The sequence below is a fragment of the Lygodium microphyllum genome, chromosome 5 (genome assembly GCF_053477565.2).
Source record: "Lygodium microphyllum isolate KBCC chromosome 5, Lygodium_microphyllum_v1.1.10, whole genome shotgun sequence".
Lineage (NCBI taxonomy): Eukaryota > Viridiplantae > Streptophyta > Polypodiopsida > Schizaeales > Lygodiaceae > Lygodium > Lygodium microphyllum.
The window spans coordinates 71,208,633-71,352,811 of NC_141139.1; positions in this window are offsets into that span (position 1 = coordinate 71,208,633).

A 144,179-nucleotide genomic window follows, 5' to 3' on the forward strand; every position below is an offset into this window, starting at 1 on the left:
CACGAGTGCGCACTCTAAACTCATAAACGTTTATTAATTTAAATATGTATTTTGCGGAATCACCCGCTATGGAATCACCCATGTACACACTAAATTAACAAAACGCCCGAAAAGGATAGGCGTCCCCATCGACTTCTCGCACAAAGAATCCACTTTGTGTATGAGCCCCGATAATGAAAGTTTTCAAGATAAAACCTCACATAATCCACCGTGGTACGGAATCCACCGTGGAATATGCCTCCTGGCATCAGATTCACCCTAGGGTCTCCTCATTTTCAAGATAATGGATACTTATATTTACTCTTTTTGCAAGACAGCATAACCCAAATCTACTTACCATCTCGAGATAGCTAGAGCATCAAATGTAGCTTGGCAAGTAGTCATTCTCCTTGTGGGTACTACATTCGAGCTTCCTTGTGTTAGTTTCGGGATGTTTCATATTCCAGAAATGATATACCTAAGCATGTTTTGGGCTCATCGCGGTTGGCTATTGGGGTAGAGACCAACGAGCGTGTTGGCTTCAAGTCAAAATATGGTCGTAAGGACAAGCCGATTTATCTTGCGACTAGGGTCCTAGGTGGGTCAAGCTAATCCTTGGCTTCCCTTATCGGCCAAGATCTTATTTACCAAACTATTCCTTTCAAACAAGCTCAACAATTCACATGTGCATCCTAATCTACCTTTTTAGATGCATACCCTATTATGTGGAGTAATTGAAGCTATTCATGATGCCATGCAAGTCCCAATGCAAGTCTCCCCTAAGTTGTCAATGCGATGTGAGGTCCATATTCGTAGAAATCCCTTCAAGTGCATTTATGCAACTCAAAAGGCATGACTTAATTACTCAGATGCGAGTGTACATGCATCCATTGAAAATGCAAGTTAATTCTCTACGATGGTCTATGGAGCACAATTGACCTAGACGGAATATTTATGCACCCTGACCATCTATGATGCATCTGCGGAAGTTAGATCTTATTTCTTGACTTGTTTTTGCTACACATGTAGATACCCAATTTATTTTAGACATTCCATGATTATTTAAATCCCTTTTTAGCTACCTTTCAAAATATGCAAAAGCATATGCTTAAATCTTTGATTTCAGTTTCTGGCATGGTAGTGGTACTTGGTTTTGGAGAGTCAAGTTAGCGTTTTTGCTTGATAATTTGTTCGTGTTGATAGTAGCATCTTTTCCCGACCCTTCCTCTATAGTCGTTGCTTTTCTAGTCTCCTGGGAGAGCTTATGATTTGGCCCATTGTGGAGTTGGAGGCGGCCTTCACTCCCTTCGAAGGACTCCTTGGTGCCGTAGTTACCTACACCTTGTCTTGCCTTTCGCAGTCTCCTTGTCAATTTGAAGCAATTGATGGAGAGGTTGCGAGGCTCGCGATGGGGAAAAGACAGTACTCGAGCCTTTTCCCAAGGAAGGGGGTTTGTTTTTTAGCCTCTTATCCCTCTCTCTCTTACTCTCTCTCTCTCTCTCTCTCTCTCTCTCTCTCTCTCTCTCTCTCTCTCTCTCTCTCTCTCTTACTCTCCTTCATTACCTCTCCCTCTTTTCTCTTTCTCATAAGATGGCCACAAGGGAAGGGAAAGAGTAGTGTATCCGTGGTAGGGAAGGGGGAGATTTACAAGTAAGGAAGGGCAATAGGTAGGGAGGAAAGGAAGAGAGGAAATTATATGCTCTCTCGGGGAGGGGGGTTTATAAGGGTGAGGTGGGTAAAGATGGGGGTTTCTTATTAATATCATTGGCCTCCTCTGCTACCACATCACTTATTGTGACCTCCTCCTCTACCCGCGTCAAATGCAAGTCACCTCTACTTTCACCTTTGTTATTTCCGATTTCGTCCCCTCCCTTCCGTTATCATCAATACGGCCTCCTCAACCTCAGATCCACTCCCCTTTTCCTTTTGTAGTTTAACTCCCCCTCCCACCACACCCACTGACGGTGATGACAAGGGGGAGGACGGAAAGGTTAGTAAAAAAATTATTTGTTTTTATTTAGTAAATAAATGGGGAGGGGGGGTGTTGAGATATCGAGCTCTACTCGTGATATGCCAGGGTGACCGTTGTGCATTTATGTCACCGACTTGTCAGTTGTTGCAGATGCGGTTAGTACACCGCCCATGAATAATAGCTAGATGATAGCTATCCTTATCTACTCTAGTTCGTGGCTCAGTTAGTATGCCGCCTTAGTTAGTTGAGTTTGGTTTGAGACCCATATATAGGGTTCTTCTATTTCTTTGTATGTGAGTTCTTTTTGGCTTACACAACTAAGAAGAGGAAAACTGTTTTCAGCCTCCATCTTTATGTGTATTCCCCCATTGTGCAAGCAAGAAAGCTACAAGTGAGACTCCTTCCCTCTCTCCCACAATCTTGACATGGTATCAGAGCCTTGTTCGTGGTAAGGAGCTCAAGAAAGCAAGCCAAGTTCGAGGTGTTCTGGTAAGAGGACCAGTGTTGCTTTCATTCTTCTGTTTTGGGAGCAAATCTCTGCAGGTAGCACAGTCGGAAAGTGCAAGAGTGAAATGTCTCAGGTTGAGACGCCCTTTGCGGTGAAGCAAGAGGGCAGTATATGCTGCGGGGAAGGGCTTTAGGCTTAGGTGACCTTGATTTTTTGATTTGAGGCCATTTCGGGGCCTGTTTTGGAGGCGGAAGTTTTTTGCACGCACTCAGGAAAAGGCCCTGTTTTATGCTGTGCGACCACTGTTCTACAGGTCGGTGAAAAGTTACTGTAGAAATTGCATCGTATGCCTGTGCGCAAAGACATTGGGAGTTACAGAATCATCCTTATTGCCTGTTTATGCAAAATCGTCACTAGGTAGTGACTGTGTGGTCAAATACCACTTTCGCCAGTTTTTCAGATTTGCCCTTGTGAGGGTGAAGCTGTGTTTTTTTGCAGTGACAGATTTTTTTGCAGTGTTCTGTAATGGCGTCTGATTCTCTTTCACAGATTGTAACTGAAAAGCTTGACAAGAACAACTTCCAAGCATGGAAGTTTAGAATGACGAATTCCCTTATGGGAAATTGATATTGGGAATTTGTTGCAGGAAATGAAGAAGAACCAGTTCTTCCTAATGTTCCCAATCAACAGCAAATGCAGGCATTTAAAGCATGGCATGAGAGAGCTAGGAAAGTTATGTACTGGCTGTCTATCAGCATTTCAGACTCTATGATTGTGCATATTCAAGATGCACGTACGCCAAAGGAGGCATGGGATACTTTGTCAAAAATGTATAGCACAAATACACAAGCCAAGAAAATGCAGCTCAAGCAAGAGTTGCACAATGTGCAAAGAGAAAATATGAGCATCAATAACTACCACATGAAGGTAAAGAAGATTGCAGATGCACTTGCTTCCATTGGGTCGCCAGTGGAAGATGATGATTTAGTTTCTGTGACCTTGAATGGTCTAGGAAAGGATTATGCACAATTTTGGACATCCATTTCAGTTCGTGAAAGATTTCCTAATTTTGAGGAGTTGATTGCTCTTCTAATTTCTGAGGAGCAGAGAAATGGTGGTGCATCTTCTTCAGGAGGAACTTCAAAAGAAGCTGTCTTCTACTCAAATGCTGGAAGAGGTAGAGGCAGAGGTAGAGGAAGCCGATCTGGAGGCCGTGTAGAAATCAGAATATGCAGCAGACTCAAGAAAACCAGTCCTATGGAGGAGGACGTGGTAACTCTAGAGGCAGGGGGAGCCAAAGAGGTCGTGGTGGATGGCAAAGAGGGCAAAATGCAAACAACAATGTTGAATGCTACTACTGTGGTAAAATGGGTCATATGGCTAAAGACTGCTATAAAAAGCAGAATGACATCATGAATGGAAAATTGCAACAAGGGAATTATGCATCTTCTAGTAGACAGGGTGATGACAGAAATGAGCATTTGTTTATGGTGCAGCACATGAATAATTCTGTGATAAGTGCAGAAGAAAGCAACGATGTATGGTATGTTGACTCAGGTGCATCAAACCACATGACAGGTCATGCAGAATGGATGGAGGATGCAAGAAAAATGGAAAAACCAGGATTTGTGGAGACTGGTGATGATACTACACATCCTATTGTGTAGATTGGAAAAATTCCTTTGTCTATGCAGGATGGGAAAAAGAAATACCTGTTAGATGCATTTCATGTCCCGAATATCACAAAGAATCTGGTTTCTGTTGGTCAAATGGTTGAGCAGGGCTTGCAGGTCAGATTTAATCCTCAGGAGAGTTCCTCTCAAATGAGTTTGCAAGGTTCTTGTAGGAGCATGGCATAAAGCAGCAATATTCATGCAGTCATACACCACAACAAAATGGAATTGCAGAAAGAAAAAACAAGCATATTGGAGAGGTATCTCTTGCCATGCTCAATGAAAAAGACCTGCCAGATTTTTATTGGGCTAAGGCAATTGCTACAACAGTCTACATAATGAACAGGACTCGCACTACAGCAATAAATGGGATGACTCCAGAGGAGAGGTATACTGGTAGGAAACCAAATATTTCTCATTTGAAAATTTTTGATTGCATTGCCTATGTTCATGTGCCAGATGAGTTGAGATCCAAGTTGGATCCAAAAGCTGAGAACTGCATCTTTATTGGTTACTCTCTGCCAGCAGAAAGGGTATAGATGCTATAACTCTTCTACTCATAAGTTTACAGTGAGCAGAGATGTTGTTTTTGATGAGATGAGTAGCTGGTATAAACCAATAAATGTGATTGATGATGTAGATGCACAAAATGGTAATGTTGCACAGAATTCATAGCAGCAGTCACAAAATATTAGTGGACATGGAGCGTCCTCTAGCAGTGGTTCACATTCTTCGCCATGGACAGGCAGACTGAGATAAGGAGAATCTTCTCAAAGCAATGCAGATAGTGGTATTCAGGTATCACGAAAAGGAAAAGAGAAGGTAGATCAGCCCATGTTTGATGTGAATGCAGGTCACTCTTATGTGGATGGTGAATCCAGTGGCTCAGAACAGAGCATTGATGATGAGTTGGGTTTTCCTTCTATTGTTACACCTAGAGTAAGGAAGACCAGGGATGTTTTGAGAGCACCTGGGAGTGAACCTACTTTGCACAGGTCTACCAGAGCTAGGTATCTTGTGGATAGGCTGAAATATGATGGATTTATAGCCATTCACTATGCCTATATGGTCAAAGTGATACAAGAACTAGAACCCACTTCTTTTGAGCAAGCCATGGGAAAAGAAAAATGGGAGAAAGCCATGGATGAAGAAATGGATGCCTTGGAAGAAAATGCTACATGGGAGTTGGTATCTTTGCCTAAAGGTAAGAATGCAATTGGCTGTAAGTGGGTTTATAAGGTGAAGCACAATGCAGATGGTTCTGTGAACAAATACAAGGCAATATTAGTAGTCAAGGAGTATGCACAAACATATGGCATTGATTATGAAGAAACATTCAGTCCGGTTGCAAGGATGGAAACTGTAAGAGCAGTCATTGCTATGGCTGCATCAAAGGAATGGTCTTTACATCAGATGGATGTAAAGAATTCCTTCTTGCATGGTGATTTGCAAGAAGAGGTCTATATGGAGCAGCCATCAGGTTATGTGCATGTTGTTCATCCTGAGTTTGTTTGCAGGTTGAAGAAAGCCTTGTATGGCTTGAAGCAAGCACCTAGAGCATGGTCTGACAAGATAGGACAATATCTTGTCACTATTGGCTTTCAGATTTCCAAGGCAGATTTTTCACTTTATGTGAGAAAAACAGAGAAAGGTATTATGCTACTTGTCATTTATGTTGATGATTTGATTATGACAGGTGACAGTGATGAAGATATCCTTCATGTGAAAATGCTATTGAAGCAAAAGTTTGAGATGAAGGATTTGGGAGAGCTGCGTTATTTCTTGGGCATTGAGGTGATTAGATCACCAAGTGGGATATGGCTCTTGCAGAGGCAGTATAGATTAGACATGCTGTCCAAATATGGGATGACAGGCTGTAAGCCTATTTCAGTTCCTTTGGAGCAGAATGTGAAGTTGAGCGTAGATGCAAGTGAGCTTCTCGAAGACCCTACTATGTACAAACGCATAGTAGGAAGTTTGATTTATATGACTATTACCAGGCCATATTTGAGCTATGATGTTGGATTGGTAAGTCAGTTTATGCAGGCTCCAAGGAAACCACATTTGGATGCGGCTAGACGCATACTCAGATATGTAAAGTCCACATTGCAATATGGACTATTTTATGAGACTGGGATTCAGATACAGTTGCATGGATACACTGATGCTGATTGGGCTGGTAGTATTTCTGATAGATGATCTACCAATGGATATGTGTTCTCTTTTGGGAGTGCTGCAGTCACTTGGAGCAGCAAGAAACAGCCTACAGTTGCCTTGTCGAGCACAGAGGCTGACTATAGGGGTGCAGCAATGGCTGCATGTGAGGTAGCTTGGTTGCATAAGCTACTTTATGATATGCATCAGCCTACAGATGGGCCAGTTGCCATTTATTGTGATAACATGAGTAGTATACACTTGGAAAATAACCCAGTCTATCATGCTAGAACAAAGCACATTGAGGTGCATTATCACTATGTGCGAGAGAGAGTTTTACTAGCTCTTATTGATCTAGTTTATGTCAGCACAGAGGATCAAGTAGCTGACATATTCACGAAGGCATTGGGCGCAGAGAAGCTACGCAAGTTCAGAGACCTGCTTGGTATGCAGGAATTGGGATTGAGCTTGAGGGGGAGTATTGAGATATCGAGCTCCACTCATGATATGCCAGGGTGACCGTTGTGCATTTATGTCACCGACTTGTTAGTTTGCAGATGCGGTTGGTACACCGCCCATGAATAATAGCTAGATGACAGCTATCCTTATCTACTCTAGTTCGTGGCTCAGTTAGTATGCCACCTTAGTTAGTTGAGTTTGGTTTGAGACCCATATATAGGGTTCTTCTATTTCTTTGTATGTGAGTTCTTTTTGCCTTACACAACTAAGAAGAGGAAAACTGTTTTCAACCTCCACCTTTGTGTGTATTCCCCCATTGTGCAAGCAAGAAAGCTACAAGTGAGACTCCTTCCTTCTCTCCCACAATCTTGACAGGGGGATGATGATGATGACAACGGAATCCAAAAGGGGAGGTGACATCATTAAGGCGGTGGGATAGAGGCATGCTACAGATGGAATACAACTGTACTTTGTCCTTTCAGTCATAGTCAGTGTCATACTCAAGATTGTGTTTATGAGTCCAATATTTCATCTTGGAATCTAATTCACTTGAGTAACAGTTGGTCTCTTCAATCTATGTCATCATAAACATTCTCTTTGTGTTCCATCCGCCAGAGCCATGCTTTAGATCTATGCATTTCAACATGGTATCAGAGCCATGGTGATCATGGCTTAGCTCCTTTCCATCTCAGCTTAGCTCAATTTGAGTGTTGGACCCCATCTCCAACTTCATTTGCATCTCTACTTCAATGAAGCTTCCATGGCAGCCATAGCTAGTAGCATCCTGTCAGCTTGAAGCTTTCATATCTCTCTCCACAGGTCAAATCTCTTTAAACTTCCTTCTGGAGAAGTGTTTCTCTACTTTCAGAGCTCCTCCCTCACAACTCAATCATTGAGATTAGTCAACTATAGTTTCATCATTGCCTTTGTTCAAAGTTGCTACCATAACTGTGTCTACGGACAGTAGCACCTTTCTGACTTGGAGGAGTTGTATCCCCACATAGAGGCCATATCTCTCAAAGGTCTCTTCTGGGGAAAAATTCTTGAACTCCCTGCACTCTTTCCTAGTACATTACAGTGGGACATTGGCCTCCCAGTTACTCAGCATTGTGCAAATTTGAAGATATTATCAAGATTATGTCCTCCATAAGTCGTTCTCTCTCCATGCAATGTGATTTCCATCGAGACCATAGGGCTTTGGAAGGTCTACACCTAAGCTCTCTCCCACTCAGAGGATTTTCAAAATGGCTACCTCTGTGAGCTGCAATGAGTGAAAAATCAGGCCCTTGTTCTGAAACCCTAAAGGGCAGCCATAACCAAGTTTCTTCAAGCTCATAAGACACTTCAATTTCACCTATTGGAGTTCCTACCACTCTAACCTTAGTTTCTAGAAAAAAATTAGGCATCAAACCAGCAAGGAAGGGACTCAAGTTACAAGACAAGAATCAAAGAATCATCATCAAGCTTGACATCTAGTTCTTCACAGCTAGTATCTCTTGATACTAACCTAGTGCTTTTTGGAACTGTGTTTTTTAGCACATTCAAGATCATTTGGGTTGCTGGTTATTCTCAATCAATTGAAGCTAATTTCCTATTACAGAATGCTAATCATGAAGAATTTTAAACGGATGCTTCTCATGAAGAGTAACATGACTAATGCTGCTCATCTATACTACATGGAAGCATTGTTTGTTCCACTTGTAGGAATGGATAGACTTACTTGTTCTAAAGTGCAAACAATGATCTCATTTGAAGATTTTATAGACATTCCAGCTACCTTGGTCATTATGCAAAAACTAAAGATTGTGACCTCTTTGCTTGAGGGGGACATGGACATGAAGACTAATACAAGCAAAGTCAACAAAAAGAAGACTAGGAAGACCATAATGAAGAAGAAGACCAAACATACCAGAAAGAGAAAAACCAAGAAAAAGAAGACCATGAAGACAAAAAAATCATCAAAGAAATAAAATTGGACTACATCAAAGAAGAAGACAAAGAAAAGAATATCTATAATGCCTACCATGACATATCTAATGAAGAAAACCACAAGGGCCCGTTGGTCCTTGTCTCCATTTTTCACTAGAACTTTTTATTGTATGTCCTTGCCATTAATGATGTTGACATATGCCTTGTAAAACTCCTCATGTAGCCTATGCATAAACAACCTCTACACACTTAGTGAGGCCTTGTAACAGCCCCTGGATGTTAGCCATATTTTTTGGTACCCACACTTAGCCTTCTGTAGTAGTAGCCTCTAGTGTTTACCATGTTTGTGGCATACCCACACTTAGCAAGGTTCTACTCATGACAGCCTTTGTACACTTAGTGCTTTCTTTACGGTTGTGATTGAGGAGGGGTATTGAGAAATATGCAATCACACCCATGTGACAACCTCTTTGTATGGAGCAATAGGGCAAGGCTCAAACAGCTTACTAGAAAGGATGTTTGAAACACAGGATGCATGAATCCCATAAGCACATTGGAGAAAAAGGAAACCATTATGAGCCTATAAGTAATGTACCTTCTTATCATTCAATGATGGAATACAACTGTACTTTGTCCTTTAAGTCATAGTCAATGTCATACTCAAGATTGTGTTTGAGTCCAAGCTTCCATCTTGGAACCTAATTCACTTGAGTAACAGTTGGTCTCTTCAATCTATGACATCATGAACATTCTCTTTGTGTTCCATCTGCCATAGCCATGCTCTAGATCCATGCATTTCAACAACTGAGAGAGGCTTACATGAAATCATACCATACTTGGACAACATATCCAAGCCATACTGCCTTTGGGATAGCCATGTACCATCATCACATTTGATCACCTCAATACCAAGAAAGTACCTCAGATCACCCAGATCCTTCATCTCAAACTTGTCACTTGTAATAATCAAGTCATCCACATAGGTGACTATGATGACCAAACTTGTATCTCCCTTTCTCACATAAAGTAAGTGATCAATATCGGAAAGATAATGGCAAATTTTGATAAGATACTCTCCAATCTTGTCAGACCATGCTCTAGGTGCTTACTTCAACCCATAGAGCGCATTCTTTAACCTGCACACATATGTGGGATGCTCTAAATCCTCATAACCTGCTGGCTACTCCATATACACCTCTTATTGTAATTCACCATGTAATAATGTATTTTTTACATCCATTTATTGCTACAAATTCCAACCTTTGGTTATTGCTGCCAAAGTAATCACACATCTTATAGTTGCTATCCTAGCAACTAGACCGAATGTCTCTTCATAATCTATGCCATATGTTTGAACATAGTCTTTTGCAACCAACCTAGCCTTATACCTACTAACATAACCATTTGCATTATGCTTAATTTTATAGACCCACTTATAGCCAATAACTTTCTTCTCCTTCTTAGACAATGGTACTAGATTCCAAGTGTTATTGTGGCATCTAATGCATCCATCTCCTTATCCATTACTACATCCCAATGAGCATGACAATAGCATCCTCAAAACAAGTGGGCTTAATATCCTCTATCACCTTTATACTTTGGTAAGTTGTGTAACCTTTAAAACCAAATCTTTTAATAGGATATATGACCTTACTAAACATGTGTACTACCAGATCACTTAGTCGAGCCTTTACATTACCATATACTCTCTGTACACCTGGTGTTCTGATTGAAGGAATACCAAGCTCATCATCCAAACTCTTTCAACTATTGGAAGCTCCATCAACCCCAAAGGACTAATACATAAATTAGTACCATATAATACTTTCTTAATCCCTTTTTTTAAAACTTGCAACAACAATAGTACATGCACCTTAAGATGTGGGGTTGCTCCTTAGTCTCCTAGACCAAGGGTTAACTGTAGATCTAGTACCAGATGGTGTTTTTGGTCTACTAAGGCTCTATGTTTATTGCTTTTCTTTCTACACCACATGACTATCATGATCATCATCATCATTAAATGCATCACCACTAGGTGCATACCAATTGCTCATCTAATTAAAAATAATATCCTTCACTCTAAACTCACATGTGATTGGGTTATAACAGTGATATCATTTCTAGTATCCAATGAGAATGCATTTTTTGGCCTTTGGGTCAAGATTCTTTCGTAGCTCATTTGGCACATGAACACATGTAATACAACTAAACACTTTCAAGTGTGACACATCAAGCTTCTCACCTATAAAGTATTATTCAGGGTTCATTCCATGAACTACAATTGTGGAAGTTTTGTTCATAATATAGACAACAATATGAATAGCTCTAGACCAAAAATGTTGTGGTAAATTATTTTTAATCATTAATGCTCGTAGAACTTCTACAATATGCCTATTTTCCCTTTATGCAACCCCATTTTGTTGTGGTGTATACCTACAAGTAAATTGTCCCTTTATCCTATGATACCTCAAAAAGTCACTAAACTCATTAGAGAGATTCTCTTCCCCTTCATAAGACCTTAAGCACTTAACCTTTAAGTCCATTTTTCTTTTAACAATAGGCTTGAAAGTTTTGAAGTGCTCAAACATATCACTCTTTTTCTTTATGAAATATTGCTTGAAACTCTATTTTTCCATTCACCCCTTTCTCTAGAGCCCCCTGTCTTTAAAGTTACCACCACGGCCTCTTGAAACCAGTATATCACCAAATTGTTGATTTAACCTATTTTTCTAGTTATCACTAGCACATCCCATACTACAACCTCTTGAAGAGGACCTACCACATTCCCTTTCTAAATTGGAGTAGAATACCTGGACCTATTTACCACTTTTTTTTTATGATTCACCTTGCATGTTGATCTCTTCAATGATCATGAGAGAGACCAACTCATCAAAATCTAGAAATGACTTCTGTACACACACAAAGAAACAAATGATTTCCAGGCCTTCTCATTATTAAGGCCATCTAAAGTAGCTAAAACTAAATCATCATCATGATGCATTACATTAATAGCTACTAAGGCATCTGCAATGCTTCTCACCTTCAAAACATACTCATTTATAGACATCTTTCCTTTCTTTAAGATATTCAACTCTTGCTTGAGTTGAGTCTTCCATGCCTTTGTATTTAATGAAAACATATTCTCGAAGATTGCCCAAGTTGCATATGAAATTTTTTCATTTTTTATATATCCAAGCATAGTATTATCAATGATTGTAGATAGCCAATACATCATCCTTTTGTATTTTGTATTCCATTCTTTCCACACCTATAATTCTATTGCAGTCATAGAATTACTGAGTTGTGGTTCCTTTTATTCACTAAAAAAAAACTTGTAGAGGCCTTTTCCAATAAGGAAGTTTGCCACACAAAACTTCCATGATGGGTATTTATTCTTGTCAAGCTTCTCAATAATAGAATTTTCACTAGTCTTAGCCATTATGACAAAAATGAGTATTAAATAGCAAGCAATTCTTCTGCAATCTTTCATAGAATATGCATAGCAACACACAATGCAATCTTTTTCACTAATTGCTCAATAATATATACAATTTGTAACCTATTTGCAGATAAAACTTGTGTTTTCTTCTTGACAAATACCTCAAAAATTACATATCCAAAATTTGTAACATGTGCACTTGAAAATAACTGACACTGCCAAAATTATTGTATGCTTTAAAATTGTTATTTGTAACCTTGCGGATCTAAAATAGTATCTAAAACTACCTTAGATGGCCAAAAAAGTAATGAGATAGTCCTAAAGGGTTAATTTGCAGAATATATAGTGCTTTGCTCACACATCAAATCTCACAGTAATATGAGATTCAGCTTTGCCTTGCTTTCAATGCCTCCACAAGCACTATCAAAGAGAAAGCATGGGAGAATAGGAGAGCTTCTTACTTGTTACTTTCTTGCTCAAATCCTTCTTCTTCTTCATTTCAACCTCCAAAACTAGTCTCTATTAGTGGTGCAGCTTTGATACCATGTCATGAAATGCATGGTGGGGAGATTTGCTTGAGTTGCTATGCCAAAAACACACTATACACATAAGAGGAAGCTCACTCAAGAACACAAGAAGAGATATGGAAGCAAAAATATTTTCTTGATGTTTTATTTTTTTTTCTTTTATATACTTTTCAATGTACACAAAGTATAGATAAGATACAACATAAAGAAAAGTGACCTACTAAGTCAAATAGTTCATAAAAGACTATATTAATTGACTTGCATTATAACTATGCAAGTTCTAGATAGGTGTAACAAACCAAATATAATAAGTGATAATTCAATGGTGGCTATGTGAGGATTATAATGACCACCAACGTGCTAACTGTAGATGTGTAGATCCACCTAACCAAGCTCTCCATCATCAATATCTGCACATGTTGAGGTTTCCATCTCAATAGTACATGGGTCCCTCTTCTGAAGTTGTCATCTAAGAGACATTACCAACTTTTCCTTAGATTTAACAACTACATCAAGTGGTTGTACTTCAATTAAGTTAGGCCAATTCTCTCTTTTTTTTTTAAATAGGTGAAGTTTGGCTTCTTGGTTTTTATCCTAGGTTGCTCAATTTCTTGAGTGGCTTTTACCCTAGAACTTGATCTGTGTTTAGGTCATTTCCTTCATTTGCTTGCTTTGGGTGAATGGTGCATTATTACTAATAGAGGTAGTGATGTAGATGGTTTTGGTAACAAAATCCATCTGTTTCCCATTTAATATCCTTGAGCATGCATCAACGCTTTGGATATCCATCACAACATTGTGCTAACTCTCTGTCAATGCTTATGGTGGTATCCCCAAGATATTTGTCTCTTTTTGTACATTGGTTTTTTTTTTTTTGGAGTATTAGGAATTGTATTGGAGTTGTGAGATACTTGGATTTTCTTGCTAGGACTAGCAAACTTCATGCATGTAATCAAAATTGTGAAAGCATAAGCTTGAGGGGTGCCTTCTTCCGGTCTTGTATCTTCAATAGTTCTCTAATAACTTCATGACTCTCTTTGTTTGAGTTTCTATCTAGCTCAGAGATTGATTGCTTACCCTTGTCTTGAGTGATACCGAGGTTGCTTTTGCTAAAGACCATGATGATCTTGATGCCAAGTAGTGTCAAATGTATTAGTTGTGCCTCATAGTCCACATCACACTTAGCTGCATATTTGAAAGGTTTGCCAAGTAGGATTTCCTTTCTAATATCCTCTATATTAGGATGCACATAAAACATAGCTAGCAATCTTTCAGTTTCTAAGGCCACTAACCTCCTAAGGAAGGAAATAAAGAGCAGGCGGAAGCAGTAAATAAGACTAATTATGATCTTTGGGCTGCATTAGAACAAGTATCTTTGACCATTAATCTTCGGCAATTGCTAGAAATAGCACCTACATGTCGGAAGCAGCTTTATCATAAATTAATTTAGTGTCGAAGGAAGAAGATTAAAATTAACATTCCTAAAGTAACCGTAATTTTTTCCAAAAGAAAAGCAATTAAGGACGTGAAAATAGTAGATTTATTTGTGGATCCAGGAGCTCCAGTGGGTACCTAAACAGACAACACCACCTAGGAATAAAAACCCATGGCCTCGCAAGGCTAATGATCTACACTTGAAACCTAGGAAGCAAAGATGAAACTATAAACATCGACGTACGGTCAAGCCACGATGGATCCCCAAGACCTTATTGCAAGCGCAAGCCTACTATGCGGATAACACTTGGATTTGGCTACCTAAAGCCAAAACAACCAAAGGCCCTACTCAAATGCCACCTTCAAGCTTGACCACACAAAACATGATGCTAGAGACACTCAAACCACAAGAGAATCAGGCCGCTAAGTCCATACAACCTTCAAATCCTAGCTCAATAGGGTGGCATGAACCAATCTATCACCCAAAATCGTAGCCTGATCCTAACAAATCGCCCAAATCTAGTCCCGGGTGGTGCCCCTCAGACCCTCAGACGCATCTACTAGAACCACATCCGCAAGTACAACCCAACCCATCAAACATGAGGCCAAGCTATAACCTAAGGAGAAAACCATGATGTGACCATTGGCTGCTGAACTCTCTAGTTTTGTCAAGCCTCAACCACCTGCTAGGCTTAGACCCTCTTATGAATGGCGAACGATTCTAACATTGGTTGCGAACTTAGTTGAAAATACTAGGGACAACTTGGTTGATTGCCTAAGATGCTTGGATGCTACTTTCAGGGCATTGGATAAAAGCTATGATCGACTAGACTTAGGTCTCTTGGAAGAACCTATAGCAATGGAAGTACGAACACTCCCTTGCCCTTGGGAGGAGTCAGAATTTACATTTGTTAAGGCTTCCAAATCCACTATGGAGTTAATTGCAACTGGGATATCCAAGGAACAAGCAATCAAATAGCATATTGTTACGTCATATAGCAAGAACATGATCATGGCCACAAACCAGGAAATTGAGAAGTTGAGACAGCTTGCCGACAACGACTCCTCCTTGCAGAAATGGTATGCTCTACAACTGCAATGGGAGCTAGAGGGATGCCAAATAATGACCAACACTGAGCAGGGATGCGCAATCAATGCATCCAAATACGACCCAACCTATGTAGCTCCAACTTCATATAGGGTGTTGACTATCCTCTGTAATCGACCTCTTGAAGAGCACATTAAGGGACACCCTTATTTAGATCACATCCTCACTGAGGAGGAGTTGCATATTGCTAGCCCAATGGCCTGCATTGAGTTCTTGCTTGATGTCCTTACTTACATTACGCATGTAGGCATCTACCCTTTTGACATGGATAGCTACACTAATTTAGAATATAATCCGAACTTCTATGCCTGGCTCATGTGAAAGTAAAACACTAACATTATGTGCTGAAGGCCCTCCATCCTCTAACCCTTTAATCCTCGAAAGGATTCTTCTCATTTCAGATGGGGGAGGATGTAAAGTGAATCAAACCAAACACATAAGGAAAACAAGAAAGGAAATGCACACATTGCAAGGGTAGGATGAAACAACTTGTGATTGAGGAAAATGTCAATAAAATTTGAAATCAATAGACTACTTGGAGGAAAAAGTCTACTTCTGCGCTCAAGCATTTTAATTTAGCAAGTATGTAGTCATTCCTATTACTTGTAATTATTCTGAGAAACGCTAATGGTGAATATGGCTTCATGATAGGCACCCATCATGGCAGGCCAAGAAAAGGCTGGAAAATTTCCTTTTTTAGAAGAAGAACAAGCAAAGTATAGCCTTTCAGTGGAGACACGCACCTTCAACTAGTTTAAGTTCCGACATATCTTCAACAGAAGATGTGGTCATTGAAGAACAAGCTGAAGGTAGATCATCAAGCAATGCAATATGTAGAAATACGTGGAAGTAGTAGGCCAGGGGTGGACTACTTCCATTGTGCAGAGTTTTTGAGGACTTTCCACAGGAACCATGGCACAATAACTATGCATGAGGGAGAGGAAATTCGTTGGGTGCAGATTGAACCGACCCCAGAGCTAGTGGAAAAGGCCTTGGGCTTGGTGAAGAAACTAGAGAGGAAGCCAAAGAGAGATGTATATGCATTGCTAGGAATGGACAAGGTGAGGGTCCATACCAATGACGGCATCAGCTTGGTGGATATTCCTGACCCCGAAATCCAACTCCAAGCCAAGATGGTGCACACCTTGTTTTCTAGTCAAAGATACAACACCATCATAAGCCGCATCAACATCCCCCTACTAGAGAGCATTGCAACAAGATTGCTGGATGAGGTGAACCTCAATGGTTTTGTGAGGAAGACCATTGAGACCTTGGAAAAAGCTCTGGCAATGGGAGGACAGTCCACCATGGGGGAATCTCTTGCCACCAAGGCTAAAAGGAAAGCTTTGTCTTCAAAAGCTGCAACCATTGGATTTGGTGGGGTCCTCACCGCAATCATCAGGGAAGCCTTGGGGCAAGGGCAAGAGGAAACAAAGGAGGGAGTGGATAAAACACCAAGCCGATTGCCACCTCACCAAGAACAATGGACATAGTCTAGCGAAAGCATGCTTAGTGAGGAAGAAGAAAGCAGGGAGAAGAAGTGTGAACTAGCCGAGGAAAGGCCAAGAAGATGAATAAGAAAATTGTACAAGAGTAGTAGGTAGAGAAGAGGAGGAAAAAGAAGAAAGCAAACCTGCAAAAGGCTCAAAGGGAGTCCAAAAAGGCTGAGGAGGAAAGAAAGAGGAAGCATGAAGAGGAGGAGGAGGAGTCAAGAAGAAAAGAGGAGGAAGACATGGCCCTCGCCATGCACAAGTCCATTGAGCAGTAATTCAGGCAGGACAAGCTTGAACCCGTGAGCCCAATCGGAGATGAAGGGCTGAGCTTGAGCACCCATGTGCTAGAGCTTATGCTTCCTGCAGTACAAGAAGGCAAGGGCAAGGCCCCAATCACCCCAGTCCTGACTCCCATCACCACCACCGCCGTGTCCACACCTATCTCTATGACCCAGGTGATGTCAACAACTTAATGGCGTGGGTCCAGTATTTCGTGAATAAAGAAATGGGCCAAGGAGAAGGAGAAGGAACAAGAATTGATAATATCATCCCTAACATGCAGGCAGGGGGAGAGCTCTGAGAAGATGATGAAGAGAGCAAAAGAGTGGGCAACCCACAATGAAAAAAGAGTCAAAATCTTGGCACGATGTCTCGCTCAAGTCGAAAAAGAAAGAATACGTGCTAAAAGCAAAGCGGAGGCCACCCAAGTGAGCTTCCAAACCCAGCAACCCTCCTTCCTGAATACCCTATTGGACATCACCCAGGTGGAGGAGGGAGAGTCCATAGAGGCAATGAAAAGGAAATTGGGAATGGCTCATAAAGCACTGAAATTAGGACTGCAGATGCCGCCACAACCTAGCGGAGTTAGCCCAAGCCTGGAAGAGCAACGCTATTATCTCCTATTGGCAAGGCTAACCTTGAAGGAAGTGGATGCACTTAGGCTCCTGAAAGAAGAACAACCACAGGAGGCAGGAGCAGGGTCAAGCCATGAAAGAGCACAACGAGACGAGGAGTGGATCCCACCACCTTCCTCACCACAACTAGAACCCCCTCAAAAACAAGATGCCACTGCATAAAGGAGGGCGGAAGGGAAAAAAAGAGGGCCAGAATGTTGGATCAAGCATGCAAAAGGGCGCAAGCACAACCTCCTGCAGTTCAACAACCTCCCATCCCACTAAAAAGGGATTGCTCACCCCTGAATTGGAATACAGAGCTATCAGTTTGGGACGAGTGGAAAAATTGCCACCAACCCTTCGACTTCACCTTCCGATACCCAATGGCCTTGAGCAAAGTACTATCCATCAAAGCAATAACGGAAGTAATCTCCATGGGAAGAAGGCTTGGCGGCTAATGGCTCGTGGAAAGAGACAGAAATCCAATGGCTTGGGGGACAGAATCCCTAGATCACTTGGGAAATAAGGTTGAGGATGTGCCTCACATGGTGAAAGACTATGAATCCCAATCTAAGTGGAGGAGGAGTCTGAAACGGAAACGTAGATGCGTGGATGTCATTTTGTGGTTCCTTGCCCTTCAAACGAAATGACCCAACCTATCTACCATATCCTCGGAGGGTGGGAGTAGATTTTGACCCCGATATCCATGGCCGATACAACTTTCTGAAGATCTACAACATCAACACCATAAAACCAAAGGAAGCACTCATCTTCTCAGAACAAGATCTATGGGACTCCATGGTCCTTTTCCTGATGGAATTATCCTCTTGCCCAGACCTCGCCTTTGTAACAACATGTAATCATATTAAATTACTTAAGACTCTCCTCAGGAAACCCCCCACACCAGCAGGGTACCATCTTCCACTGCTCTTTTTTGACATCAATGCAGGAATAGATGGATGCGCCATGACTTGGCTAATGCTGTGTGCTACTTTACTCCCATCATTTTGTATGGCCCTCCTTGAGGACATGGATGACAGCCAATTCACCAACTGTAGCCATCCATTTTTGTCCACCACCCCTCTCCATGTTAAAATAGGAAAAAAAGGGTACATGCTAAATAGGCACTTCCTTAGTAAATCATTAAAGCCCCCTCCCTCCCCATCCCACATTCGAGAACCCGAAGCATAAATCCTCTATCTTGTACTATCCCACCAAAGTCAAGAAACTGGCCCAAAAAAAAAACGCATGTTGCACAAAAATCACCATCACTGCACCTAGGGGTTCTCAAGTTAGGTGTGTCCGAGCTGGTGGCCTCAGTCTTCTGGGTTCGTGTCTAATCCCCTAGCCCTTTTGATCCCCCACGGCACTTGCTTAGGGCACATCAAGGGTAGGACATCCATAGAAATGTAATTCGTGCCTAGGGTTAGACCTGTCACCCTAAGCCTCCTACACTACACCTCCTTTAAGCACACAATGGGTCCTCAAGTGTGGGATACCATCGAGGGCTTGCCCAAGGTTAAGACCCATCTCCTAGTTCCACAAGCAAGGTTAGACCCATCTCCCAATTCCACAAGCACAGGCATCACACACTCCACGGTAAGGCAGAAACACCCCCCGGTAGTGCACCTTCTTTTCTTTCCTAGTACAAACAAAGGCCCTGCCACCAACTCCAAAGTCCCCATCATTTATGCAATGCAATCCCCATCTTATACGAAATGTCACCATATAGGCACAATAAAGCACAAGGCGGATGTAGAAGCCCCAGCCAATACGTGAATGAAGAAGCTCATTTGGAATAATGCAAGAGAAGGCAGCCAAGGAGGGCCAAATGACAGATCCGTCCAACTTTATCTTCAATTCCAAAGGCATAAATTCCTCCAATACACCTTCCACCAAGGCTCATCCAAGGGCTTTTCAGTTCCATAAATCCCTCAAACACCAAGGCTCATTCCAAACGCAAGGGCATTTCAGTTCCCTAAATCCCTCCAACACCAGGGCTTCTTCCAAACTCAAGGGCCTTTCAGTTCCATAAATCCCTAAATGCTAGGGCTCATTCAAAATGCAAGGGCCTTTCAGTTTCATAAATCCCTCCAACACATGATCCACCAGGGCTTGTATACACACTCAAAAAGCCACCCTGCTACTCTAGCAACACTGTCTGACTCACCACCTAGTAGTGCCATGGGGATGGCACTCATCTAGAATGGGGGTAATGTTAACCCTCAGATGAACAAGGTGAAAAATCTAGAAAATCTAAAGCAAAAGACAAGACCAATGCAAAAGTGAAACGGAAGATGAAGGCATGCCAAGAAAAATATGGAAACATAAGAAGTGTAGAAAAGTCCTAAATCAAGGAGAAAGATGCACAAGAAAAAGTGCAAGTCAATACTTTTGTAAAAGAGCGCAAGGGGCACCGTGATTTATTTTAAGAGCTCCAAGTACAAATTGTAAAGGTAGATAGGCGGTAGAAAGGAAGCTAGGAAGATAAGAGGACAATGGAAAAAAGGGCCTAAGCCATGTTTGGCCATGTAAAAAAGGGGATTAGGGGATGACTAACCAAAAGGGATTTAGGGTTTTGTATATAAAGTTCAAAAAGTGAATGAGAGCTCATTCTTTAGTGTGTGGCAAAGTGGACTCTTCTTCTTCTCTTCTTCTCTTCTCTTCTCTTGCTTTCTTGCTTGTGAGTGCTTGAGGGAGGGAGTAAGAGTGAGTGAGGGAGAGAGTGTGTGAGGGTGAGAGATCTTGGAGGTGAAGCCCTCCACCATATCTTCTTCTTCTCTTCTTCTCTTCTCTTCTCTCATCTCACACGTGGCTATGGAGGATGGAGCTTGAAGGAAGAGGCTTGAGGATGTGTGAGCATGTATCACGAATTGTGGAGCTATCAGAGTACTTGAGAGAGGAAGCAACTCAATCGGGCATTAAGATAAGCTCACTACAATCATAGAGAGGGATAGCATGTTGACTATGTGAGAGGTAGCCATTAGTGCTCGCTTGAAATGCTTGACCAATAAGTGGTCCGTGGGTCTTGGCAATTGAGCTCGAGCTCTTGCCTCTACAAGCCCACATGATTTCGATCCCACGGGAGTGTAATGATCTTACCTTGATGCCCGAATAAGTAGCCTCCTTCCTTAAGCAAGGCGGTAGCTCCATGATTCGAGATGCAAGCTCAAGCAATCTCAAGCCTCCCCCTTTGAGCTCCATATCCTCCATAGCCATGCGCGAGACAAGAGAAGAGAAAGAGATGAGGTGATGGAGAGCTTCTCCACCACAATCCCTCACCTTCACACATTCACTCCCTCACTCTCACACTCCCTCTCTCAAGCACACACAAGCAAGCAAGAAGGAGAAAAGAAGATAAGAAGAGAAGAAGAAGATACCACTTTAGCCACATGCCAAAGAATGAGCTTCTCATTCAATTTTTGATTTTATATACAAGCCCTCAATCCCTTGGGCACCCATCCCCCTTTTACATGAGCGGGCATCTTGCCAAGGTCCTCTTTACCTATTCCCTTCTAGTTACCTTATCCCTTCACCTATGCATGTATATGTTTTACAATTTGCACAGGAGGGAGCCTGATGCTCTTTTACAAAATTTTAGTGGTGCCTTTGCATTATAAAATATGTTGTTGCCTTTGACTTGACCTTTGTGATCGCCCTTGTGCTTTTGGCATTTCCTCTTTTATTCCTTGCATGGCTACCTTTTTTTGCATTATTCCATATTTTTGAATTTTCTTTTTTCCATCTTGCATTGGGGTTAACACATCATCACTATGACTAAGTCTTTTGTGAAAGTTAAAGAGAGTAACCTAAAACATGTCAATACAAAACCTATGCTTTGACTGCCATTGCTAATTTCTCAGTTTATGGGTCTCTAGGAGTACCCTTAGGCATCCTTGAAATGTCCATGATGGATGTTGTATTCCAAGTTTTGATAGCCATGTCTTTACCCATATATCACAAACATGATGTGTATCTTAAACATTCCTTAGTAACATCTTCTGAATAAGGAGATAGCTAGTCTGAAAAACTGGAGCGTTTGTCTTGTACAAGAGTGTAGTGAGAGCCATGGAGCAACCGGATTGTGTTGCAATGTAATGTTCCCTATGAGTTGAGGTGGTGTGTTTTTCCAAGAGGCTAAGTTATCCTAAAAGTCAAATGCTAGGAGAGGAGTCAAATTATAGGCCAATTGCCTAGAGTTATTGTATTGTGTTTTGAGTTATTTTCCAAGAGCTGGCAGAGCATATACACCAGCGTTTCTCTCAATTTTTGTCTAATGTCAAAGCTAAATCTTCACTTTGGCTCACATTGAGTTCACCAAAGATGTTGAAGCACTACACGCGTGATGGCCAAAAACACACATGGACTTATGAAGCAGGCACAACTAGTCAGAAATTGGTACCTATGTACAGTAAATTGGAAAGCCAGAGAAACACCGAAGTATACACTCTATCAGCTCTTACAAAATAACTCAAAACATGACACAATAACTCTAGGCAATTGGCCTATAATTTGACTCCTCTCCTAGCACTTGACTTTTAGGAGAAATCAGCCTCTTGGAAAAAACACACCAACTCATCTCGTAGAGAACATGACATTGCAATACAATCTGGTTGCTCCATGGCTCTCATCACACTCTTGTACAAGATAAAGGCTCCAATTTTTCAGACTAGCTATCTCCTTATTCAGAAGATGTTACTAAGAAATGTTTAACATACACATCATGTTTGTGACATATGGGTAAAGACATGGAATCAAGGCTATTAGAACTTGGAATAAAACATCCATCATGTACATTTCAAGGATGCATAAGGGTACTTCTAGAGACTCATAAACTAGGAAAGTGGTGATGGCAGTCAAAGCATAGACCTTGTATTGACATGTTTTGGGTTACACTCTTCGACTTTCACAAAAGACTCATTCATAGTGATGATGTTATCATCATTGTTTTGGCACTTTTATTTAGTAGTAGCACTACTTTTATATCTAACTCTTCCCCATTAGCATTTTTCCAAAGCAAAAAAAGTTGAAAGATGCATAATAGAACACCATATCCTCAAGTTCTTGGTGATAAACAAAGTCTATCCACATTTACTCAGTAATAACCACTCATATCACTCTTGTTCTCTAACTTTTGATGGCATTAATAGTAATTTCAGCAAGCTAGGTAGTCAAAGCATAGATCTTGTATTGACATGTTTTAGGTTACACTCTTCGACTTTCATAAAAGACTTTATGGCATAGTGATGATGTTATCATCATTGTTGGCACTTCTCTTCAGTAGTAGCACTGCTTTTATATCTGGCTCTTCCCCTTAGCATTTGTCCAAAGTGAAACAAAGTTGAAATACATGCATAGTAGAACATCGTATCCTCAAGTTCTTGGCGATGAACAAAGTCTATCCATGTTTACTCAGTAAGTGCTCATCTCACGCTTGTTCTTTGACTTTTGATGGCATCAATAGCACTTTCAACAAGCTAGATCTTCTCGAGGTGGACACATAAGTGAGGAGTTATATGAAGAAATCTTGCCATGAGAATCAATGTGATTATCGACCAACTGGCCTGCATAAGTCTACATTGACTACATCACATGTGGCCATGAAAGGAGTGTTAGGTCTGTTATGAGCTCAATGTTATTATTGCAGACACCTAGACAAAGCCCTTGAAAGCCCATTTCTTGAAGAAGTTTTGTAGTACTTGAGGAGAGTTGTTGCCATCCCTATGGACATACCACCGTAGACCATCACATCTTCCTTACGACTAGTAGTTTTTTCCTCTCAGCATATGATAATGATGAGGAGTTGATACAATAGCATGGCACTTCTCTTGCTTTCGATATGACTGCAAAAATGGAATTGGTCACTTCTGAGAGAGATCATAGAACAAGGCACATTCCCCCCCTAAGATGACAATCTTATGCTCAACTAGAGAGCCCTCATCCAAATTGACATCTCCATAGACTGCCCATATAGATGGTGCTCTCTCATGCATGTGCTTTTTCTCCTCAATCAATGCTTCTTTGTTGTTTTAATCCAATAATAGTCTCCTCTCTTTTTTAGAAGCTTGGTGGCATGCACTAAAAGCATGGATTTGGTGTTAAAAATGTCTCTACTCCACATGTTTCCCAATGCACACAAGTCTAAGGGTGAATACCCCTTCCTAAGGGACCCTTACCGAAGGGTTAATTTTATTGTTACACGAAGTAGCCCTCCTAAGCCATGATGCCACTAAACTTTGAATTTGATTAGCTCATATCAAACTCAAGTAGGAATGGACTTGCAACATGCTTTTTGTGAGCATCTAGTGGCCTTATCCTCTTTGATTTATGACAATAGATACTTTGCTCCATCCTAGCCATTCTAAAACTCTTGAGGAGATGGCTAACAACATAGTGCAACAAACCAATGAGCCAACAATGAAATGTTTACTCCAACTAGACATAAATGTGACATCGTTCATGCATGCATATATTTGCACTGACATTGAAAACCCGACAAATGAGCATAAACAACTCTTAGAAAAGCCATTGATGTGGGATGAGTAGCAACACACTTTCTCTCGCTACATGACCATTACCAAATAAATCATGAAAGGTATGCCAAAAGCCACAACTAGACAGTTGCATTTAATTTCCTCTTTCTACACTGACCTTCGTGAGACAAACAAGGAAAAAAATGGAAGCATTAGAACAAAAAGGAAAAGGACAAGTCAACTTTGAGCACAAATGGCATCCTAACCACAATCTAACAACTAAAATTGGCCACCAACTAATGATCATAGTTGAGCAAAGTGAAGCTCTTTGGACCTCCCTACATGACCCTACATATGTCGCTCTTACATCCCTACAAGTCATATCAATTGTCCATAATGTTGAGCATTCAAGCACCATCCAAAAGCATCCCATGTACGATAAACTCCTTGTAGAAGAAGATCTACATGTGGCTAGTAGGCTGGGAGTAGGAAGCATGGTACTTGATATCACTATATATACGTTTTTTCTCACCCAAGACCCAACAATTCTAGATGGCTATGTTTCACTTTAGTATAATCCCGACTTCTTCAAGCAGTTTAATCCATGGATCTGTGACACAAAACCTAATCTATCTCTTGATTTTACCCTAGAAAAACCCACTCCTTCATCTAGGATGAAAAGCAAAGTGAGTTACCCACCATGACTTTCCCTCACATGACTAGAACAAAAAAGAGCAATCATCCTACAAATCTAGGCCAAGAATCCATACCTTCTTAAGGAATCCTTAACAAAGGCTCTAAAGGGGATGAATCACAATCCATAAAGACGCATCCACGAGGGACCAAACCTAAACATGAACCCCTTAAGCCTAGGAATCCTTTCCAACGAGCCTAGGATCTCAAATGACAATTATCATCAAGTGCTACCAATACCACACCCATTAACTCAATAAGTATACTACTTCCCATCGAGAAGTGGAAAAATAATAGTCGCACTTCCTAGCGACTAAACCCACCAACTTTGCCAAGGAAAATATTGATGGTACCTCAAAGAAGCATGATACTAGTACAAAACCAATGAGTTTGATTAAGTTAGCAACTTTGAAGTCAAGCTCAATCCAACCAAAACCTCTAGCTTAGTTGAAACCTAAGTTATGGTTGAGAAAATTAAAGAGCATTGTAGTAGAAATTGCGTTGGAATCCTAGCTAAGGAATTTGAGGAATTCTTAGAATGGTCACTATATTGGGAAGAGTAAGAACACCTTAGCGAGCAATAGGTGACCACCTATATGACCTTTTAAGACTCATCCCAAATGAGGAAGCTAAGGAATGTCATTTGGTCCCCACATTCTGTAATACATTGTGCCCCCAACCATTGAGGAATTATTAGCACTAGAATAGAAAGTAGAGAATGGTAGCTCATTCTAGTGACTATGGTATACTATGAGAGTCTCAAATGGTTGAACTCAAAAGTCATCTCATGACCATTTCAAAGCAAAGAGAAGCCATCTAGAAATCCAAAATTGACCCAACATATATAGCTCCAACTTCCCCCCAAGTGCTTGCCATTGTACAAGGAGTCATGCTAGTTGGACTTCTCTTAAATCTTCCCTTGGTAAAATCCTCACAGAAGAAGAGCTCAATGTTGCGAGTCAATTAAATCAAGGAGGTATGGTACTTGATGTTGCCGCATATCTAACCCTAATTGCAAAATCACCACAAATTCTTTGAAACACACATGGTACTCCAATACAATCTTGATTTTTATCAATGGCTCATATATTGGTAGAATAACCCTATACCATAATCCACCACACTTGTAATGTATACAATCTTGATTTTTATCAATGGTTCACATCTTGGAAAAATAAACCTATACAATAATCCACCACACTTGTACATTATCATTTTATATACAATAGGATTTATAAAAAACAAAAAACAAAAGACCAAAAATGTAAAAATCCCATGCACACCACACTATTAGTATCCTTGCAATGCTAAAAAAATATTGCAATATTTTTTCATGTAGGGAAGGAGCAAGTGAAAGCAATTGACTGTTAACAACATGAATTGGTATAAGTGATGTTAAAATAAAAAGGTTCAAAAAAATTTAAGTCCTCATTAAACTCGACTACATATTCTCCCAAATTTTACCAAGTGAATGCAAACAAATAGGTGACAAATGCTATACTTAAAGTAGCAACAAAGGATCAGCAAATCAGCAAGCTATGAAAGACTCATTGACACAAGAAAGGCTGAAGACATTGGACTTTCAATAATACAAAAGAAATCCAATCTCAAGGAACCCATTTTTTCAAGCATATCTCACTTTCTATCTTAAGATCTCTACCATTCCAGCATGAAGCACAACAGCTACTTAAGAATTTCAATTGTCCCTCAAGCTTCAAATTCTTCATTGACAATAGGTTCTTCACAGTTTCAAATTAAGAAATTAAGGAATATTTTTTTAATTTGAATGAAAATAGAGAGAATTAGTTAGAAAAAATTAAATGTAGCCACAAGCAAATCAATTTTCCTTGCTGTAGTAAAAAACATGTGCTTGAGAGAGTAGCCTAGGATGAGGCTTATAGCTTCTTCATTGTTTTTCAATGTATAACCAAGTCCTCACCCAACCCAATGATAGAAATAAGATAGCCTTAACCACTAAGTGGGGTGTATTTGCCTAAATAAACATGTACTTTTATAAACCCAAAAATGCCAAGGGTGAAATCAAGGAAAAAGAAGTTGATTAAACACAAGTGGACTTGAAGTAAAAAAGTCATGTCAATGAAAGCAATGAATGATAAGAAATTTTTCCTTGTAATAATCAAAAGTTTCAATCTATCCTTCTTTATCTACACCCCACAATAGGTAACTGCTCCATGAAGGCATCGGTTTACTTTTAGAGTTTTTAGGACAAAATAACTAGAAGTAGACTAGAGAGTATCAATGGCACCTTGTGCACAACATAAAGGTTTTACAATGGCATCATGCATTGCTCTAGTTCCCAAACACTAATATTGTACCCTTTATGGGATGTAGCACTATTTGACTGCAATTTTGATTATCAAATGATAGAATATATGCAATCTAAACAAGTCCCACTCATGAATTCAAGATAAAAATCCAACAACATAAACTCGGGCAAAGAATCATCAATGGGATAGATTGGCTCAATGACATGAAGCTCATATGCTACACACTCAACTACACAAGTGGATTTACCTCTCCTCTATTGGAGGTAGACCAAGCTTAAGCCCAAACTTTAGACTGAGAGACTCAAAGATGAGGAACCCTTTTGGAATGTCCCGAGCACGTCACTTGCTTTAAAATTTAAAAATTGTGGTATCATTGCCTAAAGTAGTCATGGATCCTAAGTCAAATATAGATTTGCTATTCAATGGTCCTACCAAGCTCAAGGAAATGAACATTGCAGAACCTAGAGAAGACCCAAATCTCATGTACATAGGTGTAATCTTAAATAGGAAGAAAAGATATCATTGATAGCGCTACTAAAGGAGTTTACAGATGTCTTTGTTTGGACATGCATTCATATGAAGGAAACCTCACCAGCCTTATTACTTACACAAGTCCAATGGACCCCCAAGCCCAAAATGTTAAGTAAAGGCCTTATCCCTTCAATTCTCATTATGTTTTCCAAATCTAGAAAGATATAAAAATTTGAAAAATGTGGCATTCATCTATTAAATTGAACATACAAATCGTTGTCACCCACTCAAGAGGAATGGCAAAATAAAAGTATGTCCATTATTTACAAAAACTAAATGCAAAAAAAGGGTGTTCATTTTTCATTGTGCAAACAAAATGCACTTGTGTCAATTATTTTAAAAAACTAAATGTAGACAAAAATGATGATCATTTTTCATTGTGCTACACAAAACATGTGCTTGGGAGAATAGCAAGATCTGATACCTCTTCTTGGATGGTTTTTTTGGTTATAGCCAAGTCCAAGTGTGCCTTGATTTTAAACATAAGACAACCTTCATTGTAGACTTGCCTTACCTTACCTCTCTGGCATTGTATTACAATAAAGTCCAAGTCCAAGTTTGGTTATAGTCAAAAGTTTGCCTTGATTTGAAACATAAGACAACCTTCATTGTAGACTTGCCTTACCTTACCTCTCTGGCATTGTATTACTATCAATCGAGAGGAACTCTAGGTCTCATGATTCAACTATTTACCATTATGAAAATGAAAAACGATGATGATTTGAGCCCAAACTATGGATAGTCCCAACTTCTATTTACAACTTTACATAATGCATATCCATCAAGTACATTCAACTCAAATATCCAAATAAAAAACTCAATTGGTTTATAACACAAAGTAGGAGAGATAGAATCCAAACAATCCATTAGGGCCAAAAAATGTTAAAAATGGCACTTTTGTTAATCCGTGGATTAAGGAAAAGGCCAAAGAGATTTTGGCATGTGGACAAAAATATGGTATTCTTGTCTCCTCTGCTTTTGAGACAGTAGAGTTAACTTTGTGGTTCTCCCCTCCTATTTAGCCTAAAACTTCAAACCCTGACAAGTTTTGGTAGTTCCAACGGCCCCTATTACCTAATAAAAGCTATCAAAACCTCTTAGGAAGACATGCCAAAGTTAAGTTAATTAAGACCATTTTGAAAATCGAGAGAATTTTCAAAGTTCTTGGTGCTCGTAGTATTTTTAATTTGTCTCCTTGACCTCTCTCTTTAGGTTTCTTTCTCTACACATTGTTTGCATACTCGTTGTCTTTTACATGGCGTCCACAAGGCATCCTTCTCATTCCATAAACTCTTGCACCATGTATAGCAAGAGTGCAAATGGAGAATGGGAGCCCAAAAAATTTACTATAAATGATTGGGTTACAATGCTACCTTCTTGTAGGGGCTCTCATAGAGTGAAAATAACAAAAAAAGGGGATATCAAATATCATTGGAAGGGACATATCTTTGCCTTCAAAACCACGCCTCAAGGATGGCTTGCTTTGGTGCAACATGTTTACATGGCTAGAGATATGCACTTGGCCCCATGGGAATGTTTTTCCCAGCAAGGACACTATAAGTTTGAGTTGTAAGGTTTACGTAAGTATATGGTTTTGTTTGAAGCATATGCTAAATAATGGATTGTTGGTTGTGGATATCTTTCCATCAATAAGTTTTGAGTGGCAACATGTGGAGAGCCTCAGTGGAACATTCCATGCCATTCATAAAGAATTTGCAGACATTAATTTATGTTGATCAAACCATGATTTTTTTTCATGAAAGTGGATTTTTTGTGTATTATGCACAATATGTGGTTCCTTCAAGAGCAAGTGTGTATGGATACCTTGAAGATCTGTAGTTACCAAGCCTCTCATCTTTGGATTGGGAGATACTTGATGAAGCAACAATGGAGAGTTTTAAACTCAAGATTGGTCAAGATTTTCAAAAGGCTATGACTCTTGGAAGGATCTCGAGAAGAGTATGCTTATCATGGTTTTTACCCTTGCATGTTTTTGTAGCTTGCTTTAAAACAACATGTTTACAAAGGACAAAGGTTTCATGGCTAAACATAAATTTTTCAGAGGAAGATTTGGACAAAATTTTAGGTCTATGTTGGAAAGTCAAGGAATCTGACCACAAAGGTGACTTTATAAGGTGCAACGTGTGCCCTCAATCATTGGGTTTATTCTATAATATATCTCAACAATCTCTTATCATAGGTTTTGATTACAGAAGATACAAACTTAGATTGGGTGCTTGGGTTCCTTTAGTTTCAGATATTGATTGTAAGACATTGAAACGTACAATGCAAGTTACCGTACAAGAAGTAAAGGAGGTGAACATTACTTCAAAGTGGAGTCTTAAGGATGCAAGAGACAACTTGGAGTTTCTAGAGAATGTTACTCCTGGATATAAGTTGAAGGTAAATGGTGCTGTAATTGGAAAAAGAGCTGAGAGCTCTGTATCATGTATGACTTGTTTGTATCCTAGTGTTGTGAGTTTCGGACCATAAATATACATGTATAAATAATTTTGAATCTTTCTTTTGCTCACAAATATTACTACTAGAAACATGGAATTATACACATTGATAAGTACTATTAAAAAAAAACTTGGTATAAGCTTTGCAGTGATTCTGTGAATAACAAATCGTCGTTTGTGGACCAAAATGATTTCATTATATCATGAGTTACAAAATTGCAATGCAATTTAATAGGAAAGACTTGGTACAAGCTTTATAATTCTCTATGATTCTATCAGCACTGGCTATGGCACTAGCCGGACCTCATGCACTAACAAATAACCCCACCACACAGCCTTGTGGGCCAGGAGCATCTAAGACTCACTCTACACTAAATGCTAATATCGATTCTGCATTTATATTAGGTCATAGTCCAACGTTTACCATCCCTTCTCCTCAGAGGGAGATCCCATAACATATAGGCATAGTGCCTCATAACACAAATATAGGGAACCAAAAAATCGTCTTTCATGGGTAAGATCAAAATGACATATCATAACATTTTGGGTTAGAATATTGCACTACACACAAGGGGAATGTTACTTTAGTACAAATAGACAAACTAATAATTATAAGGCTATTCTTTAGCTTCTCTTTGATCTTTGGCTTCTCCATCCTCGGGCTGTTCTTTAGCTTCTCCTTGATCTATAACTTCTCCATCCTTAAGACTTCTCTCTTTCTTTGGAAAATTTACTTCATCTTCCATACTTTCATCTGTCATCACTAGTTTCCTCTTAGTAGGTGTTTTCTTTGGTTACTCAAAGAACTTAATTACCTCAGGCACTCTTTATTCCTTGGGCTTTAGAGGGGATGGACTAAATTTCAATGGAGAAAGCTTAGGCATGCCCCTCATTTTGGGCCTCTTTTGTTTGGACCTTGGATACTTCTTTTTCTTGGTGGTGGTTGCCATTTTCTTGCCTTTGCCCTTCGTTGTTGCCTGTCCTATGGAATTTTTAGCTAGGAGAGGGGAATCTGGGTCCATTGGTGTAATTGCCCTATCTAAAACTAGCTCAGTACACCTCTCCCGTATCCACCACATGTATGACTCAGGGTAGTCTCTGCACTATAACAAACCACACAAGTTATTTGAAATAGCAAGAGACTTTCACTATAAAAGGATAAAGCATAGGAAACATACATTCACCCCCTACATTCAGTAACTTTGAATCTATTATCCTCAAAGCATTTCAAACCACTCTCCATCCATGACTATGTATGTCATTTTGCAATGGGACATCTTGAAGCAGAAACTTGAAAGGTCTTTGAGGATCAACAATGCTTTGAAAGCTGGTGTCCAAGTGGGTAGTAACAAGTCTAGTAGCACTTCACATATTCACTTATTAGAGAATATTATAAAGTTTATCCAATAAAAGATAAAATAAAGAGTGTTTATTGACAATACATCTTTGATTGGCCATGCATTCCTAAAAGAGAATTCATAAAAATGACCTCTCTTGCAAGAATGTCGATATAGATTAGGCTCTAGTGTCCTTTGCAAACCAAAGCAAAAGTGAGAAATAACCCCAAAGACAAATCATCAAGAGATAGAATGTTGAAGAAAATACCTTTCAATATATGGAAAAAAAATATGATGGTTTGTGACACTATCAAAGTCCTTAAAAAACCTTGCAATATTTGAATCAAGTTTTGAAAACAAATCCACAAAGAGAAGTGGATCAATAACAAATATACCCTTAGCAATATCAATGCTAAGAGAAGCAACATATGCCCTGTATACAAAGTTAAGAATGAATAAGAGAATCAGTGTAATACAAGGACCCTTGGAAAAATTCATTATAAACAAAGAGAAGCAAAAGACCTTACCTCAAACAACAATAAACTACTAAATATGTTAGTTGAGTATCCTTTTTCTCAAATAGGATCTTATCCACTGGAGAAATGTTGAGGTAGTCTTCTTTCTTATGTCAAGAATTGTGTGGTGGGGGGACTTGCTCAAGATGCTGCACCGAACACACACAGAATGCACAAGGAGAAGCTCACTCAAGAGACAAGAAGAGAGATGGAGGCCAAAACGTTTTCTTACTGTTTTCTTCTTCTTCCACACTCTTTACAATGTACACAAAGTATAGATAAGATACAACATAAAGAAAAGTGGCCTACTAAGTCAAACAATGCATAACCGACTACACTAGTCAACTGGCGCTATAACTATGCCAGTTATAAATAGGTGTAACAACCTGAATATAATAAGTAATGAGTCAGTGGCCATGTGGGAGTCATAATGACCACCAACGTGCTAAGTGTAGATGTGTGGACCCATCTAACCAGGCGGTCCATCATCAATGTCTGCATGTGTTGAGCTTGTCATCTCAACACTCCCCCTCAAGCTCAACTGCATCTCTGCAACTCCAAGTAAGCTTCGAAACTTTTGAAGCTTCTCTATACCCAATGCCTTCGTGAAGATGTCAGCTATCTGATCCTGTGTGCTGACATACACCAAGTCAATCTCACCTACTAGTACCTTCTCTCTCACAAAGTGGTAGTGTACCTCAATATGTTTTGTCCTCGCATGGAACACAGGGTTCCTAGCCAACTGTATACTGCTCATGTTGTCACAATAAATGACAACTGCACCTTGAGCCAATAACTTTTGCAGCCATACTACCTCACATGCTGCAACAGCAACACCTCTATACTCAACCTCTGTACTCGACAAAGCAACTGTAGATTGCTTTTTTCTGCTCCAAGCAACTGTTGCACTACCAAGAGAGAACATGTATCCGCTGGTAGATCTTCTATCAGACATACTACCAGCCCAATCTGCATATGTGTATCCAAACACCTGTACATTTGTACCTGCCTCATAGAAAATTCCATAATGTAATGTGGACTTCACATATCTCAATATGCGTCTGACTGCATCCAAATGTGGCTTTCTAGGTACTTGCATAAACTGACTCACAAGACCAATAGCATAGCTCAAGTCTGGCCTTGTAATGGTCATGTAGATCAAACTCCCCACTATCCTCCTGAACATAGTAGGGTCTTCTATCTCATCCCCAATATCAGCACTCAACTTTACATTCTGCTCCAACGGGACTGAAAATGGTTTGCATGCTGTCATACCATACTTGGACAACATATCCAAGCCATACTGTCTTTGGAAGAGCCATATACCATCATCACATCTGATCACCTCAATGCCAAGGAAGTATCTTAGCTCACCTAAATCCTTCATCTCAAACTTCTTCTTCAAAAAATCCTTGACTTCAGCAATCCCACTATCACTATCACATGTAATAATCAAGTCATCCACATAGATGACTATGATGACCAAACCTGCATCTCCCTTTCTCACATAAAGTGAGTGATCAGCATCAGAAACATAGAAGCCAATATTGACAAGATACTCTCTGATCTTGCCAGACCATGCTCTAGGTGCTTGCTTGAGCCCATAGAGCGCCTTCTTCAACCTGCACACATACGTGGGATGCTTTAAATCTTCATAACCTGCTGGCTGATCCATATACACTTCTTCCTACAAATCACCATGCAAGAAGACATTCTTCACATCCATTTGCTGCAACCTCCAATCTTTGGCTGCTGCCAAAGCAATCACACATCTGACAGTTGCCATCCTAGCAACTGGACTGAAGGTTTCATCATAATCTATGCCATATGTCTGGGCATAGCCTTTTGCAACCAGCCTAGCTTTGTACCTACTAATAGAACCATCTACATTGTGCTTAATCTTATAAACCCAATTACATCCAATAGCTTTCTTGCCTTTTGGCAATGATACTAGATCCCAAGTCTTATTGGCCTCTAATGCAGCCATCTCCTCATCCATTGTTGCATCCCAATGAGTATGATCAACAGCATCCTCAAAACAAGTGGGCTCAACATCCTCAACTAGTTTCACCATATAAGCATAATGGTGAGCTGTATAACCTTCAAAACCAAATCTTTTAACAGGGTATCTCACCCTGCTAGACCTGCGTACCACTGGATCACTCAATGGAGTCTTTGCATTAACGCATGCTCTCTGCACACTTGGAGGCCTCTCACTGAAGGAATTCCAAGCTCATCATCCAAGCTCTCTGAGCCACTGGAGTCTCCATCAAGAACTGCATCAATGCCATCTGACACTTTATTCTTTCCTTTGTCTTTACCTGTAGTGCTACTAGATGCACCTGAAGATGTAGAGCTACTCCTTAGTCTTCCAGACCAAGGACTAGTAGATGATGTCTCTGGTCCACTAAGAGTCTGTGATTCTTGCTTTTCAGCCTGCACATGAGTGTCATGATCATCATCATCATCATCCAATGCATCACCACTAGATGCATACCAACTGCTCATTTCATTAAAGATGACATCCCTGCTCACTCTGAACTTACATGTGACAGGGTTATAACAGCGATACCCTTTCTGCTCTAAAGAGTATCCAATAAAGACACACTTTTCAGCCTTCGGATCCAGTTTCTTTCGCAACTCATCTGGCACATGAATATATGCAATGCAACCAAACACTTTCAAGTGAGATACATCAGGCTTCTTGCCAGTAAAGCATTCTTCAGGAGTCATACCATGAACTGCAGCTGTGGGAGTTCTATTCATAATATAAATAGCAGTATGAACAGCCTCAGACCAAAAATGCTTAGGCATATCAAGGCACGTGCAACTTTTGCAATATGCCTGTTTTTCCTTTCTGCAACCCCATTTTGCTGTGGGGTATACCTGCATGTGAACTGTCTCTTTATCCCATGAGATCTCAGAAAATCACTGAACTCATTCAAGAGGTACTCTCCCCCTCCGTCTGACCTCAAGCACTTTACTTTCAAGCCTGTTTCTCTTTCAACTACAGCCTTGAAAGTTTTAAAGTGCTCAAATGCTTCACTCTTTTCATTCATAAAATATACCCACAGCTTCCTAGAACAATCATCAATGAATGTGACAAAGTATGAACTACCTCCAAGAGATACATTTTGTGTAGGTCCCCAAATGTCTGTATGCACAACATCAAGGATATTTCTGCTTACATCTCTATCATGTGAAAAGGGTTGTCTTTCCTGCTTACTAAACTGACATGCTTCGCATACCTTATGAAATTCTGCAACTCTAAATGTAGGCAAACCTATAACCAACCCTTTGGACTGCATTAATTTCAGCCTTTGTACATTTGCATGTCCAATGCATTTGTTCCAAAGTTCAATGTCTGCAACAACACCTTTTCCTTTAGCATACATAGCAGCATTCATAGTAGGAATTCCAGCATCCAGAGTAAACATACGTCCAACTCTACTTCCCTTTACAACTAACCTGCACTTGTCATTGAAGTCTTCTATAAAGCAACCCTTTGCATTAAATCTGACTTGCAGCCCTTGCTCTACCATCTGACCGACACCAAGTTCTTTGTAATAGATGGCACATGTAATACATCTGAAAGACTCTTTGTCTTACCATCATGCAAGGACAAGGGAAATTTTCCAACATGTGAAATTGGGTGGCATGAATCATCACCCGTCTGCACATAACCTACATTTTGCAAATCCTGCATCTCTCCAAACCATTCTGCATGGCTGGTCATATGATTGAATGCACCTGAATCAACATACCAAACATCATCATGTGTTCCCTTTCCTGTAACAGCATTTAGCATATGCTGCATAACAAATAGACGTTCAGTTTTGTCTTCATTTTGTCGTGAAGACGATGCATAGTTTCCTTGCTGCAACTTACCACTATGGATATCATCTTTCTTAGCATAACATTGGACTGCAACATGATCTGTTTTGCCACAATAGTGACACACAATACCAGAGTTGTTAGAACCTCTATTCTTCCATCCACCTCTTCCTCTAAAGCTCCCCCTGCCTCTAAGGTTACCACGACCTCCTGAAACTTTCATATCTCCAAATTGCTAATTCAATCTGTTTTGCTGGTTGTCACTTCCACGTCCTGTACCACGACCTCTTGAGGAGAACCTGCCACATCCCCTTCCTGAACTAGAGTAGAAAGCCCGGACCTGTTCACCACTTCTTTCAAATGTCTCACTCTGCATGTTGATCTCTTCGGTGATCATAAGGGAGACCAACTCATCGAAATCTGGAAATGGCTTTCTGACATATATGGAAGTTACAAAAGACTTCCAAGCCTTTTCATTGTTAAGTCCACCCAAGGTAGATGACACCAAATCATCATCATCGGGCATTGCATCAATCGCTGCCAATGCATCTGCAATGCTGCTTACCTTCAGTGCATACTCATTGATAGACATCTTCCCTTTCTTCAACGTATTCAACTCTTGCTTGAGTTGAATCTTTCGTGCCTTTGTATTTATAGAAAACATACTTTCAAGTATGGTCCAAGCTACATATAAATTCTCTGCATTTCTAATATGTCCCAACATATTATTGTCAATTGCTGTAGACAACCAATACATGACCTTTTTATCTTTTGCATTCCATTCCTTTTGTGCCTTTGTCTCTTCTCTGCAGTTGGAGAATCACTCACCTCTGGCTCCTTTTCTTCACCTGAAACAAACTCGTAGAGGCCTTTTCCAATAAGGAAATTCGTGACACGGAACTTCCATGAAGGGTAGTTGTTCTTGTCGAGCTTCTCAATGATGGGGCTTCCACTGTTCTCTGCCATTATTACAAAATTAATACCAAGAGCAAGCAATTTTTTTGCAACCCTCGATCTGTAGTGCACAGCAATACACCAGACAGCCTTTTTCACTGTTTGCTCAATAATACATGCAATTTGCAACCAGTTTGCAGATAAAACTTTTGTTTACTCGCTGGTAAACACATTTGAACTTATAGATCTGAAAGCTGTAACCTGTGCACCCACTTTTGGTCAATATAGTCAAAGTCAAAGTGTACCCTGAAACTGTTGTCCGCAACCTTGCGGCTCTAAAATGGGGCCTGAAACGGCCTCAGATGCCCAAAATAACTACGGAAAACCCCAAAGGGCTAATCTGCAAAATACATAGCACTCTTTGCACACACCAAATCTCACTGCAATCTGAGATTTTTGCTCGACCCTGCTTCCGGTGCCTCCACAGGCACTATCCAAGAGAGAGAGTGGAAGAATGGGAGAGCTTCTTACCCGTGGCTTGCTTGCTCAAACCTTGCTTCTTCTCCTTTGCTTCAACCTTTGAAATCAGCCTCTCTTAGTGGCGCGGCTCTGATACCATGTCAAGAATCGCGTGGTGGGGGGACTTGCTCAAGATGCTGCGCCGAACACACACAGAAAGCACAAGGAGAAGCTCACTCAAGAGACAAGAAGAGAGATGGAGGCCAAAACGTTTTCTTGCTGGTTTCTTCTTCTTCTTCCACACTCTTTACAATGTACACAAAGTATAGATAAGATACAACATAAAGGAAAGTGACCTACTAAGTCAAACAATGCATAACCGACTACACTAGTCGACTGGCGCTATAACTATGCCAGCTATAAATAGGTGTAACAACCTGAATATAATAAGTAATGAGTCATGGCCATGTGAGAGTCATAATGACTACTAACGTGCTAAGTGTAGACGTGTGGATCCATCTAACCAGGAGGTCCATTATCAATGTCCGCATGTGTTGAGCTTGTCGTCTCAACATCTTAGGACTAACAGAAACATTCACAACCATTTGGCCTTACACTTTGCCCATCCTCTCGTAGTTCACTTGGCAAAGAGACAAAATCTTTCTCTACCAGATCAGATCCTCATTTTCTATTACCTCTTTCCTTTTCTCCTCCAAGATAGCCTCTTGCTCACGTGCAACCCTTGTAGGATACAAATGGGTAACCTCTTCAATCTTGGATGTTGGTGGCTCTTTCTACTTTCTCCTGGGTGGAACATTGAGGATTTCAAATGCCTTTTGATCAGTTGATGAAAGAGGCTTCAAAACTTTGTCAAACCTATATCTAAGTCTGCTAACCATACTAAAGTCTTGATTCATTAATGTAATTCAATATGCATGGGTAGCTGCAATATAATCATCATTCATAAAATCTATTAAAAAATCCTATGCTACCTCTTGCAAGCATAGTAGGGCAGACAACTGCCATCTCTTGTTGAGGTCATCCATAGAAGCAATAGAGGACAACCTATCAGATATCTCCTTGACCAGTCTAAAAAATGCAGCCTTAGGAATGAGGTGGCTAGTTGACTTTTGAGCTTTCCTGATCTCTGCAAAGAATCTCTACATATAAAATCATCTCGACTTTCTCTTTTTCCTCATAGGGGCTTCCTTGGGAAGTTGAGAGTGAGGGGAAGCTGAGGGCTCAAACTCACTAGATAACTTGTTCTCTGAGGATTCACCTGAACAAACTTTACTAGCTGGTGTAACAGGGACAACAATTTCTTCAATTGTCTCCTCAACAGTTAGCTCATGACCTTCTTCAGAAGATTTCTTCACCAAGAACTTCCTTGCAGTTTGTTTTGTCCTGGCCATTGAAACCCACACGACACGATAAGAAATCTAAATACAAAGACAATTGACTCCCATCACATCGAAACAGAGACTAGATGGAAGCCTTGAACTCCTACTCCTTGCTTCACAATAAAGGTTGGCCCAATACAAGGCGATAGAGCAAATTTGAGTTTCTCCTTTTCCCTAATCACTTCGTATTGGCTGATTCCAAAACAACATGAATGCACAAGTTTCTTGTGTTTCTGTTTGCATGCCCTCACTTTGTATTTTCCCCAGTGTCGGAGTGCAGTCCAGAAGATAAGAAGAAGCACTATAGCTCCAATACGATGCGATGAAGGTTGTTGCTCCAATACGACGCGATGAAGGTTGTTGCAAAATTTTGTGATGCATGCTATCATGCTATTTTGGAAAACTGAGCAGCTCTATAGTTCCAATACAATGCCATTAAGGTTGTTACTAAAGTTGATGAAGTATGCCATCGTGCTATTTCGGACAACTCAGCAACTTTCGATGTCATTAACGTCGGACGTACGGCACCTCTATCAATCGGATACATCAGAATTATTGGACGAATGGAAATCGTAACGTAAGGTGTGAATTCGCATTCACGCCAACTGAGAAGTTCTTATATACTTGTAGGTGTTGATGTCCACGTGTCATGTTCTCATTGGCCGTTTGATTAGGGTTTCTAGAATGTTCCTTGTTCCCCCTCGTGCCTATTTAAGGTCACCCAAATCTTTTCATGCACTTTTCTTCCCCATTTCCTCGCGCGTCAAACGTCTCCGAATCCGTCTTCGTCTCCGTCTCCTTCGGGCAGTGCTCCAAACTATCTGTCTCCTTCTCCCCTCGGCTCTGAACCTGTCTCCTTGTTCATCACCGATACCCCCTCTGTCACCCCCTATGTCACCCCTTGCGTCCATACTTTGTCGCTGTAATATCTCCGCACAATAAAAGTTAGTTGGTTGGTTCGTAAGTTAGTTAGTCAATTAATAAGTTAGTAAGATTACTAACTAAAGACTAACTAAGGTAAAAACTAACTAACATTAATTATTGATAATTTTTATTTAATTTAAAATATTTTATTTAGAAAAATCAAGAGTCGTAAATTCGATGTTTTTCTCGAATTGGCAAAGACCGTAGCTACCCTTAACGTAAATTACAAGGTGAACGAGACTTATGAGTTATATTAATCACTAAGTTCATGTGTATAGTTTAGAAGGTCCAAAAACATTAGAATTTGGACAAAACTAGTATATTTTAGATATTTTAGATATTATCCTAAAAGAAAAATATATGGAGATTTTTGAACTGGATGTCATTTAAAAGAAAAGACAAGTGATATTTTAGTTAGTTTGAAGATTTTATAAAAAGAAAAATAAAGAGAAGTGACTGGCGAAATCGCGCGCGGCCGTGATCGCAGTTTACAGGCAGTAGACATCACTTCGAACAGAGAAAAGAAGAAGGAGTGAACTGAGAGCTTTCTAACCAAGTGTCTTCGGGTTTTACCCCCCTTTCGGAGCCAATGGAACCATCAGATTTATGATCTGAGCATCAGATCACTGATCTTTCCAAGATCCCCCTCCACAAAGAGCTCCACTTCTCAACCACAAGCCCTCTTCTCTAATTCACTATAAATACGGGGCATGGGAGAGGCATAGAAAAGCATAAGGAGACACCGAGAGGCTGCGAGAGAGAGGTAGAGAGAAGGATACCCCTCCAAGAGATTGTGAGGAAGAGCTTGAAAGAGAGCTTGAGAGAGAGAGAGAGAGAAGAGAGTCACCCCGAGAGGCTGCAAGGAAGAGAATTAGCTCAATTCCCTCTATCTCGGTCCTCGACTTAACCATCTTCTCTTATGATCTTCCATCTTGAATCTATTCTACCTTCTTAATCTCTTGAGTCTATTTGCGGACGATGGCCTCCAAGCAAAGAATGTCGCGTGTGGATGACAATCTTGCAACTAGCAACAAGGCTTCCGGCAAAGGCATCATCGTCAATCCAACTGCGGTTCCGGTCGTAAGTAATGTATTTTCAAATTGATAGATTCTTGCTTTGGTTCTCGTATGAGATACGTTAGACCCCATACTATTGCACGAGAATAGGTCATGGGAAAGGATAAATTTCATCTCGCCTACTCGGAAGATGGAGTTTGTGAAGTGCATATATCAAGGGGAGATAATTGCATCCAGTTACATATGACGTATTTGCTAGTAGAGCAATTACAAGGAAGAATCAGTCAAGCGTTATGAATGGCATAGTCGTCAAAAGAACGATATTAAAAGATTGGGCATAGAAATGCTAGATTAGAGTATAGTCAAGGGTTATAGATAGCATAATTGCTAAAAGAATATGGCATTAAGAATCATGAATGGAGAAGTACTAGTTTAAAGTTTAGATACTTCAAAGGTACTTAGCCTAAGAGCCTAGGAGTCTAATTACTTGAGATCATCTCACACTTATCTTATCAAGTATTTACATGTTATGCCTATGACATGTTTGATATATGAGGATAAATTTCTATTTGCCTCATGACTTGACTAAGAGCTAGTACAAGAAATTGATCATAAGGGTTAAAGCTAGGATGTCTTGAGATCCGTCGGATAACGATGACTTTTGCCAATCCAAATTCAGGGTTGGGTTATCGATCAAGGTAAGTGACCTATAGAACTTACATCATGAATAGTGTTTGAACCCTTAACATATGCCCTAGCCAAAGGAAGGAAGTGTTAAGATCATGTTTGCATGGTATTGCTCTTAAATCCCAAGGGAAAGAGCAATTATGCAATGGGAAATATTATTTCATCTACTCTTGCATTGTTTTGGAAAGAATGCAATTGATTTTGTTGGTTGATCAAACAATATTCCTAAATGCTTTTACATTCAACTGGTTGTTAGTTGTTGTTTGGATGATTATTCCAAGTGCTTGTGATTTATGGTAAATGCATGGCAAGGGTCTGTGATGACAAGTCGCCATGGGATTAAAGGAATGTTTTCTTGGAAAATGATATTAGGCTGATTGCCTTGGTTGTGCTTGATTCTTAAAGGATTTAATTAAGGAAGGATATATTGTACGGGTGGATCACCTCCATGGTCGCACCGCGTAGTAACCCGAGAGGGCACTGCTCGATTCATGGGCCGAAGGTCAAGTGGTGAAAAGGACAACCACGGGAATGATGTTTCGCTCCTAGACAGCTTGTGGGTCAGTTGGAGCTCTGGACACCCCTTGCTAGGTCAAGAATGGAGTTGAAGACCTCCGTGGCCCCCAACATCCGGGTATGTTGGGAGATCCTATTCTAGATAAAGGATTGAGTTTTTGGTGCCATGTGAATTGGACCAGTTACTTCTGCATGGCAGAAGGGATACTTCTGTTGGACAGAAGCGAAACATAATTTCTCCTGTATGGGCGGGAGACAAAGATTAACTTGAAGATAAGTTAAGGAACTTGTTTGATCTTGTTTGTCAATAGATTGCTTTGCCCTGTTTTCGTGTCTGTGCTATAATTTACGCGAACGAACCTTGTTCCCTAAAAGGCTTAATTAATGAAGCTGATTTTAAGTGTCACACATAAATGTGGTAGGACCTAATTAGAAAACTAAAGCTATTAAGGGAAGCGGGTGGGCGGAATCCCCGACGGGTCCGTCCTACGGCAGGGTGGTCCCAGAGAACTGGGAGGCTTCTCACAAGTTTTTATCGTCATTCGACCTTTAGGTATTGATAGGTTAGAACCAAATTCATGCCGTTTTAGGGGACCGGAATGGGACTATGCCCTATGGGCAGAGAGGTTGAGCAACGCATCCCTCTCGTTTCCCATTCTCTTTGAACCAAGTGCGGCATGGGTCTGCTTCGGATTGGGTATCTCTGCGTAAAGTAGGATGTCCAAAATCCGATGCTAGAATGCTAATAGGAGACCTTGGCAACTAGGAACCCAAATTTCAGGTCGATCCTAGTGGGTTCGGCCGTGAACGTTCCGTTGCGAGGCGGATTCGGGAAACCCTAGGCGACAAAACTCGGAACATTCCTTGGGAGTGCCGGGCAGCGACGCTTAGATTTGTTTCTCGATAGACCGCTAAAAGAGTGCATGGAATGCCGATGGGCGGGCACCTCACAGTCGCCCCCTCTGTTGATACTCCATCTTCAATCTCCACGTCACCCCCTCCATCCATACTCCATCACCCCCTTCGGTCACCGCCTCCGTCAAAGTCGTCCTCACTGTAGGCACATTCCTATCGCTTCGTATTCCTAACATCTTATTCCTAACTCATCCAACACAACGCGAGAAGATAAATTGAAAGCTTTTGATTTTCTTCCTATCTCATTGTATTCCTAACTCATCCAACACTCATTTTCCTATCGTCGCAGAAATGGCGCAATGCTAGGGTTTGGAGATTCTGAAATGCTTCTATTCACGTCGTATTCCTAGCTCGTCCAACACGAAGCGAGTGCACCACTTCAAAAGGCTTATACCTTGATATTCGCATTGTGTATAGGCAAGCAGTCTAAAGCCTCTAGAGCTATTGAATCTCAAGAAGATGTCTGGTATAGAGATGTCACACATGTTTGCCTCCACATCTATGAAGAGGAAAAGATTCCTTGAGCCCACAATGACAAAGGAGTCAATTGCCTCAGATGTTTCAATAGCATCTCATATGTTTGTGACAACTGAAGGCTCAAGCAAGGATTCAAAGAAGGGAAAGGCTTCAAAGTCTCTTGTGAGGATCCCAGGGTTGTCTCAAATTATAGATGTCACAGCCTCTAAGAAACTTTTGGATTTTCTCATGGAAAACAATATTGACATTGCTTTCTATCTAACAGCTAGGGAGATTTTCAATCATTAGTGGGACGTTGATCAAGTTCTTAATTTCTCAAATGACTTTGTTAAGGAATATTTTTCAGAGTTTGAAGAGTTGGCATATCGTGTTGTTCAGTTTGATTCCAAGGAGTATGTTCACACCCCTGTTGGAAGGTCAGGGGATTCCAAGGAGTGTGTTCACACCCCTGTTGGAAGGTCAAGCACTAAGAAGTCCTTGTTTACCAAGAAATGTGGTTATCATTCTCTTGATAGATTTTATGCATCTGAGTTATGTTGTTTACACCCAAAAAAATGCAAGCTTATGCTTAAGTCTACTACATTCATTGTATTTGCCCTTGTGAAATACCCTCTAAGATCTGATGAAAAACATAAAGAAACTTCAAAATTATCTAGATGTTGCCTTCTTAAAGAGATTGTAGATGATGTCGATGTTGAGGAGAAACTAGACACCCAGATGGAAGCATTAGTTGCAAAGGACCTGGATGTTGTTGAATTCAAAGCAGAGATAGTAATTGAAGAGACCACTATAGAGGTTGATGAGCCATCTGACACTCCTTCAAGCCTTATCGTTCCATCTTTGCCTACTTTCCCAATTAAAGACAAGGAGTACATATTATTGTCTGATCTCCAAATTCTTTTCAATTTAAGAGAAGATTATTGCTTGGTAGTTATTGTAAAGGCATCTATAGATGCAAAAGGCATAGTGGATGTTGAAAATGAGTCCAAGAAGGACTTACTTAAATTAGATACTCAAATGTCTGATGATAAGTTTATAGATGCATCAAATGCTTTTTCCCTATGTCTAAGCAAGGTTAAAGATGCTGAGAGAGAGTTACAGGCTGCTGACAAAGAGTTTGACCAATTTCAAGAGAAGCTTGGAATCTCCAATTTCAGAAGGGAGGAGTCAGAATATGTAAAGGAGCTCAAGGATGTCAAGGAGACATCAATTAGCTTATGGAATCCAAATCCAAACAAATTTGAGAGTGATGAAAATCAAATGGTAATGCATTCTTTTGTTTTTGTGGAACCACATACATTTTTTCATTTTTTTCATTCTAACTCTTGCTTTTACAGTTGGAGATTGCAAATGAGGATAATTCCTTGGGAAAATCCAAAGGATCGAGGCTTGGTGGTAGTTCCCTAAAGGATATTGCACTTGGGTATTACATATCGAAGATTGATCCCAATATTCTGTTGGTTTTGCATAGCACTTTCTCAGAGGAGGCCTCATGGCCAATTTTCTATGTTAAAACACTTACAAGGATTCTTGGTTACTCAAGTTTGCAGTACAATACACAAAAATTTATGTTTTTGGAAAAGATAGCATCCATCCAAATATTTGGTTATGGACCCAGCTTCTCTACCTCCAGGGTCGTTAGCATACTCATATTATGTTTTAGTAGCAAACAAAATAGATATCAAATCCATAGCTAGATACAAGAGAAGAAATTTTTTATGTTATAGAGAATAAATGCCTGAGGAGGACGAGGATGTAAATGCTCTGAAAAGCTAGCCATGTATATAATATTTTGAAAATAGTATCCGTATTTTAGATTCCATCACATTTATTGTGTTCTCAATCTTTGAAGTTGTCTTTGAAAAAACCAATTGAATAAATCTTGAAGGGCATTGGTTTTTGTTGCTCCTCCTCCATGTCTAGTGCTCTGAAAGAAACACATACGTGCTTGGTAGTGAGATTTCTCCATACCTTGGCTATTGTAAGTTGCTAGGGGCCCTTGCTCTTCCACAAAATAAGACCCATGAATAAGAAGAATATGTTGTGACAACCCAAGAAGCAATAATCAATTTAAATCATTAAACCAGATAGGTTCAAATTTATGTCTATCTTACCAAGTAGAAAGTAATATCCTTTTCTCCCCAAGCTTCCTTAATTTCTTGAACAAGATTCACAATTGAACGTTTGTACTCTTCCGAATAGTTAGATGTTATCTTTTGTTCCCTGAGCATTTTTAAAAATATGTCAAGGTGTCTCCAAACCTACATTCATAGGAATGCAATTCGTGGTGTGCTAGCCACATTTGTTGTGATTGCACACAACTCTCTCTAGCACTCATTTTTGATAGTAAAGCGTCACATTTATCAATGCAGTCATCTGATAAAGATACTAGTTTTATTGAATACGTATAGTCAAGATGCAATCTAAGAAACTTATCAATTATTCTAATCTTTGCATGTAATGTACAAATATGAACATTCCTTAGAGATATTGAGAGAATAGGAACCCACAAGCCATCCATGTGAAAGTACATGGATCTAGAGCATGGCAGTTAGTTATGGTGGATGAAAGGAGAAGAGTAAACTCATGATGGAGGAGACAAAGACACTGTTTGTTACACAAGTGAATTAGGTTCCAAGATTGAGACTTGGACTCATAAACACAATCTTGTGTATGTGGACAATGACATGACACTTTACTGATAAGAAAAGAGTACTATCATTGCATTAAGAAAAGGAAGCAAGTACAATGCTTTATAGGAAAGTAGGAAACTGCAGTAGGCACCACTGTGCATATGGGATAGGTAAGCCTGCATGTCCTTGTCCCTAAAGCTCCATACAAAGAGACTATCAGTGAAGTGTGATTGCTGAATCTCAACACTCCTCCTCAATCACAACTAAAAAGGCACAAAGTGTGTAGAGTCTGTAATGAGAACCACCTGCAAAGTGTGGGCACACCACAAACATGGTAGACACCAGAGGTTGTCGCAGAAAAGGCTAAGTGTGGGCACCAAAACATGATGGACATCCAGAGGCTGTAACAAGAGCCTCACAAAGTGTACAAGGACTGTAATGCCAAGTTACATAAGGAGTTTACAAAGCTTATGGCAAGAAGCATTAGGGCAAGGAAATACAAGGCTTTTTAAAACAGTCTATCAGAGTAATGAGAGTAGAAGGACTGATGAGGCTTGTCCTTCTGATCCTAGTGGTCTTCATCTTCATCTTCATCTTCATCTTTTGGTCCATGGTCTTCTTCCTCTTTCACAGCTGCAAGATAGGCCTTTTGGGACCTCTTCCTAGCATGACAGAACTTCTCAGTGTGTCCGGTCCTTTTGCAGAAGTCATAGAAGAGTGGTTCCTTTTTACCTTTGTATCTGTTATTTACATATAACATTTGTTCATCCTTTGAAGTGCTAGGCTCTTCTTTGCTTTTAAGTTTCTTTTCTTCCTCTAGCAGAGAGGCTTTAATATCAACAAGTTGAGGATCAGGCATATTGGTTAGAGTAGTTGATACATTATCATAGGCAGGAGGCAGAATTTTTAACAAGACACCAATACAAACATCTTCATCCATTTTTTGCTTTATCCCTGGAAGTTGAGTAAGCAGGATTTCCATGTAGTTCAGATGGGATGCCAGGGATGTATGAGGCTTCATATCAAGTCGAAAAAATTCAATCAATAGACCATACTTAGACGACTTTGACTGTGCACCAAATAAGGTATCAAATTTGTCCCAAGTGTCATGGGACGTGTCATAGGCATCCACATGATGGATGTAGCTATCATCCAATTTCAGCTTAATGATGGCTTGTGCCTTGTCATCATTCTTCTGCCAAGTAACTGCAAGGTCCGCATCCCGAAGTTTCTTCTCTTTGCCATTGGTAATGGCCCAAAGACCCTTCTTCATCAGAATGAGCTTGATGCGGGTTTGCCAAGTGTGAAACCTGACTCCCTTGAACCGAGCATTTGGAGAGTCTTTTCCCATGTTGGATGGCTAAAGCAATAGCAAATCAGCACCAATTTCTCAGATTTTAGCAGCAGAAGAGTTGGTTGTGTCACAAGACACAAGTGCTAAGAGCACTAGATGAGTGTCAATGGACACTATGTTTGTATCTTCTTCCTTGAGTCTTCCAAATCTGCAAAATTCTTCAAGTTCTTCAAAATCCAAATCTTCCCCTCCTTGATTTGATGCTGGGAACTTCAGATTTAGTAGGCTTTAGCTTGGTTTAGTGGTAGGAGTGAGAAACTGAGAGAAAAATGAGCTTGGGAGATTTTGGCTATGGTGGAATTAGGGTTTCTGAGACAGGGGCCTGGTTTTTCAGCTTCTATGAACTCAATACTTGATCATTTTCAAAAGTTTTTTTTATGAATATGAAGCTTAATTCAAGGGCTATCAAAGCCCTATAGTAGCCGTCATGATTGTGTCGCGCGTAGGGCAGTCTGAGTGACGAAATCAGATCGGGCGCAAATCAGGATAGGCGCAGTCGATTTCTCCAATGCTGGGGCAAGAGAGCAACAATCTCATCAATTAATGTGATAGGAGTTGTGCCTAATGTTGGGGAACATCTTCCAAGAAGAGGTCAGCCCTATATCAGAGGTATGTCCAGGTTGGCTATGGTGGCCACAGGACAGAAGCAAAGAAGAATGACAATGCTGGAGCTATAGGAGCCCAATGTTACTGATTGAGGTGTCAAGAAGAAGCTCTGGAAGCAGGGAAACACTTTTCCAGAAGGAAGCTCCAGGAGGTTTGACTTGTGGAGTGAGATATAAGAGCTTCAAGCTGACAGGGTGATGCTGGCTATGGCTGTCATGGAAGGTCAAGTAGAGATGGAGGTGAGAAATGGAACCATAAACTTGACTTAAGCTGACCTGAGATGGAGATGAGCTGAGAGAGAGTAGAGGAGAGCTAAGCCATGCTCAGGTGAGCTCTGATACCATGTGAAAGTACATGGATCTAGAGCATGGCAGTTAGTTATGGTGGATGAAAGGAGAAGAGTAAACTCATGGTGGAGGAGACAAAGACACTGTTTGTTACACAAGTGAATTAGGTTCCAAGATTGAAACTTGGACTCATAAACACAATCTTGTGTATGTGGACAATGACACTGACACTTTACTGATAAGAAAAGAGTACTATCATTGCATTAAGAAAAGGAAGCAAGTACAATGCTTTATAGGAAAGTAGGAAACTACAGTAGGCACCATTGTGCATATAGGATAGGTAAGCCTGCATGTCCTTGTCCCTGAAGCTCCATACAAAGAGGCTGTTAGTGAGTGTGATTGCTGAATCTCAAATTTTGAACTTGCTCAAATTTATAGAGTTCCGAGTCAGGGCTCTTCTTGATGGCCGCAAAGTACTCCATTCTTTGGATCCCAAAGTCTCCATGCAATAAATACAAGGATATTTTGCATTGGCCCCATTACTTAATCCAAGCATACATTTGATACTTTTTAAGTTAGCACTCATATGCCATTCAACATTAAAACTACCAACACCATCGACTATCAACATTTCACCTTCACTTTGAGGCTTTATAATATCAAGAATACTTGTATGAGAGAATAACCATTTCAAGATTTGATAACTTTTAGGTGGTACTTGGGCCGCACCAATCCACCAAAGCTCCATCTCGAATTGTATCTTAAACTGTTGTTCTTGCCCCCTACCAGTACTGTAATCCAATGCCTTGTTCATGATATAGATGGTGACTCTTCTTGAAATTTATTGTAATGACTGACATTAACCTCCATTTGGTCTTGTGATCTTGGATGAGCCCCAAATGAATATATCCATTGTAAATTGGGTAAGTAGCAGCCAATGAGTCACTGGACTGCCAAGGTAACCCCTACCCCAACCTTTGTCATTCCTTGCATCTCATGAAAAGGCCAAATGTCTTCTTTCCAATGCATTTCATGCTGATTGCCTGATAAAAATGTCTGCCATGTATACTCTGCTGAGGAAAAAGGCCGAAAGCGAGGTGGTAAGACAAAAGAGAGGTGACCCTCCCTTGCCACTTAAGACCCTAAAGGGGTGCACAACTCGGCCCGGGGGGAACTTTGCCCACCTCCCGGTGATCCAGATGTATAACACTTGAAGTACATGCAGTCAAAGGAGATGTATGGCAGTGAATGTACTTATGCATTAATGGCAGAGTTGATGGGTATGTAATGATGCTTGGGATTATTCTCAGTATTCTCAAGATGCTATTGATGTGGCTGATTAGGCCCCTTGAACTATGCTCTATCCATGTAAGTCCTTGGTACTAAGGGATAGGCAGTGTTTTTGGTCACAGTCCTGTAGGGCTATCACAAAGATCCCATTGCAGAAAACTATGTTCTAAATCTGGGGGTGAACCCTATAGCTCATCTCAAAAAGGGATTTGTCCCCTCCATTTTGAATCAAAAACCTACCCAATTGGAGCTATGGTGTGAAAGTTATGCCCATTTTTGTGCATTAGGGTCACTATGGACATGATGCGATTGCTTCAGGTTAGGCACAGTAAACCCATTACAAAAAAATTTGATCATTTTCCATCACAAAGGTTAATAGCTCATATCGAAGAGGACGTTGTCCCCTCTAAATTGAGCCCAAAACCTAATCAATCAAAGTTTCTTACAAAGAGTTACGCCCTTTTTACTGACAGTAGGTCTTGTGGACTACATTCAGATGGCTAGCCAGAAAGGCAAAAGCAAGGTCCAAGAGGAACTCCAGAGGGAGATTAGAGACTCCCGGACCTCCATGAATGAGGAACCAAGCTCGGCACAAGATTACCATGGTGACATACAGGAAGAAATGCCTAAAACGGACCCGTATACCATTCTCAATCACACCCTCTGCCAACATGAGCTCCGTCATATGGAACGACACAATGATATGATCACCAACCACCGCCAAATGATGTCCAAGTTTGATGAAGCGATCAAGCACATGGCTATCTCAAACTCGAAGACTCAACAAACCTTGGAGCAGCTCACTGCTCTTGTTGCTCAATTAGCGACTGCTTCATCCCAAGAGAAGACCAATGCCTCTAGGCATGAGTCTAGATGTCCTCCACATCAGGAACTGTCGCATGGTCCACAGGGTATACTTGGCACTAAGGGAATTTCCCCTTCTACCTATGAGATCAGGGAACCCCCTCATACGCATGATGAGCCCCTATTGAATTCCCCCATCCACCATGCTGGCAACATCTATTTGAGGCCTTCTCCCACCTTGGGCCGGATTTCACCCGCTCTACCTAGGAGCCCCCATGTACCGCATATGAATCAGCCTTATCAAGGACAATATGGTACAAATGGCCAGCCTAGCAATCATGGAAAGCATGGTTATAATGGACAACATGGGCTTAATGCACCACAAGGGATGTATGGACAACAAGGCATGCATGGCCACCACGGGCTGCATGGACAACAAGGATTTCATGGGCAGCATGGCCCCTATGATCTGCATGACAAGTCATCCTAACAAAGTACAATGGGCAATCCCCCTCACCATCTGACTTGGAGGAATGGACGTCCAAGTTGGAGTCCTACTTCAACATCTATCCCTGCACTGATGATCAAAAAATATTTTTTGCCTCTCTCCACTTGGAAGGGTTTGCCCACACATGGTGGCACTATATCAATCGGGAGAATCAATATTTCATTGACTGGGAAGATTTTAAGATGCATATGGTCCAAGTTTTTGTGTCCCCTGTGGAAAAAGAATGGTTGGCAAGATGATAGTACACTCTTGACCAATGTAACCTCACTGTACATGAATACACAAATCAATTCATGAACTTGACCATGTATGTGAAAAGCATTAGTGATGATGCTAAATTGCACAAGTACATCTATGGGTTGGAACTGAGTCTATCGCCCGATGTCATGGCCCAAAAACCTACCATAATGTTTGAAGCAATTGAATTGGCTGAGAGATATGCAAGAAAGTACCGTAAAAATGAGCATTTTCAGGAAGGTGTTGGACATCCCCGCATTCCTTCACAATCAACCCCATACGGAGGTGGTTTTCAAGGAACTTCTATGCCTAATAACAGCCCCAAAGTACCCACTTACCCCACCTTCCACACTGAAAGAAAAATGGGCACTTTTGGGATAGCATCGGGCTCTAATGCTGAAAATAGGTATGCTGAAAATAAACAGTCCACTGCATCACCTTCCCATGGATCTAGTAGTCAACGGTTCATCTCCCCAGATGTTGTGAAGGAACGGAAAGAAAAGGGCCTATGCTTTAAGTGTGGAGATAAGTACACTGCTGATCATGCCTCCAAATGTCCATACAAGACATCTAAGTTCAAAGTTCATAGCATGTATGTCATGAAAGATTGGCACACTAAGGAGGATGACCTACCCATTGACCAGGCTGAGCCTACGGAGGATGTTGATCACGAGCAATTCTATGACCCCGAGGATGGGTTTCCCTTTGACCCGGGCAGTGCTCCATCATAGATACTTGATTTAGCATCCCACCCACCTCCCACTTCCCTTTTCTTGATCTCCTTGGATGCTTGGACAGATTCCCGTAGCCCCAGTACCCTTTGCATTCAAGGCACTATCAATGGAAAGCATGTTTTATCCTTGTGGATAGTGGAAGCACTCACAATTTTGTCAATAAATCAGCCATTTATGAGTTGAAATGTACCCCTATGGCATTACACCACCCCTTGAAGGTCCAAGTAGCAAATGAAGAAGAAGAAATCAGCACACATGTATGTCCTACTATTCCCTTATGCCTGGCTGAAAATTATGTGGCATTGGTTGATCTGATCGCCCTAGATATGGGCCCCATTGATGTTGTCTTGGGCTGTGATTGGCTGAAACAATTGGGGAAAATTGCTATGGACTTTTCTCAGCTTTACATGGAGTTTATGATGCATGGACAACCTATCCACCTAGAGGGAGTTCAAGATCACGCTAATTTTCAGCTCATTATAGCAAAGCAACTCAAACGGGATTTTAAGAAATGCTCACAAATCTTTGTTTTGCGATTAAATAAGGACAATTCTGATCAGCCCTCCGCAATATCTCATGATTCAGCCTTGCAAGCCTTACTTGAGGAATACAATGAGTTATTTCAGATGCCTACATCCCTCCCTCCCAAGAGACAAGTGGACCACCCACTTGACCTAGAGCCCCATTCCAAGCCAGTGAGAATAAAACCCCCTATAGACTCTCAAAGTGTGAGCGTGAAGAGGTTGAAAAGAAAATCAAGGAGTTTTTGGAGATGGATTTCATTGAACCGAGTTCTTCCCCCTATGCATCCCCTGTCCATTTAGTCAAAAAGAAAGATGGCTCCTTTCGCATGTGCATTGACTACAGAGATTTGAACAAAATTACAGTGAAGAACCGCTACCCCATCCCACGAATTGATGATTTGCTGGATGAGTTAAAAAGGGGCATGCTTTTTCACTAAGATTGACTTGTGCTCTGGCTACCATCAGATTCGTATGCGGGCAGGAGATGAGGTCAAAATGGCCTTCAAGACTGATCGTGGACTTTATCATTTTCTTGTGATGCCTTTTGGGTTGACTAACGCCCCTGCCACCTTTCAAAGCCTCATGAACAAAATCCTACATCCCTTTTTGTTCAAGTTCGTGCTTGTTTTCTTTGATGACATCCTCATTTACAGCAAGTTATCTATGGAGCACTTGACACACGTTCAGAGGATGTTTGACATATTGAGAGAGCATCGACTCTTTGCTAAGGAGAGCAAATGCATATTCATGCAGACATCTGTGGAGTACTTGGGACACATTGTGAGCAAAAATGGTATACAAGCCGACCCGAAGAAGGTGCAATGTGTTAGAGATTGGCCCACTCCTTCCACCACCACTTCCTTGCGTGGCTTCCTTGGTCTCTCTTCATTCTATAGACGCTTCATTAAGCACTATGCCACCATCGTAGCACCTTTTACTGATCACTTGAAAAAAGAGTCATTCTTTTGGGATGCCATTGCGGATCATAGCTTCAAACAGTTAAAGGACACGCTTACTTCAGCCCCCATCCTTATTTTCCCTAACTTCTCTAAGTTATTTACCATTCATTGTGATGCCAGTGGCCGAGGTATTGGTGTAGTATTGTTGCAAGAGCATGGTGTGAATGCATTTGAAAGCCGCAAGCTTGATGAGATGGAGATGCAAATGAATGTATATGACCAAGAGATGTTGGCCATCCTCCATGCCATCAAGAAATGGCACCACTATTTGTATCGCAGCCGCTTCTAAGTAAAAAATGACCATCGAGTCCTCCAGTACTTCTTGACTCAGTCTACTTTGACTCCTAAGCAAAGGCGATGGGTGGCAACCTTACAGAACTATGACTTTGATATTTTACACACTCGGGGCAAGGATAATATTGTGGCTGATTCACTCTCTTGAATGTGGGCATGCAAAGTGTCCTCTATCTCAGAATTGCACAGTGATTGGGTTGAAGAGCTCCAAGAGGCTTACTTGTTAGATGATCACTTCAGCCACACATTTTAGAAATTACAGCATGGGGTTATGGCTGAAAACTCCTAATATCAGCTCAAGCATGGCATTATTTGGTCCCATGGCAAGATTTCCATCCCGCACACTTCCCCCTTCATGCATAAGATCATGGAAGAGATGCATTCTTCTCCCACTACTGGTCACTTGGGTGTTTTCAAAACATATGACAGGATTGCCAATAGCTTTCATTGAAAAGGCTTATGGAGGGACGTCAAGGACTTTGTGACCAAATGTGTTCCATGCCAATAGAACAAGGATAGTGTGCTCAGGCTAGCTGGCCTCTTGCAGCCTCTCCCTATCCCTGAAGGGAAATGGACTCACATTACAATGGACTTTATCACTGGCCTTCCTATGACTAAGAAAGGGTGGAACAGTATCTATGTGGTAGTTGATCACCTCATCAAAGCTGCCCACTTTATCCCCACTAAGATCCAATATACTACCTCTCAGGTGGCCACTCAGTTTATGGAAAATGTCTTCAAGCTGCATGGCTTACCACAAGTCATAGTACATGATCGGGATGCAAAGTTTATGAGCAACTTCTGGCAGACAGTTTTCACCTCCATGGGGACCAAGCTTGCTCCATCCACTGCATACCACCCTCAGACTGATGGCCAATCCATACCACCCTCAAACTGATGGCCAAACTAAGAGAGTGAACAAATGGCTTGAGACATATTTGAGGCACTTTTTCCATGATGTACAACATAGTTGGGATATGTGGCTTCACTTGGATGAGTTTGCATATAATAACTTCACACACTCTAGCATTGGAGTTTCCCCTTTTGAAGCCTTATATGGGTATAAGGTTCCCCTTCCCACAGTCTTGTTTAGTGATAAGATCAACCCTCAGAGTGAAGCTAAATTGGATCGCATGCAAGCTTTACTTCAACAATGCAAAATGAACCTTCAAAAGGCCCAAACACACATGAAAATCTATGTTGATGAAAAGTGGCATTTGGAATTCTAAGAGGGGAAAATTGGTCCTTTTGAAAGTGCCTAAGTCCGGCTACTCAACTCTCAAAGAGGGCAGTAGTAACAAGCTAGCCCATCGCTTCTATGGCCCATACTGGATCCTGAAGAGAGTTGGTGACTTGGCCTACCGCTTAGAACTCCCCCCTACCACCAAAATCCATAATGTGTTTCATGTCAGCCATCTAAAACCCTTTGTAGGCTCCTCATCAGTGGACTATGTGGAAGAACTTCCTCCCATAGATGAAGAGGGCATCACTCAATATGTCCCTGAAACAATCATTGGGCAGCGAGATAAGCACTTACGGTCCCAATCCATCAAAGAATACCTCATCAAATGACAAGGCCTACCCTTGGAAGAAGCTTCTTGGCACCCAGCAACCATCCTCAATGAATTTCCCTACCTTTGTGAACCCCAACGGCTGGAAGACTAGCCAATCATGCTCCAAATTGGCCACCCTCTGCCCATAGACTGCACATTGTTTTAGAATAGTTGTGTAATTACTCAAATCACATGCATGTGCATTCTACATAGGCTGAAAGTACTTGTCATAAGCTCCGTTTTGACATATGGTACGCCCTATTTGGAGCAGCCCATCAAAAGTTGTGACCAGTTTACTTCAATAGACCGGTCTCGGACTACGTGCTGCCCCTAGTCTCTCCACACCTAATTTTCATTGTCAAAGGGCTCTGAGTAGTACTCTACAACCCTCCCTTAGCCCACCCATCACTCCCCTCTATTTATCCTTGTTTTTTAGGGCAAAAACCTTCCGATTGGGAATGGATTGTAACAAACGGGATACACCCCGACTAGGGTTTACACACCCCGTCATATTGATTGGGGTATTTAAGGTGTAAGAGCCCTAGATCAGGGCAACCAGTTATTATCAAGATCATACTCTTCACCTTCATCCCCAGTTTCCATGGCTTCCTCCTTCCTTCTCTCCTCTTTTCTCTCTTTCTCTCTCTTATTCTAGTCTTCTTCCTTCTTCTTCTTACTCACACACTCTCTCTCCAGCTCTTCTTCTCTCTCCTCTCAGCTTCTTTCATTACAATTCCAGTTGGTAGGGTTCCACTATTGTTATTGAGTTACCATTGGGGAAACTATTTGAGGTCATTGTTGTTGTGGTTGAACCATTATTTGAGACACTACTGTCTACAACCACTATGGATTCGATGCACTATGCTACAACATTGTTTGCACATGAGCATAGAGATAGGGAACAGTCCCTAGGATTGCATTTGGTGGGTATACCATTCAACTCATCATATAGTCTTGCACCTTCCACAGTAGCTTGTAAGTTGACTGGTCTTCTCAACTCTGCAAATTACAAACTTTTGGTTGTAGGCCTCTAAAAAAAACTCCCTTATGGATGCCTTCATCCAAGTTATGGTTGGTCCATCTCTTCAGTATATGGATTCCATTCTAGAGATATATATTTCCACCAATACTCCAGAGGATTGACTTAAGTTCATGAACTCCTCTCGCATCTTCTCTTTAAAACTTTCGCGTTTAAATTTTGCGAGAAAGGCCATCTTCAAGTCGCCCCATGTGCCAAAAGTTCATGCTGCTTGTCTCTCATACCACTAAAATGCTGCACCTTTGAAAGTAGTGGAGAATATCACCAACCAATGCTCTGGGGGGTTGTTCTGGCATTGTTGGCTACACATGCTACCATAAACTTAGCTACATGAAGATCATGGTCTTCATTGTATTCTCCCTTAAAGATTGGCAAAAACAGGACTACATTCACTAGCATGTCATCAACATTTCTAAGATAGATCTGGCTTGGAAGGGCACCTTGGTTTACAATTGGCACTTCTGTAAAGAGTGTTGTTGCAAGGGCATCAAAGGAGGCTTCTATTGGCTAGCTTGTTCTCAGCCTTGATTTTTACCTTCTCTTTTCTCACATACCTTTGGATTAATTTTAGTGTTTGCCTCTTGATCGCGTCATTCATCAAGGAGTTGGCTCCACTCAGTTTGTCTTTACTCAACAGAAGGCAATCAGAGGGGCTTCAGTCTTTGGAGGACTCTCTAGCTAGCATTCCTTCTACTTTCTTTTTTTCAATGTCTCTAAATTTGACTTTCATTCCACTACAAAGGGGAAGATATTGTCTGCTTTGCTCTTTATTTTTGTGGGAAACAATTGGCTATAGTGATACAACTTTCTATAGCTTCAGAAGATAGTGGAATCAGTTTGTTACATAGACCCTGCATCAAGATAGTGACATGTTTCTTCATTGAGAAATGAACTTCTTGTAGAAAGTGGCTTTGGAAATGAGGATTTCCAATTCTTCAACAGTAGTGGGAATTCTATAATCCTCCATTGTTGTTCTTTCTCTTAAATAGTGCCACTACTTCCATTTTTAACCGTTGTGGATACTTGTTGATGGCAGTTTCCTTGATTGCATACCAAAGATATGGAGCCCCGAGAGGAATACCAAGAAAATAGGGAAAGTATTGCAATAAAATCTATCTTGTCACACCAACAAGCATGTTCTTCCTACTTTAATCAACCACAAGAAGAAAAAGAACACCAAGAACACCCAATCTTCATGTAGTATCATGTAGTGAATCTCCCACAAATTTATCACAACAAATCTTCAACATGTTCTTCATAGAAACCATCCAAGAATCAAAATAACACAAAGGAATGATCAACTTTGAATGGAATCCATCACATAGTATTCATATTTCATCATCTTCATAGTCTTCATAGTCTTTCTCTCAATCTCTCTCATGTAGATACAATGTTTCTTCATAGAAATTGGCTATCTTTCATACACTGTCTTTCTCACATATGCTCTCTCTCAATATTACATTAGAATAACAAAGAATGTCACTCAATAATCCTCTCTTGTTGTGGATATTATTCCCAAAAGGTATGTTTTGTATGAAAGGTCACTAGAGCCACTACAATGACCCTTGGGAGCTCACTATTGTCACTTTCACTTTTGTCTCCACTTCAAGTCTCCACTCATCAACTAATTCTTTTTCTTCTTTGAGATTCAAAGAGATTTCATTCATGTCTTTAGAAATTGCAACAATTTCCAATCTAAATATTCATCCAAGAGAATACTTACAGAAGCATATAGAACAAAGCAGAAGATTTACAAAACACTTCACAGAAGGTCAATAGGAGGTATAAAACCCATATCGCTTAAACCAAAACCAAGTCAAACAATCAAAAACCATTTAAAATAATCTTAATCATTCCTTAAACCATTCATTTATAATCATAACCTCTCAATCAGAAAGAAAATAGATTAAAACAGAAGTAGAACAAACCTATCAAAACCAAACAGACACATCACAAAACCAATGAGCACATCATATCCCAACTAATAACCATCATGAGCTTCTAAATCATAATCAAACCATCTCAATATAGTTCAAAACACTTCCAATATAGAGAAAAAACCAAACCAAAAACCACAAAATCAACCATTCAGCTTATAAAAACAAGTCAATTCAACCCCCTCAACACAAAGTCAATACTCCTTGGAAATGTTGGAAAACTAATAGCATGTAAGCCAGTTGGCACACCATGGGACCAAAACATAAAGATGGTTGATGATGGACAATATATTGAAGATATTATCATGTTTACGAAAATGGTTGGCAGCTCGATCTACTTGACAATAACAAGACTGAACATGAGTTATTTAGTTGGAGTGATAAGCCAATTCATGTAAAGGCCATGCAAGTCACACTTTGATGCTATTAGAAGAGTGTTGAGGTATATGAAGAAGACAAGTTGTGGCTTGTTCTATGAGAAAGAAATCAAGTCTACCTTGTTTGGATACACATATATTGGCTAGCTAGGAAGTCTTATATGGATAGAAGATTTACTAGTGGTTATGCTTTTTCATTTGGTTTACCCATGGTGAGTTGGAGCAACAAGAAGCAACCCATAGTAGCTTTTTCAAGCATTGAAGGGCAGTATCATCTCACTTGAGAGAAAATATTGGATGGAGAGCTAGACTTGATACACGTCAAAACCAATGACCAAGTCACATATATCTTTATCAAAGCATTAGGTAAAGATAAGTTTGAGTACTTTAGAAGTGCACTTGGGATCTTATGTCTATAAGCTCATTCTAAACTTGAGGATGAGTGTTGAAAGATATGTCATAGGGTAAGACTACATCCTTTGCTTGTATTAAGTAAAGTGAGACTATATGTAAAGTGTCCTAAAGGTCCAAGTATCTATCCCCTTTGGAAGATACTTTGTATGTGTGCAATGGAGAAAAAAGATAGAGAACAATATGAAGAAGAATAAGAAGATGGATTGAGCCTCCATATCTTGTGCAGTCTCCCTTCCATTGTGTATCTAAATTGATTCCTTTTCAAACCCCCTAATAGATAAAACTAGTTCCCCCACATAGGAAAAATAATGCACCCCTCCTCCTCTCCATGCAGGTTTGTATCCCCCCTCAGAATGGACTAATCACAATCCCCCCCTGCCCCCGAAGGATAAGAAGAGGAAAGGAATCTTTGCTATGAGACTACTATGATCAAGGGGGGAGGGAGAAAGAGAGAGAGGAAGCAAGTGAAAGAAGGACATAGATATGAAAAGAGTAGATCAGAGGGGAGAGAGAGAGAGAGAGAGAGAGAGAGTGTGTGTGTGTGTGTGTGTGTGTGTGAAGACCAAGGGGAAGGACATAAAGGTAAACTAAGTTCCTGAGCATGAGCACATCAAGGAGACTCTATTCTTTCCTATTTTTATCCCTCATTCCCTTGCAATGCCTCTCCAATGCCTTCCTACAAAGTGCCTCAATGTAGGGAGACCTTTGGATGTGGGGGTCCATCCTCAACCCCATCAACAATGAAAGTGGAAATGCAAATGATACAAATGAGATCCAACTACCATTTGTGCTTTATTTCTATTTAATCTATTAAATTATAATGAACAGATTAATCAAAGAAAAGTAGCGAATTAAATAATTAGATAATTTTCATGAAAGCATACTATGTAGAGTTTATTTAATTAGTTAGATTTAAGTATCCTCATTATATTAAAAATAATCATATTAATTAAGAAATGATTTATAATAGAAATTATGACATGATATACATGACTATTTAAATAATGATGAAAATTTAAGCATAGGCAAACTAAAGTAATTATGAAGAGATCCATGATTAAAAATGTTACCTAAATACTCACAAAGATCCATAATTCAAGTGACAGACTTTCTAAACCCCAGAAAAACAATGAACAACAAACAAACTTCATGAAAATGCTAGAACAATTCAAGACACATCATATATAATAGAAAGAAGGGGTTGTCTTGATTATCTTTCAATATGACATAATCAATAAACCATACATCATGATTAGTTTTTTAAGGACAACCACCTATTTGTTGAAATATATGGGCTTGCTTACCTAGCATGCATACACATAAAAACTAAGGTTATATAGTGGTAATCTAAGCCCTAACACCTAGCACCTTGCTTGGCATAGTCAAGACATGAACCCACAAATTACCTTATCCCTAGCTAACATAGAGAATCCTATTATACCCCCGTAAAAAACCTTACACGTCTTGATGAGCTACACTAAGCAATTGTGGAGAGCCCCTCTTGGATATCCACAATCCTCTTGTGTAGTTCCATAATAGTTCCTAAAAGCTAGATTGCAATAAAAGATAGGCTAAAAAAACGGCTAGCATAATATTCATAGGTATATTAAAGAGATACAAAGTGTGTAGCAGTGATCATATAAAACTAGATGGAACATAAAGCACTAAGGCCATGCATGAAGCTAAAGTATCCACAGACTACTAATCTCTATCAACAACTAGCAAATGACGATACTCAAAATCTTGTTGTGAAGCTCAGCCACCAAGTATAGAACTCATTCTAATAATTGGATGCATATGCTATCCCATAACGACTTTTCTTAACATGGAGCGCATACATGTCATCATCCCCCATCCTGGCATTAGGCATAGATGCCTCTTTCTCAACATCCATAATGACCTCTACAACAAAATTAGCTATACCATCAACCTATACATGCTCTTTTTCCTGCATAATCTTTATGATGTACTCTTCACTTTCCCTTTTCTCATCCAAAGTGTTTTCTAACTTAGTAATCAATACATGACAATGATTCTCAAGTTCCTCAACTTTATTGCAAGCAAATCTTTATCTTGCAACACACTTTCTTGTGCTTTAGACATAACAAATCCCTCTAAACCTCATCAGTCTTGTTACTATAGCTAGCATTTTGTCTATAGCTAGCTAACAAGTATTATGTGGCTCTTGGACCGATGCATACTTCATTTCTTCATATTAAGATTGCATGACAACTGCTTCATTCACATCTATTTCTAGAATTTGAACCATTTGTTGCTCCACTTGAACCAATGGTTGCAACCTTCTAGTTAACATATCGTCATCCACTTTCAGTGATGCATAAGAGTCTAGAAAACATTTCAATTTATCCATGCATTTAATGTGCAATGAGTCAATCCACTTTCTAAACAAAGTAGCTAACATTTTATCATTTGCCTTGACAACGTGTTTAAGATCCTTAACCTATTGGACATACCCCTTTTCCATGGCATCATAGTATGTTGCTTTTAGCTCAAGCACTTTGGTCAAAACATCAACTCTATCCTTCTCTACCGATTATTGTTTTTCGTATCCCGAACCACAACTAGCTTGATAGCACCCTCATCATGCATACTTTGCAAATAGGAAGAAAATTGTCTCAACATCCCAATGGCTAGTGCCAAACTCTCAATATATTTCATGGTCATAAATGAAGTAACATTATCACTATGAGATGCCAAAACCTCACTCTTTATGCTTCCCATGGAAGATTGTTGGCCACCTTGACTCACACCCAAAGAATTCAACTTGAGTTCAAAGAGACGACCAACTTGAGACCTCTAAAAAAGCTTTTCATAATTAATGGCATTGACCTTTGCCTTTAACTTGTTGTGGAAAAACCTAGCCCAATTTGGCACCCCAACATTCTTTACAAACCATATGACACTATATATATCTCTAGCAAAACTATCAATTTTTATGAACAACATGAATCTTTCCATAAATCACCATGAATGTGCTCTCCTATTTGCGTTTAATTGCTTCAATACATATACATTCCTTTGTCCAAATGGTTCTCCAAAGATGGCTAACATTTGTGCTTATGTACATTTCCAAACTATGGGATTCTCATTCATAGGAAAATGAAAAACAATAGACACAATTTCAGTTGTCAATTTCGCCCCCTGCTATTTTACCTCCATACTATCTCAAAATATCAAGTTGGACTAATGCATATACATTGGACAATGATTTATCCCATGGAAATATTGCATAATCCAATGAACCAATTCGTTTCAACTAGGCTTTTGTGGATGCCTCTGATACATCCAATGGTAATCAAAAAATGGTGTGATCATACATGTTATACTAGGTATGATGCTTACACTTTGTGGTGTGATTTCTTGCTCTTTGGGTTGCTTATCCTGCTCCACCTTCATGACTTCTTCCTCTTCAGCATTAGTCCTAGAGCACTGTGAAACAACAAGTTTATGGGCTAAGGAGCTTTGAATTCTATTCATGATGTGAATTGCATGTCACTTTGTCAAAGGAGAAAGGGAGGTCAGAAAGTAAAAGGGAGACTGCACTTCATCCATTTTATCGAAGTCCACCTTGCACTCGTGGACGCTTGCATGACATGTCACTTTTGTGTGAGTTGAAAGTGACTTCACAAACCATGGGAATATTTACATTAAACCTATCCCTCAAATTAGACCAAATTAGATTCACACTAGAGTAATAATGTTGTACTAATCTCTTTAGCCTAAATTCATTGACTGGGGGTTTTGGAATACTACCTTGCAAGTCTTCAAGAATAAAGGTACCTTGCTCAACAACTTTGAAAATTCTAAATGGCCTGACACATTGCAACTTAAATTTTCTTGGGAACCTTCCCAAATAGGATTTATATACTACTACCCAATCACCCTCCTCAAAACACCTTCTTTTTGACATGCCTATTGACCTAAGCTTGCCTCCATGATTGGGCCACTGCTGAAATGTAAGCTGCAAGCATTTTGTCTTCCTCCAATTTTAGCAATAGTTTTAATCAATGCTAAACTAGTATTTTTGGATTTAACTTATTTTCCACTACAACTTTGAGATGAGGCACAACTACCTCAAGGCCATAAACTAACTTGAAAAGTATCAAACATAAAACAACATTGTATGCTATCCTGAATGACTGTAATGCAAAATCTAGCTTTGTGTCCCAATCTTTTATGTTCTTCTCAACAAATTTTTTCAAGATCTTGAGCAAAGTTATGTTAGAGTTTTCTACTTAACCATTTTCTTGTGGATGATATGGAGCTGACTTCTTATGCAAAATCATATGTTTAGAAGTTAGTCCATCAATGAATTCATTCAAAGGAAATCCTTTTCTTTGTCACTAGCAAGCTCAATAAGATACATGAACCTGGTCACAATGTTAGAGTACATGAATTTTGCTACATTACCTAATGCATTATCCAGTAAAGCCCAAGCTTCCACCCACTTTGTGTAATAGTCAGTGTAGACTAAGATATACTTGTTTACTTGTCTTTAGAGTAGTTGGTTTGATAGGTCCACAAAGTCAACATCCCATTACAATGGTAAAATTGGATGATCCTACATCCTATCTTTATGGGGTTGCCCATCTTTCAAGCATTCCAAGCATTCCTTGGCATATTGATGTGCATCTTTCAAGACAGACAACCACAATAATTGATCTTGCAAGATCTTTTAAGATAGATAGCCACCATAATGCATCTTGTAAGATCTTCCTACACGTGATCAAATTTGCCTTCAAAATTTCCTACATGTGTCTTATGAAGCAATGTTGCTTGCTCATGTTTAGGATATCATCTTCTAAGGATATTATCAACTCCCCTTTGATATAAAGTCTTTAGGATAACTTGATAAGATATGATTTTGAGGGCCAGTTTCCTTCTCTGATTTGAGGACAGATTTCTAGGCAAGACACCTTCCAAAGTGCAACAGTTGATAATTATATGAATTATGATCCATAACTTGCACTTCAAATAGCCGTATATCTAGCAATTGATCAAATACTCCTACATTAAGCTCATCACTCTCTCTACTCTACTCAAATAATTTGTAATAGCATGATCATCAGGATCCTATTCTATTCAAACAATCTGTAATATCATGCTCCCTTCCCAAGGTATGTATCACCTCTTGTAATTGATTTCCTGAAGCAACAACATATATCTAACCAATCTCTTTAGGAATCAAGGCTTATTAATCATTTTCAACAATGCATGATGATCAACATGGAAGGGGTATGTTCTCCCTACTTGACAAGTATGTTTCTTCAGGAATTATGTTTACCCCTATTCCTCCATCCAAAAGAACATCATTTTACTTCTTTCATGCATATTCCATGTGAATAGTGGGGACTTGATAATGCACCACTTTCTTTTGAGTAGCAATTACTACCCTTGACAGTCAAGAACTTGATAATCTATCACTTCCTTTTGAGTAGCCTATCAAGTCATCATGGAATCAAGTCCCTATTTGCTCTAGTGTTAATTGCAATGTACACATTTCCAAAGCCTAAAAGAACTCATTAGAATCCTCTTCTTGAATATTTCATGAACTTATTTCTTCAAGTTGACCATTCCTTTGATCATAGGATTCAAGCTTTCTTGCTACTCCTGGTCACCATCATTTTCGAGTTATTGCTTTCTTACTTCATTTTGTAGCTTACTCACTTGTTTAAAAGAAGCCATTTTCCTAACTGTTTATTGAATTTTCCAATTAGTTTTATTTTGAGCTCAACTTCTAGTCACTACTAGCACTAGGGGTTCTTTAAGGTATACCTCCACTTTAATCCAATTAGAACAATCACACTGCACATGCCTACTGGTGACATTCAAATTTCTTGACAAAATTTCTTCTTTTTCATGATCCTCCACATGGTCACCATCACCTCCTAAAATAATAGTTGCATCTTCAGGATATTGGCTTTGCTAATTTTGGTCAGGTAAATCAAGGTTGCTGCTATTGAGGCAAGTATGCTATTGATGAGATGTTCCTATAAGGCCTCTATCTGTGCAAATCCTTGCTACTGGCATTCCTCTTCTAGTTGTATGCCTTGCCATAAGTCAGAGATGGGTCCCACACAAAGTGTCATTGACCTCCAAAATAATGGCATGCTTCTGATTGTGCTTTCTACTACATTTGTCCTTGAAAGGTATTCCATGATTGTCTTGCCAAAATTGTTCTTGGCCCCTTGAAGCCTCTTTTAGGTGTCACATAAGGAATAAATTGATTTACTATAGTTAGTTGTTTCAACCTCACCCTTAGTTGCATAACAAGTGTTAGGCTTCCCAAACATTGGGCTTATATCACCATCCCCTAGTTTCATGACCATTTTTTGGCATATCTCATAAAATTTTTCCTTTCTTTTTATTTCAAAAAATCCCAAATCCTAGAGCTTTTTGCTTCATCTATTTGTCAATCTTGCTATTTTTAGACCTTTTACTCTCTTCGTTCATTCCTTGCTTTCCACTCCTTTAGTTTTTTCTTGAACCTACTTTTCTCTTCTTCCTACATCTCCTCTTACTACTCTCATTCTATGAGTCACTCGACTCATCTCTAGACTCTAATTTTAAACCACTATCTTCATTTTTAGTTTCACTTTTAGACTTAGAGCCTTTGCATAAATTTGAAGAATCCTCATCACTTCAACTTTTAGGACTAATGCCAAGTCTTCTTTCCACTATTACAATTGCCTAGCACATTAAAAACTAACTACCTTTGAGATGGAGGACCAAAGAGAGCAATTCCTACCACATGAATATATTGAATTCATCAGGAGGAGTTTTCGTGTCCAAATTAGGTTTAGGGTTGACCTCTTCTCTTGATGCACTTATGGGGGGTACTTCCTCTAATGTTGGGACTTCTTCAAGCACCTCCCCTTCAACTTGGGCTTCAACTTTTCCACTTTCAAGGAGATGTTGAGTCTCCCACCCTAGATACTCCATCTATTTGCATGCTCTTGCCCTTGTAACTATCCAATCCCCTTGTTGAGGGTATTTTCTAGATGTAAATGTTGCCCAACAAAAGTGCTTTAAACTTCATAATTGCCATCATCGTTTTGCCCTTTCACAAGCTACACTTGAAGGTTTATTTCTACTAGGTTTGATGCCTAAATCATGAGCATATTACACCATGAACTAGGTAGGATCACCAAAGTGTATTGGCTTGCTCTACCACATAGCACAAACAAAAACAATACCCAACATAGAATGGTGGGAGAATACTCACAAAGGTTCATGATTCAGGGCATGAATTTCTTGAATCAAAAAACAATAATAGACAATAGATCAACTTCAAGAAAATGGTACAAAAATCTAGGAAAAATCCTAGACAACAGAGAAACATGTCTTGTTCTGATAATCTTTCATTATGACACAATCAATAAATCATGCACCATAATTAATTGATTAAGGGCAACCACCTACCTACTAAAGTATATAGATTGCTTTACAACTAGCATGCATATAGATGAAAACTAAGGTTGTATAGTGGTTCTCTGAGCCTTAATACCTACATGTCAATATATCTAGATATAAGTGACAAATAAAATTCCAATGGATGAGTGATCAACAATATTTGCAACTTATAAGCAATTATAGAACTCTATGGTTAATTTTAACTTACTTTTTTATTGCATTAAAATGCATACTTGGTAGGAATTCTCAAGTTAACACCATATTGGGGAATATGGGAATTTCCCATGAGATTGGGACACATGGTCAAATATTTGGATTTGTCATAACTTGAACACTATAACTCCAAATCAAGCGCTCTATAGCTCAATAGATTCCATTTTTCAAGCACTTTCCAATGATAGGTCACATCATATGATTTTGAGAAACTTATGGGCATGTTATCCGGGTGTCAACTTTTTAGTATTCAAAAAATGGGAATTGGGAGATTCCCAAACTCACTAATATTATGTTAGTTCTCATTTTTTAGATCTACACTAACTTGATGTAGGCATATTAGAATTTACATTTGGCAATGCCAAGAGCTCATTCTCTAGCCATATATCTAATAGTATGAGAGGATTTTGAAAATGTATTATCAAGTCTTGATCCATTGGCACAAAATTTCCATTCACAATTGCCGTCTCATATAAGGGAATGCAAGAATAAAGTTTTGATTGGCAATCATGTGCTTCCAAATTATAGAGTACTTATTAATTTGGCATATAACATCATTTAATCCTTTCCCTATCTTACGTGGCTCATTTTAGTCATCTATCAACATCAGAGCTCACGATTATCCATGATACAGTGCAAGGAGGACCTCTTTGCAACTTTGCATTCCTTGCCTCTCACATCATATTGGCTCCTCCTTTGTGCTCGTATATTGGCTCCTTCACAACATGAACCGAGAAGAGCCCCTACTACAGAGATTTCACTTTACTACTACAGAGAGATTTCGCTTTACTACAGAGATTTCTCTTTACTACAGAGATTTCACATCATATTGGCTCCTTCACAACATGAAGCGAGAAGAGCCCCTACTATGGAGATTTCGCTTGGAGATTAGGCTTTTTCTCCCTCCCTCACGCCATATCAACTCCTGCATGATACACATGAAAAGGACCCTGCAGAGATTTTGCTTCATTGCTCTCACACCGTATCGACTTATTCTCTGCGCACCGTATTGAGATGATACCTCTAGTAAATATTTTTTGACTGCTCTTCCTGTCATTTTCTATAAGGCAGTGATGGTAAGAACAATGCAGATAGCAAGGAAAGTTTATATAGAGAGCAAGGATAGTGGACAAGAGGCAAGTCCATTAGAGGTTCCACAAGTTGTCTCTCACTGAGATCCCTCCTATCCTAGTTTTTCTCAATCTCCTACCATATAATCAAAGCAATCAAGTGCAAAGATTGTGTCTTCTCCTCCTACCTAAGGCAAGGTCCACGTGGTTAATAACCAATCCTATGATATTGCTGGATAGTCCTCTCCTCCAAATGCTAAGGTTCCAACCTCCTCTAGAGCATTTGATAAGCCAAAAGATCAAGCTAGGCCCTCTTCTGCTCAAGGAAGTGAGCCTTCCAAACCAAGGAGAAAAAGAAGGTCTAGGTTCTATTATATGCAAAAGTGTTTTAGTGAGATAAGAAAGGCCCAAAGAGCTACACAGCATGTCATTCCAAAGACAGCTTTTATCAAAGTTGTCAAGGATATTTCTAATAGATTATCAAGAGTGTCTCAACTAAAATTGGCCTTCAAAGGAAATGGCAACTTGCAATGATTCTTTGTCTCTAAGAGGCAGTTGAAGACTTCGTTATTGACTTTATGAATGATGCTTATATTATTGTTGCTCATGCTCATCGGATCACCTTGATGAACAAAGATTTTAGTATGGTCAGCAGAATTAGGTACAGGTTCGACAAGGTATTGAGGCCATTATCCACTACTACTAATAAAAAAGCCTCTCAAATCCTTAACATTCCCCAAAATTGTCCAGGAAAGAGAAAGAGCCAAAGATCGAGGATATGACACATCTATACCCAACAAGGACTGCATCCCACCAAGAGTTTGTCCAAGAAGAAAAAACACAAGAGGTCATAGAAACCGAGGATGATGTTTGCAAAAGAAAAATTATTGTGCTTGGCCCTCTTAATTATAAGAGGACGGGTGAGGTGTATGAACAAATGGTTGTCATTATTTCTTATAGTTCTAAGGAAGAGGACTATCTTAGCATTTCTCCTAAGAACAAGTCCATGCTAGTGAAAAATGATATTTAATTGTCAAATTTTGTAGTTTATTGTTGCATAAGGTAAGGCATTTTGATTCTCAAAATTTTTAGTATATAGAATGATTGTGCTATTAATTGCAAATAACACTCCTTTATTTTTTCTATTGGCTCTAGGATTTTTGGTGCACAGATCGGATGCTGTATGCGCACATAGTGAGTATCCGAAGGTCCCCAAGAACAAAAGAACTCTAGTTTTGCATAAAAAACAAGGAAGAAAGCTTGCACAACATGAAGTAAGAGACTAATTGGGTACAATTTCCCCCCATGCCTTGTGTGAGCGCTCCACAAAGCATGTATTTGATATATTATTCATCTCCAAGCTCAAAAAATAGCCCAATTTACAATTAGCACGCTTTAGCTTTTGTGTTTGCTTTTGTCCCACTAAAGAATTAAAGCTATTGGGTGCCCAAGGAGTCGAGCGCTACCCAAATACAATGTACAATACAAATATTTAAATCATGCGCCCATGCCCATATAAAAATAATAAATAAATGTCAAGTGCTTCAATAAATAAGAATGTCAAAATAAATATTGGCGCCATGCCTAAGATGCGCACCCATCAAAAATGATAATAATTTGAATACACGCTATCCTCCAGTGCTTCCCAATGCCATCGCTGCTTGCTCTACACATCAACTGAAGCGTTCACAATTGTTAGAAAATAATAAAATTAAACCGACAAAAGTGAATACCTAGTAGTCTTCAGCTACAAAATAAATAAATTGGTTAGAACTCAATCCTAACCTTAATTTATTACGAGTGTGTACTCTAAACTCATAAACATCTATTAATTGAAATATGTATTTTGCAAAATCACCCGCTATGGAATCACCCACTTGCACATTAAATTAACAAGATGCCCGAAAAGGACAGGCGTCCCCATCAACTTTTCGCACAAGGAATCCACCTTGTGTATGAGCCCTTGCAATAAATAAAATTTTACAGAATCCACCGTGGAATATGCCTCATGGCATCATACCCCCGGGGTGGGATAGCAATTGTTCTCAATTGCTATTAGCTCAATGTGGAGCCAGCAATGTGGGGTAAGCACTTAGGTCTTGAGCGTGCATCTATTGGGCCTCTTCAACATGATGATTTTTAAACTTAACCAAATATCTAGAATATCTATGGCTAGTTCTAGTGGTCATAAAGTCAGTATCTAGAATAGTTTCAGGCTCAAGGATTTCAGTTTCTTCTTCTAGCAAAGGAATTTTCATATACTGTAATTGTCCTCTAAAATGTCATAATAAACAAATATGAAAAGTGTTGTGGATTTTCCAGTGTTGTGGTAATTCTAGTTTAAATGCATTGTCATTGATTTTGTGCATGATCTTGAAAGGTCCATAAAATCTAGGGGCTAATTTTACAATAGGGTGTTTGTCAAGACTTTCTAATCTTCGCTTTTCAATTCGTAACCAAACATAATCATCAACTTTGAAACTCATAGCTTTTCGTTTCTTGTTGGCTTGTTTTGTGTATGATTGCTGGGCTTTGGCAATTATATCTTTAACTTCATCAAAAATAGTAGCATGCATGTTAGCAATATCATCAGCAGCTTGAACTTTGTTTGACAATGATGTAACAAGTGTAGGCAATCTGTATCTATAAATAATTTCAAATGGTGCTTTCTGTGTAGCTGTATGTGGTGTGTTATTGTATGCAAATTGAAATAAATGTAAATGTGTATCCCATGTTTGTGGTTTTGAAATTGTGTATGTACGCAAAAGATCTAAAATGGTACCGTTAGTAGCTTCTGTTTGGCCATTTGTTTCAGGATGAAATGCGGATGAAAAATCAATCTTTGTTCCTAAGTTAGCAAACAAAGTAATCCAAAAATTATTGCAAAATCTTGAATCACGATCAGAAATAATAACTTTTGGCAAAACATGACTAGTGAAAACAGTTTTCAAGAACAATTGAGCAACTTGAGATGCAATTAATGTTTTCTTGCATGGAATGAAATATGCTTGTTTGCTAAACCTATCAACAATAGTCCAAATCATGTCGTGTCGGCCAGATATTTGTGGTTGACTAAGGAGATGTCTAATGCTTTGTTGGTCAGTTTTGATCATGAATTCGGATCCCATTAAATAATATTTCCATTGACGTAAAGCTTGTACTACAGTAGCAATTCCTTATCATAGGTAGAATACTTAAGTTCAGAGGGTTTAAGTTTGCAGAGCTAGAGTAGGCTATGGGATGAGAATCTTGCATAAGGACTCCTCCTATTCCAGATCCACTAGCATCAGTGACTACTAAGAAAAATGGTCTATTGAAGTCAGGTAATTGTAATACAGGAGCATGAGTTAAAGCATGTTTCAGTAAATCAAAGGACTTTTGTTGATTGTTGGACCAATGATACATAATGCCTTTCTTTGATAGTTTTGTCAAAGGTAATGCAAGCAATGAAAAATTTCTCACAAATTTTCTATAAAAGCTAGCAAGACCTAAGAAAGAACGTAATTCATGCACATTTTTGGGTATCGGCCAATTCAAAATTGCTTCTATCTTTTTAGGGTCAACTTTAATACCTTCAAATGAAACAATATGTCCTAGATATTCAATTTGTGTTTGGAAAAATTCACTCTTTTCCGGATTGACACATAATTGATTCTCTTTTAATAATTTAAAAATCAAATATAAATTTTCATAATGCTCGTTCTCATTCCTACTAAAAACCAATATGTCATCAAAGAAAACAATGATACAATGCTGATGCTTCAAAAATATGTGATTTATCATACGACTGAATGTGGATGGTGCATTAGTTAAACCAAAAGGCAAAACCAGGAATTCATAGTGTCCAAATTCTGTTCTAAATGCAGTTTTAAATATATCAGATGTGTCCAATCTTACTTAATGGTATCCAGATTTAAGATCTATCTTGCTGAATATGGAAGATCCTTGTAGCTTGTCCATAAGATCATCTACCCTAGGAATCGGATATCTATTCTTAGCAATGATTTTATTCAGGGCATGATAATCAATGCACATGCGATAGGTATTGTTTTTCTTCTTCACTAATAAGACAGGTGCACCAAATGGAGAACTACTAGGTCTAATAAGTCCTTGGGTTAACAGTTCTTCAATTTGAGCTTGAATTTCTTTCTGTTCAATTTGGTTATGTCTATATGGTGCTTTACATGGTGGTTGTGATCCAGGAATTAGGTCTATCTTGTGATCTTCGAGACGTACAGGTGGTAATCTAGGTGGTAAGTCAGCAACAAAACAATCTTGAAATTGTGAAGGAAATTGTGCGTGCCTAGGATGCATCTGATTTTCTTTAGCTTCGATTTCATTCACCCATATTAAATAGGATTTGCTACTTCTCTGTAATGCACGTTTAGCCTGAGTATGACTAAGCAATGGAAAATTATCGAAAGTGTGCATACCATGCAATGTGATTTGTTTCCCATTAGAATGAATTTTCATTGAATGAGTGGAATAATCTATATCAGGATTGTACTAATGTCGCCAAGGCATTCCTAAGATAATGTCACTAGACTACAAAGGCACAACTAAGAAATTTCTACATTCAATATAATCACCAATTTTAATTTCTAAGTCATGCACCTGTTAGAATATCAAGCTCATATTATTCTCATGTTAGTATGTATGACCACAACATTATCCTTGTCCAGCTGTATCAGCAAAAGTGTGGGACATTAAATAAGTCGGTGGTCTTAAACCCAGTGTGAATGGTCCTTTGGACCTTAATACTATTGTATACACTTATTCTATGTGTGTGGATAGGTGATAATGAATGGAAGAAGAAGAGAGCATGCTTGGTCCTCACTTTGTCTCTACCTCTCTCAATCTCAACATGGTATCAAAGCCATGCTAGGCAGGCTCTCTAGAGCAGGAGAAAGTCAAGAAGACTTGCAGGAGTTGAAGATCAGGATTTCTCAAAGACCAAATAGGCTGCCATTGTTTTTCCAAGGTATGCATTTGTTCATTTGAGATTCTATGCTTCATGGCAGTGGTGAAGACTTGTTTGGGACTCTTTGGGAGCATCATTGAGCACATTTGAGTGCTTGATAATCATTATTACCTTCACCACATGCTGCTGGAAGAGCCTGACATGCTGCGTGAACTGCGCATGTTTGCAGGCTGAATGCATCTGTTGTACTCCATGCTAATGCTTGGTCACAAACTGATCTATGGCTTATAAACAAGCCTTGGCAAGGTTGTTAAATACTTGTGGCATGCTAATGCTTGACTGGGAATGAGATATGAGCTATGAGAGTTGACTACAGATCTGAAATCTGTCCCAAACTGTTGTAGACAGAGAGTATTTAGTAGGTACGTGACTTTGGAAAGAGCCTTGAGCTCATAGAGATGCCCAAAAAGGGTCTACTGAAGTACATACATGCTAATGCAGACTTTTGTCTTGGATGTTTTGCTTGTAAGCTGAAGATTATTGATCAAGTATACTCAGATCTAAAGCATTTACTTGGTTGGAAAACTGTCATGAATCTGTAGACAACAAGCATTGTTTACACTTGAAGCATTACATGACATTGCTTGGTTCATGTCAAATGTATGACTTGGGATATGTCTACTGAATATCTGGAGGACTAAGACAAGCATTAAATACGACTGAAATCTGAAGTCTAGAGTTGGAAATTAATGCAGTTACATTGTCTTGGCTGGGTACAAACTGTAAATGCAATCTATGACTTGGATTTGTGAAGACAGGATGTCTATGGCTACCCGAATGCTCATGTATTGAACCTAACACTTCAAAGTGAATGTATGACATGATTTGAGGCTGTTTTGGAGCTGGATAGACAAGGTTTTACTGAGCATTTGCTGACTGCAATCTATGAGCACGAAATTTGACACCTATACTTGCTTTCTATGCACTGATTTGTGCCCGTATGGTTATGTTTGGACTGCTACATGTACTAGCAGTTGTCTATGAAGGTTTGGGACATGTATATGACTCAGTTTTGGCTTTGAATAAGCTGATGGTCACACTGACAGTTTACAGTTTTTAGATTCCATGTATGAACCCTGGCAGTAAGGTTGCATGTTACAGACTTGAAGCAACTACATAGCATATGTATTGACAAATGTATCTACAGGTGGGACCACATATTTGTGGATGTTTTTGAGTAGTAAAAGGGCTGAAATACCCTAGTTTTGACAATAAATTTGTTGCATGAAACTGTCAAAAATAGTCAAGAACTGCAGTGAGTCAGGGACACTTGTTGGCTTGCAGGTAGTCAAACATAGCATACGACATGGTTAATGCAAAGAGGAGTGACAACATAACCCAGACAGTGGGGGAAAAGCTTGACAGTAACAATTATGCCATATGGAAGTTCTGCACGGAGAACTTCTTAATAGGGAAAGGCTATTGGGAGTTGGTGTGACTGGAGTGAAAGCTGAACCTGAGCTCCCAGATCGACCTACGACTGATTAGAGACAATTACACCGAGCTTGGACAGGAAGAGCTTGTAGAGTCTTGCACTAGCTCTCTTTATGTATCTCAAATGCCATGGTAATGCAGATAATGAACTGCAGCTCTCCTAAGAATGCATGTGACATTTTGGTCAAGTATTATGGCACAATCACAAGTGCCAGGAAGATACAGTTGAAGCAGAGGTTCAACAACATGGAGAGGAAGAGCAGATCTATATAGGATTATGTCACGGAGGTTAAGACCATTGCAAATCAGTTGGCATCTGTTGGTTCACAGGTTGAAGATGAAGACATGGTTGCTGTGAATTTGAATGGTTGGGGCCTGAGTATAAGTATTTTGATACTTCCGTGTCTGTGCGGTCTAAAATGCCTGATTTCAATGAGCTGGTTGCACTGCTTATCCATGAAGAGGTTAAGCTTGGCTTGGCTACAGGATCTAGCAGTTCTAAAAACAAGGATGCAGTTTTCTATTCCAATCAACATGGCCGTGGAAACCATGGTAAAGGCTATGGATCTGGCAGAGGAGGCCAGCAAAATGCATCCTATGGCAATAACAACCAACAGGTATCGAATGCAAGAAGTGGTGGAAACTTTAGAGGTAGGGGGAGATCTAGCCCTAGAAGTAGAGGCTCCTGGCAACAGCAGCATCCATCTGACAATCCAAACAAGGATAAGGATTATCATTACTATGGGAAGTATGGGAATATTGCCAAGGACTGCTGGAAGAAGCTAGGCAATCAAAAAGGCAAACAACATGGACATTTTGCTACATCTAGTCAGGCAGATGATACTTCAAGAGATAGATTGTTTACCATGCAGTATGTAAAAGACAGAGTTGCTGAAAAATGCACTGATGATGTAGTTTGGTACATTGATTCAGGGGCATCGAATCGCATGACTCCTCACGGTGATTGGTTCACTAATATGGTGGCTCAAAAACATGGCTATGTCTGTACATGTTAACCCTCAAATGAACGAAGGTGGAAAATCCGGAAAAGCTAAAGCAGAAGACAAAGACAAAGGCCAAGGCAAAGAGAAACGGAAGACAAAGACGCACAAGGAGAAGAGTCCTAAATAAGGGAGAAAGACGCACAAGGAAAAGCGCAAGTCAAAACTTTTGTAAAAGAGCGCAGGCGCATCATGGTTTAATTCAAGGAGCACCGGGCTCTCACCCGTGCAATTTGTAAATGTAGATGGGCGGTAGAAAGGAAACTAAGAAGATAGAAGGACGATGGGAAAAAGGGCCTAGGCTACGGCCGGCCATGTAAAAAAGGGAAAAAGGGGATGACCGCCCAAAAGGGATTTAGGGTTTTGTATATAAAGTTGAAAAGTGAATGAGAAGCTCATTCTTGTGTGTGGCCAAAAGTAGCTCTCCTCTTCTTCTTCTTCTTCTTCTTCTTGCTTGCTTGAGCTTGTGCTTGAGGGAGGGAGTGTGAGAGTGTTAGGGAGTGAGTGTGTGAGGGTGAGGGACCGGGGAGGAGAAGCTCTCCATCTTCTCCTCTCTTCTTCTCTTCTCTTCTCTTCTCTTCTCTTCTCTTCTCTTCTCTTCTCTTCTCTTCTCTTGCTCGCGGCAATGGAGCTTGGAGCATGGAGCTTGGGGATGGAGCTTGCTTGAAGCTTGCACTTGGATCGTGGAGCTACCGGAGTATGTGGGAGAGGAGGTAACTCAAACGGCACGGAGGTAAGCTCACTACACCCGTAGATATGGATGGCGCATCGGTTATGTGCGAGGTAGCCATTAGTGCTCGGCTTGGAACGCTTGAAACAATAAGTGATCCGTGTGTCTTGGCGGTTGAGTGAAAGCTCCCACATTTTGGTTCCGTTGTCGGGACCAACGGATTCAAGCCTTGAGCGCTTGCGAGCTTCGAATCGAGCATTGGAGTAGGGTTTTCCCCGAACCGGTGCTTGAGGTAGATAGATAGGAAGCGAGGGAGTTTAAAGAGGTATTTGATCTCCTTAGCAAGTAGGTTTTTGGTTTTTTGGATTTGGAAAAGCATGTTGGAGTAGTGTAGGTGATTGCTTTGTGATTTGTATGCATTTAGGATAGGAAAAAACAAAGAAAAAGAAGTAAATAGTAGGGTTTTTTGTTGCTGTATAATAGCTAAAACAGGAAAATAGGGGCACAGATCCTTGGAGTGCCGTTTGATTCGAGCACCATAGTGATTCCAAGCATGTCTGGCACTTCCTTGTAGTGTTTTGTACCTATTTGGAAGGCGCTGGACGATTCGGTGTAGTAGACGTCAGTCTAGAGACATCGCGTGCAACTCGCGGGCCGTCGGCCGCGTAGTCGGACCAGGCCGTCTGAGTCCCAGCATCGGACTAGTCCAGAATCCAGAATCGGACTAGTCCATAATCGGACGCTCGTCCGACCGGACCACTCGGACCAACCCGTCCGATTTTAGAAATCGGACCATTCGGACACTCGGACCATCCTGTCAGATCGGACGCTCGTCTGATCGAGGCACTTGGACCACCCTGTCCCATCCGATTCCCAGAATCAGACCACTCCGAAAATCGGACCACTTTTTTGATCCGATTCCTAGAATCGGACGTGACCAAAATCGGACCATTGGGCCGATCGAACCACCCAGAATCGGACGTCCGATTCTGATAATCGGATGATGGGACCTAAAACGGGCCGGCACTGTCTCATGCACTAGCCGGACCTCTATCATGCGCTCAACAACCCCACGGCCTCGCGGACCAGGAGCGCTGATGACACATACATCATCTTCCTAAACATTTTGCGTTTGTATCACATCTCGTAGTCCAACTCTAACCCAATTAACACTCCTCAGAGGGAGTCCCTAGCACATTGCCAAATAACACGAAGTACAAACTAGGAGTTCCTCCCACGGCTAACTGCCGCTACCTCACTGCGACTCTCCTACATCTTGGGGATTGGCCCCTCGATGCGTCGCTAAACATATATAACATATACAAACACAAACTTCTCTCTTTTATGATTCGCGTATTTCCAGGAGATATACCATGCTTCCTCACTTTACTTTCCCCCTTATACCCAATGCCTAGCCTACAGCTTGGGCAACCTTACTCACTCAACGTTGGTCATGTTCCTCTAGAAAGCAATTCCCATGCATCCAAGAGATATTGTCTGATACCTTTTAAATTTCTTTATGATTCATGCAAATTGTGAATGTCCATGTGCTCAAACAATTAAGAAAATCAACATTTGTGCACATGTGGAAAACATTTCTTTCAATTATTTTGGCTATCACTCGTATGCGGCGTTGCATGAACTTAGCACCGAGAAACCCTCGTGCTACTAGGTTCTTAATTTTTTAATTATCGACCAACCTAAATGGTATGCATAAAAACTAGCAAGCTTTTCAACATTTCATTCAGCATTTAAATACCTTTTATACACTCTACCCCCCCACCCGTTTAGGTTGTGCATTATTGATCGGTTTAGGGTTCATTTTCCACATTTTTATTGTATAAAAAGCAATAAAAACTCACTAAAACATAAAGGTAGGGCTGAAATGAGGCTAAACCTCATACTTCAGACCCCCCATACATCCACAAACATGGTTCTTATTTTTCCTTAATTTTCAGCACTCAAAATCCATTTTTCCCTTATTTTAACCCATTTTTCATATTTTTCTTATATTTTTTGCAATATTAAATAACTGAAAATCCAAAATGAGTTGTGGGCCCGTAGATTCATTTGCAACAAAAACACAAATTTAGTTGGTGTCTTATTATATTTTCCATTTATATATCAAAAACACCCAATTTTTCCATATTTCGCGTGTTTTACGGGTTTTACACTATTAATTTCAATCACAACACTTATGATTTTCTGATTTTTTGAGCATAAACTGATCAAACTCATAGCAAACAACATTATAATGCATAATCATCCCATGGGAACAAATATTCATGAAGCAAATTGCATAAAACATCAATTTCCTTTGTAAAAATGAGATTACCGTTCCTTGCGGGTTGCGGGTTTTTATTTGCCATGTTTCGGGACTGATTTCCAGCCACCATTAATGCTTATGACAGTCCACAATCAGAAATCTTCCTTCCTCTTGAACCACGGAGCAATCCGGTCTTCATTGGACAAGCATCCGCCATCCATTCTTCTTCTTCTTCTTCACCACATGAACCTGCCCTTAGAAGAGAAAGAGGGAGGAGAGAGAAAGACTGAAATCAGAGATCTTCATAGAGACCGCCATTGGAGGAGCGAAGCACGGCGAAATGATCGGCATCCAGGGGGGATTGAAGCCCCATGATCAATTGGCATGGTTGCTCACAGGCAAGAGATGGCATGATCAACAAGAGGGCGCAAATTTCGGCGCCCTCCTGCTCATGCCCTCCTCCACGTTTTTTTCTTCCTCATGCATGAAAAGTTTCATGCTACATTTAAATTTTGGGCTCCCAAGGGTCACTTGCCCATTTGGCCAAACTTTGGTCCACCTTTTCAAATCTTGCCCGGTTCTTGGCTCCTTCCCCGTCCGGACTCCGAATCGAGCTCTGAAAAATCCTGGGCGTCCGGCTCGACACCCTGCATTGGGCGGTAACTCTTGTCAACCCGCATGACAATCTGAAAAATTATGAAAAATCAACAAGTGTCGCTCGGATGCCTTTAAAGCACTTTGGCGCTTAAAATCGTCCTAGATCGAGCCACCGCCTTCGACGTTGAATATTTTTCCCTTGATATTCATAATTTTTAGCTATTTTTAAGCACTTCTCAGCACCAAAATTCCTCTCTCATTGGCGACCATGAGATAGCGCGACTCAACCCGTCGAATCCCACAATAGATCTGCACAAAAAAACCAAAGGAAGCATCAAGCTAATACAAAATAAATATGCAATAAAACTCAGCACAATGCTCTCCCTACCCCTTGACAGAACCAATGCATGACATCCACAAGGAGTAGGCCTAGCATAATCTGATAAAATTCCGAAGCTAGTCACTGACCCACTGCTCCAACACGGCCAAACGAAAAAGAACTATCAAAGAGGTTGCCCTAAGTGGTGGTCTGAACTACCTACCTAACTAAGGACAACACAACTAGGAGCTCCTACTACGTGAGGACTCATATAGCCTGATCAAGAAGTATTTTCTTTCAGCACATTTCTTCTTTTAGGGTTTTATTTTATTGACATACTCAGGCATGTAAAAAGGAGGGAGCTAAGCGTAGTGACCCAAGGAGAACAGGGCATCGGCCTCAGGACCTGTCTCGGTACCCAAGAACCTACCAAGCCCTCGTAAGGCGACACTTAATCCTTTTCTGATGCTCACTTTTATTTTCGCTCCAACCTTCCTTATTTTCTTTTCTAGCAAGAAGCCACCCCTAGGAAGACAAGGCATCGGCCCCGGGTCTAACTCATCCCCAGGAACCTACCAGGCCTTCGCAAGGCGATGATCAACTGCTTATAAATTTTTCTTTCTTTCCTTTTCTTTGATAGGGGTTAGAACCCCTTTTTACACACCTTTGTATATTTTTATTAGCTTTAAGATATTCAGGGTTTTTCTTTTCCCTTTATCATCTTTATTTTCCTTCTGCAGGCTTCGCTAACTGCCTCACAACTAACAAGAACTCCTAAAATGGCTGCCTAGCAGGCTAGCAGAACAGAGTCACTAGAACTCCCTTCTAAAACAGGTCTTTCGGTGTCGGGCAATGTCTTTACAGGAGGCAACAACTATTCAAACCTCCCTCAGACATACTTAACCTAAACCTCGGGACTTCATGCCTTGGGACTCCGGTCCCCAATAAGAAATGAAAAGCCCCTTAACAAGTACACAAACACATATAGCACAACAACCACAGTACTCATAAAGGAAAGATATCACCTGGATAGGGCCACGAGAAGCTTCCACGCAACAAAAGGCTCCTTCCAAGCTCTTCTTCAAACCTTTCTAGCACAGAACTCAAACAAGAAACTATTAACTGTACCTGCACTAAACAGACAATTGGCCCTCTTGGCCTAATGAAATAAAGTAATAACACCTCGCAACAGTGGCCCTCTTGGCCTAACAAAATCAAACAAAATAGCACCTACACAACCTTCCCTGGAAGAATCCAGATATACAATAATAGGTTCCTTTCCAAGGAGGAAAAACAGGCTCGCAGCCCTAAACTAAATGCATAAGGTTATGACCCATCCCTCTTGCATAGATAGCAAGAGGCGTACGCATAATATGTTGTCTAATCAACCTATGGGTCCCAGATAATAACGGTAAATTGGTCTCGGCTACTCTTTGCATCACCCATGTCAACCATTGTCTACCATATATTGCATGTTCTGATAACATACCCCACAAGCGACCGGGTCCTGTTTCATCAGTGATAACAATATCCAAACTAGGACCACAATTAAAGAAGAGGTCTTCTTCATAAGCAAGATTTTCTAATGAATCCGCAAACTGATTCCAGTAACGGGGAATTAGCTGAAAAGACACTCTCTCAAACTTCTCAAGTAGGGTCATAGCAGTCCGATGATACATGCAAAGAATGGGATTCTGCATTGTGTATGTCCCATCTAGCTGATTCAGGATCAATTGGGAATCCCCTTTTACTAACAATCGACGAATACCACCTTGTTTGGCAATATGCAGTCCCATAATCAAGGCTTTATACTCTGCCATATTGTTAGTGAATCCTACCCCGAGATAAGCAGCTAACTTCATCGCAACTCTACGTCGGGGATCTCGGATTGCTACTCCAACACTCCCTTTTTCATTAGGGCCCCTGGACGCTGCGTCAAAATATAATGTATATGTCCATAATGGGTTTACACAGCCGGCCATCACAAACTCCTCTATTCATAATTATGATAATCAAAGTTTAGCATGTTGAGAGGATGAAGTGATGGCTCCATCCCACCTTCTTCATTGAACTCAACAGGGATACTTGTCAATAGTCGTAAACAATGATGGCAGAAGACTTTAATCTCCCTCACAAAGGTTCCGTCTTCTTGCTCAATCATCTTATATCCTCTGATCCACCAGATGAGTTTCCCTTGATGGTATCTTTTCTCCAGATATGGGTGCTCCAAATAAGGGATTAACCGACCCATCAACCGTCTTTTAAGCTCTTTTCCGCAGGTCTCAAGTCATCCCTAGCATGGACCTGCAATGCATTTCTTTTGTATTAGCATACTTAGAAATAATAAGGTTTAATCTTATTAAGATTAACCTTATTCTTAAACTCTACTCCCTGTAGATCAGCTAATAGGGCTGTAGACCTATTTTTCCCTAACCTGACAATCTTGTAGGGCCCATCCCATTTAGGTTCCAATTTCCCTGGGAACAGCTCCCTACATGCATCATAATATAAAACCAGTTGTCCTTTCTTAAAGGTATACTTCTTCGCTTTCAGGTCATGCAACTGTTTCATGCGACGTTTAGCCACCTCTTGGTGTAATAGACTTTGCAATTTAATTTCATCTAGGTGTGCTAAGGTCGTAAATCGCTCTAATAGGGCGTCCTCATTACCCAAAGAATGGTTTATTGCGAATCTTATGGTCGGCAACTCAATTTCTAAGGGTAAAACGCACTCTTCACCATAAACTAGTTTGAACGGCGTGTAGCCAGTGGCTCGCTTGAATGTCGTATTATATGCCCATACTGCCACATACAGCTTCCTATCCCAATCTCGTTTCTTCTCAGAGACTATCTTGGACAAGATACCCACAAGCTGTTTATTAGTACTTTCAATTTGTCCATTTGCTTGCAGATTATAAGGAGTCATTTTATTGTGCTTGATTTGCCAAGCCTCAGTCAAGGTTTTGATCACCTTATTCAAGAAATGGGTTCCACGGTCCGACACTAATTCTTTCAGAGGACCAAAACGGCATATTATCTGCTCTAAAAGAAAACTAGCAGTTTCTTTAGCATCATCTTTCCTTGTTGCACGTGCTTCTGACCACTTGGTGAAGTAGTCAGTTGCTACAATAATATACCTCTTTTGCGCAGTTGACGACGGAGTAATAGGACCCACAAAGTTTATTCCCCACTTCTCAAATAGAAGTATCACCATAATAGGGATGAGTGGTCTTTTCCTATTCTCTTGACTATCATGTCGTTGACAAATATCGCATCTCTTAACATACGCGAACGCATCCTGGAAGATGGCAGGCCACCAGTAACCTGCTCTTAAAGCTTTTTGTGCTGTAAGCCGTCCAGCAAAATGACCTCCGCAAGCGGAATCATGGCACTCTTCCAAAATGAATTGCACCTCGTCAGGCATCACACATCGGCGATAGATGTCATCAACCCCTTGCCAATATAGTGTACTTGCGATCAAGGCAAACTTTAATGCTTGCTGCTTAATTTTCCTTCTCTCAGCTTTAGATAGTTCAGATCCAGCCTCTCCTGTCGATAAATAATGCGTTATTGCAGCATGCCAGGAGGGAATAGACGCCGTATCTATCTTAAATAATGACTCCATGTCACTATCTTCAACCACAGATTCTTTCGGCTCCCCAAAGTCCACAAGACATTCCACAATACCCTGTAAACTTGGTGGCTTACTCTTGATTTCATAATCAAACTCCTGCAAAGTGATTAACCACTTCGCTAGACGATCAGGCGGCTGCAGCTTATTCATCAATAATCGAAGCCCCTCCGCCTTCGTATAAAGCACAACTTTCTCATAGAGGATATAGTGCCTGAATTTCTTGGTCCCAAAGACCATCGCAAGACACAACTTCTCCATGTAGGTATAATTGATCTCTGAAATGCCCAATTTTCGACTAGCAAAGGCTATCGGATGATACCACTTTTCCTCCCAAATTTGGGCTAAACAACAGCTGATACTATGCATGGTGGCTCTGCTGAAAATATATAGAACACCTCACCTCTTTTAGGTGCTTTTAAAACGGGAGCTTTTACTAGCTCCTGTTTCACATCCTCGAAAGCTACCTTACAAGGGTCGCTCCATACAAACAAACAGCTAAAGGACAATAGATTTGTAAGCGGCAACGTTCTTTCTGCCAAGGCGTTTATGAATCTACGGTAATAACCAACCGAAGACAAAAAGCTATGAACTTCTTTCGGAGTGCATGGTGGACCCATGGCAACTATGACTTTGACCTTCTCGAGATCTGTCGCAATTCCTACCGAACTGACCACATGGCCCAGCAATAGCCCATAAGGTACACCAAAAACACACTTTCGTGGGTTTAGAGCGATACAAAATTGCCTACACTGCTCAAAGCACTTTCTTAAAATGATCAACTACCTTTCTCTCATAGTGGCGGCCCCTAAGTCATCAATAAACACCTTCAACTCTTCAGGGGATATGTCACCGAATGTCTTATCTACTGTTCGTTGCCACGAACCAGGTGCATTGCATAAACCAAAGGCCATCACATGGTACGCAAAAGTACCAAAGACAGCAATAAAAGTTGTTTTCAACTTTTCCTCTTCTGCAATTGCCATCTGGTTATATCCTGTAAAGCAATCCATAAACGAATATATCTCCCTACCCGCTAATTGATCCAAAATCTAGTCAATGAATGGCAACGGGTAGTAATCCTTAACTGTCTGCTTATTCAACTCTCTAAAATCTACACATAATCGGATCTGATTATTTTTCTTCTTTCTGATCACAACTAGTGAACACCATTCCGTGTGTTGCACAGGAAAAATCAAACCCACTCTCCGAAGCTTCTGTAACTCTTCAAACAGCCCGTCCCTCAATTCGAAAGGCATACGCCTTACTTTCTGTCGTACAGGGTGGCTTCCTTCCTTCAACGGAATTGTATGAACGGTGAAACTAGGAGGAATGCCTCTAAGTTCATCATAACTCCAAGCGAAAATATCGCGGAACTCTTGGATCAAAGAGACGTACTCCTCGCATTCTTGGACACTGAGCATGGACCCTAATTTGATTGGTCGTGACTCATCAAGCGTACCAAGGTCCAGCTTGATAACATCTACATCTCTTATACAATCTTGGGCCTCTATCAACTCGTTCAAAGTGATCTGATAGATGTCTTCCATGGTGGATCCCTCTTTGGACTCATCACTCGATGATAAAGTCCAGCAGACATTCTACATTTGTAACAGTGACATGGACCTTAGTAATGCAGCCTTTCGGCACTCTCAAACTATCATCCGCCATTCTGAGAATCGTGGAGGTATCTTTCTGGATCGCAAGACCCGACCTTTCCATCAGTTCAGAGCTCATAATGTTAACAGATGATCGACAATGGCATAATCTACTAATATCCCATCGACATAGGCTGCAACCCTTGGGCAATGCTTCTCAGCATGCTCAAACCAGTCATCACCAACTCGCGCAATACCCAAAGGTTCTATGATATATCTGGTATGCAAGATCTTTCTAAATTCCTTGCGTACTCCTGGGGAAAGCTTAATAAGATGTAAAAGGTTCACATCCGGCTTGACTTCGCAAAGAGAGGTCGCCAAATCGAATTCACGATAGTTCAGCAGAGTTCGCTTTTCACGCCAAACCATCCACTCTTTAGGTCGTTGTACCGGCTTTATTGCCTCTTTTTTAACTTTCACCTTCTTCCTCGGTGGTTCCTTATCCTTCTTAACATCGGCTTTACTCTCCACGGGCTTCAGAGGTCCCCCTTCCATTGCAAGATCCAGAACTTGCGTTCCTTTGTCGCCCTGTTTAGGGTTTCCGTCGACAGGCTTATCCTTGTCGGCCTCTCTACCCTTTTGACCTCTTGTAAGGACAACTCGCAGATTAGAGGTTTCATCGTCATTAATGCACACAGCCTCAATCAAACTAACCCCACTACCACTAGGCAGCTCCTCCACTGTAGTCTTTGGTCGTTGGAGTATTTGTTTAGGTCCGTCTTCTCGCTGGGAATCATTTCCTTGCGCACGATGATTAACAGGCCCTAGTTGCCGACTACCTCGCTGGAGGGAACTAATCTTACTCCAGCAAGTGGCTGCTAAATGGCCGGATTTTCCACAGATGTCGCACTTGACATTTGGGCAATTTCATGGATAATGTTGCCCACCACACCATTTGCAGCTAAACCTCGAAGGTGCACCCTCATCTGGGTATCTACTTCCTATCAAATTTTGTTGTTTTTTAAGAAAGTTGGCATCAACGGCTATTTGTAGATACTGCTCCGTAATCATGTCGGTATAATGCTTCATCATGTTCTTAACCTCACCAAGAACATTGGAAGCGCTCGACTCGTAGCCTTGATCATTACCCTGTCGTTCCATTGGCCTAACAATTTGATTAGGCACTGGTTGTTGAACCACATTCATGATATTAGGATTAACTGCCTGGCCTCCACCATTTGGAGCCATTTGACTGCCCGTAGGCATCGACATGCTAGGGGGAGCTGGTAATAAAGGCACATTCTACATCATGTTCCCTCTCCCATTAGGATTAGTCATCGCTATCCCTTGGCTACTACTGCCATTGGCCGTCGCCATATTATTTCCCAATGCTAGACCCATATTCAGATTGCCTCTAGAGGCATAGGCTGCTTGTAGTCGGGATTCCACTTCTTGCGCTCGTGTAATGGCAGTATCTATATCCCCTAAAGGGACACTACTCAACTGCAACTGGATATTAAAGTCCAAACCATGTAGAAAATATTGCAATTGGGCCACTGCGAGGATAGGAATAGAGGTGTCCAACTTACGGAAAACCTCTTTTAGTTTCTTCGCATAAGCACGAATATCCTCGTGTGGTTCTTGGCGGGTCACGTTGAGTACACGCAGCCAATATTGCCCACCCCTTTCAAGGGCAAACTCCCTTCGAAAAGCTCCATAAAATGAATCAATATTCAATATGGTTCCAGCTTCTAAACCATGATACCATATGGCAGCTCTTCCTTTGAGAGTCATATTGAAGAACATCATTAAATTTCCTTCTTCTTGGATGCGACAGTTAAACATCAGCTTTTGAAACTCCCTGATGTGGAGTTTCGCATCTTCCTCAACTAGCCCATTAAAAATGGGTAACGGGTAACCTAGAGCCGGCAAATCCCTCGTTCCTGCAGGAATTGCAATGGGCTGCGCCATGACGGATATTGGATTTGCACTAGGAATAGGGGACGGCGAGGTTACACCTCCTGCACTTGATGTAGACTGCCTTATGGAAGAAAGGGGAGCACTAGAGCTTCCACCTTCTCCTAACTTACTGCTTGTGGCACCAAGACCACTAGATCCACTCCCTCATGAGGGTTTAGCACTGCTACGTTTAGGGGAATACCTCCTAAAAATTTCAGCACGTCGCCTAGCTCTTTCGTCTCTCTCTTGCTTTTGGATTTCGGCTAGACGATGCTTATCGATGAATAACGGGTCAAACTCAGTATCCTTTGGCACAAACTGCTAACTGGTCCCTAGACAACCAGGATTTGAGGACCGCCACTTCTAAGCGGCTCCCGGCAGACGCACCACTGATGGGACCTAAAAGGGATCGGCACTGGCTCATGCACTAGCCAGACCTCTATCATGCGCTCAACAACCCCACAACCTCGCGGACCAGGAGTACTGATGACACATACATCATCTTCCTAAACATCTTGCGTTTGTATCACGTCTCGTAGTCCAACTCTAACCCAATTAACACTCCTCAGAGGGAGTCCCTAGCACATTGCCAAATACCATGAAGTACAAACATAGGAGGTCCTCCCAGGGCTGACTGCCGCTACCTCACTGCAACTCTCCTACATCTTGGGGATTGGCCCCTCGATGCGTCGCTAAACATATATAACATATACGAACACAAACTTCTCTCTTTTATGATTTGTGTATTTCCAAGAGATATACCATGCTTCCTCACTTTACTTTCCCCCTTAGACCCAACGCCTAGCCTACAGCTTGGGCAACCTTACTCACTCAACATTGGTCATGTTCCTCTAGAAAGTAATTGCCATGGATCCAGGAGATATTGTCTGATACCTTTTAAATTTCTTTATGATTCATGCAAATTGTGAATGTCCATGTGCTCAAACAATTAAGAAAATCAGCATTTGTGCACATGTGGAAAACATTTCTTTCAATGATTTTGACTATCACTCGTATGTGGCATTGCATGAACCTAGCATCGAGAAACCCTCGTGCTACTAGGTTCTTAATTTTTTAATTATCGACCAACCTAAATGGTATGCATAAAAACCAACAATCTTTTCATCATTTCATTTAGCATTCAAACACCTTCTATACACTCTACCCCCCCACCCGTTGAGGTTGTGCATTATTGATCGGTTTAGGGTTCATTTTTCACATTTTTATTGTATAAAAAGCAATAAAAACTCACTAAAACATAAAGGTAGGGCTGAACTGAGGCTAAACCTTATACTTCAGATCCCCCATACATCCACAAACATGGTTCTTATTTTTCCTTAATTTTTGGCACTCAAAATCTATTTTTCCCTTATTTTTACCCATTTTTCCTATTTTCATTGTATTTTTTGTAATATTAAATAACTGAAAATTCAAAAATGAGTTGTGGGACCTTAGATTTATTTGTAGCAAAAACAAAAATTTAGTTGGTGTGTCTTATTATATTTTCCATTTATATATCAAAAATACCCAATTTTCCCATATTTAGCGTGTTTTACGGGTTTTACACTATTAATTTCAATCACAACACTTATGATTTTCTGATTTTCTGAGCATCAACTGATCAAACTCATAGCAAACAACATTATAATGCATAATCATCCCATGGGAACAAATATTCATGAAGCAAATTGCATAAAACATCAATTTCCTTTGTAAAAATGAGATTACCGTTCTTTGCGGGTTGCGGGTTTTTATTTGCCATGTTTCGAGACTGATTTCCAGCCACCATTAATACTCATGACAGTCCACAATCAGCAATCTTCCTTCCTCTTGAACCACGGAGCAATCCGGTCTTCATTGGACAAGCATCCGCCATCCATTCTTCTTCTTCTTCTTCTTCACCACATGAACCTGCCCTTAGAAGAGAGAGAGGGAGGAGAGAGAAAGACTAAAATCAGAGATCTTCATAGAGACCGCCATTGGAGGAGCAAAGCACGGCGAAATGATCGGCATCCAAGGGGGATTGAAGCCCCATGATCAATTGGCATGGTTGCTCACAGGCAAGAGATGGCATGATCAACAAGAGGGCGCAAATTTCGGCACTCTCCTGCTCACGCCCTCCTCCACGTTTTTTTCTTCCTCATGCATGAAAAGTTTCATGCTACATTTAAATTTTGGGCTCCCAAGGGTCACTTGCCCATTTGGCCAAACTTTGGTCCACCTTTTCAAATCTTGCCCGGTTCTTGGCTCCTTCCCCGTCCGGACTCCGAATCGAGCTCTGAAAAATCCTGGGCGTCTAGCTCTGCGTCTCGCATTGGCGGGTAACTCTTGTCAACCCACACGACAGTCTAAAAAATTATGAAAAATCAACAAGTGTCGCTCGGGCGCCTTTAAAGCACTTTGGCGCTTAAAATCGTCCTAGATCGAGCCGTCGCCTTCGACGTTGAATATTTTTCCCTTTATATTTGTAATTTTTAGCTATTTTTAAGCACTTCTCAGCACCAAAATTCCGCTCTCATCGGACTCCTGAAAATCGAACATCTGAGAATCTGACAGAAAACTGTCAAAATCGGACAGGCATCTAGAACACAAATTATGTCGCATCTAAACCCCGAGATTGATCCCAAAGGCTACATAGAGCTAAAAGCACATCACAGATCCATCACTGGGCTAAAATTTAGAGCATGTGATTCAAAATTTGGCTATAACCGATCCTCCAAATTGTGCATGGCTTTTACCATAACGGCCCTGCGGGCCGGGGGGAACTGCCCCCCCGGACCCCCACAGAGGGGGCTCTGCCCCCTCCGCACCTCCCCCAAGTAGGTTGGAGAGAAAACGCGCGCCGTGACAAGTCCTCCAAATTGGACCCTAGTGTAGTAATGGCTCTACACGAGCATGGATTCTCACTTGCAAAAGAGCAACCAAAAGCCCATACCCGAACAGAGAGAAACAGAGACCTTAGAACCTCAACGGGCCAATCTAGCCATCCAGGGCAAAAAGGCCACACCACAAGAACACATGTACATTGTGTTCAAACTGCGTCTAGTCGAAGTAGAATGCAGCATCACCAAGCTATCAATACGAGGATGACTAGACATGACACTCTTGACGATAGATGTACCTTGAGCAACACTGCACAGACAACCCAAGACATTGGTGGAGAATCCACGTCTAGTCATGCAAGTGGGAACTCAAGGGCATCTGTCAAAAGGCTTAAATTTACAAGCCAGGACCCGGAAGCTTAGCTGAGTTGGATGCTAAGCTCATGATGTTCGCACGAGTCTACGTCCTTGTGGATGTGGGCACAATCCCCAAGGGGTAGCTTGGAGATTACTTGCCCTTCCCTCTGTCCTGGGAGGAGCAAGAACATCTTAACGAGCACTACGATAGGCTTCTGCATGAACGCATGCGACTCATCTCTGACGAGGAAGCCGAGGAACTATGCTTAACTATCACGTTCAATGAAGTGCTCTGTCGACCGAATCTCGTAGACATAGAGCAACTAAAGCGACTAACAAAGGGCCGAAGTCAATTTGAACAGCATTGGTGTGAGAACCGTGTTGTGTTGAGTGTTGAAATGACTTGTTTTTTGGCTGATTTTTGTTGTTTTTGAGAGCTGAATGATTGATTTTATGAGATGATTGGTTGATTAGGAAGTGGTTTGAGAGTGTTTTGGATGATATTGATTGTGTTTTGGAAGATCATGATGTTTGTTGATGGTTCTGTGATGTTCTGATAGGTTCTTATTGGTTCTGTATACCTTCTGTTTTGTTCTGTTTTGTTCTGTTTTGGTCTGTTTTTGTTCTGATTGTCTTCTGTAAGGAGGGATGGAGTATTGATTGATGAAGAATGAGATATTGTGAAAGTTTATTGAATGGTTTGTGAGAGTTTTGAATGGTTTGAGAGTGAGTTATGTAGTTTTGATGACCTTCTATAACCTTCTGTAGGTCTTCTGTAGAGCTTCTGTTCTGTTCTGTTCTGTACTGGTTCTGTTCTGGTACTGTTCTGTAGACTGTTCTGTAAGTGTTCTGTGGAATGTATGTGTGATTTTGGGAAAGTTTTCTAGCCTTGGAAAGAGGTGAATACAAGTGTAAAAGAGTTGAAGGAAGTGGAAGAAGTAGCTGTTGAAGACTAAAGAGAAGACTAGAGTGAAGTGACAGTAGTGAGCTGTGAAGAGACACTGTAGTGGCTCTGGTGACCTTTCATATCAGACATACCTCTTGGGAGGGGTATCCACGACCTAAGAGTGATTATTGAGAGTGATTTTGAGAGATTGTAGTGAGGATATGATGTATTATTGATGGAGTGTGTGAGAGAGAGTCAGAGATAGCCAATTCTATTGAAACAGAGTGATTGTATATGAGAGATTAAGAGAGAAGACTATGAAGATATTGAAGATGAATACTATGTGATGTATTTCCATTCAAAGATGGTGTACTTCTTTGTTTTCTTTGTGATATTGATGGATTTTGTGAAGATGTTGAAGAATATGGTTGATTCTATTAAAAACCGTGGGAGATTTACATGATGCTGCATGAAGATTTGTTGTGCCTGGTGTTCTTTTCTTCATTGTGATCATATGAAACATGATAAACAAGCTTGTTGATGTTACAAGATAGATTTTCTTGCAAGAGAATTCCCTTTTCATTGGTGTTCCTCTCGGGGCTCCATGTTTTTGGTGCGCAGCCGGGGAAACTTGCCATCAACAAGCACCAAAAGAGGCTGAAAATGAAGGAATTGGCATTGCCAAGAAGAGAAGAATTCAATGGATGTTTGAAAAATTCCTTCTTCCACTGAAGAGTTGGAATTCCTCATAATCAAAGCCACTTTTCACAAGAAGTTCATCCCACAATGGCGGAAACACATCACCATCATGATGCATGCTCTATGTGGTGGACAGTTTCCTCTTCCTGTTGAAGCAGCAGAAACTTGCATCTTGGTGGCAAACTGTTTGGGAACAAACTGAAGAGCAGAAATAGAGAGAATGAACATCCATGGAAGATTTGGCATTCATTGAGAAGTTTCCAGACAACATCAAGTGGGAAATTGTGAAGAAGCTACAGGAGTCTTGGTCTGTAGAGGTTCACAAAGACAAGAAGGAAAAGAGTTGGAATTTGTTCGTGGATGCTCAACAGCAAGATACATGGGATGCTTGGTGTACTGATAATCTTCTGTTTGTTCAATTAGCAACCCATTGGAAGTTGGTAGATAGAGTGTTTTTCACAACATACACTATTGAAACCATCAGAAGCTGGCATTACTATAATGATGGCACCACCACAATGCTCAGACGTATGCATTTTGACACCTTCAGAACCGGATACCTTCCCCTGTGCAGTGGCATGAAAGCAGAATTCAGGGACGTTGAGAGGAAAGAAGTAGAAGAAATGTTGGCACGAGAGTCCTCCAGAGACTGAAGCCTTCTGTTAACCCTCTGTGGAGCACTAACAACATAGTGGAGCCAACCCCCTGATGAATGACGCAATAAAAAGGCAAGCGTTAGAACGAGTCCAGAGGTACGTGAGAAGAGAGAAAGCAAGAATCAGAGCCGAGAGCGAGCTCGCAGCAGAAGCCGCCTTTGATGCCCTTGCGGAACTCTTTACAGAAGTCCCAATGGCACATCAAGCCCTTCCTCCTCCTGCTGGAGGTCCACTTCCAAGCCAGATCCGTCCTGGAAATATTGATGACAGACCAGCAAATGTAGTCCCATTGCCAGTTTTTAAGGGAGAGTACAATGAAGACCCCGATCTTCATGTAGCAGAGTTTATGGTAGCGTGTGTGGCTAACAATGCCAGAACCCCTGAGCATTGGTTAGCAATATTCCCCGCCACTTTCAAGGGCGCGGCGTTTCAGTGGTATGAGAGACAAGCAGCAGGAACTTTTGGCACATGGGATGACCTGAAGTTGGCCTTCCTCACTAAATTCAGGCGTGAAGGTTTTGAAGAGCGGATGAGAGAGGAATTTATGAACCTAAGTCAGTCCTCTGGAGAAAGAGTGGAAGCCTATGTCTCACGAATGGAATCCATCCTCAAGAGGTGGACTAACCATAATCTAGATGATGGCATTCAGAAGGGAGTGTTTCTCAGAGGATTACAACCAGAAGTCCGTAAGTTTGTGGAGCTGCAAAGACCGGCCACACTGCAAGCTGCAACAGAAGGTGCAAGACTGTACGATGAAGTGGAAGCTAGATTAGCGATGAATACAGGAAGAGGAGTCCTACCTCCTCTGATGTCAGGAATGATGTATCCACCAAATGCAGTCCCAGGGACTGTTCCCTATCCCTACCAACAGATGCCCTCGGTATCACAGTACAGTGCACCAAATCCTCAGTGGCCACAATCCATGCCTCAAATGATGGTCCAACCACAACAACAATGGTCCCAACCAATTTCCTCAATGCCAAATCAACAGCAACAGTGGAATCCTACCAACTGGAGTCAACAGCCAACAGTTCAAACAGGAGCTCTGAATCAGAACCAGAACAGAGACCCCTCTGTACCAACCCAACCAGTTTATGCAGTGATTACAGAGCCTCCTCAAAACCCTCCTGCCAGTACGCCCGGAGGAGAAAGCTTGAAGGATTATTTATCCAACTCAGTTGCAAACATAAAAAAGGAGTTGATGGATGTGATTACAGAGCAACTACAGACGCTGAAAGTGAACACAGCGAGCATATCCAACGTTGCAGGAGCAGGAAGAGATGTGATGCGGTCAAATACTTGGTGTGGTAAGTGTCATCAAGCAGGCCATTTAGCCACTGAATGTACACGGAAACCAACCATTCCTGGGGCCTTCTGTTCCTACTGTTTGCGGAAGAATCATACAGAGGACATTTGCTCTCTAAAGGAGATGCATGATAGGAGAAGGAAGGAAGAAGACGCAAGATTCAACTTGCTGGAATCCAAAATGACAACACAAGATATTGGACCCAAGCCTAGAGAGTTTGGTCCTAATTTCGGACCCAGAAGATTTCCTTCCCAAAGTTACAGAGGAAGACAGTCTGGCGGTGGTCAGAGATCAGAAGTGGAGTGTTACAGATGCGGAGAAAAGGGACACATCTCACCAAATTGTCCAAATCCTCGAAGGTCAGTGGATTACAAGCCCTTATGCAGTCGATGCAAAGGAGAAGGCCACACTGCAAAAGACTGTCCAAGCCCAGCCCCAGTGAAAAACAGTGCTACTGATAGTTCGTCCAAGGCCCAAGAGCCTACCTCCAATTTGGTAGAATTGGAAGTTGCTGCCATCACGCGTGCAAAGCAGAAGGAACCACCTATCCAGAAAGAAAATAACCCTCCTGCCAGAATAGTGAAGTTCAATCTTCCACCAGAAGAACAGAACAGAACAGAGCCTAACAGTGCCGTACAGAGCCCTACAGAGCCACAGAGAGTTACAGAGACAGTTACAGAGACAGGACCAGAGGTCCAGGATACAGAAGAGGAGGAAGTGCCACAAGTGGCAGAAGAAGCTCCTGTAATTCCTTTGTTGGAAGAAAGAGGGAAAATGAAAATGGGTGTTGCCCCATTCCCTAATCGGTTAGAGAAGCCAGTGGATCCGATTAAGGAATACGATCTGGTCAGAGATCTAGATACCTTTAAACCAAACCTCACATTCCGACAATTATTGATGTTGTCCCCCAGTTGCCGGAAAAGATTCAAAAGTATACTGACGAAAAGACGTGGTTTAAGGATTGCTTCCTCAACAGTGACAAAGTCCAACAAGGCTCCAGAGCCTGTAAAAGAAGTGGATGTGGCTAATGCTTTTCTAGATCCGGGTACTCCAGAGACTGGCGTGTGGATAGAAGGCTGCTTCATTGCAAATGCACTGATTGATGGTGGTTCATCAGTAAACATTATGACGGATATTACAATGAAGGATCTAGGCCTACAAGGTGTGCAACCAACCCAATGGCTCATCAGACTGGCGGATCAGAGTAGAATCAAGCCGTTGGGCGTTCTTCCATATGTGAAGACTACAGTGGCTGGAAAAGATTATTGGCTGACCTATTTGGTGGTGAAGCCAAACTCTTATGGTACATCCTATCCCCTGTTACTAGGCAGACCATGGCTTTTTGAAGCCCGAGCAAGGACGGATTGGTTCAAAGGAACCTTGACCTTGGGCAGAGGACCCAACAAAGTGGTGCTGAAACTATATGGTTCTCAAAAAGGACATGGATCCACCTCCTTGGAATTATCTTCTGACTCCCCTAATGAGGTTACGGATGGAACATCAGCAGACGAAGATGCTATCAAACAAATCCTTCCTAAGAAAACAGTGGCACATTCCTTAACAGTGGATACAGTAAGCCGACTTCCAAAGGATGCAAAGCCATTATCAATGGGTGAATACTTCCTGCCTGAACCAGGCATGACTTCTGAAATCACTTCTGATAGTGAGATAGAAGCATGGATGTACTGCTCTCCCTGTTACATGGCCACAGCAGAGACAGAGGATGGAGAGGAACCAGAGAATCTGTTCTTCTGTTACAGAGCTCCTACAGAAGCAGAGACAGAAGCAGAGACAGAAGCAGAAGCAGAGACAGAAGCAGAAGCAGAGACAGAGACAGAGACAGACGAGGATGGATATGATATGGATGAAGAAGCTTATGAAAGTGAGCCAGAGGAGTCTATCCCACCTGAAGAGGATACATTTGGGGAAGAAGTTCCAGAAGCATCAGAAGCCGATGAGCTCATGCTATGGGACAGAATGGCAATGGTACCATTTGGTCTGGTAAATGGATCATCTCATATGCAAAACCTTTATAAGAAATGGATTAAGAAGAGCAAGCCGTTTTTTAGCAGTGGCTTATGCCGTCCTAACCTATCCTTGCCAAAGAAAGATGATGATGATGCACCATGCCAACAAGCACCAGTCCCATCAACCCAACAAGCATCAGAGGGTCCATGTTATGTGACGTTCCTGGATGTATCATCAGAAGATGAGTCTTCAAGCCAAGACGTAATTAATCTTGAAACCAACTCCGAAACAGCGCTTATCCCATTCCAACGTCTCAAGGAGCAACCTAAGTCTCTACCAAAAGAAGAAGTTGGTTCTAGTGGGACATCAGAAGAGGACACCACTCCCTTGAAGGAGTCGGATCTGTATCCAGAAGCAGTCCGCGGGACCTTCATTCATGAAGTAGAAGGTGAAAGGCAGTTAACCTTTGTGGATTTAGAAGGCACTGAACGCCACTTGAAGGTGGGTAGCAGTCTCCCAGAAGAGGAGTTGTCAACCTTGTACCACTTGTTGAAAGAAAATTTGGACGTGTTTGCGTGGTCCTATAAAGACCTAAAGGGGATTGATCCCACAATATGCCAACATCATATTGACTTGGAGCCTGATGCCAAGCCAGTACGGCAACGACAGAGGCGAATGAACCCGAATTATTCCACATTGGTGAAAGCGGAGCTGCTGAAGCTTCTGGAGGCCGAGTTCATCTATCCAGTGGCAAACAGTGAATGGGTTTCACCCATCGTGGTTGTACCCAAGAAGAATGGCAAATTGCGCATATGTGTGGATTTCCGAAAGCTTAATTCCAAGACGAAGAAGGATCACTTTCCTATCCCTTTCACAGACCAACTGTTGGACACAGTGGCAGGACATGAGCTTTATTCTCTTCTGGATGGATTCAGTGGATACAACCAAGTGCAAATCGCAGAAGAAGACCAATCCAAAACAACCTTCACCACAGAATGGGGGACCTACGCTTACCGAGTGATGCCATTTGGGCTCTGCAATGCCCCTGCTACTTTCCAACGAGTCATGATGGCCGCATTTCAAAATCATCTGCACGACTTTATTGAGGTATATTTGGATGACTTCTGTGTCTATAGTTTGATCAGTGAACACTGGGGACATTTGGAACAATGCTTTGACCGATGCCGGGAGTATGGGATTTCCCTTAACCCCGACAAATGCATCTTTGGGGTCTCTTCTGGAGTTCTGTTGGGCCACATTGTCTCAGCACAAGGGATATCAACAGACCCTGCAAAGATCGAAAAGATTGCAGCTCTGACAGCACCTACCAACCTCAAACAGTTGAGGGGATTCCTAGGCCATGTGGGTTACTACAGAAGGTTCATAGCTCACTTTGCAACAAAGGCAACCTCCTTGCACAAGCTCCTGAGGAAAGATGCAGAGTTTACTTGGACAGAAGAATGTGACAAAGCCTTCCACACTCTGAAGCAGTGTCTGATAGAGGCACCCATCCTGCAACCTCCTGATTGGACGAAAGAGTTCCACGTACACACTGATGCATCAATTGAAGGTTTAGGTGCTGTCCTCTGCCAGAAGGGATCCTCGAAGCTGGATCAACCGATCTACTATGCAAGCCGGAAAGTCACTGATAGGGAACGGAACTATACAGTGACAGAGCTGGAGTGCTTGGCCATGGTGTTTGCCCTGGAGAAGTTTCGCCATTACCTCCTATCTACCCACTTTAAATTTTATGTGGATCATGAGGCCCTGTCCTTCTTAATGAACAAAGCAGATGTGAAAGGACGAATGATGAGATGGCTCCTTTTATTCCAGGAGTTCGACTTTGAGGTGATTACTAAGCCTGGTCGTTCCCATGTTCTGGCTGATCATCTGTCGCGTATCCCACAAACTGTAGACGAGGAACGAGATGATCCAGACCTCCCTGATGCTTCCCTATTCTTGGTAGAAACTGTAACTCCCTGGTATGCAGACATTGCCAATTTGCTGGCAACCCAACAATACCCTCCTGGTATTTCTAGTCGGGAAAGGAAGAAGCTCATGCTAGAATCAGCCCCATACACCCTGCTAGGTGGTGCACTGTACAAGAAAGGCAAAGATGAAGTACTCAGAAGATGTGTTGCAGGAGAAGAAATTGGGATTGTTTTGAAGGCTTGCCACGACGAGCCATGTGGAGGTCACTTTGCAGGAGAAGCTACAACCAGGAAGGCTCTGCTAGCAGGATATTGGTGGCCTACCATTCACAAAGATTCCTATGATTACTGTAAAAGATGTGATGCTTGTCAAAGAATGGGGAAACCCACCAAGACAAGTGCCATGCCATTGCAACCTATCCTTCCTTTGAAGCCGTTTGAGAAGTGGGGCATTGACTTCGTAGGTCCGATCGATCCTCCCACCAGAAGGAAACAGAACAGATACATCCTCGTATGTACGGATTATGTCACAAAGTGGTGTGAAGCTAAAGCCCTCAAGCGGGACGATGGTAACAGCGTGGCCCTGTTCATGTACGAGAATATCATCACCCGTTTTGGCAGTCCCTTAGAGCTGGTAAGTGACAGAGGCACTCATTTCCTTAACAAAGTCATGGAAGAGTTGACAGAATTGTATAAGATCCGCCATCGCAAGTCCACTCCTTATTACCCCAGAGCCAACGGCCAAGTCGAAGTCACCAATCGCATCCTCTGCTCGATTCTGACAAGAACAATTGCCGCACATCGTCGTGATTGGGATGATCGACTTACAGAGGCCCTCTGGGCATACAGAACCTCCCATAAAGCCGCAACGGGACAAACACCTTTCCAGTTGGTGTATGGAACAGAAGCTGTTTTTCCTGTTGAACTGGAACTACCCTCTTTGAGAGTGGCGATCAAAGAGCGTTTGGGGGATGACGATTCACTGCAACGCCGTCTCCTGCACTTGGAATGTTTGGATGAAATTCGTCGAATGGCTCTACAGTGCATGGAAGCCACGCAAGCTCGACGTAAGGCTTACCATGACAGTTTCATCAAGCACAAGGAGTTCAAAGAAGGTGATTTGGTCCTAGCCTATGATTCACGATTTGGCAAGTTTCCTGGCAAGCTCCAGCAGCGGTGGATGGGCCCCTATAAGGTACTTGCAGTCAACCCTAATGGCTCTGTCCAAGTACAGACCTTGGATGCCTCTGATGATCCCTTTCTGATCAATGGATATCGCCTGAAGAAGTACTTCCCTCCTTGGGGATCTTGACAATTACGGACACTTGATCTTTTCCCTCGTTGGCACGGCCCTGTACTTCTTATGATGCTACTTCTGATAGCCGTTCTTCAGTCTATCCTGATGAAGTGGACGCAACCCTCTGTCCCCTCAAACCCCCCTTCTAGCCTTGATCTCTTATCCTCTATTTTCCACCAGCATCAGTGGCGAGGTGGGTTCTGACAAATGGTCTTTCTACCATTTCCTTGTTCAATATAGAAAAAAAAAAAGAAGAAGAAGAAAAAAAAACAAAACATATCGGTCATGGGAGAAAAGGACTTAGGTCCCTGTCATGCCGACCTATTCTTCGAGAAAAGGTGGAAACACCCTCGGGAATAGGGGAAAATAAGAAAAAGAAAAAGAAAACAAAGAAGAAAGAAAAAAAAAACAAAACAAAACAAAACAAATCTGTTATGAGAGAAAAGGAAGCAATTCCCTGTCATAGCAGGCCTCGTTCCAAGAAAAGGTGGTAAACACCCTTGGGCGAGAAGCTGGCTGTGGAAAAGGTGGTAACACCCAGCAGTCCAGAAAGTGGATTCATTGATTGATATCCCTCGGATCCAATCCCGAAGCTGCCTCCCTTGGTACGCTGTGTCCTGGGTCTCTTTGCAAAGTGACTACCTGTCCTCTAGCAGATGACATATTCCTATCCAACACAATGTTCGATTTGATGGCAACCTCCCTGGGTACGCCTCTTCCACAACTGATGACGCGATCTTCATCGACAACCCCTTGAGTGATGTGAGCTTTCATCCTAACCGGATGGGGAAGTGAGTAAAGGCTGCCCTCCTGTAACTATCAACAGAGCGTGAGACAGAGGGTGGGTCGAGAGACCAGTCTTTTCCCTTCAAATCGAATGAGAGGTGAGAAGTGTGAATGAAGTGTTGCACGCACGGGATGGGCCTCTCAATGCACAAAGCACAATTTGTTTCTGTGCACTGCACTATAAGGCTCCCTGGCCTTCCTTCTCGCACCGTATGCCGGCACAGGGCGGGATGCACTGTTGCACCATCAAATGCGCACAAGGCATACAACCTTTGCACAAGTGACTGTGAGGATTACATCAATGGGTTTCAGGAAAAGGCTGCCCTTCTGTATCTATCAACAGAGAGTGAGACAGAGGGTGGGTTGAGTGTGACTGGAGTTTCTTCAATCAAATACCGAGAGGTGAAGATTGAGGGACGTTACGACACTTGGAGTCAGGTAGGTTCCCGTTTCCCTATGCACCCACGGGATGGGTTTTTGCCATCATCACAAGACACATCACCCTGTTCTGTACACGGCACCATAAGGCTCCCTTGCCTTCCTCCTTGCACCTATGCCAGACGGGTTGGACGCACTAATGCACCATCAACTGTGCACCCTGGCATACTCCTTTCTACACCATTCCCCCTTGTTGATTCCTCAACCGGGTATGCGATATGGGTTTTAATCATTCTTCCTCGAGTGATATTAGTCATGGGGCGAGTGACTGTTCCTTCATTCCAAATTGAGTGACTGGGAGTTGAGTGCAATATCCCTCATCATCGACAACGAATTTCCTACGATTCCTTCCATCAGCTACCTCCCTGGGTGCTGTGGCGTGGTCCCTGCCATGATGAACGTGTGCCAAGAAGATGCCTTGGTCCCTCCAGCGCCGACAACAACACTGGACGTGCCATCGATATTCAACCTTGATTCTTGACGCACCGGGCCAAGTTTTTCTAACCCTACAACTTCTGTCTCTTAGTGATGTTCATGTTTTAAGTGTGGGGAAGTTAGTGGATGGTCTGTGGCATGGTCCTAGGTCCCTGTTGCTCGGTTAACCCTATCCGTTAAGGTCTTAAGTGTGGGGACGCGTCCCTGCGCGTCTACATTGCATACTCATTTACATATGCCTTATCTTGCTCATGCATGTATACCATGACTTGCTTTTACCCTCCTGGGGTCCCTTCCCACCCGCCCGGTTATGTTTCACCCACCCTTGGGACTGTTCCCTTGCAGTATTCCTTCATTCCCTGATTTTGAGGTTTTTCTATGTGAATGCACCCTACGTTCACTTAAATCCAAATCCAACCTTATAGCCCTGTTCCTCCTGTTGAACTGACCATTTTTCCTTTTTACCTACCCCTGTTCCGGTGCACGGTTTTTGCGTTATTAATTTTTGAAGCATTTTACACGATTCAGACGGTTTCCCATGTGAACGCGCTTTTCTTGCTTCAAAACCATGATCTGACGTCATAGCCCTGACCACAGCTTTTCCCCTGACATTTTTCCTTTTTATTCCGCATCAGTCCGATACATGGTTTGTCCGTTATTAATTTTCCGGCTTTTCGCAACTTTTTCGTGCGTATTTTTGACATTTTTCCATGTGAACCTGCCCTATTTGCATCGGAATTCCAATTTGATTTGACAGCCATGTCCCCTGTGCCTTCCCCTACCTTTTTCCTTTTTCCTCCACCCTTTTTCGACTTCTGGATTTTTACTTATTCATTTTTAACTGAGTTTTTGGGAGTCTTTTTGGAGTGTTTCACATGTGCACCCCTCCTATTTCCGCCGGAACTGCGGTTTAATGTGATAACCCTGTGCCACTCCTTTCTTCGGACATTTTTCCTTCTTACTCCATGTCATTCCGGTGAACGGTTTGTCCGATCTTAATTTCCGATCCCATTTTCGGGTTTGTTTTTTGGGTTTTTCCCATGTGAACGCGTCTTACCTTAGTCGGAATTCTGTTTTGATGTGATAGGATTGTCGGGCACATCTTTTTGCCTAGTTTTCCTTTTTGCTGCACCTCATTCCGATGCACGGATCTTTCGATATTCATTTTTCAATTGCGTTTTTGGTTCGTTTTTTGTGTGTTTTGCACGTGAACGCCCTTTACCCCTCCCGGCACCCCCGTCCCGTATTTTTAATGTTTCCCCCCTGTCGTCCTGCCCACTTTTCGTTTTTACGGTCTTTCGTTTTGACATCCGGATTGGGAGTTATTAATTTTTCTTTATTTTTCTGTTTTTTCTCGCGCTCGTTTTGCGCGTGAACGCGCCCGTTTTCGATTTTACGCATTTTAACGCGCCCCGGTCATGTCCGCGTGCTCCGTCCCTGTATCCGAGTGCCCTTTCCCTTCCGTCACCGCAAATTTTTTTTTTTTACCCCCGCCCCGCGCATGCGCGCGGGACAAGGGCGTCTCCCCTTTCCCTCTTTTCTTTTTTTTTAAAAAATTACTTAATTCCCTCATTTTTATTTTTATTTTTATTTTTTTTAAAAAAAAAAAACAACAAAACAAAAATTACCCCCCCATGCCCCCAACGGACATCCTTTTCCCCCCCCCCGAATCCCAACCGTCTTCCCCCACTCTTTCTCTCTCCTTCTCTCTCTCTCCCTCTCTGCGCGTTCTCTTCTCCCTCTTCTTTCTCCCTCTCCACCCACTTCTTCTCCCTCCTCCCTCTCCCTTCTATCCTGCCGACTCCCTTCTCCCTCTTCTTCCTCCATCTCCACCTTCACTCCTTCTCTCTCCTTCCACCCCCACTCCATTCCCTCCTTCTCTTCTCCCTGCGCCTTTCTCTCCCTCTCCTCCCTCCTCTTCCCCTCCCCCCGCTGTCTTTTTCTTCACCTCCCACCGCCCCCACCTCCTTCTCCTCCCGCCTACCCTTCCTCCTCCTCTTCCTCCCCTTCTCCTTCCCCTCCCTCCTCCTTCGCTGAGCCCTGTCGCCGCCCTCGCGTCCGCTGCCTCCAGACCGCCTGGTCGACGACGATCGCGCCCGGAACGCCCGCCGTCGCCGCCCTGCGCCCGACGGTCAGGGCGCTGTCGAAGGCGGCCTTCGGCTACGGGGTTGCCGTCACGGCCAGCTTCTCCGTCTCCTCGCTGGGCGGGGCAGTCCAATTCCGCCTCTACGCGGCCCCCTTCACCACCCACACCTTCTCCATGAACCAGCGCCAGCTCCTCCTCGCGTCCACCCCGGCGGTCCGAGCCGCCAACGGCCTCTTCTCCACCTCCTTCACCCCCACCTCCTCCTAAGGTTAGCCCCTAACCTTAGCTACCTTAGGACTAATTAATCATTAATACTAACCTTAACCTAACTTAACTAACTAGAGTTAGTTAGACCCTAGTTAGACCTTAACTAACTAACCTAGTTAGCCCTTAACTAACTAACCTAGTTAGACCTTACCTAACTGACTTAGTTAGACCTCACTTAACTAACTTAGGTCGACTTACTTAACTAACCTAGGTAGACTTACCTGACTAACCAGACTAGACTTAGGTTAACCAACCTGACTAGACTTAGGAAGACTAACCTGACTTACCCCTACTAACCTGACTAATGTGACTTATGTCTCATTGACTAATGTGATTAATGTGACCTATGTGACTTAATTAATCACAACATTAATTTTTCCCTAAAAAATTTTAAAAAAATTTCTAAAAATTCCTTCTGCCCGTTGCTAATTTTTGGACCTTTGTCTGCTAGGAATTGCCTTTCCTATAATTTTAGAAAAATCCATCTTTCCTAAAATTACCCTTAAATTGCCAAAAAAAAAAGGAAAAATCATTTAAAAAATTGTAAAAAATTCTAACAAATTCTAAAAACCTTCTCAAAAATTTCCCTCACCTCCCTTGCTCATTTTCCATTTATTCAAACATAAAAAAAAATTCCAACTAAAACTAAAATAAAATAAATAAAAATAAAAAAACCAACATAAATCAAATTAACACATCTGCTAAGGTGTTATTTGTTGTTTCATCAGTGCTTTTTGCTTTTCCTTTCCTGGGACTCTTCCGTGCGCATTCCTGCATTTCATACACACCCTGCCAGGTATTTATTTTCAGTTATTTATTTATTTATTTTCCCCCTTAATCACAATTAATTGTTAAAATAAACCCTTTAATCCATCCACCGTTTCCACGCGCATTCGCGCTAAATACACATTTTTTTTTAATTAAAATCAACCAGCCGTTCACTTAGCACGCGCTACGTGCGCTACAGAGGCACTCTAAAATTTTAATTAAAATAAACCAGCCGTCACTTGAGCACGCGCTGGCAAAAAAGCGCTCCACATCACTTTAATTATAATCAATGAATTGCATTTAGAGACCCAGTCGGGAATCGAAGTCCGGGACTCGTATAACTGCACCGTTTAACCTAATAATTGGTAACTAATTTGTAATAAGGAACCGCCGTTTTCTTATTAAGGTTTATCACCTAATAAAACTTCACCCATTTTTAATAATTGATTAAAATCCACCCTTCAATAAATTCAATCCCCCCTCACTGCACTTAATCCCCTTTTTTAATGAACCGTTTCGTGGGATGGGTATACGCAGTCCTTAGAGTTATTTTCCATGGTCCAGTCTTGGTTCTCTCATAGATGTCGTATTGATATGTGTTGGATATGATATGGTTTTGGTTTCCTGTTTTAGTTACGGTTACGATTACGGGTACGGTATGTAGTTTTTTCTTTTATTGCCTGATACGGGGTTCAGGGTGTTTGTTTGATGCATCGCATGAAGCTTTCGGTCGCATTTGTCTCGAGGTCATGTCAAATTTTTTCTAGGATGTGGTTTGCTTGGGGTTAGTAGGTCGTGTCACGTTTTATTTGGTAATTCTCTTATCCTTGGTTTTTGTCTGTTGGTTTGCAGGCATTCTCCTTGATTGTCTGTGTTTGTGGTGTGTGTGTAACCATCTGAATGGCACCTTCTCATGCTCCTCCCCCTATCCAGTACGTCCCACTAGTTAGTAGGGATTACTCGTCCCTACTTACTTTTGAGCCCCTCACGAAGGCAGGACTTGCTGCTTTTGTGGCCACTCCTTTTCCATTACTTCCAGAGGATCCGTCCGTCTGTGATGAGTTCCTGGCCTCTTACAGCAAGAAGACAGGAGTAGTCCAAGGCATGTCTATGACATTGACGTCTCGAGGCTTAGGGAAGGCTTTGTCCTTACCCTCCAAAGGAGAACCTTTTGTGACCACTCGACAGCTCTTCTCTAATGAAGAGATTCTCAAACTGTTGCAGAAGCAGACACGGGAGGTCCTTGATGTTAAGAAAGTGATAAACTCTTCAGGAGTTTCGTTTTCTATGATTACTGATCCCGTCTGGAAGACGATGTGCCAGTTCCTTCAGGACAGGTTCATGCCTGCCAAAACGCCATCCCACTATTTGTCCAAAGAGCTTTTCACAGCTTCCAGGATGGTGCTAAAAGGAGTTGCCATTGATTGGAGCACATACCTTCTTACTAAGATGGATCAGCATTTTGTTAAAGTCACGAGGGGTAATGTTACCAATGTTACCTATGGATCCTATTTGTCTGCCTTCTTGACCTATTCAAGTTTACAGAAGACTGTGCCTCCACCTCCTCCATCAGATCCAGTACCTCCTCCTCCACCTTCCGAAGAGTCCGCACCTATTGACATTGAGGATGATGATTCTCCGCCTCCCCTGGTCATACAGCGCAAACGCTTGAAGCGGGTAGCGGACAAAGCCCCTGCTGTACTTCCCTCAGTGCCTATCCCTGCTACTTCTGGTAGTGACCTCCCTGGGTTTCTCACTTGCAATAATCTATTCCGGGCACATAGAGAAGGATCCTTGGAGATCTCTGTTCCTTCCCTGAACAGTCTCGTTTCAGGAGATGCCATTCCTTTCCTCTGCAAGGATATTCAAAGTTCCATTGAGTTGTCAGTGACAGCCTGTGTTCAACAGCTGTACGCATCTTTCTATGAGGAGCTCATGCAGTCCAAAGACCAGTTGCATAAGGCAACATCTGAATTAGCTTCTACTAAGGATACCCTTGCAGATCTATTTAAGCAAATGGAACAGTAAACCCAACTGGTTGCCACCCAAAGCGCGGAGATTTCTTCATTGAAAACCCAGTTATTCGAGGCTCAGTCACAGGTTACTAGCCTTTCAGCAGAGAAGGAGAGGATGTCCACCGAAGTGAAAGAATTCCAAGTTCAATTAGATGACAAGCTTTCAGCTTTACAAATGGCTAATGACACAGTGGCCAACCAAGCCTCCCAAATCCAGCAGTTGCAAGATCAGCTTGCGAAGTCCCGCTCTGTTCCTCCAAGCCCTCCTGTTCAATTAATTCCCTCTCTTTCACAGCAGGATTTGGCTGCCTTACAGAGACAGGCTACTTTGTGCCCTTTATTCCAAGACAAAGTGGAAAGATTGCAGTCCCGAATGGACTTGTTATGGTCTACTTTTGAACAATTTCAGGACTGTGTCTTACCAGACCATTCTTTCTTTGTCCACTACCATTTACAGAAGCTGGTCTTCTATATGAAGCTTTCCACGATGGATTTACCTTTTCCAGAGGATGGCTGGAGTGGGGCTTGGTCTGCTGAGTTGTTGACAGAGGTAGTTCGAATGCTCTTTGAAGATTCTGTCACGCCAGACACCATGCTGATGTCATACATGTATCTCCGAGGAGATTTGTTAATTCTAGATGAGGTAGATATGGCATGGTATGTGGGGGATGTGGTCTTACAGGCTGTTCTATATGTCAATCATTTGGAGTTGCGCATAGCTGATATGTTCCAGAATTATTCCTCCAAAGTGGCTGATTGTCAGGATAGTTCGTGGCATCCCATGATTGAGTCAGTGGTCCTAAATCAAAGACAAAACACAGCTCCTACCTTTGTACAGAGTACTAACCAACTGAGGATGGATCTTTTAACTTATCTTTCCAAACATAATCCATTTGATGCTACTTTCTTTGATGCCTATCAGAGACGATCTCTTTTGGGACCTTCTGTTCCTACTCTCCTTTATTACCAACAATTGGCTCACCGCTTTGCTATATATTTTTCCCTTTGTCAAACTCATTCCACAGTAATTTTACCACTTCTTTTCCAACCTTCTAATTTTCCTCAAATTCCTATTTTCACCTATTGTTCCTTTATTGAGGATAGGGTATTTTCCCCTTCTCCACCCTGTCCTTCACCCCTCATAAATGTACCCTCCACGTTTCCTATTTATCAATTAACACCGTTCCTTAGTGATTCCTTACAAATTTCTGCCACTCCTTCTTTAACATTTTCTTCCTTTTATGATTTTTCCTATCCTTCCCTACATCCACTTTCCCTTATTCCATTACCCTCTCCTAGTACTTCCATATCTCAACCACCTCAGTTGGTTAGTGACTGTGCTGGTTTTGATACTCAGATTTCCAGAAGAAGGGGATGGAGTTCGGATGATTGCCTTACAGGACCGCAGATTAATTGGCCAGTAATTCCAGGGGAATGGACAGTTTCAAGTCAAGCTTATCAAAACTATGTTCATTTTGCCCAACAATATTCACAGTCTGCGGATCCCTCAGTGCGATTAACTGCTCACTTTGCTTGGTACCTGGCGTATATGCATAGGCATTCCCATACTGATTCAAAGCCTATCCCAAAGTTGTGCATGAATGTCAATGTTAGCATTGATTCCCAACAGCTGGAGATATTGTATTTTCATGCCCTTTGTTTGCCTAGCAGATACCTAGTCCTGTTGGAAAGGATGTGCTGTCTCCAATTTTTCCAAAATCCTCCTAAAAACTTTGTAGATGAATCCTTATCTATGGATCGATTCAGACAACATCAATCTTTTAAGAGGGATCATCTTCATTGATGCCTTTCCAATGTATGGTGCAAGCTTTTTAATGACAAAACTCTTTTTTTTGAAGAAGTCATTCAGATGGTTGGGTTGTGTATTAGTGTTTGTGTTGTGAGTTCCTGTATGTCCTACGAACATGGTGGTTTCCTATTGGATTTTGTGTACGAGCTATGTTTTGGAGATTTGTCGAGATGGGGTCGTGGTTGGAGAGTTGAAGCTGATGCTGATGAAGAAGAAGCAAACTCTTATATCCTTTATAAATTTGTGGTGATTTTTAGTTTGATAAGAGGTGTTAATGTGTGAAAGCGTTTTCCTTTCTTTGTATTTTTATATCAGAAACAGGTTATGAGATGGGGTCGTGGTGGATGGATTCTTTGTAAGAAGATATTGAAGATCAAAAGTGAAGCTTTGAAATGAACTTGTATTACCTTTTTCCTGGGTCGCGAGGACGCTTCCTTATTAAGTGTGGGGATATGTTGAGTGTTGAAATGACTTGTTTTTTGGCTGATTTTTGTTGTTTTTGAGAGCTGAATGATTGATTTTATGAGATGATTGGTTGATTAGGAAGTGGTTTGAGAGTGTTTTGGATGATATTGATTGTGTTTTGGAAGATCATGATGTTTGTTGATGGTTCTGTGATGTTCTGATAGGTTCTTATTGGTTCTGTATACCTTCTGTTTTGTTCTGTTTTGTTCTGTTTTGGTCTGTTTTTGTTCTGATTGTCTTCTGTAAGGAGGGATGGAGTATTGATTGATGAAGAATGAGATATTGTGAAAGTTTATTGAATGGTTTGTGAGAGTTTTGAATGGTTTGAGAGTGAGTTATGTAGTTTTGATGACCTTCTATAACCTTCTGTAGGTCTTCTGTAGAGCTTCTGTTCTGTTCTGTTCTGTACTGGTTCTGTTCTGGTACTGTTCTGTAGACTGTTCTGTAAGTGTTCTGTGGAATGTATGTGTGATTTTGGGAAAGTTTTCTAGCCTTGGAAAGAGGTGAATACAAGTGTAAAAGAGTTGAAGGAAGTGGAAGAAGTAGCTGTTGAAGACTAAAGAGAAGACTAGAGTGAAGTGACAGTAGTGAGCTGTGAAGAGACACTGTAGTGGCTCTGGTGACCTTTCATATCAGACATACCTCTTGGGAGGGGTATCCACGACCTAAGAGTGATTATTGAGAGTGATTTTGAGAGATTGTAGTGAGGATATGATGTATTATTGATGGAGTGTGTGAGAGAGAGTCAGAGATAGCCAATTCTATTGAAACAGAGTGATTGTATATGAGAGATTAAGAGAGAAGACTATGAAGATATTGAAGATGAATACTATGTGATGTATTTCCATTCAAAGATGGTGTACTTCTTTGTTTTCTTTGTGATATTGATGGATTTTGTGAAGATGTTGAAGAATATGGTTGATTCTATTAAAAACCGTGGGAGATTTACATGATGCTGCATGAAGATTTGTTGTGCCTGGTGTTCTTTTCTTCATTGTGATCATATGAAACATGATAAACAAGCTTGTTGATGTTACAAGATAGATTTTCTTGCAAGAGAATTCCCTTTTCATTGGTGTTCCTCTCGGGGCTCCATGTTGCAATGGCTGAACTAGGGGCTCAGATCATGACAAGTCTCTGAGGAGCGATTGGCCAAATGGCGGTCTCAAAGAGACCCAACCTATGTGGCACCAACTTCCCTTCGAGTGCTAACTGGCATTCGGGGTACGGACTTAGCTGCAACTAGCCTAGAGAGCCCTTTGATTGATAAGGTTCTCACTGAGGAGGAGACTCAGACAAGGGTCCATGCTGCTCGATGTGGCAAAATATCTATCGGTACTAAGTAAGCTGCCACGAGTGCTGGATGCGTGTGCCATGCTCTAGTACAACCCCGAGTTCTACAATTGGTTCTTATCCTCGTGAAGTGATATGGATTCATAAATATGTATATAAATAAACAGTGATTTTTGTATCACCGTGTATAAACAATATCAACAGACATAAGCAATGATAGTCAAGCGCAGGGAGAAGAGTTGGGTCTGATAGGCTAAGCTTCTCAAGTCCTCCTCTCATCATGCATTTAAAAGCCATGTGACCATCCCCACCTCCAAGTGAAGGGCATGCAACCCACATTACCGCCATAGGAAGCCTTGACAACAACTCTAATGGTGTAGACAGGGTATAGTCCCTTTCTATACACCTTCTTCCCTTTCCAGTCTATCCTTCTGAGGAGGAGCCCTGCCTAAATCCATGACCGCCAGCCGACGTAACTCAGCGTGAACCAAGATCTGCTAATGGCAGGAGGCTAAATATACATCACGGGGGCCATCCCTCTGCAACAAGCACTGCATGCCCCACCCCTCCCCTTCTCGTCCTATGCACTTGATAACCTGCACTATAATCCCTTACATATGAATGGTCTTATCATGTGACAAATCCTAATCCTTGATTCGCATCTTACAGGGCCCCCATGAGGAAAACATGGAGAACCAAGGGCAGCTAGCTTGCAAGGACGCTCTCCGCAGGCCGACGGGAACATGCAGCACACGCCCCTCTGCCGGTGCGCTACGTGCCCACTCTTAAAAGATATGCCAAGAAACGCGGCCCCAAGAGATACCGCCCCGAAAGAAGGCCAAAGAATCCACAGGCCAGGGGAGCGGACGCTCAGGGAGGCACACAAAATGTGGCAACGCTAGTTTCACAGACCCCTAACGCACGCTCGGGCACCAGGTGCTCACAAAGTGACAAGGCGGCCAGGGATAGGGCAGAATTTAATGAATTGTTTAAAGACATTCTAGAAATGGTAGCAAACCGGGACTACACCATTCATGTCCCGGTCGACATGTTCCCTGCCCAGCCTCACAGGAGCCCCACACTAGCACCGCCCGGGTCGCCTAGCCAACCGGACTCACCTCGCCTCGTACCTATCGACTAAACCCCTGTGATGTACAAGTAGCTCGACAAGTCAGCATGCCAAAACATTTTGTTTTTTCATGAGTAACGGGGCAAGATCCCCACTTGTACACATTCTCGTTATTTCTCGTTACTATATGTGACCTTAACAAGCAATGAAATAGGCATCCCAATAGACATCATAGAATTCAGAAAAATTATGTCTTAACATGATTGTATTTGTTCGATGTACTTAACACAAGCGAGCATATACTCTCATGAAGTGACGAGTGGATGCAGGATGATACAGGTCTTTGGGTGAAAGTGTTCAATGCCCGATCACCACAAGACCATCGACCCCACAAAGAGCCGCGGCAAAGCCACGCTGCTGAAAGCAAAAATCACCCTTGCTGACCGCCTACATTGCATGGCCCAAGCATATTCATGGGCTACGCTCCCTTTCTGGGTCAAGCTCTATAGTTGGCCCACGGTAGTCGTTACTTCAATTGTACCAACATCGCGTGTGTCGCAAGGAGGGTTGCAATATCTCAAGTGTATCTCCCCATCTCAACAACTGCTTCTCTAACAACGAGACTAGGGCACAATCATCACTGTAATATCCATTTCTTGAGCCTTCGAAGCTTGACATTTTCCAACCCATTGAAAGGCTGATAGCCTCAACATATTGTAATGGTTGTACTCAAGCAAGTCCAAAAAAAAAAAAAGGAGAAAAGAGAAGAGAATAAAAGAAAGAAAGAAACAAAAAAGCACAAGAAAAAGAAAAAAAAGAGAAACGAACGAAAAGATAAGAAGCACCCACGATCACAGCACAGTACCTAGGGGTCCTCAAATTAGGTATGTCCAGTGACCTTGGTCGACTAGCTCTGTCCCTAGTCCCCTAGCCCTTTAGCATCACCCACAATTGTTCAGGGCACATCAAGGGCAGGACACACCTAGGGAGCTTATCTCGCCTCTAGTTAGACCTGTCACCCTGACCCACTTGCACAATTCCCTCTTGCACTCTGCCTTAATACCATTGCAATCAATTATGGTAAGCACCGCACGATTGGCCATGAAATGTACACCGTCCTCATCAAGCAAGTCCAATAGCTTCCAACTACCGAAAGTGCGATGTCCCTATATTCAATTATGCTACGTCGTGCAGTCACAATGCAAAGGATGTCTCATATCCCTTCAGGTGTACTTCTTCTCAACATGGACAACTTTGCTTCATCCACACATGGTTATGAGAAACTAGCCCACGGTCTTCTAACTACGTAATATCTAAGTATGGACGAGCACTTACATAATATCTGCACCGAAGTATATACACAGTTTGGATCCTCAAGTGCAGGACAATACTCTCAGCTTGCTTAGAGTTCGACCTGTCTCCCAAACTAATCAAATATGTCTTGTGCACGATAAGAAGACTAGCACTATCCCTTAGGGAGAGACCACACGAGAGGTTTTCAACTTGCAGGTATTGAAGCCTCCAATGAAATTTCAATCGCTCTTTAGTGACACCCAACTCTGAATGCTTATCCCTCACCATCCGACAAGCCCGCAAAGAATCGTCATGTGTAGAATCCCCAACAAACCTACACTTGTGCTGGCCATCAATGCAATCCCCAACACAGAACAGCCCTACCACCAGCTCCAACAACCCTTCCACCAGCCACCTTAGCCACCAACAGGCCCCCAAGACCTTCTTTCACACCACCACCAACACTCCTCCACAAAAACCACAGGCGTTCTTGTCACCCACGTCTTTGGTGCATGCTACAGCCTGCTACCTACGACGGTGAGTGCCATGGGACTGGCACTTGTCTAGGAGGGGGTAATGTTAACCCTCAAATGAATGAAGGTGGAAAATCCAGAAAAGCTAAAGCAGAAGACAAAGACAAAGGCCAAGGCAAAGAGAAACGGAAGACAAAGACGCACAAGGAGAAGAGTCCTAAATAAGGGAGAAAGGTGCACAAGGAAAAGCGCAAGTCAAAACTTTTGTAAAAGAGCGCAGGCGCATCATGGTTTAATTCAAGGAGCACCGGGCTCTCACCCGTGCAATTTGTAAATGTAGATGGGCGGTGGAAAGGAAACTAGGAAGATAGAAGGAAGATGGGAAAAAGGGCCTAGGCTACGGCCGGCCATGTAAAAAAGGGAAAAAGGGGATGACCGCCCAAAAGGGATTTAGGGTTTTGTATATAAAGTTAAAAAGTGAATGAGAAGCTCATTCTTGTGTGTGGCCAAAAGTAGCTCTCCTCTTCTTCTTCTTCTTCTTCTTCTTCTTCTTCTTCTTCTTCTTCTTCTTCTTCTTCTTCTTGCTTGCTTGAGCTTGTGCTTGAGAGAGGGAGTGTGAGAGTGAGGGAGTGAGTGTGTGAGGGTGAGGGACCGGGGAGGAGAAGCTCTCCATTTTCTCCTCTCTTCTTCTCTTCTCTTCTCTTCTCTTCTCTTGCTCGCAGCAATGGAGCTTGGAGCGTGGAGCTTGGGGATGGAGCTTGCTTGAAGCTTGCACTTGGATCATGGAGCTACCGGAGTGTGCGGGAGAGGAGGTAACTCGAACGGCATGGAGGTAAGCTCACTACATCCGTAGATATGGATGGCGCATCAGTTATGTGAGAGGTAGCCATTAGTGCTCGGCTTGGAATGCTTGAAACAATAAGCGGTCCAGGGGTCTTGGCGGTTGAGTGAAAGCTCCCACATTACAGGTGATGACATGCAGCATAGCATTGAGCATAAAGACAAAGTGCCTCTTGTGGTTCATGATGGCAGAAACAAAAATTTACATGATGTATTGCATGTTCCTTCGATTACGAAGAACCTACTGTCTGTTGGTCAAATGACAGAGCAAAACTTGCAGGTTAGATTCAACAAGCATGGTTGCTTTATTGAAGAGTTTGGCAATGGATGCAAGTTGATAGCTCATGGCCACAGGAATGGAAGAATGTTTACTCTTGATGCTACCTTACCAGAGCTGAATTCAGCTATGTTTGCCCATGGTTCTGGCACTATCAGAGACTTGGAAATTTGGCACAAGAGAGTGGGGCATGTAAATTTGCAAAGACTACAAATTATGCAGAATAAACGGCTTATTACATGTTTACCCAAGTTCCAATATTCAGATATTGGTCATGTATGTGATGCTTGCCAGTTTGGTAAGGAGTCAAGGTTGCCATTTGTCAGGCATGTAAGGCAGAGTACATGTCCGTTGCAATTAGTGCACTCTGATGTTTGGGGGCCAGCCCATAATGCATCCATGGGAGGCTCGAAGTATTATGTGACATTCATTGATGATTACAGTCGCTATACTTGGGTTTACATTCTGAAGACAAAGGATGAGGTGTTTGCTATTTTTCAGCAGTTTAAAAAGTAGGTTGAAAAGTAATTTGACTGCTATATCTCTTGCTTGAGATCAGATAGCGGTGGGGAGTATGTGTCAAATGAGTTTGACAACTTTCTGGCTGAAAATGGCATATGTAGGCAGCTTACCTACAACTACACTCCTCAACAAAATGGGGTAGCTGAAAGAAAGAACAGGGTCTTGATGGAAGATGCTCGTGCCATGATGAATGAGAAGAAGATGCCTCTCTATTATTGGGTTGAGGCTGTTATGACAGCCATGTATATCTTGAATCGGACTCCCACTGCAGGTATTCATGATATGACACCGTTTGAGAAGCTGTATGGCTATAAGCCAGATGTAAGTCACATGAAAGTCTTTGGTTGTCTCGCTTATGTGCATATTCCAAATGAAAAAAGGAAGAAGCTGGATCCAAAAGCCCATAAGTGTGTTTTCATTGGACATTCGCAGGAGAAGAATGCATACAAATGCTATGATCCCTCTACTAGGGAGACCTTGGTAAGCAGGGATGTTATTTTTTATGAGATGGGTTCTTGGTATGTATCACCAGCTACAGTGCCATCAGATATGCCTTCTACTTATGTATCTACAGTTGATATGCAACAGAGCACTGCTATGATAGGACCTAGTAGTCAGACAGTATCCCCATGGACAGGGAGATTGAGGAGCTCACCGTCCACTGACACCAGTATGTCAGTGAGGGGGAGATATGATGTCGTGGACAGCAAAGGAAAAGAGAGAGTTACTGAGGATGTATCTGGGATGATGACACCTGGTAGAATGACTTCTGGATATGAGTCTGTTGACACTTTAGACAGAGAACTTGGTATTCCGACTGTCTATATGCCTGGCGCAAGGCAGAGCAGGTACATTCTGCCTCATGAGAGAGGGGAATCGAGTAGTGCACCACAGCCTAGACATTCGCAGAGGGTCAGATACCCTATTGACAGGTTGACATATAGTGGCTACACTGCAAAGCATTCTGCTTACATGACAAAAGTGATAGAGATCAAAGAACCAGGTACATATGCTGAAGCAGTGGAAGATGAGAACTGGTGTGCAGCCATGGATAAAGAAATGAATGCCTTGGCTAAAAATAAGACATGAGATCTTGTGCCACTGCCTGAAGGAAAAAATACCATTGGCTGCAAATGGGTCTACAAAATCAAATGCAAGTCAGATGGCAGTGTGGAAATGTACAAAGCCAGGTTGGTTGCTAAGGGGTATGCCCAACAGTATGGACTTGATTATGAGGAAACATTCAGCCCTATTGCCAAGATGGCAACCATATGCACTGTGATTGCTTTGGTTGCTGCTAGAGGCTGGAAATTACAACAGATGGATGTGAAGAATGCCTTTCTTAATGGTGACTTAGCAGAGGATGTCTATATGGTTCAGCCAGAAGGGTATGTTCACCCTGATTTTCAACATTATGTATGCAAGCTGAAAAAGGCACTATACGGGCTGAAGTAGGCTCTAAGAGCTTGGCATAATAGGATCAGTAACTACTTACAGAGGTTGGGATTTACTGTTGGTAGGGCTGATCACAACCTATTTACAAAGAAGACTGACAGTGGCTTGGTAGTGCTGGTCATATATGTTGATGATCTGATAATCACTGGTAATGATGACTTGGGCATACACATGTAATGAAGATGCTGAAATCTGAATTTGACATGAAAGATCTAGGTGAATTGAAGTATTTTTTGGGTATTGAGGTAATCAAGGCTGAAAATGGTTTATGGATGATGTAGAAACATTATGCCATGGAAATGCTGAAAAAGTATGGCATGGCTAAATGCAAACCACTGGATACACCCCTTGATCAGAATGTCAAGTTGGACATTAGCACTGGAGCTGAAATTCAGGATGTGACTATGTACAGGCAGATGATTGGAAGTCTGATCTACTTGACCATCACTAGGCCAGATTTGAGTTATGCAGTTGGGCTCATAAGTCAGTTTATGCAGAAGCCCAGAAGCCACATTTGGATGTTGTTAGGAGGATTATGAGATATGTTATGTCCACTGTAGATTATGGGATGTACTATATGAGAGATAAGCCCTTGAAACTAGTTGGATATACAGAAGCGGATTGGGTAGGATGCTCATATGATCGCAGATCTACGAGTGGTTATGCTTTTGGCTTTGGAAGTGGCATGATCAACTTGAGCACCAAGAAGCAACCAACGGTTGCATTGTCTAGTACTAAGGCATAGTACAGGGGTGCTGCATTGGCAGCATGTGAGATTTCATGGCTGCTCAAGCTTATGGCTGATTTGGATATTCAAGTGGATGCTCCAGTGACCTTATTATGTGACAATCTCAGTAGTATACTCCTGGCAACGAATCCAGTATACCATGCTGGGACAAAACACATAGAGGTACACTACCATTTTATCACAGAGATGGTTCTTGTAGGGAGAGTATATCTTATGCATGTGAAGACTGATAAACAGGTTGCAAATATCTTTACCAAGTCTTTGGGTAAATATAAGTTTAGTAGTTTTAGACAGCTACTTGGAGTTCATCAGATGATTTGAGCTTGAGGGGGAGTGTTAGAATATCAAGCTCATATTATTCTCCTGTTAGTATGTATGACCGACATTAGCCTTGTCCAGCTGTATCAACAAGTGTGAAACATTAAATGAGTTGGTGGTCTTAGACCCAGTGTGAATGGTCCTACAGACCTTAGTACTATTGTATACACTTATTCTATGTGTGTGGATAGGTGATAATGAATGGAAGAAGAAGAGAGCATACTTGCTCCTCACTCTGTCTCTGCCTCTCTCAATCTCAACAGCACCTCTTGTGTTCCATTGTATCTAGTGCCTAAGAATGCAGTCTTGATGCGATAATGTGTAGAAACAATATGTAAATTCAATTCTTTGACCAATTTTGCAGAAATAGAGTCGTGTGTGCTCCCATCATCATGTAAAATAGTCTTTTCGTTACCTTGCACAAGACATTTCATCGTTAATAAAGAATGGGGATTTGACATACCTGATAAAGTATCTGAAGTAGTACCAATGTTGTCATCGTCTTCTGTGAAATCCGGAATCTCCTGTCGCTCCCAAATAATTGATATGAAGAGTTGGCTTTTTGGATTGACAATTGACTGCTAAATGTCCAAGCTGATGACATTTGTAACAGACTATGGGTTTGGCTTTAGATACATTATTGATAATGACAGGAAGTTTAAGAATGTTGGAATTTGGCTGGAGAGATGGCTTAGGGTTTGGATTTGTGTTTGATGGTAAAGCAGGTGGTCGTGTCCAAGATTTATGGAATGAAGATGGAAGGAAACGACTTTGATTGAATCTTCGAAAATTTGAATTGAATTGTTTTGAACCAAAGTTACCATTAGTTTGAAATTGTTGTGGTCGTTTCTCTCGTCCTCGAATGTTTTCTTCAGTGTCATGGGCCAAGGAAATTGCTTCTTCGAGAGTCGTTGGCTTGAACATATCGACCTCCGCATAAAAATGTCTAAGTAAGCTAGACATAAACTTGCGTTTATGGATTGCCTCAAGTACATCTTCAAGCATTCATAGTTGCAATAAAGCATTCCAAAAACGCTCAGTATATTGTGAAATAGACTCACGATCCCTTTGTTGCAGAAGATCCCATTGTTTGATTGCTTTTTCGTGGAATTGGGGTGGAAGGAAATTCTGCAAAAATTTCTTTTGGAAATTCTCCCAAGTAGTAGGACAATCAATGCTCTTGCGGACAACAGTCCACCATAGGGATGCTCGGTCAACTAGATGATTAGTGACACACTTAATTTTGTCTTTCTCAGCATACTGTTCTTCATGGAAATAATCATCAAATTGACTGATAAAAGCAAGTACAGCCTTTCCATCACATAACCCATTGAAAGTACGAAATTTGAAATTTCTTTTACTTATCTTTGTTTCTTTCCGAATAGATTGCTCTTCAAGTGTTGCATCGATCGTACGTCGTATAATATCTTCAGATTGCGATCCATCTTGGTCAGTGGTAGATCGTTGCAGATTGGCCAATTGAGCTTGCAAGGTTTGACGTGCTCTTTGTTCCTCTTGAAGCTGCATCATAATCAAATCTAGTTTTTGCTCCATCGTTGGTTCGGGTAGGTCACCTTCAGCCATAAAATATTCCATGGTTTGATCGGACATCCTGCAAAATTCCAAAAGACCTCACACACTCAAAATCTTGTTAGCAGGATAAGCATAGCTCAAAGTCGGGTATACAAGGCTTATTTCTTTTTTTTTAAATGGCTTTTTGTAGTATTTCTCCTTTGCGGATGTGAAATTTGATATCACAATCATCTTCCATGAAAATAATCTTGTGTGTATACTACGTGTTGCAATTTGTTTGCTGGAATCTGGTTTTGTCAAATCCACAGGTGTGAATAGGGGCTTCCAGAGAGTTGAAGACAGGTTCGTGTTTAGCCGGGTAGGAACTGCCGCTATAGAAAAGAGTTGGAATTGAAACTTGAGGCTTTAGAAATCTTTGAATTTTAAAGCTTTAAAATTATAAAGCTTATAGAAATTTTGTAATTTCGTGAGGACAAAAGGACATCGTTGGCAGTTTCGACGAAATGCAATACACATACTGCCACCGTCGACGGAAAAATTGGGGGCAAGCATAATAAGCTTCTAATCCAAGCTTAGTGAAGACTTTCTTATCTGAGAGCAGAGGAAAAAACGTCTTGTTGAAGAAGCTTCCCACGTGGTCCTCCGCCTGTAGAAGCCGGTCCTTCGCAATTTGAGTGTGTAGCAGGGGTTCTTGATTGCCAGGAACACGCTGGTATTGACGGATTGCCACGAGACTGATTGTAGAGCTCGATCGTTCTAGGAGCTCCGCCTTCACGCAAGATGGTAATAAGCGATTGGAAGCTCTCGATCTCAGCTTCACTCTAATACCACTGATGCACAGATCGGATGTTGTATGCACGCGTAGTGAGCATCGGAAGGTCCCCAGGAACAAAAGAACTCTATTTTTGCACAAAAAACAAGGAAGAAAGCTTGCACAACATGAAGCAAGAGACTAATTGGATACAATTTTCCCCCATGCCTTGTGTGAGCACTCCCACAAAGCATGTATTTGATATATTATTCATCTCCAAGCTCAAAAAAATAGCCCAATTTACAATTAGCACACTTTAGCTTTTGTGTTTGCTTTTGTCCCACTAAAGAATTAAAGCTATTGGGCACCCAAGGAGTCGGGCGCTACCCAAATACAATGTCCAATACAAATATTTAAATCGTGCGCCCATGTGCATACAAAAATAATAAATAAATGTCAAGTGTCTCAATAAATAAGTGTGTCAAAATAAATATTGGCGCCATGCCTAAGATATACACCCATCAAAAATTATAATAATTTGAATACATGTTATCCTCTAGTGCTTCCCAATGCCACCGCTGCTTGCTCTACACATCAACTGAAGCATTCACAATTATTATTTTTTTTAATTAAACCGACAAAAGTGAATACCTAGCATTCTTCAGCTACAAAATAAATAAATTGGTTAGAACTCAATCCTAACCTTAATTTATTACAAGTATGTACTCCAAACTCATAAACATCTATTAATTTAAATATGTATTTTTCTGAATCACCCGCTATGGAATCACCCACTTGCACATTAAATTAACAAGACGTTCGAAAAGGACAGGCGTCCCCATCAACTTTTCGCACAAGGAATCCACCTTGTATATGAGCCCCAGCAATAAATAAAATTTTACGGAATCCACCGTGAAATATGCCTCCTGGCATCAATTTTGATTGCTTCTCTTAGCCAATAAATAAGTATATTTATTGTTGATCCAATGTTAGTAGTTAAATTATTTTTGAGATCTGGTTCAAATATAGCAATGTTTTTCAAATCTTTTAACTCCATCACAAACTACCTTTTTTTTACATTGAAAGGTATGCAATTTTCTAAAAGGGCTAACATATATTTCTTTGTTGTATTTATTTTTTATTAATATTTTTCTTTGTAAAGGACATTAGAGTCTTATATATATCGGTATACTCACCTGAGAAAGTATCCTCATGAACTCTCTAAGTGGTATCCATGGCCAAGAAAAAATGTGTGTGAAATGGAATGTTGCTTTCTTTTTGGTTAATTGTTTATTTTATTTGATTGTCTTACATGTTTCCATTTACAATGTTGGCATGCTCATGACTACCTTCTTGGACACCACATATGAGGACATTGCTTATCTTGGAAAACCATATAACTTTCTCCAACAAGAAGTACCATTGCAAAGTGATGCACATACTTATGAATGGAGAGTGATTTTAAATGTCTGCACAAGACAATAGATTCAAAGATACTCAAGATAGATGGGGTGAATGTAAGTCTCTTTTATATTGTTTATTTTTTTAGAGACCCTTTTTTAGTCTATCAACTTGTTACATTTTTTCTTGCAATGCCGAGATTACCCTGACTCATATATGTGGTGGATAAGGGAAAAATGTATTGAGTTGATTTTGGATACGGCAATCATACCAGTCAATCCTGACTCCTCTCCATAGAAATCTTCAACTAAGAGTAAGGGAAAGGGCAAAGTCATCTGTAAAGAGTAGTAAGGTGAACTCCAAAAAGAAAGGAATGCCAACACTCTCTCCTATGAAGTTTCATCCATCTTCTCTTAAGCCCGAAGAGAAGAGAGTACCTATCAAAGTGAAATTCTTCTAGCAACCAAAGAAAATAGCCACTATGAGGAGACTAGAGAGAGATCTTTGTAGAAAGCAACGAAGAAGTTACAGTGCCAAAGAATGAGAAGCTAAAGAAGATAAATAAATGCAACAAAAACTTGGAGGAATCTTCTTTATTGTTTTGCATCCTTGTATATTTTCACTTCAATTTTGTAACTCTTGATTTAATGACAAGCTTTTTATCCTATGTAAATGTAATAATTATTTTCATATTTGTGGCTCAAAACTTACAATTGTGGGAGGTAAACAACTCATACAAGAGAAAGAGTGTTTAGTTTCTTTCCCAATTTTTTAACCATTGACTTTGAACTTATATCCAAGAGATGTATTGTCTAGCAACTCCAAGGTATCCCTTATATCCTTTAGACTCCAATTGGAAGTGCCATTTACCTCCTTTTTTTCTTCATCTGCTATAACTTTCACCTTAAGTTTAAAAGGCATGCAATCTATATTAGAATCCAAGGGAATCCAAATGCCTAGTTTAAGTTTGTATCTCATATAATCGAAGCCCAAAGCAAGAGTATGTCATGCGATGTTGTAAGATAAAGACAAGGATTGGGGGCATACAATACACCTCATGGTATCACCCTTATGCTCATACTCTCTAGATTTCCAAAGCCTTCCTATAATTTTATCTAGTTTCTCTTCTGTAAAACTTCTACTTAGCCAAGATACCTTTGTCCTTTATAAATGTGTTATTTTGAAGTATGCCACAAAGTTATGCAAGGATATAAACCATGATAGGTGTATTCTTCTTGAGATTCTTCCAACCGTCATGGACTTTTGATTATTCTAACATATTTTGAATTTAAAAATGTGCATCGTTGCATTATCAGGAATCTCCCAATTTAGAGATGAAAGACTTGGCAATGGAAAATCCTCGATATATCCATATGTACCTGCTCTAGAGGAAACCACATACCATGCATAATATATAAAACCCTTCCCTCACTAAAAGAACCCACAGTCTAATCAGCATTGGTAATATTTGCAAATACCTTATGAATCTCATATGGAAGGTTCCGCTTAAGCTTTCCACATGTTGCCATTCAATATACTTGTTGATGAAAATATATCTACAACCAAGAATTCGTTATTAGTACTTGCTTAAATGAAAAAAAATATTACATACTTTATCAACTCAAGAATTACAATGTGTTTGCTGGGAATCACATTCATTTGGAGGCAAGTGCATATCCTTGGCCATGTAAACATGTTGCACTTTGACAAACCACCCTTGAAGCATAATTTGGAAATCAATGATATATTCCTTCCAATGATATTTTATATCCTTTCGTTTTCTTCTTTTCACCTTGTGAGAGCCCTTGCAAGAGGGTAGCATGGTAACCCAATCGTTTATGCTAAAGGTTTTTGGCTTTCGATTTTCGTCAACTCCTTGGCTATAGATGATACAAGAGTTTACTAAACGAGAAGTCCACATTCAGGATGCCATACATAGATTGAATTCATAGAGAAAGAAGCTCACTGAGAAATGTGAATAATTTAAATAGGAATATTAAGAAGCCTAATGAAAATATATTGGGTGCCAAAGAGCTCTCAAGTTTCAAAAAAGACATTATTAACTTCACAGTATCTTTATCATGTCCTTTGTTAGATTTTATAAGTAAATAAGGACTTCGAGACTACCAAAACATGTCAGACTTTGGATATTTTGGCTAAAAAGGAGGAGATAATCACAAAGTCGACTCTACTATCTACAAAAAAGAGAAGACAAGAATACCATATTCTTGCATACGTTGGCAAACTCTCGTTGGCCCTTTCTTTAATCTCGTGATTAACAAAAGTGCATTTTTGAAGCATTTTTTGTCCTAATGTTTCCATAATGGAAAAAAATGAAATGATATTTTAATTGACTTTATGAATATGAGAGTAGAATTACGGAAAGATAAGACTATTTTTCCATTATAATATCTTGTGTGAATTCCCCCTTGAACTATATGGCCTCCTTAACATGCATCTTACATGCTAGACTTTGTAACTTGCCTCAAGGATCATGGAAAAATGAGAAATGCCACACCAATATGTCACTCTCATCATGCATCTCACATGCTAGACTTTGTAACTGGCCTCAAGGATCACGGGAAAATGAGAAGTGCTACACCAACCTTTGACTCTCATGAAAGCCTAATAAGAAAGAGTATATTGGGAGAGATGATTGATGAAGAAGTATCTTACTTATCCACTAGATTACCCCCTTGCTTCAAAAACTTGCTTTAAAAATGTCATAGAAATCCCAACTAGGTCCTTCCTCCTACTATCAAGTATAAGTAGCCACAACTACTCATTGTGTAGAGGTTGATGCTTATTGCTTAGATTCACAAATATATCTGAACATATCAACCCAAATTTTTGTGATGGGATTTGCATGCTCATTTCCTTCAAGTTTTTTTACCTTTGAGAAATACTACTACTTAGCACGACCAATTCTCTTGCAATAACTCCAAGTTCTTTTATGCTTCTTTTTCAATTGTGATTGAGAGAACAAATCCTTGTGAAAGAGATAGTTTGGCCTTGACTTATCTTTTATGGATTGTTCCTCTTGAATTAGAAAAAACACTATGCCATTGTAGGAGGTATTACAAGTGACATGCAACATGCCTAGTACCTCTTGATATCATGATATCAGGGAAAGTCTTGTATACTAGGTATTAGAATAACTTATTTATAATTTTCACTCAGAGATATTAAGAGATTATCAAGTTGCTAAATAATTATAGCAAATGTATCAAACCTTTGATAAAACTACCAAGTTTTAGCCTTTGCAAATTATAGAATTTTTTCTTCATAAAAAAATTAGAGTGCTTATTTTCTTACCAAATAATACCAAATAAATTTTTGAGCTTCTCCCTATTTTCTTTCGCTATTTGTACATGGAAGTTGATGTATATGAATTATCCATAGCTTGTTGAGGGGTTAGTGTCATACAATTGCAAAGGGGGTTGTGATGTTGGATAGGAACTCACTTGATGATAATGATGATGAAGCTTGTCAAAGCCTACATCAAGCTCAAAGTTGAAGTACATGACATGAGATGTAGCAAACTATGGTAGTCAAGTAGTTTGGCAAAGAAGAGATATAAATTAAGAGGAAGGTGAGTGACAATGGAATGTATGTGGGCTAGCAAGGACAAAATTAACTAGTAGGCAGAAACCTCATGAGCAATTAGTGATGTGATAGCCACCAATGAGAGAGCAAGGATAGAGAAACATGTGCATGGGGAGAAAAGGAGGAACATAATGACAAGAGATAAATATTAATTGTACATTTATTCATTATGTAAAATCCTTACTTTCTTAATCTTTTATAGGAATAAGATTCAAACTAGCGCCTTGATCCACAATGAATGTGGAAGTCAGCAATGTGTTCATACACAATTCACATACATGCTATTACACACTGGCTTTGAAGGAGATAAGTTTCATGAATTGATTGAGAGCTTCTACTTCCCACAACTCTAGCAAAGGATCGTGACATTAATGCTACTAATTTATGAGCCATGGGTCGAGAGTGATCTACTTGGATGATGATTATGAGTATAAAGGAGCTATCATATCTAAAGAAGAATGCTCCTTTGTGTGCATATATTTGAGGTAATGTCTATACCGAGAAGTTTTCTTTTGGAATTTATTGGCATAGAATTCATCTTTGAGTACACTATATTGTTGACATGCTACTATACACAATGTTTCACCCTTATTTGGCTAAGAGTTTGTGGTATGTGTCTAGATTCAAGTGATTATTTGGATGTCTATGTCTCCTACTTTGTATTATAAACCAATTGAGTTTTTTATAAGGGTATTTGAGTTGAGTGTACTTTATGGATATTATGCATTTATGTGAAGTTGGGAGGTATCCGTAGTTTGGGCTTAGATCATCATCTTTTTTCATTCTCACAATGGTAAACACTTGAATCATGAGACTACTAGAGTTCCTTGTGGCTCATTAGAATACAATGCCACAGAGTTAATGTAAGGCAAGTCTACAATGAAGGTTGTCTTAATTCTAAAGTCAAGGTGGACTTGGACTTGAAGAATTGAAAAGGATTTTTGTCAAGATGAACAAGTTCTAGGATGAAGCAAACCTACCTTTTCCCGAACCCTTCTATAAATGCCATTCCACAACTACTGTACTACCCCACACTTATTAGAGATGCTCAACTTTTCACTTATGGAAAGGCATTATACCCGGGTCACACCAAGGGCACACCATGGGGCTTTCAGGGCAGTGGGGTTATGTAAACCCTGGCCTCCCCCTCATAAACCTTTAATAAAATCCAATGGCAACGTAGGGTTAGCAGTTTTGACCAATCATTTTCAAACCTAAAGGCAATCTGCAAATAATTAACTAATCACACATTTGGTCGCATGCGAGAGCAATGGTGATAAGCCTCCAAAACTACTCAATCACATGCTACCTAACTTCATTAATATTCAATAAGATTTTTATAAAGAATAGTGGTATGACCACACTATTACGAATACTACTATAAATCTATGATTTCACTCGTAACCATGGTGCAACCCCACCCTTAGACTATCTTCCTTATTCTTTTCAAAGAGATCAAAAGGGCAGAAAACTATCTTTTTGAATTCAATATTACATTTATAACCTTTCTCTAGAAGGCTAAAACCCTCTCTGAAGGGTGCTACAACCTTCAAAATTTAGGACAAATATCAAGACTATATATCCATGTTATCTCTATTAGAGCAACTTCACATTAGGTTTCCAATGTAGGTATTTCCAGATTGTCTCCAAAGATTTTGTTCCATCAAAATTCCTTGCAAACAACTTCACTTGTGTTCTAAATGGAAATTTCCTTCCATAGCACCCATTGAAGATCTCCATAGCTTGTAATGTGCATCCTTCATGCTTGAGACAAGGCCATACATGCTCAATACAAATAGATTATAGCATTCATGACATGCGAGAGGCTAGGTGAGAGATAGTAATTGTGCATTGTGGTTGAAGCTTTTGAAACAATAGGAGTGTGTTCAAGGTCCCATTGTTGAGTGTATGTTGCCCAACAAAGGGCTAGAAATCTAGCCCCCTCAAACCAATGGTAGGCTCAATTATTTGTATAGGAACTTTGATTGCTATCAACTTATTTTGCATCCTATATTTTGGAGATGTCCCTCAAATGATATGAAAATGATTTGTGATTAACCTATGGAACTAGCATTTCCACATTGTTATCGATAGCATATGAAGTTAGAAGTCCAATGGTGGGCCTAGAAATTCACAAAAGCCCAAACTAGAGCTAGTCTCAGAGATTAACACTCATGAGAAGTTGCTCTTATATTATGTATCTATGCTTGTATTATATTTTCTATACTCTTACATATACTCCTAAGAGACAAGACATTCACAAGTCATTGACTTGCATTTGTAAGTTTCGCAAAATTAACTCATCCTCCATGTGCAAGTAAATGAATTGTGGACCTCACATATCAAGCCATTGAGAGAAACATTGTACCAAGCTAAGGGAGAGATTGCATCGACCTATGCCGTGTGTGCAAGGCTTTTTCCAATTAATAGAGTATCTCCATTTTTTAGGATATTCTATTAACTTTGACTAGTTCTAATGTAAGTTAACATAGTCAAAGTCAATGATCCACACAATTCATAACTTGATCACATGGATTTTGCTAATAGAATTTAACTACTCATGTCTTGGATATAAATCTACATACATGCATACACAAGAGACACACATGATAGAACCAGAAAAACGAGGTCGCTACATTTAGAGCATGCATTTCTTTTCTACTTATTTTATGTGTGATCACTCTAGCTAAGGTTTATTTCTAACCTTGCATTTCTTTTTCAATGGATTTAGACATCATTTACACTAGCTAGATGGGGAAATCATTGTTATTTGTAGGCAACATTATGTTGTTGTTGTTGTTGTTGTTGTTGTTGTTGTTGTTGTTGTTGTTGTTGTTGTTGTTGTTGTTGTTGTTGTTGTTGTTGTTGTTGTTGTTGTTGTTGTTGTTGTTGTTGTTGTTGTTGTTGTTGTTGTTGTTGTTGTTGTTGTTGTTGTTGTTGTTGTTGTTGTTGTTGTTGTTGTTGTTGTTGTTGTTGTTGTTGTTGTTGTTGTTGTTGCTGTTGTTGCTGTTGTTGTTGTTGTTGTTGTTGTTGCTGCTGGTTATACTAGTTGGCCAATGTTTAGTGCACCATTTGGCCAATTTCACCATTTCTTTGCTATTTATAGCCATTCTACAATGGCTAGCATCATTATAGATTATCTTTTTTAGGTTTTAGCACACTTTGATATTTAGCTACTCCCCCCATCTTCCAGGTCTCCCTTTCACATCGACCTAATCTGATGCCCTCATTGATGCCATGGGCTCCAGATAGGGATGATTAGTCCTCTTTGTATTTAACATTCTTTTGGAGTTTAGTGAAAACTCTCTTCTTTCATTGTATTATTTCTCTCTCGATGTTTGTGTTTCTCTTTTGTTGTGCAGTCTCACAAGGAGGACATGGTGCGTCTAGGATAGTCATCAAAAGGTCTCTAACGCATGAGAAGATAAAGTAAAATAATATTTGCTTTGATTTGTATTGGTAAAGCTATTACTTTCTTGAGAATGCACCTTAGTATAGGAGCAACTGCTATGCATGACAAGCAAAAGAGGGAAGTTAGTAGGGTATTTTAGGAGGTTAATCTCAACTATGCTCAGTGATCCAATGAGATTGCAAACCATTGAAGGAATCAAGAGCAATTCACTATGTGAATGGGCACATGCATTGCGAGCAAAATGCCTATCATGCTTTTGTTTTTCTTGTAGAATTAGCCAATGGAGAAGGTGCAAGAACATATCACAAGTAGGTATGTGGCTATATACACTTTGGAGCCCGTTGCTAATGATTCCCAAGAAGGTGAAGACTCATAGATGAGGTCCAAGGTGATGCCTATGTAGGGCATTACGGTTCCTTGAGCGATGCTCTCTCATTTGGTGACAATTTTGTTGATGAGACTATTGACTTCAAAATTCCAAAGTGTATTGCAATCAAGGATGTTGCAACTAAGGAGCAAATCGATGCATAAGGCAACAAGATAGAGACCAGAATTTTATGGCAGTATGTCATTGGTATAAATCTCTACAAGTAAATTTGTATGAGTTGTGGGTTAACAAGCCATTAGCTTTCATATATTCCCACCTTGATAAGGGCAATAAAGTCCCCTATAGAACCTATAATGGTAGATGGCATAGCCAAAGTGTTTGAATTATCTAGTGCAGATCATGAGGATATACATAATAGCGTGCTCTTTGAATTATCAGTCAAATTTGTGTTTTTAAAATCATGAGGCAATATATAGTAGCTAAGTTATGCAAGTTTTCAAGATTAAAGACATCATTTAACTTGTTTATTTTGATGAAGTTTCATTGTCCTATTTTACCACTTCAAAGTGATGCAATATCACTTTGAAGTGGTATACTGCAATGTTAAAATGGTGCACAATATTGAATGGGCCACATCTTTGCAACACTTACTCTCAACTTTAAAGCCCAAAACTTACTCTTTACTTTGTAGCATTTAGTTTAAACAATCATGGTACTGCACCATCTAAAATTTGTGCTACACCATTGAGAAGTGGTTCTACACCGTTGAAAAGTGGTTAAAGTGGTGTCGAAAGGGTTTTTGTCGAAAGGTCAAATCCACCAGGGATCAAAAGTAGAAGGATGTAGAGATAGGAGACGGAAGAGAAGATAGAGAATATCCAAGTGGTAGACACTACAAAGAAAAAGCACAATGAATTGAATCAATAAGTATTGAAAGAACCTAGAATCTTTGCACTATTCAGAAGCAATCTCCATGCATTAGATCTCCTGGGGCTTCTTCGTAGAATAAAACGTGTATAAAAATTACAACTCCTTCTCTGCTGCTCGAAACTGGCTCCATTGGCTCCGAAAGGAGGGTAAAACCCTAGGACACCTAATCGTCGCAGATCTCCCAGATCACTCCTTCTTCTTCTTTCAGTTCAATCTGCAGAGTTCAATCTGTAGTTTTCAGCCTATTTACAGCTATCGCGACGCATGCAATTTTGTCAATCTGTCCCTCTTGTGAAAATCCCCTAATTGACTAAAAAAGCAACTAGCTTTTTGCATGCCATCCTAATCTAGAAGCTTTTTTCTAAATTTTATGGATTTTATAATAAATAATATAAAAATAGGCTAAAATTATCCAAAAATCTAGTATTTTTGGATAATCCATACAACTCACACTAGTACTAATGGCTCAGATCACATTGACTCTCTAGATCAATAAAGAAGTCGGATGATGATGCATTCCATACTTTTTCACACTGTGTCCTCATAACATCACGACATCCACCCTCTCTGAACCTGCACATCCTCCGGTATGTGCCAAGATCCTAGTTGTCACTGGATTTTGAGTCCTCCTCATCCTTTGCAACCATATCCTTTACTTCTTCATCTTCCATATCTTCCTGGCTAGCCCCTATATCATGACCACTATTTTCTTCCAATTCTGGCAACTCATAGGTAGTAGATTCCTGCCTTTTGAATAATTTAATTATTTTCCCTGCTACAAGAAGTTTGATGGTTGTCCCATCCAGCTCATTTAATGCATAAGTAGCATTATCAAACACATGTCTTACCACATAGGGTCCAAACCATCTTTTGGAAACTTTACGCATGGCACTATGCTGGTTATCTAAACTGCTATCATAAACCAATACCCAATCCCCATCTTGTATGGTTCTTGGTCTCAGTATATGTCTTTTGTCAAACCATTTCTTGTTTTGTATCCTTGTTGCCCTTAACTTTGCAGTTGTTGCCTCTATGTCTTCTAACTTTCTTTCCAACTGTCTAATGCGTAAGGCCAACAACTCCTCTCAATTCCAATCCTCCTCCCAAGGTAACACACTCCATGTGACTGTCATCTCTTCTATCAACATGATAGGTTTTTGACCATACATCAATTCTGCAGGCATATATCCTGTAACAGCACTATGAGTTGTTCTATCGGCCCACAAAGCATAAGGGAGCAATCGTGGCCACTCTTTTACCTTCTCTCCACATGCTTTTGCCAATGCCTTCACAATAGGTGGGTGACCTCTTTCACTTTTTCTATTTCCTTTAGGGTTATAGACTGAAGTTAAAGCAAGCTTTATCCCCAACCGTGCAAAGAAATCATGAGCTTCATCTGCATCATCCAACTCACCCCTATCTGTTGTAATTTTTCCCACACAGCCATACTGACAAAAGATCTCTTCTAAGAGAAAAGTACACATAGCATTTGTTGTCGTAGTACATAAAGCTTTCCATTCCACTTGATTAGTCAAGTCTTCACGAGCAAGCATAAGATACCTCATTTGCAAAAGACCTGTAGGCATTGTGACCAAATCCACCACCCACTTAAAATGAAGAGACAATGGATATGTGGGTTGCAATCCATCCCGATGTCTCACATATGAATACATTTGACATGTCGTACATGTTTCTACAAAGTGAGCAACATCTTTATACATACCCTGCCACCAATATCTTTCTTTAATCTTTGTAAAAGTACCCCAAACACCTCTATGACCAGCCCACAAGCTTTCATGAAATTCTTGCATTACTTTTACTTATAAAGCTCTATCACCCAAAACTCGCAATGGCATATCCTGTTTCTTTTTAGCATGTTTCCATAAGTATCCATCTTTTTAAAAAAACCCATATGCTTTCCTCTTGATTTTCTTAAACTCCTCATCTGACCATTCATCCCTCTTTGTTAATGCACTGAGGTATTGACCGATTCTCGGCCACTCTCTTGCATATTTGTCTTCCAGAAACACTTCTACACAAGATACAAAACATCTAAAGTGTCTTCTCTTTGTTGTCCAAGCTTCTGTTAATGCTGTAGCAACACCTTGCATTGCTAAATTCACTCTTGCAACATCATTTTCAGCCATAATAAAGTCATCTTCATCCTCCTCGTCCATCATCCCATCTTCATTCTCATAACGTGCTCGAGATAACATGTCTGTCCTCACTGGGTTATCTCTTCCTGCAATATGCTAACGATTTGAGTACGAGGTTGAAGAAGGCTCCAAGATCTTCATGCGAATCTTTTCATTTAGCAAATCCATCAGCTTTGGCAAGTAAGCTTTAGGCACTGGAATAGGCCTCAAGTTCCATGGTACATGTGGCACAATAAATATGACCATAGGAGAGACGGCGTTCATCCCTACACATAGCTTCCATAGGCTTAAACCAATATGAACTGTTTGTTGTAAACTGAGAATTACGAATAGTAAATACATGATTCATTTCATCAAGAGGCGAGTACACCCACTAAACAGCACTATTGTAGCCCCACATTACAGCAGTGCTTGATGAAAATCCAGGTCTTTGAATTCCCTTGCATTTGGAACTAAAGGAGACTCTCGAAGCGTATCCCAATTTCTAGGATGATTAACACAAACAATAAGAAATTGGACAACTTTTCTCCCATCCTTGCTTCTAACTCTTGCATAAGTAGAACCATCATCAAGCACCTTTGTTTCCATACGCACACCTATAATATAGGGATGTCCCAAAATCACTGCATATGAGGAATTATATTGCACAAAGAAGTGTTGCTCTTCTTGTACATCACCAATCGTCACTTTTAGCATAGAGCTCCCCTGAAGAATTATTTGCAGCCCTCATTCGCCGCACCATTTTCATACAATCCCCGCTCAATGACATTTATCTCAAACCCATGGTCAAATAAAGCAACACAAGGAGTTTCGCATTCCCCTATTTTCACTACCGTTTCAGTGGTAGCCCTAGCCCAATGATTTCTTGTGTAGTGACTTTGAGGAATAAATCCTAGAGTCTCTTTCCTATATTGTTGCATCTGCCTTACTCCACCATTCATATTGCTACAAGACAATGCATTTTCAGCCACTTTTTTCTCTTTTCCACATGCTGTCCACTAATTAGTAGCATCCTGCATAGATAATCCAGTACCTACTTCATGCTCATATTCAACCTGAATACCCAACAAACCAGTTTCCTCTTCAAATTGCAGCAATGCACTAGTGGTATCACCAAGAAATTGATGCTTCCTTTTAATTATGTTAATGATCTCATCATGAAATTCTCGCTTGACAATGCCAAGCACCTCTCCCAAGGTAAATTCCACCCGATTGTTTAAGATCCGTTCTTCAAGAACCTTCTTAAGATCTGTGGCTATCTCAATGTCAGATTGCAACTTATATCCTGGTTGCTTGCCCTTCTTTTTGCTCACTTGTTTGTTATCCAGCTTTAGGCTGATCCACACTTCTTCTTGTCATTCTTTTAGATGTCCTTGCAATATCTTCATCTCCTTTTTGTTTTTCTTCCACAAGTACATCCATGTTTTGTACCTTTGCCAAATATGCATACACTGAATATGCATCTACCGGTGATTCCCAACCAGTTACGCCACGAATGTCTTGCCCTGCATGAGACATTTCACTATCAGTGACCTTTCTCTTTTCAGCTACATGTGAAGCATGTGTCCATATTTCAGCCTTTGGACCAACCATCACTTGGCCATGCATTCTATCCAACTATAGACCAAAAGTAGAAGCATGCACCGCCGCATAAGCATTTCGAACAGCCAAGTCTTCAAACAACTTCTGCATACCTCCCTTTCCAAAATTCAAAGAAAGAGGCAATCCCGTTTCTTGTGCATGGATCTTGCCATCTTTCCAAAAGATAAGCTGTCGTGCCAAGGCCACCTGATAGGCAGCACAATCCTTTCTCTAGTGCTGCAAACTATCACACCACATGCATCTTTTTCCAGGCTTAGGGGCTATTGCTTGTCCCCTTTCCTCGTCCTTTTTCATCCAATTTTTCAACCTTCAATTGAAGATCCCGCATGCCTTTGACCAATTCATCTAAGACATATTCCCTAACAGAGGGAACAATAGCAGGTACAGCCATAGGGATTAGCCACAGAAGTAGGTGGCTTACTAGTGGATACATCAACTGTCTTGCCCGTAACAGTGGGCAAGCTAGAGACATGCAATCTTTCTCTTCTTCTATGCTTCTTCACAAGTGCAGTAACAGCTTCCTTGACATGTCTCCACTTTGTTTTCAAACCTATCTCTGTAGCCTAATCCTCACAGCAAATCATCAAGCTTCTCTTGAAGCTTAAGATCAGCTACTTGTAGAAACAATTCAATTTTCTGACTTGCAAGAGCTTGATGTTCTGCAAGATCCAACTGCTCAAATTGACTTTCAAATTCTCTTAACAATTCCATAGCCACAAGACCCTAATTGGGTTGTAAAACCCACTCTTGAAAAGTCTTGCGCGTAATCAAACTGGTGTCCTCAATGTAAAATTCTTCCCTGAGTGTCTTCTTGAAGGCTACCTAGTCTACATCCTGCAAGTATAATTCAGTAATCTGTGCTTTCAATTCATGAACAGTACACATACAAAATACCGACTCCATGCAGATTGAGCCACCCCAAAGAATTCCATCTTCTGAGCATAGGTATATACATATGCAGATACATTCCTGCCATTTAATAACTTCACCTCACACTCAACTGCTTGCAAAGCATTCATCACAACACTTTTTGTTTGAGATGAAGCTTGCATCACCTGTTGTTGTTGTTGTACCCACATAAGCATATTCATATTTTGCACCAACTGTTGCAAAACATCACTGGAGAATGTACTCGAAGATTCTCCCATCTTGTCTTTCCTTCTTCTGGCGACCTTTCACGTCGGGTTCACCAATGTCAGAGGGGTTTTTGTCGACAGGTTGAATCCACCAGGGATCAGAAGTAGAAGGATGTAGAGATAGGAGACGGAATAAAAGATAGAGAATACCCAAGTGGTAAACACTACAAAGACAAAGCACAATGAATTGAATCAATAAGTATTGAAAGAACCTGGAATCTTCGCACTATTCAGAAGCAATCTCCATGCATTAGATCTCCTAGAGCTTCTTCATAGAACAAAATGTGCATAAAAATTACAGCTCCTTCTCTATTGCTCGAAACCCAAATCTGATGGCTTTGTTGGCTCCGAAAGGGGGTAAAACTGCAAGACACCTGCTCACAGATCTTCCAGATCACTCCTTCTTCTTCTTTTAGTTCAATCTACAGTTTCCAGCCTATTTACAGCGATTGGTACGCGCGCAATTTCATCAATCTGTCCCTCTTGTGAAAATCCCCTAATCGGCTGAAAAAGCAACTAGCTTTTTGCATGCCATCCTAATCTAGAGGCTTTTTTCTAACTTTTTCAAATTTTTATAATAAATAATATAAAAAATAGGCTAAAATTATCCAAAAATCTAGTAATTTTGGATAATCCATGCAAGTCACACTAGTAATAATGGCTCAGATCACATTGACTCTCTAGATCAATAAAGAAGTCGGATGATGATGCATTCCATACTTTTTCACACAGTGTCCTCATAACATCACGACAGCGGTATAGTGATATAGCTTTTCAATGGTGCAATACCAACTATAATTAATATTGTGCCATTAAAAAGTGGTCCTACGTCACTTCAAAGTGGAAAAAATACACCACTCAAAAGTGCCAATACACCACTCGAAAGTAGTGTATAACTATCCAAAAGTGGTTCACTTAGAATTCAAAGAACATGGATAGTATAGAAACATGTGGAGTTTGAAGTACATATATTCACAAAGAACAAAAATGGCTCTTGAATAAGAATCCTTAATAAAGATAGCCTACTCAATGAAGACAACCCAAGTATTGAGTCTAGTAAGTCCATGAATCAAGAGAAGTGGAAAGCCCAAGTTTGTTGAAACATGTCAAACTTCTAAAATGGAGCTCAATTGATGGTTAGGCAACAACAGCAAAGTGCCAACACCACTAAGATAGGCATCGAACAAATGTCACCACATATAGAGAAGAGTCCCACAATGTTGGATTGTGCTAAAACCTAGACAAGATAATATAGTGATGACCAATCAACGTGGAATGGATATAAATAGCCAAGAAATGCTAAAACTAACTTACTACTATCAGATGATGCACTAAATGCTGACCAACCAATATAAACAGCAATAATGATAATATAAGAAAATGACATTACCTACAAAGAATGTTAGTTGCCCCATTTGGCTAGTGTGAATGCAATCCAAATCCACTAAAAAAGTAATGCAAGGCTAGAAATAAACCTTAGTTGGTGTGAACACACCTAAAACCAATTGGAAAAGAAATACATGCTCTAAATAAAAGATGCAACCACACATGATTGCTGGAAAAACTTGGGTATGTTATATTCTTTGCCCCTTAAGAAAAGTAAGGTATCTTCATTTCAAACAAAATGCAAGGTGATCACTTTGAATGATAGATTTCTCTATCTAGGTCACATCTTCTTCAAGGAAATCCTTCCATTGGTTTAAATATTTGAGTAAAGTGCAATTTTCTAAAGGTTTTTCTCTAGTTTCCAACACTCTCTCTAGTTGGACCTTAAGTATTCATTGAGTTGGCATTACAATTTATTCATCATCAATGCCATGATTAGGGTTAGGGACCTATGATTTTAACATGCTTACATGAATTACATTTTGAATCTTTAGATTAGAAGGTAGAGCTAGCTTGTAAGCATGTATACCAAGGGATTTTAAGATTTTAATAGCTTGGACTAGTGTAGTGTACCAAGGTGAGGTTAGTGCATAGTGGTATGCACCTATGCACAAGATTAGTACACTATCAAAGGTATACATTGTGCACTATTGCACTAGTGCAGTGCATATCTACATGCGCATGTGCAGCGAGTGTGCACATGCATGTGTGGTGGTGCAGTGGTGTAATCCCAAGGAGGTCAATCATAAATATATGTATGTATCACATGGGTTCAACATAAGGGATTTTAAAAATACCATTTTTACACATTTTTAACATACAGAAGAGTCCCATATAAAGGGGTTACTTATAGATTGAATAGAAAAGGGTTATGTTTTATTAAGGAAAAATTCACATATAAGGATATTTATAAATAGGCCTTGTGAATACATGTGATATAGAGGATATACATATAGTGAATTACCCAGGGGTGCAATATCCACACATATGTGTGTGGTGCAGTGTGCACTAGTGTAGCAATCAAAAACACCCAATAATTAAAGCACCACCAACAACTCAATAACTATTTATTGCATCTCATTTTTCACGGTATGTAGTGTTTATGCATAAAGATTCTCATGATAATACTAAAATTATTTTGAAGCTTTATCTAAATGCAAATGTGAATATCCCTATTGAGCAACTATAAATCGTATATTTTCATGCCCATTATGATGCTTCCAAATATATTCTCTTACTAGAAAGGATGTGTTGTTTGCAATTTTTGCAAAATCCTCCTCTATCTTTTATAGATGAGAATTATTCTACAAAGAGGCCAAGAAACCTTCAAGCTTTTAAAAGGAAGCATTTACAATCAGCTTTCTTGATTGTATCTTCTTTGTTCATAATTTAAACATCCTTCCTTTTAGCCATTTTGGGATGACATTCAAACTTTTGTGTGTCTACTTATGTCTTCTTTATGGATGTGATGTTGTGTGAGTTTATCCTCTTTCCTTTCCCATTTTGGGATGTCATTCAAAAATTTTTGTATTTGTCTGCATCTTATTTGTGGATGTGATGCTATGTGTGAGTTTATCATCTTTGAATTATGGATACTATGGAGGATCATTGGTTGAATTTGGTTCAATTGAAGGATCATGTTGATTCTATAATTCTTAAAGCTAAAAATATTTTTAAGTGCTGATGATCAAGTTGTGGATACTGTGAAGAGCCCTTTCATATCCTTTAGCAATTTGTTTATTTACTTTAGTCACTTGAATTTGTGGTTAATAGTTCACCGTTGTTTTCCTTACGTTAAAGTTTCATACCCAACCTTTCTAGAAGATTTGGTTGGGGTCATATGTAGCTGGATGATCATGATAGTTGGATATGTAGTGAACTTGATGGTTTTCTAGTTATATTTTTTTCCAACATTGTGAGGATGCTTCCAAGATAAGTGTGGGAATATGTTGAGTGCCTGAAATGATTGATTTTTTTGCTATTTTTTTATTTTTTTGGAATTAAATTGCCTCTTTAGCTATGGTTTTTTAGGTTTCTAACCCTTTCATTGGTGATTTTGAGAGTCTTTTTATGAGCTTGGATTGATTAGATATATTTTCAAGCAAAGGAAGTTACAGCTAGAAGAGTCAAGTGAAGACTTGAACGGATAGTGAGACAAAAGTACTGTAGTAGCTCTAATGACTCTTCATATAAAGCATATCTATTGAGGAGTGTATCCATGAGGAAGATGGGGATTTTTTGTCATTATTCATTTTATCTTTGTGAGATCACAAATGAGAATGTGTGAGAAAGAGAAGATAGCAATTTGATATTAATTCTATGTACTATCTTTGAGAGATTGTGAGCCTACAAGAGAAAGAAACAATGAAGAATCTATTGGAGATATGATTTGAAAAATTATGAGATGGTTTCTATTCAATAGTGGAAGTTGGATGTGTTCTTTTTGTTGTTACTAGTGATAATATGAAGAATATAAAATGTTTTGTTGGAGATAAATCCGTGGGAGAATTGGTCTATGGTGCTACATGAATTTGTTCTGCTTGGTTCTATTTTCCTTTGTTGTGTTTTTCTTTGTCTGGTGCAATCACGAGAATAATTATATGCTTGTTGATGATATAAGATAGATTTTCTTACAGTATTTTTCATCTTTCCTTAGTGTTCTATTTAGAACTCCAAGAATCTAGGCGTACACCAACCATAAGTAAAAGTGTAGATAGGAAGAAATCCACAACAAAAGCCACATTAACAGGATTCACATGTATCCTAACAACAATTATAGAGGAGGCCATCCAGCAGTCACAATCAAGTTAAAAGCAAATACTACCAAAGACTCCTAGTATCCCAATACAAAAGGTGTCATTATAACACTAAAAGGAATGACAAGACAAGAGCTTGAGAAAGACCTAAGTGATGAGGAGGTAAGGAGACTACAAAAAGAGGCAACTAACAAAGTATCAAGCCAAGCCTCTAGAGGAAGCCCCACTCTAGAAGAAGAAGAAGAAGTGAATCAACCAATGCACATGCATGGTAAAGGGGCCTTGGCAATCACACACACTAGAAGGTTTGGCTAAAAATAGGAAGGAAAGAGTTGAAAATGCCCAGTGATTACACGTGAGGTACAAATCCGTTATTGGTCATGTAGCACTTGCAAGTGGTAAAACATCACTTGTAATTAGTCGCACACCTCTTCTTAGTACTAGTGTAGTAGTGTTACTGGTGGCAACCACTTGTGAGTTATAAAGCACAACATGCTCCTAGCTTCAATAAAATGAAAAACTAGTTCAAAGATAGAAAAAAAGTGATGTATGAAATAAAATATTAGTCCAAAATTGATAATAGCTATAGTGCACCACTTGTAATTAGCTCCCAAAAAATGAAAATTTGGTTTAAAGATAGAAAAGTGTGGCATGCAAGCATGCGGATGAAGTGGTTTAGAAATACTAAAGTAAAGCACATTGTAAATTGATATATACTAGTATACTTAATTGTGAAATTCCATTAACAAACCATAAGCTTCAATTGCCACTTCTAAGTGATGTTTGGCTAAATATACGTTTCTTTTGTTCATCTTCCATGGTGGACAGCAGCTGGGACTGTTCGAAATAGTTTGGGGAAGCCATGGAATCTTCTAACTGAAGCTTTCTCTGACCCGGAGAGCTCAACCCCACAAGCCCTTCATTCGATGAAGGATTTCTCTTGCCCAATTGAAGACATTGAGCTCAGTATGTATGGCGCTTTGTGGGCAGCCATGAAAGCTTCACTTGAAGCTTCCCATTCTTGAAGCTCAAGCTCCAAGATAAGCTTGGGAGCCTTCTTCATCAGCAAGAGCATTCAAATGCTAAAGCACTCTTCCATGGATGCCCCACCAACAATCGGACTTGATCAATGGAGCAAGCGGCATCATGATGATTCCCAAGCATTAAAGAGAGATATGAAAACATCTCGATTCCTCTAGGGCTGAGAGGATGAAATGTACCCAATCTTCACAATACAAAATAACACTACACCTTTTAAAAAACATTTTCTTATCCCTATTGACTTAAGTTAGCAAAGCCTATGAAGCTAGCATGAATACATGGGATAGCCCTTACACCAAAAATTAACAATGGCTAACCATAGTTGCTTCATAAACAAAGTATATACAAATATATAAATAGCTTGCACCTAGTAGCTACAAAATCGATTGGCAAATAATTGGTAATAACATATGCAAGCAAACTTGTGTTGTAAGTGTCAAGGGGACAATTCGCTTGCCATATGTTCAACATATCTAATCAAATACCTTGTTCATGTCACGTGTATGATAGATTTAGTTAACCCAACCATAATCTTATATGCATCATTTGTGGTACATCATAGGGCATCTTCTAGTTTGGTGAGTAAAGGAATGAAAGAATATCAAAATCTAGTGCCATAGAAGTTCCATCATAGGTGATATTAGAGAGCAGGGTGGGTGGGCTTCTTACCCAAGAAAAGCATATATAATATTCAAAGAAATGAGTAAGCAAGTTAATTTTTAAATATTAAACCCAATAGCATAACCGCACATTTGGAACTAGCCATAATAAAGACAATAGCATAACTGCATATCTAGAACTAGCCATAATAAAGACATAGCTTCCTTATATTTGGATTTATTTTTGAGCCATGTGAGCACCATTGGTGACCTCAGTTGCCTCAAATGGCAAGAACCTTTCTTTCTATAGAGCGAAGTGTCACTTCTAGAGAGCAGAACTTCCATGGAGTTGTCATGCAATAATGACATCAACAATGAAGATAAATCCACAAGAAATAATGGAGAAGAACTCTTGCATTGATTGGGTGTCATACATAGCATACTCCAATGTAATCATAGCTAGCACCTCTTCTCTTGTTGCACGATTCTTTTTTTCTAGCATCTTAGACCCTTCATGCATATGTTGTACCACATCTAGTATGGATTTCATCCTCATTATGATTTCAAGAGGACAATGCATTATTAGATGGTTGTGGAATATGGTTTGTTGCATGTGTGCATAGAAGATATAGTTTCTCATCCAAAAGGCTTACAAAATGGCTATGAAGCATCAATTTCTTATGTCCAAAGAGCATATTGATGCAAAGGTTGAGAGGGTAGTCATTCATCATATTAACATGGAAAAGTGATTAATGCTAATGCACTTTGTGCTGGCAACGACTTGAGTAATGATTGCACATCACACCATCAATGCAACAATTGCAGGAAACAAATATATGCAACAATTGAAGAAGAGTAATCTACCCAAATGTTAATATGGCACTAGAAGAGCCTTGTTGATGTCTTCTATTGATCACACACTAAGAAATTCTCTCTCCATGTTATGAATATTGTATTTATATTAATATTGTCCAAATCCTACAAGAAGTAGCACCATATGGCATATGTTCTAGGTTACTATAGTTGATGTGGAAGAAGTGAATAATGGGATTAGACTAGATGAGCAAGACAAACAACCACCCTTCAAGAAGTATCCACATATGGTGCATTGTCCATGTAAAAATGGGTGGTGTAGAAGAGGCAACTAATAGGTATAAGGTAGTTGAGCAATTGAAGAAATTGGCACTTGAGTTTATAGCCAGGGCATAGCAAAGAACCAAATTAGTGAAGGATGGCCACTTTACAATCTTTACCTAAAGACAATGTCCAACTTTTAGCACCAAGAGAAATTATAGTCAATGTCAACACAAATACCAAAGGCCATATACAACCTTTAGTTGTAAGCATTCTAATTACTAAGATTAAAGCTTTACATACCTAGAGCAATGCTACAAATGCTAAACGCAAACCCCCCCTTCCAAAAACTATATCAAAAGGAATAGGGGGTGCTTTAGAAACTTACATCGTCTCAACTTTCATTAACTACCAAAGACTCCTAGTATCCCAATACAAGAGGTGTCGTTAGCTCTAAAAGGAATGACAAGACAAGAGCTTGAGAAAGACCTAAGTGATGAGGAGGTAAGGAGACTACAGAAAGAGGAAAGGAACAAACTGTCAAGCCAAGCCTCTAGAGGAAGTCCCACTCTAGAAGAAGAAGAAGAAGTGAATCAACCAATGCACATGGCAAAGGGGGCTTGGCAGTCTCATAGACACTAGAAGGGTTGGCTAAAAACAGGAAGGAAAGAGTTGAAAATGCCCAAAGAGAAAAATCAAGCAAGGACAATGACCTCTAATAAGGGTGAAAGGAGAAAAATCATCATCAAGATAAGAACAAGAAAGGAAAAAATAGCTTCCAACAAAGAGAGGGTTGTGGAGATGTTAACCTCGGTTCAAGATGATGGAAAAATGAAGCAAAAAGCAGAAAAAGAACAGAAAATGAGCAAGGGTGCAAAGGTGGCCCGTAAAAGACTAAGATGAGATGAAAGCGCAATTTTAAAGAGAAGGCGCCTCAAAAAAACTCTAAAAACTCTTGTAAAAGAGCGCCAGGCTCCCTATTGTTCCATTTGTAACATAATAGAGGGGTGTAGGTTTAAGGCATGAGGCAAGAAAAGGGAAATAGGGGAAAGGGCCTTGCCATAAAAGCCGGTCATGTAATAAGGATTGGCACCCATGGAATTTTAGGGTTTATATATATAAATTTCAAAAAGTGAATGGAAGCTCATTCTTTGGTGTGTGGCTAACAAGAGACCTCTCTTCTTCCTTTCTTCCCTTCTCTTTGCTTGTCTGTGTGCTCTTGAGGGAGGGAGTGGGAGAGTGTGAGGGAGTGTGTGTGTGGGAATGAGGGATCAAGAGGGTGAAGCTCTTCACCATCTCCACTTCTCTTCTTCTCCTCTCTTCTCTTTGCTCGCGCATGCATAGCTATGATGGATACAGCTATGGAGGCAACTCATCTCGGCATTGAGGTAAGCTCACTACATTCATAGGTTTGAAGGCGCATCGGCTATGTGAGAGGTAGCCATTAGAGCTCGCTTGGAACGCTTGAACAATAAGAGGTCCGTGGGTCTTGGCGGTTGAGCAAGAGCTCCCACATTTTGGTTCCGTTCTCGAGACCAACGGATTTAAGCTTGAGCACTTGCGCGCCTCATATCGAGCATCGAAGTAAGGGATTCATCCCCAAACCAGAGCTTGAGATAGGTAGGATTTTGGGCCTTTTGATCTTCGATACAAGTAAGTATTCTGGTTATTTTGGTTGTTTAATGATTGGGAAAGAAGGGGAGATCATTTCAGTCATTTGCGTTTGATTGTGGTTGCATTTAGCATAGGACAGAATAATGAAATCGGTTTGGAGAAGCATAAGGTTACTGTTGTATAACAGGGCAAAACATGCACAAATCGGGGTGAATGGGGAAAAAGAGTGGTTGGAACAATTAATGCCAGCAAGTGAGTGATTGGAGATGGAAAAACCCTGCTCTTGGGAAGGGGTTTAAGGGCCACGGGACTATAGAGGAGCTCATGTTTCACCCTAGCAGTGAGAGAGAGAGAGAGAGAGAGTGTGTGTGTGTGTGTGTGTGTGTGCATGTTTCCAACATTGATTCGATTCGACCTTGCCATTTGGGAGTTCTTCGCACGATTCAGGTACATTAGAACCTCCATGTTGTGTATTTGTTGTGATCATGAAGTCGGTGTGCTTGGTGTTTGCGTGGGTCATTGGATTCAACGAGATCATCCCGTACGCTATCGTCATCGCGCGTAACTCCGCTCATCCGAGTGGATTGGGTTTGGGCCGAGTCCCAGAATCAAACCATTCAGCACTCGGACCACCCAATCCATTCAGCCCTCGAACCACTAGCATAACTCAGACCGCTCGACCCAGACACGTATCGCTCGGCCCATCCGAGTCAACCCCTCGGGCCATTTGGCCCTTGGCCCACTTTTGCCACTCGGCCCACTTTTGTCATTCGGCCCTCAGCCCGCTCGGCCCACTTTTGTCATTCAGCCCTGGCCCACTTGGCCCTCGGACATGTCGGTTCAGTCGTCCGAGCTACAAGTTTGACCAGTGCCCTTATTCAACCATTCAGTCGTCCAAATCTACCACTCGGCCCCTGCAACTCGGACGAGTTGGGCCGAGTTAGACTGTTGCACATTTTGTGGAATTTTACACCAGACCCAGCTAGATCTTAATGGCGCTAACCTTTGTGAGCCACCCCAACATCCGGAACTAGATTCTGGCGCAAGGAATAGGCAATTTTGCAAGATGCGGCTTCTTAGCAGCTAGAGTAGGTTGTCGAGAGAGTCAATGCCTTAACGACAGCTAGTGGAGACATAGACGGACAATTGGAGCCTAGTGTAGGACTAAGTGAATAGCAACAGGATACTTGGCTCTACCCAACCTCCTTGGCCTTATCCACAACTTAGTGAAGCAAGAGAACCCAACCATGTCGAAGGAAATCTCAAACCGCAAGGAGAACGAGGAATTCGACTTACGAGCTTTTCAAGAAACGATCTAGTAGTTGGTGAGTAGCTGTGACTCTCACGCTTGGTGTGAGCACCCTGCTAGAGCGGCAAAAGCCATTATAGCTGACCTAGAGGAGGAAAGAAAACTAGCCCACAAAGCACTGTGAGGCATAATGGAATAGGAGCCTGAGGTAGGACGCAAAGATGCATGAGATATAGTGAGTGTTGAACCTAGCAGGCAAAAATCGAATTGACCACGAGAGAGCGCTAGAAGGAGACTTAATGCTAAGTGAGCTTCTCACGAAGCGATTGCTAGACAACACATCAGCATAGCAAAGCGATGAAGCATTGGCCACGTCACTACTAGCGGTGTTGGGGGTGAACCAAGGCTCTAAGAGCCAGCCTAAGATACCAATGGTCGCAAAGCATCTTGATAAGTACTAGCCCTAGGACAATCCACACGGCTTTATAGAGCAGTTCAAGCAGGTCTGTGAGGCCAACAGTCTCACCGACTTGACTCAACGCTCTCAAGCATTTGAGCTTTGCTTGGGAGACAAGGGTCAGACTTGGTACACGAGTCTGCTGCGGAGCGAGTAAACTTCAATGGATTGAAAATTTTCTTCATTAAGATATTTTTCGAGCTCGGATACTCGAATAACCTACTAGTACATCTTATGAACGTCAAGCAAAAGGAAAAAGAGGACATCCATGACTATGTGACCCATGTAAGTAGTCTCTTCAAGAGAATCCCGATGGCCCCGAACGGCCAACCAAAAGAGTAGTGTCAATGGTATTTATCAGTGGGATACGAAATGAAGAGCTGTATAAAGCCTTGGTGGGAAACTCGAGCTTGCAGGGATACATGCTAGCAAGGGTGTTCGAAGGGGCCATTCGGGTCGACGGCCAATTGAAGGAGAGGAGCTCTAGGAACTTGAACCAAGACGAGACCCACTCGAGAAGTTTGAAGAGAGCTTCAGTATCCAATGAGCGATCAGGCACAAGCACCCAAGATAAGGGAAAGGCTAGAGACACCAACCAAGAATTGGCGGACATGAAAATGGAAATAGTCGAGATGCAGGAAATGCTAAGACGACCAATGCATCCACATGTCCAATGCATGTACTGTGGCGGGAACCACTTGCCGGGGCCAAGTGTCAAAGACCCTAAATCATGGCCTTGTGCTAACTGTGATAGATTTGGTCACAATAGTGCACATTGTAGATTACGTAGAAGACTTCCGTACTCACAACCGTATAGTCAATCGTACCTAGCAAGCAGGTTGCAACAATTCTTCGGAAGGGGAGCGCCATTGGCCCTTCCCGCGCCAAACAATGCTAAGCCGGTTGTTCCTAGAATGGATATAAATCCTACTAGAATACCAGACCACCAGGCCCCTATGTGACACATTCGCCAAGCGACGCTCCAATCCACTACATGGAAGAGCCAAAGGAGGAGGAGCCTTACCTATACCCTTATGTCTCACATGACGATGAGGGCAATGAAGTCCTTATGGACTATCGACTAGTACCGGTGATGGCATTAGGTAGGGGACAAGGTAGAGGCCTAGGAGGGCAGACCCAGGAACCAATCATGTGTTGGACTTGCGGCCACCCGGGACACATCTCATCATGATGTCCCGAAAGAGAGCAACAAAATAGAGACAAGGCTGACTTAAGGTGTCCTCAGTGCGGAATCACTCATCTCTTCATTGACTGTCCCATGCGAAAAACACCCTCAAACTCAGCTAATGTGACATCCATCCCATTGGGGTTGTTTGGTATCGAGAATTTGGACGGTGAAGCTACACCTATACCATTGCATGTCATAACCCGTGCACAAACGAAGCAGGCTGGCATATCACTATCAGGTCCTAGGAATCTTGATGCAGCCTCAATAGGGAAGAAGAGCCATAGGTAGAGGAAGAAGAGACCCGAAGCTAAAATCGCGCTAAAAACTAAGAGCGCCACAACACTACCTGCTGGAAAGAAATTCACTGATGCTGAAGTAGAGACATCAGCCCCGAAGACTGCTGAAAAGGGAAGTGCTAAGGTAGGGGGATACCCCGACCTCGAAGCAACAACTAGAGAACATTGAGAAGGTGAAGGAGTGGGTAAGGGAGGCTCAGGAACACTTGAAAGATGCAGAGCCCATCTTGGAGGACGAGATCAAGGATCTCTCTAGCATCAGCATGCCACTCTCACCCCCTTCGTCAAAACCGAGAGATGCGGCGGTGCCACAAGCACTACCACTTAAGCAAGGCCTCTACGGGCCAACAACCCAGCCAGGGGCGCTGGCCAGGACAATCCAGATAAGGAGAAAGATGAGCAGCCAATGACCTCCTTACCACTCTAGTGACCACCCCGGTGACAGTAAACTTGGGAGATCTGCTTAGGTAGCATCCTAGTCTATGGCAGGACTTAAAGTAGTGGGTTGAAGGGTCACAAGAGCATGCTACTGCAGACCTACAAGAACATGATGCAGAGATGCAAATACCAAGTTTGACATTACACTCCGTGTCCAAATCCTTGCACATTAACGCTTTTTGGGAAGGCACCGAGAAGCACACAGTCTTACTAGTCTCAGCCATCTTAGCCCTAGGCGATATAATAAGGAAATGGATTGTAGACATAGGGGCGGGAGTCAGTGTACTGAGCCAT